The sequence below is a fragment of the Jaculus jaculus genome, chromosome 4 (genome assembly GCF_020740685.1).
Source record: "Jaculus jaculus isolate mJacJac1 chromosome 4, mJacJac1.mat.Y.cur, whole genome shotgun sequence".
NCBI lineage: Eukaryota > Metazoa > Chordata > Mammalia > Rodentia > Dipodidae > Jaculus > Jaculus jaculus.
This window is the reverse complement of record NC_059105.1, coordinates 16,473,558-16,616,364: the sequence shown is the minus strand read 5'-3', so window position 1 is coordinate 16,616,364 and position 142,807 is coordinate 16,473,558. Positions and strand designations below refer to the sequence as shown.

The window sequence follows — 142,807 nt, the reverse complement described above, 5'->3', positions numbered from 1 at the left end:
GACCCAAGCCTCCTAACCTCTAGGGCAGTGCTCTTTGCCTGCGCGGCTCTGCCCCAGTCCTGTTGTGGCCACTCTTTGTTTGTTGAGTCGGAAACAACCTGCAAGCCCAAATATGAGCTCTGCCCTGTGAGTGGAAACAGCAGCCCACATACAAATCATTGTCACTACCTGGGCAGTAGCACCCACCCCCTAGTGCCAGTGAGATGTTTATGGTTCTAGCAGGTTATTGGTGTTTGCAACCACAGATAGATGCCTGAGGTTCCCAGGACCCCTGATAAGGTTCTATCTGGGGTCGGTGGTGAACTACTGGCTTACAGTCTGTGGCAACTTCAGCCATTGTCCTCTGGGCCAGCATCATGCTTAGTAATGCCCTGTCTTGGGTTCTTGTAGTCAAATCCTTTTGTGGATATTGGTCTTATCACTCCAGCTAGAAGCTCTACTCCATAGGAAACAGGCCCCTTGGGCCTAGTTAGGGGCTCTGTACATCATTAGACCTTAGCAACTGGTGCTTAATTAATCATTTGACTTATTTCTGCTCATGAAAGGGGAGGGTAACAGTGTCAGAGGAGAGGTCCAAAGGTGGGCAAGCTTTTGAACCTATCAGAAAGGGCATAGCACCACACTTTGCCCAGCTTGCTAACCCTGAGAAGGAATTAGGCTCATGGCCAATGATAGCATGCTGCAAATAACACTACCCACTTGGAACAGTCACTGAGCCGAACCCTGTGGATGCACGCACAATCTCTTGGGATACGAAAAACAACCTCAGGTGGATTTATTCCTATCTGTACAGATGAGGGAGCTGAGGCTCAGAGAAGGGAGGTAACTTGGCATGACACTAGAAGCATGGTTAGGATCCAAGTTTAGCTGACTTCAAAGACCATATCAGCATAACCAATGGGGTTTTGAAAGGAGCATACATAGTGTATGTGTGTGTAGTAGACAGCTACACACCACTGGGATAAACTTCCAAACCAGACAGAGTTATGGGAGGAAGGGATTTACTGAAGCAAGGGAAGTTCCATATTGGCAGAAGTTGGCCTGCTTCCACAGGTCCAAGTGGAAAGAAAAGTCAACTCTGTCACCAGCACAAGCAAGCACACTGCAGAAACTCCAGGCTGAAATCTAGCACTTTGTAGATCTTTAGGCTGGAATTTCAAATCCACCTTATACCTTAGGGCTGGACCCTAGGATCCACCCACAGTGATACCTCCTCTAGCCAGGTGGCTATAGATATAAATTACAAACTTTAATAAAATCCTGAACATATAGGGGACCATCCATTCAAATGACCACATTCTTTATCCTTGGCCCCAAGTAGATTCATTACCATCTACATTGTAACTTGTATTCAGTCTAACTTTAAAGGTCTCTGTGTTTTTACCAACTTAGGATAGTTTTAAAGTCCTAAGTCTCATCTGAGACTTAGGATTGTCTCTTAGCTGTGAGTCCTGTCAAATCAAACAACTTAAACACCTTTTTCATATAAGGGTGCAGAGTAAATGTCTTCAACTGTTATAAGGCATAGCAAGGAGAGATTGGAACAATGTAATCTCCATAACCATTAAGCACACATCAAACATCTGTAGGTTCAAGTCTGGTATCACCAGTGACTGACAGTCTTTGGAGTTTTAAATTTAGCCCCATCCAGCTGGCCTGAGTAGCCAGGGTAAACTTCCATCCTTAGCCAACAGCCTCCATTGTAGCCCTTGCATAGTCCTGGTATATCCCAAACATTTTTGGTCTCCATGCAAACTACAGCCCATCTTCTATAATGACTTTGCTAGCCTATTCCTCAAGGTCCTCATGTTCTGTCTCTATGCTGTGTCTCAGCAGCGGGTCATAGAGCTGTGTGCACTTCATGATCATTCTATGCATTTTTTATGTTTCTGAAATTGATACTAGGTGTGCAGGATTTCAGCATATTCTTAATTCAGTGACAAAATAAATCATCACTTTGAAAAGCAGTTTCCTTTTCCAGTCAACTCTTTCTAAAAGAATTTGTATTTTTATCATAATGTTTCCTCAGGCATCTTTTCCATCATTTTAATGTAAAGCAATTGGGTCATCTTTCTTAAGAGTGCCCATGGGCTTGATTATAGCAGCTTCAGTAACCTAAAAGCAGTCTCTGCCAGTAAATTTTAAACTTGTTTGAATTTTTCCAACTTAAAATTTTAAATCTCTCAGTTACATATCTTTAGTTAAGCACATTTAATTTTGATCAAACTCTCCGGGCATGGGTCATAGAACACAGCCAGCCTTTATGCAAGCAGCCCATTAGTAATGGTTTCCTGCAGATTTTCCTTCCTTTTAGAAAGTTCATAAGCTAAGCCTCCAAATATAATTTTCTCTGCACTTAGTATTCTCAAACTTTTATCAGAATGGTCCATAATACTTGGCTTACCACTCCAGAGGTCATCTTCGGATGAAAGTACCAAGTTCATGTCTGTTCCTCCAAAACAAAAGTTCTAGAAGACCAAATTCCACATGGTCAGATTCACCTCAGCTACATCCCACTCCTGGTACCAATTCTGTAGTAGACCAGCTACACATCCCTGGGATGAACTTCCAGACCAGGCACAGCTGTGGGAGGAAGGGATTTACTGAAGCAGGGGAGGTTCCCTAATGGAAAAAGAAGTTGGCCTGCTTTCACAGGTCCAAGCAGGGAGAAAAGCCAATACTATCACCAGCACAAACAAGCACACACTTTAGGAACTCCAGGCTGAAATCTAGCACTTTGTAGATCTTTAGACAAGAATTTCAAATCCACCCCTACACATAAGAGCTGGACCCTAGGATCTACCCACAGAGATACCTCCTCCATCCAGGTGGCTGAAGATCTAAATTACAAATTTTAATGAAATCCTGAATATATTGAGACCATCCATTCAAACTTCCACAATGTGAAATCACATTTTCTTGATAGCCCTCTGCAGGTCTTTAACCTTTAATCCACTGTGCTCTTTCCTTATCCTGTAGGCTCCAAAAGAATTTGGGATGCCCAATGAAATGATTAGAGAATGCAAATCCTATGAATTTATTAAACAGACATAAATAAACTCAGAGATCTCCAGGGATGGATGGAAAGACATGCTCATCTGACATGTCTCTCACAGGTTATGTCTTAAATGCTTGTTCCTCAGTGGTGGAAACTTTAGGAAGCATGGTCTAGTTGGTAGAAGTAGGGGTGGACCTCTAAAGGTTTTAGCCAGGCCTCTGGTTCCAATGTGCCCTCTGCTTCCAGGTCTGAAGCCATGTGAGTATTGCTACTTTCATGGAGCGAACCATTCCACCACACCTTCCCTGCTTTGCTGGACTGAAACCCCTCAGAAACCATGAACCAAAATAAACCTTTTCTCCTTTAAGTTGCTTGTGTCAGATATTTTGATGCCAAAGTTACTAATATTTTAGCTGACACACTAGCACAGCAGGAGGGGTAATGGATATAGAACATCTACAGAGCTTATCCCAAAGGCCATTAAATGAGGAACAGTGTGCTCTCACTAAGCTGTCCCACGCATGCATTGGTGATGAGCACAAGCTTTTCTCAAAGCCCAGCAGGGATTCTAAGAATGTACCAGAGTGGTTACTCAGAGATCTCAGAGTCTGATATTCCTGGGTCACATTCCCAGACCCAGATCCATCACTTACAAGCTGAGGAATTTGGGACAAATTACTTAGGTTAAAAGGTTCTTGTTGAGTGCTCAGCATAGTATGTAGCATACCGCAGGCACTCAGTAAACAGTTGCTATGATGGGACTGCTATTAAGATTTGCCAATTTTGGCTTCTCAGCAAGTTAGATATAATTTGTTTGACAGCCAAAGTAACTAATCTTCCAGTTCAGTCATGCCTTTTAGGGACCCGATTCAGTCCTTGGGCTTAGACTCAAATGCGCCGGTTAGCTTTTGCTCTGACTCACACTCACCTCTCGGTGTTAGCATGTTGGAGGATGACTTCAGGCCATCTGGTAGAAAGTCAGTCACGTAGGCTTCTCCCAAGGGCACACTGGTTGGAATTTCTGCAGGGAACTTAGCCAGAGTCCAGAACCTGTAACCCTCTTGAAACCATTAAAGCCATCAGCAGATCCAGAAACATGAAACCTGTGTAGGGCCAGGTGTGGAGGTGCATTCCGCTCATCACAGCCCTGCCCTCAGGAGGACGAGGTAGGAGGATTGCTCTGAGTTCAAGGCCAGCCTGGGTTTACAGAGTAAGTTCCAGGTCAGCTGGGGCTAGAGTGAGGCAATACTCCAAAAATTAATATTAATTAATTAAAAAACATAAAACCAGGCTGGAGAGATGGTTTAGTAGTTAAGATGCTTCCTTGTGAAGTCTAAGGAACCAGGTTCAATTCCCCAGTACCCATGTCAGCCGGATGTCATGGTGGTGCATGCATCTTGAGTTCATTTGCAGTGGCTAAAGGCCCTGCTGTGCCTATTCTCTCTCTTTCTCTCCCTCTCTTTCCCTCCTGTCCCCTCTCAAATAAATAGAAAATTAAAAAAAAACAAAACCCTAAGCAGGTATAGTGGTATGTGCCTCTCAGAACTTAGGAGGCCAAGGCAGGTGGAGCACAATTTCTAGGCCAGCCTGTGCTACATAGCTAGATTCTGTCTCAAAAATAAAGCAAAGTAAACAACAACAACAACAAAACCCAAGAAGGGCTGGAGAGATGGCTTAGCGGTTAAGCGCTTGCCTGTGAAGCCTAAGAACCCCTGTTCGAGGCTCGATTCCCCAGGACCCACGTTAGCCAGATGCACAAGGGGGCACACACATCTGGAGTTCGTTTGCAGTGGCTGGAGGCCGTGGCACGCCCATTCTCTCTCTCTCTCTCTCTCTCTCTCTCTCTGCCTCTTTCTCTCTCTGTCGCACTTAAATAAATTAGTAAGAATAAACAAGAACAATTTTTTTTTATTAAAAGGCGAAAAAAAACCCAACCCAAGAAATGAGGCCTTGCTGGTCTTCAGGTAACTATAAATTTAATACTTAAGTTGGACATCTTATGGGAACCTAGAAATCATGTGGCCCAATCATCATTTTAGAGATTAAAACAATGATTGTTGGACAGAAGGTGAACCTTTGACTGGAACCACATGATTAGAATGTCACGGTAGTACCAGTACCACAAAGGACTCAAAATGAGACCTGAGCAAGAGCTTCTGCTGCACCGGTGGCCTCTAACTCAGTTTCCCATGATTTGTACAGTTTCTGGACTGCTCCCGAGCATACGAGTCATTCCCACTTGCTGGGTGGCTGTGTGGAAGCAGGTCCCTACTCTGTTGTTTCTGGACTGCTAGGCATGTCAACTTGCCCATCCCCACTCAGAATTTTAGAAGTCAGAATCCTAGTTGACAAGCATATTTCAACTGGAAAGAGCCAAGGGGTGACCCCAGCCCACCGCCTCATTCTATAAGTGGAGAGACAGAGGCTGAGGTGGCTCCACCATGGCAGACCCAGGTCCGCAGCCTCGTGCCAGCTACTTCAGTGGACAATTAGTATGTGCTCAACGGGGTGAAGACTCATTCCTTGACAGTGACCCCATATCTGCCATCTCTCATGACTCCTCAGTAACTGCACCACCTAGTCAACACCCCTACTTATTTGCTGTTCATGTATTTGGACATAGGCTCTTGCCGTGTATTCCAAGCTGGTATGGAACTCTCTATGTAGTTCTAGGCTGGCCTCCAACTTGTGACCCTTCTGCCTCAGCCTTCCAAGTCCTGGGATGATAGGCCCGGGCCACCATGCCTGGGTATCTTCTCTGTTTGGATGAGTAGCAGGTTTCTTCACATCTCCAAAACTGAACTTGAAAAAGACTGCATGCATGCATGTGTATGTGTGCGTGCGTGTATGCATACATACATACATACATATATGCATGCATGCATGTGTGAGTGTGTCAGATGATTTGAGGTAAGCACTTATAACTTCTTACCTTTCTCTTTATCTTTTTATTTATTTATTTATTTATTTATTTATTTATTTATTTACTTATTTATTTGAGAGTGACAGACACAGAGAGAAAGATAGAGGGAGAGAGAGAATGGGCGCGCCAGGGCTTCCAGCCTCTGCAAACGAACTCCAGACGCGTGCGCCCCCTTGTGCATCTGGCTAATGTGGGACCTGGGGAACCGAGCCTCAAACCGGGGTCCTTAGGCTTCACAGGCAAGCGCTTAACCGCTAAGCCATCTCTCCAGCCCCACTTCTTACCTTTCTCTTGGGTGCAAACACTGTTCCTAACACTCATGCTGCTGACAGATTATGCTGGGTGGAAGAAGGTTTACGTGCACTTGGTGAGAAACAAATTTGATATCGTGTTGGGGAAATTTCAGAGCCATTCCTTTTTTCTTGCCCATGCACTGGCCCAAGAAAGAACATCAAGGTGTGAACTGGAAAAGACAGGGATAGCAGGAAGAGAGAATTAATTAATTAATTTTATATATTCGAAGTCTTTCAGAACTTGGAATATATCACTCCAAGCCCTTCTGGCTTTAAGTTTGTGTTGACAAGGTTACTTTATCCTGCAAAGTGATCCATTCAAATAGATGGAGAAATAAAGACATTCCATGACAAAAGCAGGTTAAAGGATTATTTGAAGACAAAACCAGCTCTACAGAAAATACTTGATAGAATCCTCCATGCTGAACAAAAGGAAAAGCACACATATAAGGAACCTAGAAAAAACAAGCTATACTCAAATACCAGTTAACAGAAGAGAGCACAGGTAGAACCAGAAACACACACACACACAAAAATGGCAAACATAAATACACACCTTTCAATAATATCTCTTAATATCAACGGTCTCAATGCCCCAATGAAAAGACATAGGTTTGCAGACTGGGTTAAAAAGCAGGATCCTACAATTTGTTGTCTCCAAGAAACTCACCTTTCTACAAAGGATAGACATTATCTTAGGGTGAAAGGTTGGAAGACGGTGTTTCAAGCAAATGGGCCTAGAAAACAAGCAGGGGTTGCTATCCTAATATCAGACAGGGTAGACTTTAGTCCGACGTTAGTCAAGAAAGATAAGGAAGGTCACTTTATATTGATTAAGGGCACACTCCAACAGGAGGACATTACAATCCTAAACATATATGCACCTAACATGGGGGCTCCCAAATTCATCAAACAAACACTATTAGAACTAAGGTCACAGATAACACCAAACACAGTGGTGGTGGGTGACTTTAACACCCCACTCTCATCAATTGACAGGTCATCCAGGGAAAGAATAAACAGAGAGGCATCTGGACTAAATGAGGTCATAGAAGGAATGGACCTAATAGATATATACAGGACATTTCATCCAAAGGCTGCAGAATATACATTCTTTTCAGCAGCACATGGAACATTCTCTAAAATAGACCATATATTAGGACACAAAGCAAATCTTAACAAATTCAGGAAAATTGAAATAATTCCTTGCATTCTATCTGACCACAATGGAATTAAACTACAAATCAGTAGCAAGAAAGGCTATAGAGCATACACAAAATCATGGAAACTAAACAATACACTACTAAATGATGAGTGGGTCAATGAAGAAATCAAAAAGGAAGTCAAAAAATTTATAGAGTCAAATGATAATGAGAACACAACATACCAAAATCTCTGGGACACAATGAAGGCAGTTCTAAGAGGTAAATTTATAGCCTTAAGTGCCTATATTAAGAAATTAGAAAGGTCGCAAGTAAACGACCTAATGCTTCGCCTTAAAGCCTTGGAAAAAGAAGAACAAGGCAAACCAAAAATCAGTAGACGGGAAGAAATAATAAAGATTAGGGCAGAAATTAATGAAATAGAAACAAAAAGAACAATCCAAAGAATTAATGAAACAAAGAGTTGGTTCTTTGAAAGGATAAACAAGATTGATAAACCCTTAGCAAATCTGACCAAAAGAAAGAGAGAAGAGACACAAATTAATAAAATCAGAGATGAACAAGGTAACATCACAACAGATTCCAGAGAAATTCAAAAAATCATAGGGACATACTATAAAAGCATATACTCCACAAAGTATGAAAATCTGAAAGAAATGGATGATTTCCTTGATCTATATGACCTACCTAAATTAAATCAAAATGAGACTAATCACTTAAATAGACCTATAACAAACATGGAGATCCGAACAGTTATCAATAATCTCCCAACTAAAAAAAGCCCAGGCCCGGATGGATTCACTGCTGAATTTTACCAGACTTTTAAGGAAGAGCTAACACCATTGCTTCTTAAGCTTTTCCAGGAAATAGAAAAAGAAGGAATTCTACCAAACTCCTTCTATGAGGCCAGCATCACCCTGATACCAAAACCAGGCAAAGATAGAACAAAAAAAGAAAATTACAGACCAATCTCCCTCATGAACATAGATGCAAAAATTCTCAACAAAATATTGGCAAATAGAATACAAGAGTATATCAAAAAGATCATTCACCCTGACCAAGTAGGCTTTATCCCAGAGATGCAGGGATGGTTCAACATATGCAAATCTATAAATGTAATACATTTCATAAACGGGTTGAAGGACAAAAATCACATGATCATCTCATTAGATGCAGAGAAAGCATTTGACAAAATCCAACATCCCTTCATGATAAAAGTCCTACAGAGACTGGGAATAGAAGGAACATATCTCAATATAATAAAGGCTATTTATGACAAGCCTACAGCCAACATATTACTAAATGGGGAAAAACTGGAAGCTTTTCCACTAAAATCAGGAACAAGACAAGGGTGTCCACTGTCCCCACTTCTATTTAATACAGTTTTGGAAGTCTTAGCCATAGCAATAAGGTAAGAGACACACATAAAAGGGATACAAATTGGAAAGGAAGAAATCAAGTTATCATTATTTGCAGATGACATGATCCTATACATAAAGGACCCTAAAGACTCTACTAGCAAGCTATTAGAGCTGATCAAAACCTACAGCAATGTAGCAGGATACAAAATAAATACACAGAAATCAGTAGCCTTCATATATGCTAACAACAAACACACAGAGGATGAAATCAGAGAATCACTCCCATTCACAATTGCATCAAAAAAAAAATAAAATACCTTGGAATAAACCTAACCAAGGAAGTAAAGAATCTATACAATGAGAACTTTAAAACACTCAAGTGAGAAATTGCAGAAGACACTAGAAAGTGGAGAAACATCCGTTGTTCCTGGATTGGAAGAATCAATATCGTGAAAATGGCAATCTTACCTAAAGCAATCTACACATTTAATGCAATCCCTATCAAAATTCCAAAGGCTTTCTTCATGGAAATAGAAAAAACAATCCAAAAATTCATTTGGAATCACAAAAAACCTCGAATATCTAAAATAATACTGAGCAACAAAAAAGAGGCTGGTGGTATCACCATACCTGATTTTAACCTATACTACAGAGCCATAGTAACAAAAACAGCATGGTACTGGCACAAAAACAGACATGTAGATCAGTGGAACAGAATAGAGGACCCAGATGTAAGCCCAAGTAGCTATAGCCACCTGATATTCGATAAAAATGCCAAAAATACTCATTGGAGAAGAGACAGCCTCTTCAGCAAATGGTGTTTTGAAAACTGGATAAATATCTGCAGAAGGATGAAAATAGATTCTTCTCTCTCGCCATGCACAAGAATTAAGTCCAAATGGATTAAAGACCTTAACATCAGACCGGAAACTTTGAAACTGCTAGAGGAAAAAGTAGGGGAAACCCTTCAACATATTGGTCTTGGCAAAGACTTTCTGAATACAACCCCAATTGCTCAGGCAATAAAACCACAGATTAACCACTGGGACCTAATGAAATTACAAAGATTTTGCACCGCAAAGGACACAGTGAAAAAAGCAAAGAGGCAACCTACAGAATGGGAAAAAATCTTCGCCAGCTATGTATCTGATAGAGGATTAATATCTAGGATATACAAAGAACTCAAAAAGTTAAATAATAAGGAATCAAACAAGCCAATCAAAAAATGGGCTATGGAGCTAAATAGAGAGTTCTCAAAGGAAGAAATACGAATGGCATATAAGCATCTAAAAAAATGTTCTACGTCACTAGTCATCAGGGAAATGCAGATTAAAACTACATTGAGATTCCATCTCACTCCTGTCAGATTGGCCACCATCATGAAAACAAATGATCATAAATGTTGGCGGGGATGCGGAAAAAAAGGAACCCTTCTGCACTGCTGGTGGGAATGTAATCTGGTCCAGCCATTGTGGAAAACAGTGTGGAGGTTCCTAAAACAGCTAGAGATTGATCTACCATATGACCCAGCTATAGCACTCCTAGGCATATATCCAAAGGACTCATCTCATTTCCTTAGAAGTACATGCTCAACCATGTTTATTGCTGCTCAATTTATAATAGCTGGGAAATGGAACCAGCCTAGATGTCCCTCAACAGATGAGTGGATAATGAAGATGTGGTACATTTATACAATGGAGTTCTACTCAGCGGTAAAGAAAAATGAAGTTATGAAATTTGCAGAAAAATGGATGGACCTGGAAAGTATTATACTAAGTCAAGTAACCCAAGCCCAGAAAGCCAAGCGCCACATGTTCTCTCTCATATGTGGATCCTAGCTACAGATGACTGGGCTTCTGTGTGAGAATGAAAATACTTAGTAGCAGAGGCCAGTAAGTTGAAAAGGAGACATAAAGGGTGGAGAAAGGAAGGGAGGAGGATACTTAAAAGGTTGATATTGTATATATGTAATTACAATGATTGTAATGGGGAGGCAATATGATGGAGAATGGAATTTCAAATGGGAAAGTGTGGGGGTGGGGAGGGAGGGAATTACCATGGGATATATTTTATAATCATGGAAAATGTTAATAAAAATTAAAAAAAATTTTTTTTAGTTCATATTTATTTATTTATTTGAGAATGACACAGAGACAGAGGCAGATAGAGAGACAGAGAGAGAATAGGCGAACCAGGGCCTCCAGCCCCTGCAAAAGAACTACAGACGCATGCGCCCCCTTGTGCATCTGGCTAATGTGGGTCCTGGGGAATCGAGCCTCGAACCGGGGTCCTTAGGCTTCACAGGCAAGCGCTTAACCGCTAAGCCATCTCTCCGGCCCCTATTCTAACTCTTGCATCATTGAAAGGTTAGAACTACCATTCAAGTCCACACAACATGAAACAAACTAATGTGAAAAGTCATTAGACCAGAAGTTGTCTGTTGTCAGTTGTACATTCCTGGGAAACAAGTTTATTATGACCTTTGTTCTGTTCTTCTGTAAAAGTGTGATTTTCATTTTAACCACTTTATCCCGTTGAAATTACCTAGTTGAACAAATCTTGAGGGACTAGGGAGATGGCTCAGTGCATATGCTTGCCGTAAAGGATGTGGACCTGAGCTGGGATCCCTAGTAGCCACGTAAATGTTGGGTGTGGCAGCAAATACCCCCAAATCCCAGCACTGGGGAGTGGAGACAGGAGGAACCTTGGGACATGCTGGCTAGCTGGTTTAGCCAACTTAGTAAGCTCCACATCCAGTGAGATACTCTGACTCAGAACATAAGCTGGAGCTAGAGAGATGTCGTGGTGGCACATGCATCATCTAGAGATTGCTTGCTGTGACTAGAGGTGCTGACATGCCCCATTCTCTCACACTCTCTCCAATAAATTAAGCTAAAACACTTAAAGAAAATAAGATGGAGAGTTACTGAGGGTGACACCAGACATTGACCTCTAGCCACCACATGAATTTGTACCCCACAGACACATACGCTACACTCTCACACATTCACACATACACAATCACTATGCACATGTACATGCAGAAAATAGACAACAAACATGTTTAAAGATTGCAAAGCACAGCTCTATGTGAGAGAATAATCCAAGTGTGTGTAAATGATTGCTCAGCACCTACCACAGACCAGTGCCTTCACTGATAGTTCTCCCTTCAGAAAAGATGGCCAACAAACCAACTGCTGTTCAGGTAATGACAAGAAGATCGTGTAAGTACTATGACTCTCTATGGCAGGAAACCACACATCGTGGGCCAATCACACAGGGCACTTGTACCAGGAGAGCCTCATGATGTGTAGGCCTCCAAGCAGCTTTTAAAAATCTTTTTATTCTTATTTATTTGACAGATAAAGAGGGAGAGAGAGGGAAAGAATGGGCATGCCCGGGCTTCTAGCCACTGCAGACGAACTCCAGACGCATGCACCCCCTTGTGCATCTGGCTAATGTGGGTCCTGGGGAATAGAACCTGGGTCCTTTGGCTTTGCAGGCAAATGCCTTAACTGCTAAGCCATCCCTCCAAGCATCTTTGAAATGGGAGGCTGTGGGTTCCTTCTGCAATAACCCCTTCTCCTCTGATTTCTACAGTTGGGTTTTCTTATATGCTATGAGAAAAAAAATATATAGTTGAAAGTACTATCAGGGCTGTCCATGTCAGCCCTCTGACCTTCCAGCAGTTGACTAAAGATGGTCCATTAGTTGATAAACTCTTTTATTTCTTTATTAGTTATGCACATACGTAGTGTGTATGCAGCCATGTTGGTTCCATTGTTAGTCTCCTCCCTGTCCTCCCCCCTCCGTAGGGACCCTCCTCATTGGGGATTGTGGGTCGACCATTGTGGGGGCAGCCATCAGTTATGGGGAAGAGGCAGTGTCTCTGTGCATAATGTCCCAACTTGTGGCTCTAACAATCTTTCCTCACCCTCTTCCGTGAATTTCCCTGAGCCATGTTGGTTTCATTTTAGGTCTACTTCAGTGATGAGGTCTTGGGTGCATCTATGTCTCCAATATCTGGTTTGGTAGAAGTTGAGTGATCTCTGTGTCTATCTCCTTCACCCTTGTGCTGGTACCAGGTTCACCAAGAAAGCAGCACTCTTGCTCATTTCCCTAATTACTCTATGGTTTCAGCTGGGGCACTGATGAGGTACGATGGGCTGAATCTCTCCTCAGGTCCTGCGTCTATCTGAAAAAGAGAAGCAGATTCTTCAATGGACAGTGAAGTCAGCACCAGATAAATGGGATAGCCATTATTACTTTAGAGGGAATTTAATAGGTGTAGGCCCTCTTGTAGCTCAAGATTGGTGGGAGCTTGATATTGGAGAGTGGACTCAATTTTTGGATATGGTTCTGACTTGTTTCCCAGTCCAGCTATGGGTTCTGTTCTACTGAGCAGATCTGTTAGCCAATTCAAGAGCAGTTGGTTACCCACTATGGCTGTGTGCCACTATTGCACTTCGGTGAGCATCCCATAAGGTTGTTTGCAGCTGAGTATCTTAGACCACGAGTTGCTTGGACAGATGTTGGCTATTTTCCCCCAGTTGCTCATGTAGCACCTTCTGGCACTAGACAAGCTATCAGCTGATGAACTCTTAAGAGAATCTTCACAGCCTTTCCTTCTGTTTCCTTCAGTGCTTCCTCAGAAGGTAGGGGCACTCAAACAATTCTATTAGAAATTCTATAGAATAAAATTCAGGATAAAACATGAAAGGAGGGTCAGTGGAAACGATTCAGTGGGTAAAGCCCTTGCCGCACAAGCGTGGGTGCCAGAGTGCACCTCCCCAACCCTCGTGCACAAATGGGGCACAGTAGTATGTGTCCCCATTTCCAGTGTGCCTACAGTGAGATGGCAGGTAGAGATGGGACAATTGGAGGACGGAGACCCGCTAGCCTGGCAAACAAAGCTGAGAACACCAAAGAGACTCTGCCCCAAACAAGGTGGAAGGCCCAAGACCAACACCTAAAATTGTCTTTTGACTTTCCCATGTGTGCTGTAGAGCACGCACGTGTGTGTGTGTGCGTGCGTGTGTGTGTACATGCACACACATAATCTCTCTCTCACAAATATACAAGCACAAATTTTTAAAATACTTTTATTTATTTGCAAGCAAGCAAGAGAGAAAGGAGGAGATATTTATTTGTAAAGAAGAGAGAAAGAAGGGGAGGGGAGAGGAGAGAGAGTGAGAGAGCATGCACCAGGGCTTCCAGCTGCTGTAAGTGAACTCCAGATGAATGTGCCACTTTATGCATCTGGCTTGATGTGGGTAGTGAGGGATCAAACCCAGGTTGATAGGCTTTGCAGACAAGCGTCTTAACCACTGAGCAATCTCTCCAGCCTCTGGATTTTCTTAAAAAGGAAAACAAAAGTGGGGGGGGGGTAGAAAAAGACCAAAGTACAATCAACTTAGTGGCAGGCACACTACACACATCACTGTGCTTCACCTACACAGTTTTCTCCTGTTGGCTGTGCTGTGAGGAAAAGCACACTCCTCCCAAAGGCCATTTTCCGGGGAGAATTGGAGAATTATCCGCGCTTCCATGTCTCGTGTGAGGAAGACTCCATTCTCTCCACTAGGTGTTCCTCTCTCCGGCAGGAAGTCAAGCCCTCTCTCGTTGTCCATTGTCAGCTGCAGAATTCAGCCTCCTTGAGGGAAGAGAGCAAGTGAGCACAGCACAGAGACTTGTCCTTATAGAGGAGAGGAGAGAAAAGAAGAAAGGAGAAGAGACTGGGCGGAGGGCGGCGGGGAGAGTCAGAGGAAAGAGGAGGAGGCGCGTGGTGGGAGGCTGGAGGGGACGCGGGTTCGTATCTGGGCTGTTGGGTGCTCTGCGCCTTGGACCACCTTGCTGCAGCTGTTTCTATACCGTGAGAGGAAGCGATGCAGAGGGCTGGAAAACGACAGAGATGCAGATGTTCCTAGAGGCGGAGATCCCGTCTGCTGGAACCTGACCCCAGGAGTGTGAAAACAACACATACAGCCTATAGACAAGAAAGAAACTTCAAAAGGGACCAGAACATGCACAACCTAGTCTCTAGTGAGCGTTCATTATCAAATAAATATATTGGCTATGTAAAATAAATATATTGGCAGTATATAAATAAATATATGTAGTCCAATTGCTGGAAAACCAAGCCTATTGGCTCTGGAAAATCGTGTCCTTCATCAATCATATCTCATAGACCATGGATATCCATAGAGAGAAAGTGGCTCAAAGACAAGATTGGTAATTCAATGAATAAGAATACATCAAAGGATGGAGAGATGGCTCAGCAGTTAAGGTACTTGCCTGCAAAGCCCAAGGACCCAGGTTCAATTCCCTAGTACTCATGTTAAGCCTGATGTACAAAGTGGCACATGTGTCTAGAGTTTGTTTGCAGTAGTTAGAGGCCCTGGTGTGCCCATATTCTCTTTCTCTTTCTGCCTCTTTTTTTCATCTTAAACAAATAAATGAAGTCTTTTTTTTAAAGAATACATCAAGAACTCACAAAATAATAGCACTTGCAAATATGGAGTGTCCTATAAAGTATATTTGGAAACCTACTGGCTACCATGCTCTGGATGGTGTGGGCCCTGGAATAGCCAGCTTGCAAGAACCAGTATACTATCTAGAACATTCCTCCTACTCAGAAACCAGCAAGTCCTCCCATGTCAGGCCGAGGAACTTTGGGACAGAATACTCCTTATAAAACCCTAGAACCTGTTAACTCCCAGCATTCCCTAGTGACTGTGTGACTAGTCCCACAAGGCTTGGAAGTCAGCAAAGTTCAGGCAGGAAGGCTTCTGTAAATCAGAGACCAACCGAGGGCACACAGTAAAGGGAGTTTAGGAAGGAAGTGGAGGAAATAGTGGAAGCGGTGGTATTGGCATCCCCTTTGCTGGGACGGCACCTTCACCACCCACTACTGGCCCAGCCCCCGGCTCAGCTCCTGGTTGCCAGCATGGCACACGGACCCGCCAGACTTCTCAGCACAATTCTACCACTTCAATATCTTCTGGTGGCTACAGATAAACTTTCTTTGGGACTGTCCAATTTTCCCCGCACCCTCATGTTCATGGAGGTTCACTTTATTCTCAAGCTTCAGCTGCTGGTGGGCCACCACCTCCACCTCCACTAGATGACATTCCCAGGTCTGATGACTCCTCACCTCCACCCTCTCCCCCATGGGCGACGGAGATAAGGAAGTTGCAGGGGTTCAGTATAGAAATCCATAAGCAGATGGGAGCCCTGCACGGGCTCCCAACAATTGTACCGAGAAAGCTGTAACAACATATGATCATGCAGAAGATGGTGAGCGATCACTGATGGAGGGCGTAATCATGGATGCTATCAAGAAAAGGATGGCGGGGCTGGAGAGATGGCTTAGCGGTTAAGCGCTTGCCTGTGAAGCCTAAGGACCCCGGTTCGAGGCTCGGTTCCCCAGGTCCCACGTTAGCCAGATGCACAAGGGGGCGCACGGGTCTGGAGTTCATTTGCAGAGGCTGGAAGCCCTGGCGTGCCCATTCTCTCTCTCTCCTCCTCTGTCTTTCTCTCTGTGTTTGTCGCTCTCAAATAAATAAATAAATAAATGAACAAAAAAAAAATATTTAAAAAAAAAAAAAAAGAAAAGAAAAGGATGGCGGCTGCCGCGAAGGAGCCTGCAACTGAATGACTTTCCTGGGAACCACATTGAATCAATTATGCACTAGATTAATTTGTTTTGTTTCTTTCAAGTAGTTCCTTATTACTCAGTCATTCTGTGGGATTATAATGGTTAACAGGAATGTCTTAATATGTTTTAAAATGTGCCCGTCTTTTCAGGACGTGCTATTTCTTTCTTTTGTTTTCAAAAATTCTTTTATTAACAACTTCTGCGATTATAAAAAATATTCCATGGTAATGCCTTCCCTCTCCCCACTTTCCCCTTTGAAACTTCATACTCTGTCATATCCCCTCCCCCCTCAATCAGTCTCTCTTTTATTTTGATGTGATGATTTTTTCCTCCTATTATGATGGTCTTGTGTAGGTAGTGTCAGGCACTGTGAGGTCATGGATATACAGGCCATTTTGTGTCTGGAGGGAGCATGTTGTAAGGAGTCCTACCCTTCCTTTGGCTCTTACATTCTTTCTGCCACCTCTTCTGCAATAGATCCTGAGCCTTGGAAGGTGTGATAGAGACATTACAGTACTGAGCACTCCTGTCACTTCTTTCCAGCACCATGATACCTTCTGAGTCTTCTCAAGGTCACTGCCATCTGAAAAGAGAAGATTCTCTACTAAAAGTGAGAGTAGCATTAATATAAGGATATGAACATTAAGAGAAGTGCTTACTGGGCAGTTTGATAAGCATAGTATATACATTTAGCCAGACAGCAGCAGAAGTCACACCCCTAGGGCTCATACCTACCCCTGTTTCAAGTTTTCAGTATCAGGGATGTATTCCCTCTCATGGAGCAGGCCTCTAGTCCAATTAGAAGGCAGTTGGTTTCCACCATGACAGACGTGACACTATTGCACCCATTGGCTCATTTGGCCTGGCTGGCCAAATATAAGGCTTGCAGTGTCCACTGTTGAGTATCTTCACTGGTGATTTCTCTTTCTCCCATTGAACTGCATGCAGAATGGCTTCTTCCAGCTTTCTGTCAAGGGCATGCTATTTCTTTTTTTTTTTAATTTTTAAATTTTTATTAACATTTTCCATGATTATAAAAAAAATCCCATGGTAATTCCCTCCCTCCCCACCCCCACACTTTCCCCTTTGAAATTCCATTCTCCTTCATATTACCTCCCCATTACAATCATTGTACTTACATATATACAATATCAACCTATTAAGTATCCTCCTCCCTTCCTTTCTCCACCCTTTATGTCTCCTTTTTAACTTACTGGCCTCTGCTACCAAGTATTCTCCTTCTCATGCAGAAGCCCAGTCATCTGCAGCTAGGATCCACATATGAGAGAGAACATGTGGCGCTTGGCTTTCTGGGCCTGGGTTACCTCACTTAGTATAATCCTTTCCAGGTCCATCCATTTTTCTGCAAATTTCATAACTTCATTTTTCTTTACCACTGAGTAGAACTCCATTGTATAAATGTGCCACATCTTCATTATCCACTCATCAGTTGAGGGACATCTAGGCTGGTTCCATTTCCCAGCTATTATAAATTGGCATGCTATTTCTTTAATCTTTTAAAATATTTTGTCTATTTGTTCATTAGAAGGAGAGAGAGAGAGAGAGAGAGAGAGAGAGAGAGGGAAGCAGATAGAGAGAGAATGGGTGCTCCAGGGCCCCTAGCCACTGCAAATGAATCCAGACACATGTGCCACTTTGTGCATCTGGCTTTATGTGGGTACTGGGGAATTGAACCCGGGTCCTTTGTCTTTGGTGGCAAGCGCCTTAATTACTAAGCCACATTTCAGGCCAGGACATGCTGTTTTCTTGGCAAATTTTAATGTCTGTCTGTAAGCTTAAATCTTGGAGGTAACCTGTATATTGCTGAGGAGTAATTTATATAAGAAGCTGCCCATGGCTGGTTGTGCCCATGTGCTTGCAAGCTTGTAACTTTATGATCAGCCTACATGTTCTGGGGACATGGGCTATGGTACTTCACACATGATGCAGATTCTATCAGGTGTTTCAGCAGCATGGTTACTACCACTTGTCAGACTACTATTCAAATCAGAAATATAACATAAATAAATGGGCATGGTGGCACACGCCTTTAATCCCAGCACTTGGGAGGCAGAGGGAGGTGGATCGCTGCGAGTTTGTAGTTACCCTGAGACTACACAGTGAATTCCAGGTTAGCCTGGGCCACATAGTGAGCCCTGACCTTGAAAAACCAAAATAAGAAAGTCAGAAAACATAAATGCTAGGGCAGGCCATACTTTTTACTTCGATTTTTTTTTTTTTTTTTCGAGGTAGGGTCTCACTCTGGTCCAGGCTGACCTGGAATTAACTATGTAGTCTCAGGGTGGCCTTGAACTCTTAGCGATCCTCCTGCCTCTGCCTCCCGAGTGCTGGGATTAAAGGTGTGTGTCACTACACCCGGCCTTTTATTTAGATTTTTATCTTTAAAAAAATATTGAAGGCTGGAGAAATGGCTCATCAATTAAAAGTGCTTGCTTGCAAAATCTGCTGGCCTAGGTTCAATTCCCCAGCACCCATGTAAAGCCAGATGCACTAAGTGGAACATGCATCTGGAGTTTGTTTGTAGCAGGAAGAGGCCCTGGCTTACCCATTCTCTCTCTCCCTCTATCTTCTCACAAACAAACCAATAACAATTTAAAAATATCGAGTTTAGGGCTGGAAAGATGGCTTAGTGGTTAAGTGCTTGCCTGTGAAGCCTAAGGACCCTGGTTGGAGGCTCGATTCCCCAGGATCCATGTTAGCCAGATGCATGAGGGGCGCATGTGTCTGGAGTTCTTTTGCAGTGGCTGGAGGCCCTGGTGCACCCATTCTCTCTCTTTCTCTGACTCTCTCTCTGTCTATTGCTGTCAAATAAATAAATAAAAATAAACAAAAACAATTTAAAAATATCTAGTTTAAGGCATGCATAACATTTTAATAGTTGAAATATACTTAAAAACTAAGGTACTCCCAATCTGTATAACATTTACCTAAAATACTCATTTTTACTTGGGTCTCTAAGGTCTTCATGTGAAACAAAGGATTAACTTTAATGCTGTAATTTATATCTAAGTATTTTATGAGTGATATTTGCACTGTAATTTTTTTCCATTTGTAAATATATGTCAACACGAAGTATCCCTTCCTTCATTGGTATGCTTTAAACACACACGCACATGCACATACAGGTTTATTACAGAATTATGATTCTTATTTTTCAGTATGTTAACTTGGAAAAAATTAGTATTGTTACAATGTGTCCCAATAGCCACATTATAGTTTTTTGTAAATATTTTATTTATGAGCTAGAGACGGGGGGTGCAGAGAGCAGGAAGGATAGGGAGAGACAGGCAGAGAATGGGGGTGCCAGGGCCTCTAGCCATTACACACTAACTCCAGACATATGCACCACTTTGTGCACCTAGCTTCTGTGGGTACTGGGGAACCAGACCTGGGACCTTAGGCTTCATAGACAAGTGCCTTAATAAGCAAAGTCATCTCTCCAGACCCAGCTAGCTACCTTCTGTAGTTTCTCGTTGAAATAGAATGTTTCCATAATGTAATATAAACTTCTGCTTAAATTTTAACTGTAATCCTTTATAATAAACAATTTTTCTATAACAAAATTTTGGATACTGTTAAGATATAACTAATGTGGCACTCTCTGGATAGGTAGAGTGGGCATACACATTAGGAAATCTCTCAAATCACTATGCATATCTCCCTAAATTAAAGCTGCTCTCACCCTTGGTCAGACAAGGTGGAAGGTGAGGGCTGACACCCAAAGTGGTCTGATCGTCATGTGTGTGGTGGCACATGCACATCCACACTCATACGTGAAACACACATGAATAAAATAAACTAATTTTAGATGAAACAGAGTAAAGGTATTTTCCCCTTATTCTTCCTTCTAGGAGGGTCTCAAATGGGAAGAATTTGTACTAAGGGAACCTTTGCCCGCGTCTGCGGCTCGTTGCATTGTCCTGCTTTGGGAGAGAGGTGTGATTAGCACTTATTGGGCACAAGCCAGGGATGTTGCCAAAAACCCTGCAATGTTCAAGATAGCCCCTCAGACATAACTAATTGGCCTCAAATGGCAGTAGTGCCACGGATGAAAATCCTTGCTCTGCGAATTTGGGATTATGATACAAGGTTGGCTTGCTATACATTCAATGAAAATGCAATTACAAATCCCTATTTTAAAACATTACTTCACTCCATTCAGATGTGTTTTTTTTTTTTTAATATTTAGAAGAAAAGCCACAAGGAAGAACATTTCTAATAGGGGTTAATTATGAAATGCATAGTTTAGAGAAGAGATTATTTTCCATAGTGACGAGGCATCCATCACAAGGGAGGGACAGCAGAGTATGTTAGAGTGTAACTGCCAGGTAAATATTTTTCTGACTCCTAAGAGATGTCATGGGTCTCTCACAGGGGTAAGGCTGTCCAGATTAGCTGCTACTTGGCCTTTCTCTTCTGATCTTAAGGCTGATCTGCCGCCATCCATGATGTACAGTCAATGCTTTTGAGATCCTTCCCCTTGCTAATGGAAAACTCTCCGCTTCCCACAAAGGGCTGGATGGAAGGGTCTGATGAGATAGGGAGAGGTCTGCCTTTGTTGATTTCTGCAGAATGCCATTCTAGACTTAGTCCTTTCTCCCAGGAAGCTCGTGTTTGAGGTCTGTGAGTTCCCTTAGAGCCTGGCCAGAAGCTGGATAGTGTTGTGGTTTGAGTGTGAAATATTCACCATAAACTCACGGGTTTGAACATTTGGTCCACATCTGGAGGTGTTGTTTGGGAAGGCTGTGGAACCTTTGGGAGGTTACTGATCATGGGCCTTTTATAGCTGAGCCCACTTCTGTTCATCCTCTGCTTCCTGACTGTGGACGCGATGTGCCCAGCCAGCCTTCTGCTCCTGCTGCTGTACGTTCCCCACCACGATGGACCTTATCCTCAGAAATTTAAGTTAAAACAAACTCTTTCCTTCCTTATGCTGTTTCTTGTCAGGTACGTGGTCACAGCCATTAGTAGCGTGTCTAGTACAGGTAGACAGTCTTATCTCAGTGTACAGTCCAAGGAAATCCACATAGAAAATTTACATAGCAGGGTTTGAAACCCCAGCCTCTCTTTTTTGGGGGTTAGGTCATTTTCTTACTGATTTGGAATGCTGGAAAAAAATTAACTGAGTGAGAGTCAAAACAACACTCAGTTTTCAGTTTTTTGGCAAGTAAGGTCTAATTTTCTCCTTTTACACTGAAATAGCAATATTGTCTGCTGTGTTCATGGCCCCTTGACTTACCTCATCTTTCTGGATCAGCTCTTTCTCACTAGGCTTCTTAGAATTCCAATCTGTTTCATCCATGTGAGTGAGCGATGGCTCCTGATGGAAGAGACAAGGCAAATGTTGAGTGGACCGTTGAGGGACAATAGAAGTAAGTACTCCAAATCTTGATTTCCCTGCCTGCCCCAGTGACAAAGAGCCAGAGAACAGAGATGCTGTTTTGTGTGGTGGGTAAGTTGGGACTGTGGAGGAGGCAGAGACAGCAACAGAATTAAACTCAAAAGCAGCTTGGCAAAATAGGGCCCTGGGGCTGGAGAGATGGCTTAGCGGTTAAGTGCTTGCCTGTGAAGCCTAAGGACCCCAGTTTGAGGCTCGATTCCCCAGGACCCACGTTAGCCAGATGCATGCATCTGGAGTTGGTTTGCAGTGGCTGGAAGCCCTGGTGCACCCATTCTCTCTCTCTCTCTCTCTCTCTCTCTCTGTATCTGTCTTTCTCTCTGTGTCTGTAGCTCTCAAATAAATAAATAAATAAGTGAACATAAAAAACAGGGCCCTGATGAGCATTGCCTTGACTTGACTTTGCTATGTTCATCCATCTGACCATCCATCCACCCACCCGTCTGTGAATCCGTCTGTCCATTGAGTCCCATTCTGCTCAAGCGCATGGTGGAAAGTGAAAGTGGACCAAGATCAGGTGGATCCACTCTCTCCTGAGGTTGAACAGTGAGTAAGGGCACAGGCCTAGGCATCGACACCCTAGCTTTGTCTTCCTGTTCTGCCACATCTCTGAGCAAGTTCTTTCATCCTTTTCTGTCTCAATTTCCCTGTCTGGAAGGTTGGAATGAAAACAGTACCTATATTAAAGATGTTCTCAAAGGACTAAGTGAAAAGTACCCAACACTGCACAAAGTCTGGCACAGAATGAGTACTCTGTAATATTTGCTATAGAGGTTGGTGTGAAGGATTGGGACAGAGAGATGTATGAACAAGTGATTGTTGGCTCTCCATGGAGTCCTCATAGATGGGGTTCATTAAAAGAATCTAGGAGGGCTGGAGAGATGGCTTAATGGTTACGGTGCTTGCCTGTGAAGCGTATGGAACCCAGGTTCAATTCCCCAGTACCTACATAGGCCAGATGCACAAGGTGGCGCATGTGTCTGGAGTTCATTTGCAGTGGCTAGAGGCCCTGGTACACCCATTCTCCCTCTCTTGTTCTCTAATAAATAAATAAATAAATAAATAATTTTTTAAAAGAATATAGGAATTTTTTCTTTCTTTTTTGGTTTTTCGAGGTAGGGTCTTCTTGCTCTCTAGTCTGGGCTGACCTGTAATTCACTCTGTAGTCTCAGGATGGCCTCAAACTCACAGTGATCCACTTACCTCCCGAGTGCTGGGATTAAAGGCATATGCTGCCACCCCTGGCTGAATATAGGAATATTAAGGCAGGAAACAAGTAGCAAAGAATAAACAAGATCATCCTAAAAGACCATTCTGGACACTATATTTTTTCTTTTCATTTTGATAGAATAATGAAATATTGAAAGATAAGAAGTGAATTCAGATACCAAAAAATTGTGCATAGTACTCACCCCCAACCAAGCAGGGCCACCTTGTGTCCCCCTTGATCATGGGGACAGCCTGCCAGCTAGGTACAGTCTCTTGTGTTGGGCTCCTGGGACCACCCTAACGAAATACCTCAACCTAGGTGTCATGAACCAATAGAAATTTATTTTGTCACACTCCAGAGGTCAGATGCTGGAAATCAGCATCACGGGGTTCAAATCATGGTATTGGCAGGTGAATCTGTTTGCTAAGGATGCCATAACCAAGACCCACAGGCTGAGAAACTTAATCAACGGAAATTCCTGAGACCGGAAGTCTAGGGTCAAGATGATGGCTGGTTAGCTTCTCCCAAGGCCTCTCTCTGGCTTGCGGACAGCTGCCTTTCACTGCCTTGACCTCACATAGCCTTCCTCTGAGAACTTGCAGCCCAGGTATTGCTTCCTTCCTGTATAAGGATGCCTGTCTCTTTGGATTAGAGCCCCTTCCTCATTTTTGACTTGAGTACCTTTTAAAGGTCTTTTCTCTAGGCGTGGTAATATTCTGAGGGACCTCTTGTGTATATAACTCCCTCCGCTTCCTTTAGAAGGACAGCTGTGACTACATTTACGACTTACCAGGATAATCTCTTCATCACAAGGTTCTTTTTTAAATCTTTATTTATTTATTTGAGAGAAAGAGGCAGAGAGAGGGAGAAAGAGAGAGAATGGACACACCTGGGCCTCTAGCCACTGCAAATGAACTCCAGACACACGTGCCACCTTGTACATCTGGCTTCCATGAGTACTGGGGAATCGAACCTTGGTCCTTATGCTTTGCAGGTGAATGCTTTAACTGCTAAGCCATCTTCCTAACCCAAGATTCTTAACACATCTGTGAAGACCCCCTTTCCTCAATAAGATAACATTTGCAGTTCCTGGAGGTTAGGATATGGATATCGTGAAGGTAGGAACATTCTTCAACCTGTCATAAAACCTGCCATTGCACAAATGGAAAACGTTAGGCCCTGTAAAGTGTTGCAACCTGCCAGATATGAGAGTGAAAAGTGGCAGATGCGGTTTTCCAGACACCAGGGTCTGAACTCAACCCATGGCTCCTTCCAGGCCACATAGCCGCATCCCATATAAAAGCAGGCTGAGAAATGAGCTGTATTAAGGAGACCCTTATTGGGCCTCCAGTGGAAATCCAACAGCAGCTTGGCAAGGCCTGGGGCAGAGGATCCCCAATTCTCAGTTTACTTAAGGTGAGCCCAGAGACTTCTACTGTGGTCAAGCACATTGCTCAAAGCAAGGGATGCAGCCTGAGCCTCAGATGCACAAAGACTGAGTTTACTCTGCAAAGTGTCTCAGGCACAAAGTGCCAGAGCTGCCCAGCCACTGTGGGAATCCCAGTGGGCAGGCTGAGGCAGGAGCTGGTGTGTATTCGCTTCGGGAATGAGCCAGCGGCCTCGGAAGAACTTGCCAGGTCTTGTTGATAGATGTAACCAGCTAGGGTGAGGATGGTAACCTGCTGGCAAAAAGGGGCAGCCCTTGGCCTGGGTCGTGGCTGTGAGAACCAGCCCCTGAGTGGAGGATCCCAGGGTCAGGCAAGGCTTAGCTGAGCTGGGGTACAGAGTACAGACAGGACTCAGGAAAAAGGGGCAGGCAGTGGAGCTGTCGTCAGAAACCCCTCTTCATTGCTGGAAAGAGGAGACAGGAGCCTAGTCCCTAAAGAGGGGATAAAAAACTTCTAGTGGCGGTGTCTCACATTTTAAGGCTCATGTTATTAGTTGAATTGTGCACTGCCCTCCCCCCATTGGTCTGTTGAGGTTTTAATCTCTAGAACTTCTGAATGTGACTGTACCCAATTATAGTACTTGATGAGATTGTTGAGGTAAGTCGTAATCCAATATGACGGCATCCTAATAAGAAAAGGAAGTCAGATATGGCCATGTTCAAAGGAAATATAAACACAGGAAGAAGACAGCTGTCTATGTGCTGAGGAGAGATGATGCTTCAGAATGCACCAACCCTGCTGGTATCTTGATCTTGGGCTTCCAGCCTCTGGAAGTATAAGAAAATTTATGTCCATTATTTAAGCCTTCCCCCAGCCCAGTCAGAACCAGTTGTTATAGCAGGCCAAGAAGGCTAACACAGCCTCTTGCTAATCAACACGTCAAGTCTTTCCCAGAAACCTTCTTGGAGGTCATTTTGCTTGGTCAAAATTTCTTTATTTCCCCCTTTTCAACCTTAAGATAAAGTTAAAGTGCATAAAGTTATGAAGAATGTTAAATGCTCATGTCCTTGTTATTCAGTATTATGAACCATAAAAATATTTCCTTCTTGATTCCAGCCCTTTTAATAAAAATAAGGAAAGCATTATGAACATGGTACAATGTGGTATGACTACAAGCCCCAGTCTTTCCCTTTTCTTTCCCTCCTCAGAGATAATCACTCAAGCAGCTGATGCAGTTTTTAAATCCATGTGTCTATGAAGAGCATTTGATGGCATGTGTGGGTTTTAATTTTTTGCAATCTTGCTACATGAATTGTAGACCTTGGCTCTACCCTTTCTTAACCTCATGTTTGGTATTTCTCAAAGTATGATGAGCAAACCACTGTACAAGAGATGCCATTAACTGATACAGGGACTAGCAGTGTATGAAATAACAACACTGGGTGGAATATGGCAAAATTAGGCCTTGAAGATGAAATAAAAAAGAAATCGGGGGTGCTAATTATTAGAAAAAGTACAGGCTCTATGCTTTTAGCAAATGATATACCTGGTTAGATTTTCATGTCATTGTCATTTTTCTAGGTATTTATTTTTATAATTACTTTCTGTAAAGTAGTAATATTGGCTTCCCATTTATAAAGTTTTATTAAATGATAAGGCTAGTCGCTAAATAAATTTACTTAAGAGGAAATAAACTAGGATGATGTAAGTTAAAATATTAAGCTAATAACAATACAGATGATATGAGAACATAGATTGGTGAAAAGTGAGATATGTGCATGGGCATATATTATTTGCTGAGCACTCTGCCTCTGGACCAGAATGTGTTCTCTATGTTATTTGCTGTAATCCCAAAGAAGAGACAATTAGCTTCTGAGAAGGAGTCAAGTAGCTTTGTTAGGTAGTTTAGGGTAACTGGGCCCCCAAACTAAAAACCAGAAATGCCCTTAAGTCTGCCCTTGCAATCTCCACTAAAGATCAGAGAAGGACCTCACCTCGCCTTATCTCTTGGTGAAAGGCGTTACCTAGATCTATTTTTCCATAAACAATCTGAGCCCCTCCGTAGGAGAGAGATTGCCTCTCCTAGAATTTAAATCTGATCTTGGCATTGTGGTTGGTTAAGCTCAGCCCCCAAATTTGTCTTCATGGCTGGCCTCTTCCTGAACAAGCATGTAGTCCAGACCAACCAGCCCTCACTCTGGCTCACCTGAGCCTGAAGGCGAAGGAACCATTGTGAGTTATAGACAGATGCTTACCAGGTGGGCCAGCCCCTCTCTATGCGGGCTGTTCTTCTCTTCTGAATTTCCAAGTCCTGGTAAGCTTCCCTTCATCTCAGCCCAGATGGAGATGGGATGGGACAAGAGGAGACCCAACCTTACTCCTGCATGGGCTCTCTACCCCTCCTGCCCTCCGTGTGGCAGGAGCTCTGCACGTTCGCCCCTTTCCTACCCTAATTACATCTCTCCAAACCTTACACTCTGGTCTATGGATTTCAATTCCTTAAATTCATAAGACAAGAGTCTGGGGTGCCTTAACTTTATTGGTGCATTGGTATATTGGTGCATTGATAAGGAACCCCAAAATTCCTTCCCCCCCTCAGCAAATTAGGAAACTGAAGCACAGGGTGGAACAGTGGCCAAGCCTGTACTGAACGGCTTCAGAAGGCTGTGCCACATGCCTCACCCTCCTGTCTACACATTAGGCTTAAAAGCAGCTAATTGGATGAACTCAAAAGGCTGTTGGAAGTCGGGATAGGGCAGGTTGTGAACTGGCTTTGTCACCTGCGTCAGCACGTGCTTGGTGTTGAAGGCCCTGAACTTAGGTTTGAAGCTCTGCTGCCACCATCTTGAGATTCTTTATTTTTTTACTAAAGAAATTTAAAAACATTAAAAAAATTATTTATATATTTGAGAGGGAGAGAAAAAGGTAGCGAGAAAGAGAGGGAGAGAAAATGGGCTTCCAGCCACTGCAAACAAACTCCAGAAGTATGTGCTGCCTTGTGCATCTGCCTTTATGTGGGTACTGGGGAATCAAACTTGGGTCCTCAGGCTTCGCAGGCAAGTGTTTTAAACCATCGAGCCATCTCTGCAGACCCCCATTTTTTAAAATTTATTTATTTATTTGAGAGTGACAGAGAGAGAGAAAGAGGCAGATAGAGACGCAGAGAGAGAATGGGCACGCCAGGGCCTCTAGCCACTGCAAAGGAACTCCAGACGCGTGTGCCCCTTGTGCATCTGGCTAACGTGGGTCTTGGGGAATCGAGCCTCGAACTGGGGTCTTTAGGCTTCACAGGCTAGTGCTTAACCACTAAGCCATCTCTCCAGCCCTGCAGCCCCTTTTAAAAGCTCTGATGCAGCATCTCTTGTTGGTCTCATTACTGTTTTCCAGCTTTCTGGAACCTCTGCTATATCTGCCTTCTTTCTTGTTGTAAGCACACTGGGATTATAGAAGCCCCACACAGAGACTTTTTCATGGAGTCTAGGCATCCAAACCCAGGTACTCAGAGCTACAAGGCAAACACTTTATCCTCTGGACGATCTCCCAGCCTCTTAGATTCTCTTTTTTTAAACTTTATTTTTATTTAGTTATTTGAAGAGAAAGAGGCAGGTAGAGGGAGAGAGAGAATGGGCATGTCAGGGCCTCCAGCCACTGTAAACTAATTCCAGACGCATGCACCCTCTTGTGCATCTGGCTAACAGGGTTCCTGGGGAATTGAACCGTGGTCCTTTGCCTTTGCAGGCAAGTGCCTCACGCTAAGCTATCTCTCCAGTCCCCTCTTAGATTCTTAATGCTTTGATTATATTTGTAAGCCAAGTCAGATGGGACAATAGAGCATTCAAAAGAGGTTAAGGCGCTTGCCTGCAAAGCCAAAGAACCCAGGTTCAATTCCCCAGGACCCATGTTAGCCAGATGCACAAGGGGGCATACACGTCTGAAGTTCATCTGTAGTGGTGGGAGGTCCTGGTGTGCCCATTCTCTCTTTCTCTGTCAAATAAATTTAAAAATACATATTTTTTAAAACGAGGTTTGCAGCCTAGGCCCACCTGTGGCTTACCTCCACATCTCCTTGAGATGGGTTACCTATCTATTTACGATCCTGGCCCCTGGGCTCTGATCTCCTTTTCCATCCCCACCCCGCAGTGATAACTGCCCTCTACCCAATATAGTGGCCCACACTCCACTACTAATTCTCCCTGGCATGGCTGCAGGTACAGACAGGGCCGGAGCTGGGCGTGTTCCTCAGGATGTCTCACGTGGGGCCAGGTGTGGCTGTCTCTCCCTAGACTTGCAATGCCACGGCTTGTTCCGTGGTCAGCTGAGCATGAGCCTGTACCCACACTCCACCCACAGACTCAGGGCTCCAGGACCAAGGCTTCAACCCCCAGGGAAATCGCCTTTGATCACGGGTCTAGGCAGCTGTATATTCATGAGAATGCACCCCACTTTTCATTTCCCTCTGGACCCTATGAATCCCAGAGCTTGGCTGGAGAGTTTCATAAGCCGAAGAGGTACTCAGTGTGCCTCTGTGTATTCAGGGTGCATCCACACAGAAAAGCAGGAGTATGATGGGAAAAGCCCAAGAGACAGGGTAAGTGCTTGGGGAAGCACCTAGAGGCAGAAGAATCTACACAGATATAGCTGAACACAAATGAAGAAAGCCCCCAAACTTCAGCTCGCCCCTCAACCCATCAACTTGCTATATGGGCTTTTGTTTACTTCTCTTTTAAAATATGTTTATTTATTTATTTACAAGCAGAGAGACACACAGAAAGAATGGGCTCACCAGGGCCTCCAGCCACTGCAAATGAACTCCAGATTCATGCGCCATGTTGTGCATCTGGCTTATGTGGGTCGTGGGGAATTGAACCTGGGTCCTTTGGCTTTGCTGGCAAGCACCTTAACCACTAAGCCATCTCTCCAGCCCTGTTTGACCATCTTTGAGATGAGGTGAGTGGACCAGAGGGCATAATCTTAGTATAGGATGAAAATCTATGGACATATGCCCAAATGCTTGACCTTTTACACGACTTCTGATCATCATAGTTTTCCCAAAAACTGAGTGCTGGATCACAGAGCTTTGGGCTGAGGAATCCTTGAATGTGAAGTGCCCTGAAACTCCTTTCTGTGCCCAACCTGCACTAAGACCATGCAACAGCAGAAGCTAAGTGGGTGGGAGACTGGCTGAAATAAAGTAGCAAAATGAGTCTGCAGCGGAAAGAGATCTGGGGCAAATGTAAAGTGAAGAAGCTGGGGTAATGTGTGAGGCTATAAAGCCAGACAGCAAAAAGAAAGGACACAAGGAAAGAAGAAAGAGAGGAATGAAAAACAAAGAAAGTTACCAAAATGCCGAAAGCAGAAAGGCAGAGCGAGTCTTCCGTTAGGCAGAGGCGATTCGTGAAATGTTTGTGCTGTGGCCTTCGGTGGCACTTATGTAAATCTCACAGTGAAGTGGCAGCTGCCAGCCTGCTCTCTAATGGGACACAGAGTCCGGGCCCAGCTGGCCCAAGCCCTGGGCAGACAAAGTGGGTAGACAGTGGCTCCAAAGCAAGAAACTCTGGGCCTTGGGGGAAAAAAGAGGGAGATGATCAGAGACGCAAAGTTAGGAGAGCAACATTGCAGGCAAAAAAAAAAAAAAAAAAAGCCCAAGTTCAAGAAAGGAAGACCCAGTGCCAGGGGAAAGGAACAGAGAGGTGACTCACAATGCTGAAGAGATAACATAGATGGGAATTTCTGATGTCCATGAGAAATGTTCTTGTTTATGGAGGAGACACGCAAATACTTGTGTCGCACGTTTTATTATGTAATTGCACAATTTGTACAAAATGAAAGACACACGACAAGAATAAATGGTAGTCGTGGGCACCTGGATTGGAAAAGAAGACTCCCCAAGGAGTGGGCCAGGCTGACCGCATGGGGGAGGCACAGCCACCCCCACCCAGCGCAGGCCAGGAAGAGCCCCGGGAATCAGAGCCGGCTTAAGGCTGCACTCCCGACACGCGGAACAATGTGACTGCAGTTATTTCAGCTATTTAAACTGTGGTTTCGTTACTCATCAAAAGGAGAAAGTCAGATTTGTCAGGACTCTGTAGCCAGAGGGTTTACAGGCTCCCGTGGAAAGAATGTGTGGGTGAAATATTGTTAGCTGTAAATTACTTCACATGCAAGAACTTATTTTCTTTGCTCATTTATTTGTTTATTATCGGCCCAAACATTCCCTTCTTCTCCCAGCTAAACACCATGTCTTCACAACGTTGAGCAAAGTCAGGGTACTATAAACCCAGCACCCCCTGCCCCCCGCCGCCCCCGCAGTCCTTTATTGCTGTTATTGGTAAACATGCTTTACCTGTCATTCTTTCATCTGTTTCTTCTTAACTCATGATGACCCAGACCCTGCTGAGGGTCAGAATCCCACCGATGACCGGTGGGAGGGAAAATGATATTTTTTGTCTTGTGTTGGGGTGGTATATTGGCGAGATGGGTTTAAGTACCAGCAACAGGAGAGAAAGAGTTCTGCCCACCTCCCTTCCCACTGGAACTCTTCAAGGCTCTATTTTGATGTTTGTCAGCCAAAGTGGTTGTCTCCCTACTTCTCTGGGCACCTATCTGGAACAGGGACAGCCTTCCTCATTTTAATTCCCTTGTTTTTATGATGGAAATTACCCCAATTAAATTAAGCCCATCCTAGAAAACCCTACTTAAACCAATTGCCATAGTTATGGAATTTGACTCCTTTTCTTTGAATTACGAACTCTTGAAGGACGATAGTTTTGTTTCTCCAAACTTATCCTAGACTCTAAGTCCCACAGTTCATATATGTAGAAGTGAGACCAAAAATAAATAAATAGATAACATCTGTCACGGTTCTGAGGGAACTGATACTTCGGAAGGAGGCCTTCGCACCTCTCTTTAACCTTGCTTCTTTTTGGGTTGACTTCTAAGCCTGGCCTAGGAAAAGCTCAGTCCTAATCACAGAGGCACCCTTTGGGGGTTAAGCACAGCCAGCTGGAGAGCTGGGGCAACAGGAAGTGCTGTACTGAGATAGCGGTGACGCTTTGTGTGGGTCAATGTCCCACACTGTCCCAGGGAAGGGTGCCACGGCGATATACTGTGTGTTTTAGCTACTTCCCTCATTGCTTGTAACCGCTCCTGAGAAGAGGCTGCCAAAGAGACAAAGGATTTATTTTTATTTTTTAGCTTTTAGTTTTTCAAGGTAGGGTCTCACTTTAGCCCAGGCTGATCTGGAATTCACTCTGTAGTCCCAGGGTGGCTTTGAACTCATGACGATATTTTGGCTCATGGTTTGAGGATAGAGGCCATCACGGTGGGGACATCTTGTCACATGGCATGGACCATTAAACAGAGAGAGAGAATGGGGCCAGGAGTGGGACTTGGCTACAATACCTCAAGGTTAGTCCTCAGCAACCCATTTCCTCCAGCTAGGTCATATCTCCTCCTAAGGATTTCACAACCTTTCAAAACACCACAAAGGGTTCAAACACATTAGCCTGAGGGGGCATTCCACGGTGAACACCATATCACTGTGGAGCTCATAGCCACGGGTTAAGTCTTGACTCCTACTCCAAACAATTTGCATAAAACCCCGTAATAAAAGACTCAAGTAATAGCCTTCATGCAAGCCCCTTCCCAGTCCTACCCTGACTGCTCCCTAATGTGGTCCCACTCTCCTCTTGTCCCTTTCAGTGGACAGCATAAAGTGGCATGCATGTTGTGATAGTAACATCAAAGCTGCCATTTGTGGGCTTCTGGGCCAGAGTTTGATGCCCTAGCACCCATATAAAGCCATGTACACAAATGTGGTGCATACATCTGGAGTTCATTTGCAGGGGCAAAAAGCCCTGGCACACCCACTCTCTCTCTCTCCAATAAATACATAAAATATTTCTTAAAAAGTTACAGTTTGTCCATTTTTAAACACTTTATTTTATCTATTTTATTTATTTATTTGAGGGGGGGGATAGAGAGAGTGAGAATGGGCACGCCAGGGCCTCCAGCCAATGCACTATCTTGTGCATCTGGCTTACATGGGACCTGGAGAATCGAACCTGGGTCCTTGGGCTTCACAGGCATACACCTTAACCACTAAGCCTTTGGGGTGTTTGTTGTTGAGTTGTAGGAGTTCTTTATCACTGTAGATATTAATCCATTGTCAGATACATAAATGCATTGCAAATACTTTCTCCCATTTTGTGTCAGCTCATTTTCTGTTGCTAGAACAGAGTACCTGAAATTTGGTAATTTGTAAGGAAAGGTGTTGATTTTGGATCATGACTCTGGAAGTCCATGACTGGGTGGTAGCATCTGGCCAGAACCTTGTGCAGTTCCATAACCTGGGAGAAGAGCGGAGGGGGGGGGTGGGCTTGCGTGGAGGAAGCAAAGAAACAGCTCTTCCTGGCCTTAGAATGGGCTGCTCTTCAGCAGCCAGTCCAGTCCTTTGAGAAGGATATTAATTGGTCTTAAAGATCCAGTGACCTTTAAAAGTCCCACAACCTCTCAATGCATCCGAAGACAAATTTAAACATGAGTTTCAGAGAGGACAAACCACATTCAGACCATGTTCTTTCACTCTTTAATTTTGATAAAACCCACTTGATCTATTTGAATTTTGAATTTTTGAAAATATTTTATTTATTTACTTATGAGAGAGAGAGAGAGAGAGAGAGAGAGAGAGGGAGAGAGAGAGAGAATGGGCAAGTCAGGGCCTCCAGCCACTGTCAATGAACTCTGGATGCATGTTCCACTTTGTGCATCTGGCTTACGTAGATACCGGGGAGTCAAATCTGGGTCCTTAGGTTTCTCAGGCAAGCACCTTAACCTCCAAGCCATCTCTTCAGCTCAAATACATACTGCTTTTCTTTTCTTTTTGAGGAAGGGGTTGCTGTAGTTCAGGCTGGCCTGGAATTCACTATGTGGTCTCAAGCTGGCCTCAAACTCACAGCAATTCTCCTACCGAGGCCTTTTGAGTGCTGGGATTTTATAGGTATGTGCCACTATGTTCAGTTTATCTGAAATTTTTTCCCCTTGCTTATGCTTTTGTGTTATACCTAAGAGATCATTATTGAGCATAACATTATGATGATTTTCTTTATATTTTCTTCTAAGAGTTTTCTTAAAAAATTTATTTATTTATTTTCAAGCCTAGAAAGAGAGATAGAAGAGAGGCAGACAGAGAGAGAATGGGCGTGCCAGGGCCCCTAGCCACTGCAAACAAACTCCAGATGCATGTGCCCTTTGTGCATCTGGCTTGCCTGGGTCCTGGAAAATAGAACCTAGATCCTTTGGCTTCACAGGCAAGCGCCTTAACCACTAAGCCATTTCTCTAGCCCTTCTTCTAAGAGTTTTATAGGTTTAACTTTGTAAAAAAAATTATTTATTTATTTGAGAGAGGGAAAGAGGCAGGCAGAGAGAGAGAGAGAGAGAGAATGGGTGTGCCAGGGCCAGCCACTGCAAATGAACTCCAGACGCATGTGTTACCTTGTGCATATGGTTTACGTGGGCCCTGGGGAATCGAACTGAGGTCCTCTGGCTTTGCAGGCAAGTGCCTTAACGGCCAAGCCATCTCTCCAGCCCCAGGTTTAACTTTTATGATTAAATCTTTGATGTATTTTGAGTTAATTTTTGCACAAAATATCAGATAATGGTCCCACTTCATTCTTTTGCCTGTGGCTATCCGGTGCCATTCATTGAAAAGACTGTCCCATTAACCAGCCTTGGAACCTTTACTGAAGCCAGTTGTCCATATTAAATAGCTCCTTTCCTGCCCCGTCTCTACACTCTACATCGCTGACGTCAGTCTGGCACTTCAACTCGTGCTGTTGTTAGGAGGCTTCCGCAGTGGCAGGACACCATTTTGCTGCTCTCCACCTCAGATGTCACTTCTCCTAATGTGACTCAAAAGTGAACTCGAAGATCCCACAAAGATAAGTTGCAATTGCTTTTAACTTGGGTGAATATCTTACTCACTTCTCCAGTGTCACAGAGGTCCCAGCGTGGAGCCAGACCGAGGCCCTCTACCCTCACTGTAGAGACCGACGGATTCAGCCTGCACTGACGAGTCGTCTGGGTTGTAACCACTGTCTTGCCCGACATGTGACCCTGGCACACATTGTAAAGCCTATAGGATAAGCAAAGCCATAAAGACAGCTCAATGTTTAGTGCCACAACTGGACTCTTTCTTAACTGACATTTGACATGTTAATGGTTTTTGGAGAAAGTGCAGGTACGTTTTGATTGACCTTTGCATAGCTTAGCATATAAACCCTAACCCCTGCTCTGTGACGTGAGTTCCTAGGTTGCCCTCCGACCAGAGATGCACTTCTGTCTATAAATCCCACCAGCCCGCTCCATTCTGACCAATCCTGGATGCATCTGCCTCTTTCTTCAGACTCTTGGCACCCTCCACTTTTGGGGGCTTTTGGAGCATCCCACATGGACAACTCCTCACTCTGCCCATCCCTGAGTTCTGTCCCAGCCCCAAGCAAGAGGTATGAGAAGGTGAGGCCCTATTGGTTGTGAGGTCCTAACTGTATAGCCAGTCGTTGAAAAAGGGCACACAGGCTTAGTTTTCAAGACTTTGGGCTTTAGATTTATTCTCAAAAGTCTGACCATCCATAATCTTCAGCACGTTTAACCAAATTCCTCATTCCTTAGGGAAAAATTATTGAAACCAAAGATTATTGAAAGTCCACAGTGGGCTCTTGTTTACTCTCTGGAATCTCCACAAAAGCTTCCCACAAATCAATTCCTCTAATTGAAGAAAAACATACTGTCTACTTGGCAAGAGCAACATTAAGATACAGCCGCAGATGCCCCTCCCAGCAGACACCCGGGCCCTCAAATAAGTGTGCTGGAACCCCTGCTGCCCAGATAGCCCAACCCTACACACAGATGACCACCTTCTACATAATGCTAGAATTTTGCCTTGGTCACTGTATTATTTCTTGTCACTCTAACAAAATACCTGAGGCTTAAGATTGAAGGTACAGTCCATCATGAGGGAGAAGTCCTGGGAGCCGGAGTCACGGTGCACGCGTAGAACCTGACGTTCATGATGCATCCTCTCTCCTCCGTTAAACCTTTCTGGTGACACAATCGTGGGTATGCCCAGAGCTGTGTTTCCGTTCTAGTTCCAAATCCAGCGAAGTTGACAAGGAAGATTAACCTTGACCGTCACTTGCCTACCAGCTGTAAACGCTGTTCGCACACATCCTTTACCTTCCTGTTGCCCTCCATTTGGTGAGCCAACCTTTCCTGATCACTGAGATCTGTCCCAAAAAAGGAGCCCAAGGCAATGACGGAAATTCACCAGCCAGGCCATGTTGTCCAAGTCGCCTTTCCTCTCGGTCTCTCAGCTCCTTCGTAGTTGAGCAAGGACCATAGACCCAGTTGACCTCCACTTGCGCTGTGGTAATATGTACTTTGACTAAATCCCCCTTCTTGTCCAGATGCCTCAGCATGCGCAGCTCTCAGGCTTTCATCTTCTGACTTCCTGCTGGGCTCTTTGTGGCCTATGCACGGCTATAGTTCAAGCTGACCATTTACACTCCTCAGCCTGAGTGTCTGGTATCTGAGAAGGCCTCGAATTTTTCTTCATTTGATCGGTGTGACTAAAGATTCCTTTTATCTTCTTTTAAGGAACTGTTGTTATATACTTATCTATTGCCTTTTTTTTTTTTTTTTTTTTTTTTGCATAGGGTCTTGCTATGTATCCAAGCTGCCCTGAATCTTATTGTTTAGTCCATGTTGGTCTTGAACTCACGAGTTTCTTATCTCAACTTCCTGAGAACTGGGATTATAATATGTCGCCACCATGTCTGGCAGAAGTATTTTGGGTTTTTTGGCCTTAGTTTTCCTTGAATTCTTTTGTATTAAACTAAATTTCATTTTATATCCCCTCTTCCCTGCCCCCATTCCACTGAGGGCCCTCCTCAGTGGGGTTATTGGTATTCACACTGGGGTCCTGAAGGTCTCAGTCAGTCTTAGTGTGTGTCAAGGGGGTGGGAAGGGAGACGGTGCCTGTGACTAATCCTATCCACTCTGTGACTCTTTCAATGTTTTCACACCTTCTTCCACAATGTTCTCTGAGCCTTGGCAGGTATGTTATGAGTCTGACTTAGTGCTGAGTGTTTTGTAGTCTCTGGTTTTCTGCTTTGATGAGTTTTAAGTGACTACAACATCTGTAGCCTTCTCCCTGGAGTTGGTTGTCAGGCCAACAGTGAGAGCAGCTTTCATGTCACTGCTTCCTGTGCAGTGTCCCCTGGGCCCCGGGAAGATGTGGTAGAGATGACCCTGAGAGGGAGTCAGGTAGCTTTGTCAGGCAGTGCTGGTGCCTGGGCTCCTGAAGGTCAAGGCAGGAATGTCCGCCCTTGCAATGTGCACTTGCCAGACATCAAACGATCTGACTTCTTGACTAGAGGAATTCCCTAGATCGCTTTTTCCACAAACCACCTGAACCCTTCCTGGGAGGGAGGCCCCCTTTCCTAGAATTTAAATCTAATCCTGACATTGGGGCTGGTGAAGGTCAGTCCCCAGAACGTAATATCATGGCTTGCCTCTTCCATAATCAGCCTCTAGCCCAGACTAATCAGCTCTCGCTCTGGCTCACCTGAGCCGGAAGGTGGACCCCCATCGCAACAAGGTTATAAATAGATGTGTTGCAGGGGACAAGCCTCTCTCAGGGCTGCCTGACCAGCTAGCTGTGGCCACACATGTCTGTCACTCCAGTGCTTTGGAGAGTAGAGACCATAGAATTGCTGTGGCTCACTGGTCAGCAATTTGGACCAAAACAACAACAATAAAACCTAGCAACTTCTGGCCCAGTGAGAGGCCCTTCTCAAGGGTGCACACAGGATGCTGGATGGTCTCTGGCATTTACATTTATGCCCACAGGGCACACCACATCTGCACACACATGTGGATATACCACATGCACATATACCACACATACTACTGTCACTACACACACACACACACACACACACACACACATATGCAAATAAATAAACAAATATTTTTTTTTAAAAAACCTCCTTGAAGATAAAATTTGTGCAGTGATATGCTCCCCCGCCCCCAGAAAGTAAACAATTTAGTGACCTGGGAAATGTATGCATTTGGGCAACTGTCACCATACCCCAATTTTCAAATATTTCCGTGTCCTCAAAAATGGGAAATGGGCAGCATTTGAGGTGGCATAATAGAGAGGACTTGGTTGCAACTATCTTGATGCAGATCCACACCTCACGTGGCAGGCTGGCCAGAGTGTACTGGCACTGGCAACCAGGACCGCTGGGTAACTGCCTGGTTTTAGAACGTGGGCTTCTCTTCCGACATTTTCTTGGATCCCATCAGGGATGTGGAACTTTTCATGTCCTGATTTATCAGATAATTTGTGTGTGTGTGTAGATAGGCTAGTAACACCAGGGGTTTTCCTCAATTGCTCTCTATTTTATCTTTGAGATGGTTTCTCAGTGAGCCTGGAACTCATCCATTCAGCTAGCCAAGCTGATCAGCAAGTCCCAGATGCCCTACTGTCTCTGCCTCCCCAGGGCTGGGATTACAGCTGCATGCCGTGGTGCCTGGCTTCGTATGTGGGTACTAGAGGTCCAAACTCAACTCCTCATGCTTACATGGCAAGCACATTACACTGAGCCATCTTCCCAGTTCCTTATCAGTTAACTTTAACTTACGAATCTCATCTCTCTTTTTGTCTTTTAACCATCACGAAATGGTTTCGAAATCTCCAACCTTCCAAGGCACAGACAGGTGATGGCTCATGCAGATGGCCTTTCTGTCATCTTGCCATTTGAAGACCAGGCCCAGCTCATTCGCTTTGGTCTCCCTGAAGGCTGTTCTTCACTCTGCAACCAGTGGGGAGCTGACCCTGCTTGGAGCCTCCTATGGCTTCCCAATATATCTGCCATGGGTTTAAAAGATTCCTGCCCAATTCTCTCACCTTGTTTCTGTTCTCTGCTCGATCAAGCTCGTCTCCCAAGTGGTCCTAGTGCCTACCACGCTTGTTTTGCTCCAGGTCCTTCACTCTTGCCTGCTCTCATCCCTACTTTCTCATTTCATTTGGTTTTGGGGAAATGTCATCTTCTCAAAGAGGCAATCCTGCTTCATACTACCCATGGCTGTTTCCATAGCACAATATGCCATGCCTAAATGGGGCGTCTTGGACCTTCTTCCACCTTCTGTGTGAGATCTAGCCATGAAAGGATGATCTGAGCTACTTTCTCCTATAGTGGTTCATAGAAACTTACGTGACAAATGTCTTGCCTTGTATTGGAGGGAAGGCATGAAGACCCAAGAGCTCCAAGAGAACCTGATCAAATGGGCTCTTTAGTCTAGTTCATCTCCATCCTGTCCAGATCATTGCTTTCTGTTTGTTTTCTCATGTCATCCAAGCTAGCCTCAAACTTTTTTTGTTTGTTAGTTTCATTTCATTTCATTTTTTTTTTTTTTTTTGAGGTAGGGTCTTGCTCTAGCTCAGGCTGACCTGGAATTCACTATGTAGTCTCAGTGTGACCTCTCAAGTGCTGGGATCATATGCATGTATTCCCCAATTAAAAAGTGGCCCAATGCCAACAGGTGCAATAGAGGCATGTCTGTTATGGGGGAAACCAAATGCTATGTAAATGGACATGCCTGGTACTGAAAAATGAGCCCTAGGAGTATAACACCTGCTGGTGGTCTGGATAAATGCATATATTATGCTTACCAAACTGCCCTGTTAGTGCTTCTGTTAATGTTTATATCCACATATTAATGCTACTCTCACTTTTGGTTAGAGAAGCCACTGGGATGACCCAAAAGGAACTATAGCGCTGAGGAGAAGTGGAAGGGGAGTGTTCAGCACTGAGACACCTCTCATAGCTTCCAAGGCTCAGGATCCATTGCAGAAGAGGCAGCAGAAGGAATATAAGAGCCAAAGGAAGGGTAGGACTGCTTACAATGCAATCATTCAGACAGAATTGTCCTTGATATCCATGACCTCACAGCATCTAGCAATACCTTCACAAGACCCTCATAATAGGAGGAAAAAAGATGATGATGACAAAATTAAAAAATTGAGAGAGGGAGGGGATATGTGGAGAGTGTATTTGTGAAGGGGAAAGTGGGGGTGGAGAGGGAATTATCATGGCTTATTATCTATAATTATGGAAGTTGTCAATAAAAAAGTTTAAAAAAACACAAAACATTGAAAGCAGATGGTAATACACACCTATAATTGCAGCACTCAGGAAGCTGAGGCAGGAGGATTGCCACAAGTTTGGGGCTAGCCTAGGAACTTCTATGCCAGCCTGAGCTACATAGTAAGCTCCTTTGTCTAAAACGGGGGAGGAAGAAAAAGAGGAAGAGGAGGGAGAGAAAGAGATAGGGCTCTTAGGCAGTAACTAGAAGATTTAGTATCAGCCATTAGCCTTGAGAGGTGAATTCTCTTGGTGGTCCTCTGGCACCAGGGGAGAACACACGGGTTTCCCTTTCTGGTGGATGGAGCAACACAGAGCCATCTTGCAAAATGACAAAGTCCTCGCTAGACACTGGTTGATCTTGGACTTCTCAGCCTGCAGGAATATGAGAGAGAAATACCTGCATTTCTGCTTTTCTACCATGTCCATGGTTGCATTCTAGGATCAGAAATGGGCTAAGGCAGGTGGTGGAGGGGTTAGAAGACAGCTGTGAATCATGGTGAGAGGGGGTCATCTCTGGTGGTGTCTGTCTGGCTTTGGATCCATCACCTAATAGCTATTTTCATCTGAAAGCTCTGGCTATTAATAGTTCCTGGCTTTGTGAAAGCGAAAGGTCCCAACCTTCATTACCATCATCTCTCTAGTTGTCAAATTAGGGGCCTGGAATCTGGATAATGCCTCATGAGGAGCTGCTGTGGCATCATACAGAGTTCATGAGGGTTGGGGTGTCCCCTGAGTGCACAACAGTGCTTCTCAAACCAAGATCCCTGTCCCAGTTGAATAGGTATTACCTGGGATTTGAGAGATACCACATTCCAGGCTCTGCTCAAGAACTATAGTGTCAGAAACAGATGGGCCTAGATATCTGTGCCTTTTGATTTTGGGGGTTTTGATTATCTTGGGTTTTTTGGTATGCATGCATGTGTGTCTGAATGTTCACGCGCTTGGGTACGTGTGTGCTTGTGTGTAGAGGACAGAGGTCAACATTGGGTGTCCCCTTATGTTGCTCTCCACCATAATTTTTGCTTTTTAAAGTAAAGTTAATTTAATTTAATTTATTTGAGAGAGAGAGAAGCAGATAGAGAGAAAGAGAGTAAATTGGCACACCAGGGTCTCTAACCACTGCAAATGAACTCCAGACACATGTGCCACTTTGTGCGCCTGGCTTAGGTAGGCACTGTGGCAATCCAACCTGGGTTCTTAGGCTGCGCAGGCAAGCCCCTTAACTGCTAAGCCATCTCTTCAGCTCCCATTATTATTCTTTTTTTTACTTTTATTGTTTTGAGACAGGGTCTCTCACTAAACCTGGAGGGTAGTGACTAGGCTAGCCAGTGAGCACCAGGGCTCATCAGTCTCTGCCTTCCCACGCTGAGATCACAGGGACACACCACCACACTCATCATTTTCATGCGGGTGCGGGTATATGAACTCAGGTCCTCATTCTTGCATGGTAACCACCTTATCCACTGAGCTAGCTCCCCAGCTCATGTTTTGATTTCTTTCTTTCTTTTTTTTTTTCTCAAGGCAGTATCTCCACTGTAGCCCAGGCTGACCTGGTATTAACTATGTAGTCTCAGGGTGGCCTTGAACTCATGGTGATCTTCCTACCTCTGTCTCCCCAAGTGCTGGGATTAAAGGCATGTGCCACCATGCTAGGCTATGTTTTTGATTTCCTGAAACAGGATCTCCAGGCTTGCCTTGAATTTAAGACTATCCTTTCACCTCAGCCACTCAAGTACTGGAATTATAGGCATGTAATTCCACCACAGCCAGTTCTTATGTTTTGCTTTTATTTTTGTTTTCTGTGCTGGGGATTTTGAACTCAGCATCTCATCCTTGGATGCCAGGCAAGTGCTGTTCCTCTGAGCTATATTCCAGCCTTGCTATTTTAGTTAACCATTTGGGGTGACTTTGATGGACAGTCCAGTCTGAGAATAACTTGAATGAGGCAAAAGACTGGAACTTCCAGGCTGAGTTAGGTTCACAGATGTTTTTGCTTGGCCTACACTGAGAAATGATACAAGTATCAGTACTTATACTTTTGGAGATTTCACATCAAGTCTCAGTTTTCCAGGGGCTTTTTTGGCTGGACTGGGGCAGGAGCTGCCATTTGAGACAAAGCAAGGATGGCAGTTACCTTCCCAACCACCTTATGGAAGCAGTTTGTGGAAGGAAAGGGTCTATTTATGACCCATAGCTTCAAGGGGGAAGTTTCACAGTGGGCAGGAAGTCATGGCAGGAGCGGACAGCTGGGTATCACATCTCTGCATCAGCAGGAAGAAATAGAGACAATGAGCTCTCTAGCACTGACAAGCAGTCAGCTGGGTGTGATGGCTCACACCTTTAATCCCAGCAATGGGGAGGTAAAGGTAGGAGGATTGTCATGAGTTTGAGGCCAGCCTGAGATTACATAGTGGATTTCAGGTTAGCCTGGGCTAGAGTGAGACCTTGAAAAATAAACAGTCCCAAGGCCTGTACCTAGTGACATATGTCTTCTAGCAAAGTTCCACCAGCTAGAAATTCAGTTTGAGTCTTAATTACAAACACATGAAGCTATGGGGGACATTTTCTATTCAAACTGCTACAGCAAGCGTTCTCTACATGCCATGCATAGATGCTTTCTGCTTTTCTGTGTTTTGTTTATTCCCTTTACCTGTGTGGACCTTGTGACACCTGTTACAGAATTGTTTGTCAATAAAGGCTGCTAGCTGTCATCTAGTAGAAGACCTTTCTGGCCCAGATGAGGGTCAGAATGCCCAGAGGGGAGGTGTTTGGGTTGTTCAACATGTCCAAGGCCTCAGAACTCAAGGTGATATGACCCCTAGATCTGCTCTCTCAGGAGAACCGAGGTGGTGAGATGGGCACATGGACCTCAAGCCAGCCATTCAGTGTCCTTCACGCTGCCAGTCGAGCCCAGGCCTCCAGTGCAAAACCACTGTGATCCTGCCCAGGATGGCGCTGGATGACAGACCACTTGCCTGTGGCCTCAGTGCACGAAGAGGAGGCTGGAGAGCTGGTGGAGGAGCAGTTGATTTTCTTTGCTGAGCCGGACAAGGGACAGAGGGAGGGGACCTGTGGTAAGAGGGCACCATGAACTCGGGCTTTATCTTGCCAAGTGGTCATCTTCAGACATCAGGGAAAGGTGGAAGACACAAAACCAGGTGACACTGCTAGGGAGACTTAACCTTGAGACGTCCCAGCTGTCCCCAGGGCTCCAGGACGCAGGAAGGAGGAGAAAGAGATCCTCTAAGGCAAGAGGTGCCTCCTCCAATGGGCTCCCAAGAAAGCCTCCCCTGCCGACTGTGTTTGCAGGCCCTGTCATCTGCGTCATCACTTCTGGCCCATTCAGCCATTTCTCTTCTGCGCCTCACTCTTTGACGACTGACTGCCCTCCAAGAACCCCTTCCGCTCTCTTCTTTCCCCTTCATCGCCCTGACAGCTGCATCCCTCGCCCCCATCAGGAATGTCTTTCCCTCAGAACTGATTCCAGGCCCCTACCTTTATTCCACCTCCATTCCTTTAGGTTCCTCTCCACGCTCTGATTCCCAAATACCAAGCGTCCTCTCACTGTTCCTCCTTCCCATAGCCCCAGTAAACACCAGTACCTGGAGCCCAATCCTCTGTCTTCCTTTTATGGGACACCCAAAGCACTTCTGTGGTATCTCACAGCCAGGGGAGGGCGAAGTAGAGAGTAAACTGGGATCAGAGAGTGACAAGAAAACATCAAACTCTTCTAATGCAGAGGGGGGAGGGGAGGAGGAAGCAGGGGGGGGTGGAAGACAGAAGGGGGAAGAGTTCAGGAACTTGCATGAAGTTCAGAGGGAGCCAGAATGCTGACAAGTATAAAGGGGAGAGTGATGGATATTAAGGGAAAAAAAAAGTTAATCTGTGATATTTATTCAAAGTCAGACTTTTCATCGTTGTGATGAATGCTCTAGAGAACCCCCCCCTTTTTTTTTCTTGGTTTTTCGAGGTAGGGTTTCACTCTAGCCCAGGCTGACCTTGAATTCACTATGGAGTCTCAGGATGGCCTCGAACTCACGGCCATCCTCCTACCTCTGCCTCCCGAGTGCTGGGATTAAAGGAGTGCACCACCATGCCTGGCTGGAGGAACCATTTTAAGAAGGAAAGGTTGAGGGCTCATAGTTTCAGAGGTTTTGGTCGGCGCTCATCCCGCCTCATTGCTTTGGTCGGGAGGAGTCAGAATATAATGGAAGTGGCATAAAAGGAAGTGTGGCAGAGGCTGCTTGCCTCATGGCAGCCAGGAAGCGGACAAAAGCCACGGGAAGGGGCCGGCGCCAAGACTGACCCTTGAAGGCAGTCTCCCAAGAAACTACTTCCTCAGACTCAGGCTGATCCTCCACAATTCCACGGTGACAGCCTCGCAGATTCTGAATTCATCCATGGGTGAAACCATTGCTTAGATCAGAGCCCTTATAATCTCATTGTCTCTGGGCATGCCCGCACAGACATACTCAGCCAAGTTGGCCATCAAGATTACCCATCACACTCACTGCCAGGAAAACTTTATTCAGGATCCTTGCGATAGATACAGGACCCTTCACTGCAGAGGGAATGGTAACGGGAAGAGAGGCTGGGGTCAGTGCTGTGGACTGTCAGAGTGGACAAATAGAGACACAGCAAGTGTGGACGGAGGAGGGTGTCGGTGGGTAGGTGTGGTGGTTTGATTCAGGTGTTTCCCATAAACTTAGGTGTTTCGAATGCTAGGTTCCCAGCTGATGGAGATTTGGGAATTAACACTTCCTGGAGGTGGTGTATTGTTGGAGGCGGGCTTATGGCTGTTACAGCTAGTTTTCTCTTGCCAGTATTTGCCACACTCTCCTATTGCTGTTGTCCACCTGATGTTGGCGAGGGGGTGATGTCCACCCTCTGCTCATGTTGTCATTTTCCCTGCCATCGTAGAGCTTCCCTTTGAGTCTGTAAGCCAAAATAAACATCTTTTCCCACAAGCTGCTCTTGGTCGGGTGATTTCTGCCAGCAATGCAAACCTGACTGCAACAGTAAAGCTGTATTGAGAGTGGGGTTACTGCTGGACACCTGACTGTGTGACTTTGGCCTTTTGGAGTTGATTTTCAAGAGGAATGTGGAAGGATTTGAAACCTCAGCCTGAGAAACGCCTTGCAGTACTGTAAGTACAGTTTGATGGACTATTGTGGTCAGAATTGGAAAACCTGCATGCAGTAAGAACTATGGACTATGAGGTTTGACTTGTAAGGGTTAGAAAGAGCTTTTTCTGGACTGGGTACAAACAGTTTGTGTGAGAGGCTTGCTATTATGCCTGTGTCCTGAGAAGTTGTGCAGAGTTGCATTGCATAGAAATGGACTGGTGTGAGCAGAGGGGTATGGCACAGAAAAAAATGATATCACTGGGCCTAAATTGCTGCCTGTTCACTTGCAATTACATGAGAGATTACAATCCTTGAGATTGGGCCAGCTGACCTGCATTGGGACAACAGAAATAATGCAGTCTTTTGAAGGGGACTGAATGCTGAAGGCATGTCCTGTTCTTCAAAGCCAGCTTTATTCCTGCCTCCCCCCCTTGGGATTAACAAATTGGCACCCTATCTGGTATTATGGAGTATAAGAAATGCAGAAAAGAGAGGGTCATTGAATTTGCAATGTGGTCTTGTGTTTGGGAAGTAGTCATAGATAGTGTGTAGCAGGTTTGCTGGATGCCTGCATAGAGACCCAATGGAGCCATGAGGATGAACCGTGGGTTGCAGTGGAGACCCAGTGGAGATGCCAGGACCATGAGATGACTGCTAAGAAAAGCTATCAGCCCTGGATGAAGTTTTCCAGGACTGTGAGTAGCCTAGCTGGAGGGGCAGAATTGGAACTCCCGAGAATTGTTGGTTAGAATTATCGGACTTGGAGACTTTCTACTGACTAGAGTTGTTGGACTTGGAACTACAGAGTTTGATGTTTGCCCTGTTTTAAATCTTGTATTGGTTGAATATTCCTTTGTTATGCTCAGTGCCATCTTTTGCAATGTGAGTGTTTATTCTGTGCCATTATGGTTTTTGGGAGTATTTTTTTTTTTTTTTTTTGGTATTATGGCTCAGTTAAAAGACCTTGGATTATGGGGATGTTTGAACATCATTAGGATTGATAAAAACTATGGGGACTTTGAAAGTTGGACTGAGTGCATTGCATTTTACATTATGTGTGGTTACCAGTTTATGGGGGCCAGGGAAGAATGTGGTGGTTTGAGTCAGGAGTCCCTCATAAACTTAGGTGTGCTGAATGCTAGGTTTCCAGCTGATGGAGATTTGGGAATTAATGCCTCCTAGAGGGAGTGTATTGTTGGGGGCGGGCTTATGAGTGTTATAGCCAATTTGCTCTTGCCAGTGCTTGGCACACTGTCCTGTTGCTGTTGTCCACCTGATGTTGGCCAGGGGGTGATGTCCACCCTCTGCTCATGTCGTTGTTTTCCCTGCCATCATGGAGCGTCCCCTTGAGCCTGCAAGTCAAAATAAACTTATTTTCCCACAAGCTTCTCTAGGCTGGGTGATTTCTACCAGCAACGTGAACCTGACGACAACGGCAGGAAATTACTAAGCTGAAAGAGTAGGGGTAAGGAAGATTCTGGGCAAAGGCAAGTGAGGATGATTTGAAATCACTTAGGGAAGGTGGACAATATGAAAATACAGTGTTGCTAATCTGACTTAACCAAACTCTTTGTTAAAATTGGACCTGGCAAGGAATCTCTGTCATGGAGAATAGTGGTTTAGCCTAAGCAAGGGTTTTCAAGGTTTGGACTCCAATAAGAACACATCATAGGCCAGGGGACCACACTGCATGGACACATACACACACACACACACACACACACACACACACACACACACACACACACACACAATATAATACAGGATGTTAGGGAACTTCCAACTTTGGTCTTTATGATGATAGAAATAAAAATTGCCTTGTAGGGAGCCTTCAGCTTTAATGGAAGTATTTTCTTAAGAAGAGAAGAGAGTGTGGGGGGTGAAGAGCTGTCGGGACGACACTGGCGGTCAGAGAAAACAGTCCACTCCAAAGCAGAGAAAGGAATAGGCCCTTTGACTGGGTTGCTGGAGTGGTCCAGGGTCTGAAAAACAAAATCCCACTAGTCCCAAGTATGGCATGGTTTAAAGAAATCCCATGGCTGAAGGAGATTTCCTCACATAAGATACAGATCAGGGGCTGGAAAGATGGTTTAGTGGTTAAGCGCTTTCCTGTGAAGCCTGAGGACCCCGGTTCAAGGCTCGATTCCCCAGGACCCACGTTAGCCAGATGCACAAGGGGACGCACGTGTCTGGAGTTCGTTTGCAGAGGCTGGAGGCCCTGGTGTGTCCATTCTCTCTCTTTCTTTCTCTGCCTCTTTCTCTCTCTGTCTGTCGCTCTCAAATAAATAAAAACGAACAAAAAAAAGTTAAAAAAAAAAAGAGATACAGATCAGTGGCTAGTTCATCTTTGGGGTGCTCTCGTCACCCTACAGGAGGTGGGGTTTTGTTTCTGGAATAAAAGTAGAAGGATAGCAAGGTCGCGTTTCACACATTATTGACAATGGATGATAAAGAGACAGTTTTATTTTTATAGGGTATGAACTAAGGGTGTGAGGAGCTGGGTCTTGTGCCCACGAGGGTCCTGGCTTCACACGCCCACCGGAAGCTCACATTTCTCATACCCTCACTGCTTGTGCTACATTAATACTTTCTCCTATCGCTTTCCTCTTTTCTTTTGTTCTATGTTTTGCTTTTGTTAGATGCTTATAATAAGTAGCTACAAAACATGGGCAATATTACACCTGCCAAAGTGATCTCACAGCCCCTAATGCTTTATAATTTACAGATTGAAAAGCAACAACCTGAATATAGACAGTTGGGAGTGAACTTATGTTAACTACTAAATCTATGGAAAGTGATTACTAAAGAACGACTGGGAGTGACAGTTGTAAATACTTTGCTTCACACTGTTTTATTCAGACTCACCTATCTATGAGGTACTGTTAATATATTTCCATTTTATAAATGAAAAGGGAAACACCCAGAGCTGATATAATTTTGCAGGGGCTGGTATCTGGCAGAGCAGAGACAATTGACACCATATTCTAGAATTTATCCACCAAGTGTTCAGAGCTCTGAGCGGGTGCTGTTGGCTACAGTGAGTAGATGAGGCTCCTACTGTTCCTGTCCAGCTGTGTCAGAGGTGACAAAGGAGACGGCGTGGGCCAGAGAAGTGCTGACGTACTGGAGGACAGACCTGCCAGAGGCCACCAAGGCTGTCCGGCATCTCACGTGGGGCTATGAGGCCCCACACCCCTAGAAAGGCTGATTCTGGAACCCATGAGCTCTGGGCAACTATGTCTGTCTTCTCCTTCAAGGGCCTGCCTATAGGCTTATGAGAAGCTAAGACGGCTGGACGAATAGTTGCCATTGTTTTCTGGGGATTCTTGTGAGCAACATCCTGAGTTCCTGGTAAGAGAATGAAGCACGGGCCCAGCTCCGTCCTGCTGTCCCCTGGCACCTGGCACTGGCTGTTCACGCTCGGTACCCACCGTATGTACACATCACTTGGACATTCTTTCTCTTCCTCATTCTCAGCTGCCTTGCTGTTTCTCTGCTCAACTTTTTTTTTTTTTTTTTTTTTTTTTGCATTTGTCATTTACTTCTTTGATTTTAGACAGTGGTCCTGGCATCTGCTATCTTTGCCAACAACTAGCTACAGAGTCCTCCACTGAGAACGCCGTGTATCTAGTGACTGCTTTATGCTCCACCGCTGTGGACAGTGTCCTTGTAATGGGGACATGTACCCCGGTGTGTGTGTGTGGGGGGGTGAACAGAACTGGAGATCGCGTCCTCAATTCCCAGCAGACACGCTCTGTCCGTGGTATCTGCCCACACATGTGATGCCGACCCCTCCCTTGGCTGCAGGCACAAACTCCTTGCCGTGGGACAGGCGAGCAAGGACTTCAGAAGGCTTTCTGGATGAGATGTGACTGCAAGTGTACTCGTGACCCTTTCCCTGCCCCTTGCGTTTCTGGGGGTCCTTGATTCTCTGGTTTCTAAGTCACACTGGCTGATGGAAGGAACTGGTACGTTACCGAAGGAAAAAGGGAAAGGCCAGGTTACTCCTCCCCCATTCCTTCTGCCTTCCGGAAGAGCGGGTGTGCGTCCTCTGGAGCCCCAGTCCCCTCCTGCAGCCGCTGGATGGAGGACAGCCCGAGGTAATAACTCAAATGCAGGTCAGAGTTGAATCTGAACTGAACATAAACTAAATGCCTTAGTCACGTTAGCTTTTGATTATGGCGAGATAACATACACTTAACATAAATTTTTACCATCTTAACTATTTTAAGGCATAAAATTCTGTGGCATGTAATACATTCCATGCTCTTCAAGGAAATTTTCTTTTCATGGCTGGGGCTCGTATATGCTAAGTAAGCATTTTGCCACTGAGCCATACTGCCAGCCCACACACTAATTCTTTAATACTTGAAACTATTTGTGATTAATCTGAGATTCCTATTTAGTCAGCGCCCTGGACTTCAGGCACTGGATAACCCTCGTTCCTTAGGGCTGGTTAGGAAGACCTCTACAGCCAAGGAAGCTTTTCTAGTACCTCTGAGTCCAAGATCCAGGGCTGGGGATGTAGCTCTCTGGTTGAGGCCCTGGGACGGATTCCTAGCATCCCCTTCTCCCCACGAAGCAGACCCTTAGAAGACAGCCACTGAGTTCTCTGACCGACCCAGGCAATGAGAAATATCTGCTCAGCAATCACGACCCTGATCTGTCATGGTCCTTAATCCTCCCCGCTCCAGAAAGCAGGGAGAAATCAGGTACAGCCCCCCCGGCCTTGCCCCATAATTGGCTCCACGTGTCCCTCCCTCTGCCTGGATCATATGCCCCCTCTTTTCTCCTCTCTCTCTCCTCCTCTCAGCCCACCTGCCTTCTCTCCTCACAGCTCCTCCTCTTGCACAGCTCTTCCTGTGGCACGTCTGACACGTCCCCTACGTCTGCCCGGCCGCTCTCCTGCCCTCTCCCTGCCCCCTTTCAGACAAGACAAAGGGTAGCTCTAGCTGCATTCGCCACTTTTATTAATGAATGCATGAACCAAAACAGCTGGCCCTATAAACATTCCTGCTGAGCCGGGCTGTGGTATGAGGAGGCAGAATCTTAACATTGTGCGTGTGAATGGGGCATTGCTTTAGCAGCACAGGAACCTGTTTGGTCTGGTACAACACCAGGGCATCGCTCCCTAAACCACCCGATCCAGAAACAGCACAAGAGCCTCTCTTGAATCTTTCAGGCTGGATGAGAGGTCAGGTTAACAGTTCAGCTGCTGGATTCCAGACCAGAGAGCCCTTGGCTACACTCGGGAGTCCCTCCTCACAGTCGGAGCTGTGGGGTCAACACAGTGCTACCCAAACCGTGTGACCCACACAGCCAGGATTTTGTGTATCAGGGCCCCATGAGGTAAGTGTAGACGTAAGCACTCCGAAACTTCTAGGCCAATTTGACATCACTGCGCCTTCCAATCACTGCCTGGTGTTCTACTTGTTCATTTGATGACTGTATTTTACACTAGTCCTGGCCCGTGATGAGTTAGGGGCAAGCTGGCCCTCCACTGGAGGTCATTTGAAAAGCAGTGTCTTAAAATACAGAACCGACCCATCAAAGTTTGAACAGGGAAATGCCCTGAGTCAATAGCCTCTCCGTAGCTCAGCTTCTCCTCATTAAAATCGGTATGGTCATGGCTCATGGGGACATAAATAAGGCCAGTATGCATAGGGGCCCAGGCCACCTCTCTCTGGATGCCCCTTTCCGGGTAGAGCAACACTCAGCGCCTTCCCTCCTGTGAATAATTTGTGTTTAGACACATCCTGGAAGAAGAAGGGAGAGGAAAGAACAGGGTAGCCTGGTGTTGCGTACAAGCAGTGAAGGCTCTTGAAGGGACAAGACAGGAAAATCCTTATTTGCCATCTTGTACTTATGTATGATGGGCAGGAATATGCTTAAAATTAGGAAATGTGGGCTGGAGAGATGGCTTAGCGGTTAAGCGCTTGCCTGTGAAGCCTAAGGACCCCGGTTTGAGGCTCAATTCCCCAGGACCCACGTTAGCCAGATGCACAAGGGGACGCACGCATCTGGAGTTTGTTTGCAGTGGCTGGTGGCCCTGGATTGCCTATTCCCTCTCTCTCTGACTCTTTCTCTCTGTCTGTCATTCTCAAGTAAATAAGTAAAAATAAACAATTTTTAAAAAAAATTTAGGAAATGTGCAGCCCGCACATGCACAAATTGTTCAAAGTTACATAACAGCTCCTGTGTCAACAAGTGCAAGGATTCACCCCAGTTCTGCCCTCTGGATTGGTCCCTCCCTCTGCCAAAGCTCATGAAAGGGACCTCAAGGAAGTTCCTCGTAGGCCACGTGTTTGCCCGAGCCCACTTGTACCCTGTCAAATGTATTTTGATGCCTTTACTCTCACTTTCAATAAATCTGTACTTTCCCTGCTACTGCTCTGTGTCCTGTCCAATTCAGTGTTTGAGACACAAAGGACCCCTGCCTCATGTCACAGGACATGTTGCAACTGATGGGGGAGAAAGGACTTATTTTGGCTTATAGTCTTGAAGGGAAGCTTAGTGATGGCAGCGGAAAACATGGCATGAGCAGAGGCTGGACATCACTTTTGCCACAGCAGGTGGAAAACATTAGCAGGAGAGTGAGCCAGGGTACACTGGCAAGCTAGGACCTTAAGGTCCACCCTCAGTGACGCATCAGCCTCTACCTCCATCAGCCGGGGACCAAGCATTCAAAACATATGAGTTTATGGGGGAAATCTGATTCAAACCACTATGCCCCAGAACCCCTCCCGTAACAAAAGCACCGGTGATTGGCATGTGCCTGGTGCATTGTGGGGGTCATGGAAAAAGTCACTATTAATCCTGGATGCTTCTTGATTTAAGTCAACTGCACCTCAGAAGTCAACGTTCACTGTCCTCTTGACTGGTCCTTTTCTCATCTGAGGCATGTTTTATTGTTGATGGTGGTTTTTCGAGGTAGGGTTTTACTCTAGTCCAGGCTGACCTGGAATTCACTATGTAGTCTCAGGGTGGCCTTAAACTCACAGCGATCCTCCTATCTCTGCCTCCTGAGTTCTGGGATTAATCTGAGGGATTTTTGAGGACATTGCTTCTATTCATACATCTTGTTTCCTGGTGTAGTGATGGCTGACCTCAAAGATCTCTCTGTTGGGCTCCGTGTGGTGTACTGTGGAACAAAGGTGATGGAAACCATTATTTTGGACTGAGCTCCTATATGAGGCTCCAACAGGCCACACCCAACCAGAGTGGAGTCAGTTGTGCTAGATGCCAAGGAATCAAACTGAGCCTTCAAATGAGTTAGTTCCTCCCCCCCAAAGAAAAACAGATTGGCAGCAACCAATCAAAACAGCACAGTGTAGCTGAGCCAGCATCCGGGAGTCCTGGCTGTGGGTTTGACTGGGGTTTCAGTCCGTAGTGTTGAAAAGAAGGGCAAGAGGAAAAATTAAAGGAGGCTGGATAGGTCTAGACAGAGGCAAATGGCATCATGGCTGGAGGCTGATGCTACCATGGCTAAGAACCATGGTAGTTCACTTCTGCTTCATTATAATGGGCATCTCTGTGTCAGTTATCCCCGAAATACTGGTTGCATCTAATGCCATGACACATGTGAAAAGGTAAGGACTAAAAAGGGATAAACTCTATCCAGGAAGATCCCTACCCATTCCTGCAGGTTCTGGTTTCCTCTGCCCCTTCACTCAAGAATACTTCTCCCCTCCATTAAAGTTTGCCCATTCCAGACTACCCAGAATAATGGACAGTGCCTTTGTCCTGAGAACCCCACACTCTCTCTTTGAGCATCGACTTTTGCTCTGAAATAAACATCCTCTCAATTCCTTACTTTGTCTCACCTCTGAATTCTTTCTTTGATGGTGTCAAGGACCTGGAGACACTGTAGAGGGCTCCATCCGCTCTCTTCCAGCTCTGAAACCGCCTCTGCGTTTACCCATCAGCAACACACACAGCATGCCACTCATACCCCACACCTGCTTTTGTTTGGAAGATCTCGCTCTGCTATCTAACAGGAACCTGGGAGACATGGGGTTTGTGTTACTAGAAAGGCCAGGGGGTGGGGTTGAATGGCAACAATAGTCCAGGCTGCAATTTGACTTTTGATCCTTGTTGCTGCTTTCTTTAGCATCTTTCTGCTTATAAGTCAATCTCTGCTGCTCAGTTTATTTGAGGCTATTCCTTCTTCCTTCCTCCCTCCCTCCTTCCCTCCCTCCTTCCCTTCCTTAAGGGTGCTGCAGACACACTTTGCTGCATGTACCTCCAAATGTTGAGGATCTTCTCTGAGGTCTGATTACCCTTCTCCAGTCTTTCTTTCCTTCTTTTTTTTTCTTTCTTTCTTTCTTTTTTTGTTTTCTGAAGTAGGTTCTCACTCTAGCCCAGGTGGACCTGGAATTTACTATATAGTCTCAGGGTGGCCTTGAACTCACGATGATCCTTCTACCCCTGCCTCCTGAGTGCTAGGTTTAAAGGCATGTACCACCATGCCCGGCTCCTTCTCCACACTTTCATTCCAGAAAGGGATGCCCTTGCAGGTCCACTTACACGGTAGAATGAAGACATTACCTCACCTCATTTTTCACATTTGGCAGCCAGCAGGCACATCTCCTGGTCTCTGAATAGCTCCTTGTGTCGTGGACCCTCTGGCTCTCCCACTTTGTATAGCTCTGCTGCTGGAGGAAACCATCTGTACCCAAAGCCTCATGTTCCCAATCCTAAATTCACATCCGGTTTATAGGTGTGTGGTATGTGCTGGGTGCCATGCTTTTAAACCTTAAATTGCTTACCTCCATTTTCATATTGGGAGAATTCATGTGAGTGTGTGAAGAACTGAATTTTATAACTTTAAAATATATTTTATTTATTTATTTGAGATAGAGGCAGGAAAAGAGAGAGGGAGAGAGAGAGTGGGCATGCTAGGGCCTCCAGCCACTGTAAATGAATTGCAGACTCATACTCCACCTTAGGCATTTGACTATGTGGGTATTGGGGACTTGAACCTAGGTCCTTTGGCTTTGCTGGAAAGCACTTTAACCACTAAGCCATCTTTGCAGCCCAAGAACTAGAGTTTGGTGCTGAAAATCAGCTACTTGGGCTGCACTGGATCTTAATCTTGACATGGAGCTGAGCAGCAGCTGGCCCCATCTGGGGGCACATGATATCTTATTTTGGCACAGTCTTTACCTCTCTTCATTTTCTGCTTCTCTACTTACCTAATTTATGTTACCTTTCTGTTGCGTTAGCATTTACGTACTCTGGTATCCTTTATGATTCTCCTCTTGAGTAAATGTTTTGGCATGCTCTCTTACATGTCCACCCTGCATGCTTTCCCATGCTCTCCTCCTCAGCCCCAGTCCCAGCTCAGCAGACATTAATATTCATGCAGCATGTCTAAGGTACTTAGACCCTACGTAGAAGGTCCCAGGTCCTTCTTGTCTTTCCTCAAGCTGGGCCCTCTACCTACTGAGATTAAACATTTACAAAATGGGTAATAAGCTCTCTGTAGTGTCTAACATGTGGTACAGGCATAGGAAGCTTCTCAAGGGTTTGGAGCAGAGAGGTAAGTTGACCAGATTTGTGTTTGGGAAAGAGTCTTCCTGCCCTGGATATGACGTAGAGAGCAGCGTGGGCCGGGTCTTGCCTTCTGAATAAGCAGGCAGTGAGAAGAATGCCCGCAAGGCGCGTGCCCGTCGCCCTGATGCTCCCTCTCCTTCTCAGCGCTGCATGGTCAGAGAGCATTGTTTGAATCTCCAGTCTCGTCTAGACTGTCCACATTCAGCTTGGCACATGCCTCAAAGATTCCCCAACTCCTTCAGGGCAGGCCTATATACATCTCAGGTCCTTATTTGGCCAAGGAAAGGGTGATGGCTTGAATGTGAAGTGTCCCCCACTGGCTGGTCAGTGGGGTCAGCCAATATGGCTAAAAAAAAAAGTCAGTTCCAGGTTTAGTGAGAAACTCCATCTCAAGGGAACAATATAAAAGAGCCAATGTCTTTTCCTAGTTTCCACATGCGTATCTATCTGCTCACACAGTGCATATATAAATACACATGTGGGCTCCACACACACACAGCATGCCACTCATACCCCACACCTGCTTTTGTTTGGAAGATCTCGCTCTGCTATCTAACAGGAACCTGGGAGACATGGGGTTTGTGTTACTAGAAAGGCCAGGGGGTGGGGTCGAATGGCGGCGATAGTCCAGGCTGCCAGCTTCCTGGGAAGGCCAAGTTAGCTTCCTACCTAGACTCTGGAGTGGCTCTGAGAGACAGAAGTGAGCTGACTTCAGCCCCTTTGCCCTCCCACGTGGACTGGGTGAGCACTGGGGCCCCTATGGAAGTGCGCCCACTCACCTTGCACTGTGGCCCAGAGGGACAAGACCCCAGTGGCTGGGGCAGAGTCATAAACAACTCCCAGGGAGTGACTACATCACACTGCGCTTATCTCTGCAAATATTGACACCAGAGGATCAAACAAATGGCAGGAAAAACAATATTTTCCCCCCAGAAAGAAAGCTCCAGGCAGCTGGGACCAAGCAGAGTGGGCAGAGAGTGAGAGACTGCATACCTGTAAGGTGAAGGTCTCAACCCAAGGGTGCTAAATGGGTCCCCTCACACTTGTTAGTGAGGAGGGGTTTAGGGTGCTGTTAAGTGGTTCCAAAGAATCCTATACACCCCATGTTTTGGACCACAGTTTTCAAAGTCACAGGATTGCTGCAAGAGGCCAGTTCCCCATAGTAAAGGCATGTTCGGTTTGACATGCACTGAGGTGACCTGCTTTTGGGACCAGAACCCTTCACAAGTGAGTCCATTCATCCATTGAAAAGCCCTGTGAGACAGGTCTTCTTTCATTTCAAAAAATGTCACACTGCGGGTTACCTGGGAGACCAGGGATGGAAACCTCACACAACGGCCTCTGAAAGGTGTTGTGCCCGGTCTAGGCTATGACTTCCTGTACGTTACAACTCAAACACCCCATGGCATGCTGGAAGTCCAGAGAACAGGCTTCTGGACAAAGAGCAGGGACTGAGGTCATTGACTTGGATGAGTCTCCGAGTTATTGTTTTGTAAAGTATGGATGGAAATAATTATTGATTCTCCATTCTGGCTCCTGGACAAGAGACAATTTGAAAGTATTGACAAGATGCCCAGTACTGCACCACCTGCCACGTGGTAGTGGTGATGGTGGCGGCGGTGGTGGGGTGTGTGTGTGTGTGCACACCTAAGTCAACAGTGGTAGGTTTGTTATGCCGCTCTTAAACGTCCCTTCGGCCCAACCCCCAGATAATTATCCCTATAATATGGCAGAGTTAAGCCTGCCTCGCCTTTAATGAGGCAAAGGCTGAATCATAGAATGCCTTCCATTAGGGATTAGGGGTGAAGGGTGGGGAGGAGAGCTGGGAGGTGTAAAGGTTTTAAAAAAAAATCACATTTTTAAAGAAGATAGCCATGATGGTACAAAAGAGGCAGAAAATGGAGAGAGAGAGAGCGAGCGCGCGCAATAGAGTGAGATAACCCCTAGATAAGAAGCACCCTGAGCATCATCAAAACGGGCTGGGTGTGGTGGCAGAGGGAGGAGGATTGCTGTGAGTTCAAAGCCAACTTGGGTAAGACAGAAAGACACTGCCTCCAAATAAAAACTCAAAGCAAGCAGGCACTGTGCGCAGGTGCAGAGAGAAGATCATCTTACGAAGTGAGGAAAGGAAGTTTCTGTGGAGGTGGCATCAGAGGGGACGCCAAGGGGAAGATGGTGTGCGCCCCAACACTGAGGGTGAGAGGCTTGGGGAGAGCGGCAGCAGGAGATGGTGCAGGGTGATCCCCAAGACGCGCAGTTCACCTGCCGCTCACGACCTGGGTGCCTTGCCAGCTACCACCAGTACTCTTCTGGAAGCATTCTCCAATGACCCTTGCTGTCCATGGCTGAAAACCAAGGACAGGGTGGAACTGAGGTGTGCAAGAGGCAGAAAGGACACCAGAACCACCTTCCCAACCAAGGAGACAGTTAGTTTCTAACACCACCTCCAAGAAGCCCCTCACCCACCACCACCACTGTTTAGGTTGAAAAGGTCTCCACAATTCTTCTAGAAGCTCCTTGGCCCTTGCTTTGATAGAATTGGACGCAGGGTTCTAATTCTCCATAGGCGCTTTTGTGTTTTTCATGAGGGCGTGCATTGTTTCTTTTAATAGTGTGTACATCTCTCTATTTCTGTTCTATCTCCTTTCTTTTTTTACTTTATTATTATTTTTATTTATTTGAGAGAGAGAAAGAGGCAGAGAGCAGGGAGAATGGGCATGCCAGGGCCTCCAGCCACCTCAAATGAACTCCAGAGACATGTGCCCCCTTGTGCATCTGGCTTACAAGGGCCCTGGGGAATCAAACTGAGGTCCTTTGGCTTTGCAGTCAAATGCCTTAACCATTAACCCATCTCTCCAGCCCTGTTCTCTCTCCTTGCAAAGCTCCTGTTCTTTTGGGAGACACAGCACTTTTTCTCTTTTAATAATGGATATGTTAAGGAAAAAAAATCCATGCTTATTAAATTTTATACTATTCTCTTGGCCATGTCTTTAACTACAAAATTTCCTTGGCATCTGATAGTTCTTTATACTGTTGGTTGCCCCTCCTTTGTGAGTTTTTTTTTTTTTTGCATATGTGTAGTGTGATATGTTATGTGTGGTGTATGTATGCATGTGTGTGTGAAGATGCCCACGTGCCAGGCATGTGCTTGGGGAGGCCCAGAGGAGGGCTTTGGGTGGCCCTTCTCTACTGCTTATCCTTGAGATGGGGGCTCGGAAGGCTCCCTTAACCTGGAGCTGCTGTTTAGGGTCAGGGAACCTCAGTCATTCTCTGATCTTTACTCTGTACTCAGTGTTCTCCTAGGTGGTGGCATGGGTGGGGGCAGTTAAAAATCTGTTTTTCCTTTTTCCTTTCTTCTCTTTTTATAATTTATTTATTTGAGAGAGAGAAAGAGGGGGTGGAGAGGGGGGGGAGAGAGAGAGAGAGAGAGAGAGGGAGAGAGAGAGAGAGAGAGAGAGAGAGAGAGAGAGAGAGAGAGACTGGGCATGTCAGGGCCTCCAGCCACTGCAAACGAACCCCAGATGCTTGCACCCCCTTGTGCATCTGGCTTACTTGGGTCCTGGAGAGTTGAACCGGGATCCGTTGGGTTTGCAGGCAAATGCCTTAACCACTAAGCCATCTCTCCAGCCTTTTATTTATTTATTTATTTATTTACTTATTTTTACCACCATCTTGCAGAAATTTTGTCAGAGACCCAACGTGCCTGCGGCAGCGCCTTACTTCCTATGGCTCTCTGCTGAGGAAAGAGATCTGCTGGACAGGAGGGTGAGGGCAGAGTATCTGTATCTGCCATGCTGAGAGAAGGGGTAGAGATTTGGGGAAGAGAAGTCTGGGTGACCAGCAGGGCACAGATGCTGTGCTTACATTGCAGAATGCATCTATAGTGGATTTGGTTTTCAGCTGCAGGAGGGGATCGGCTGTGTGTGTGTGTGTGTGTGTGTGTGTGTGTTTGTGTGTGTGTACACATGTACGTGTGTGCATGCTCACAGATGAGCCACTGCCTTTGGGGAGGACTGAGCAGCGATCTCCTACCGCCAGGGCCTTGGAAACGCCTGCTGGGTTGTTTCCCATCCTTCATTTGTTTAGATTTGCCTCCTTCCAGTGGCCTCACGAGGGTGGGAGTGGGGGTAACAGGGAGATGAGATAATTGTTGGGGGGTGGTGGTGAACAAGTTTGCTCAGACAGTATTGTATCGCTGAGGCTTATTGAGCAAGCAGTAAGGAGGGAGACAGAGAGACAACCCCCTCTCCCCGGGAAGACTGGTCCAGAGAAAGAATCCAAGCACAATGCTGAAAGTAACTAAGTCTGAAAACCAGGGTCTGCTGAAGTGCAGAAGAGCCCCCCGAGGTCACACATGGGGCCATTTACTCTGGCTGGAGGGCCAGGGAGTGGGGGAGCAGGGAATGGCCCTAGGGGAGGTGGACACAGCAGACAGAATTCTGATGAAGAAATCCCCCGTTCCAGGAGGTCCTCCATTGGAAAAAGATGGGCTTTTGTTTGTAGGGCCTGAAAAGTTTATTTAGTGATTCCAGATAGTGTATCCCCAAACAGATGTGGTCTTGTTCCTCAGAAGAAAGGCTTGCAGGCTGGAAGGAGGCAGCAGGCCTCCCTCAAGCTCAGATGCTGGGCCCTGCTGGGAACGTGTCCGGGAAGCTGGTTCTCAGGCTCGGGACATCCGCTCTGCCTCTCTCTGCTGCTTGTCTCACCTTCCTTCTCCCAGAAGTCTTAGAGAGTCTCCATCCTGTCCCAGCTGAACCGACAGGGTCTGCCAGGGCCTGGCCAGTTGCCAGGTTGGGTTAAGAGTCTCCTTTTGTGATGCTGGGCCACACCTCGCTGTGGGATTCTGGAGGGGGCTGGGATCTAGAGAGTTGGGGCCCTCCTGAAGAATCGGGCGGCGATGGAGTTGGCCTTTCCCACAGGCATCCCATTGCTCCCTTGGGCTTAATGTGAGATGCTGTCATGCTGGGTTGGATGCAAGTTGGGAAACGATACTTCAGACTCTACATTGTCTCCTAGATGTGGGAGCCTTTGAGAGTCCACATTCTAAAAGCCGAGGAGACCCTCGGCCCAGTATAGTCCAGGCCAATTCTGGTCTCTGTCTGTTCTTGTAAATAAAGTTGTACTGGATCACAGCCATGCTCATTTGTTTGAATATTGTCTTTGGCTGCAATTGCAGTATGACGGCAGAGCTGAGGAGCTGCAACAGAAACCCCATGAAGTCTGCAAAACTTCAAATATTTACCACATGGCTTTTTACGGAAAGTTTGCCAGCTCTTCTTCATCTGGAGAATTCCAGCTGAGAGGTGCTTTGCTCAACACCTTTCTCCTTTAATGCAGTGGGCTCTATGGTCACAAACCCACTGAAAGTTTCCACAAGCCTGTGACTCTTACAATCTTCTGAAGGGGGAGAGGGACACTTATCTGCTTCATAAGCAGCACTCTACCCGAGGCGTGGAGCTCGGCAGTGCTTTTTGTCACACGGCGAGTCCTGGAGCTGGGAGGGAGTGGTGGCCCAGCAGAGAGCTGAGTCACAAGTCACATCTGAGAGAGCAGCACCGGCTCCTTGTTCCCCAGGGTATGGCCATAGCAGTTTGAGTGACTCCTTGATTCCTCTGGACAAGATCTGGCGTGTATACAGATGCTCTCAACGGCAAAGAGGGCGCGGAAGGTGCACCATTGATGGTTTTCAAAGATGGCCTCCGCATTATCTTCGGCACCACGTGCCACCTTTTCCCCTTCTTCAACACGGGCTGCTCTTGTGACTGCTTGACCAGTACAATGAGGAGGAAGTGATGGCATGGGCCTTCTGGATGCCAAGATGCCTTGCAACTCCCATCTGGTCTCTTGGAGCACTCAGCGCCGGCACACTTCATTGCAAAATCAGCCACCATGCTTTCAGCAGCCCAAGCACATGGAGAAGCCCTATGTGGGGACTGCTATTGACCACCCAGCTCTGCCTCCGGCCAGAAAGCTAGCATGGATGGCCAGCCCGGACAGTGAGCAGTCTTCTGAATTGATGATGCTGTGGTCTTGACAGGACTCTAGTACTAGGCGTCACCTGCTGTTATAGCCGTGTGAGAGCCACGCAGCTGGGTCCAGCCAAGTTTCACGAGATGGAGTGTACGTGGTTGTTTTGAATACTTAAACTTTGAGGCTAGAGAGATGGCTTAGTGGATAAGGCGCTTGCCTGCGAAGCGTAAGGCCTCTGGTTTGATTCCCCAATGCCCACGTAAGCCAGGTGCATATGGTGGCGCATGTGCCTGGAGTTTGTTTGCAGTGGCTGGAGGCCTTGGTGTGCCCATTCTCTCAGTCTGTCTCTCTTAAATAAATTAAAATGTTCAAAAAAAAACTTCAAATTTGAGAAAGTCCATAGACAGCAAAAAGTTAATGTAGACCCATTTGGTATTTGACAAATTGGCAGGTGGGTGGGTGGTGGTGAATAATGTATTTGAGTTGCACCCGTCCATCTACCCGCCTGGCTTGTTACTGGTGAGGGACTGTCACGCAAAGGTAGTGTGGCTGGGCGGGGTGCGGGGAGTGACTGAAACCTTTGGTTACTTTCCAGTGGGCACCACTGCTTTGCTCTGAAACCCCCTAGTTGTAGGAGTTTGGACTGTCTGTGCCTTGGTTACTACTTTTTTTTTTTTAATTATTTTTGTGTGGGTATGTGGTGTGCATACATGTGTGCTCATGTGTGTATGTGCACATATATGTGCAGGTCCAAATGTGCATGTGTGTGGAGGCCAGAGGTCACTGTCAATGTCTTTCTTGATCACTCTCTACTTCATGTTTTTTTTTTTTTGGTGTGCCTGTGTACGGGCACACATTTGCCAAGGCATGCATGCCAAGGTCAGAGGACAACCTCAAGTGTCCTTCCTGGCCTTTCACCTTGTTTGCGACATTGTTCTCTGCTGTGTGCGCCGAGCTAGTTGGCCTGCAAGCTTCCAGATCCTTCTGGTTCTGACTCCCATCTTGCTGGAGGCATGGTGTGACTAGACACCTGTGCTACTATATTGACTTTTACATAACTCCAAGGATCTGAACTGTCATCATCAAGCATGTGCGGCCAGCGCTTCTAACCACTGAGCCATCTCCCCAAGCCCATCTCCTCTGTATTTTTTTTTAAATTATTTATTTTATTTTACTTGAGAAAGAGAGAGAGACACAGAGAGAGAGAAAGGGCACACCAGGGCCTCTAACCACTGCAAACCAACTCCAGTCGCATGCACCACCATGTGTATATGGCTTAGGTGGTTACTGGGTAATTGAACCTGGGTCCTTAGGCTTCACAGGCAAGTGCCTTAATCACTAAGCCCTCTCTCGAGCCCCTCCAACTTACTTTTTAAGACAGGATCGCTCACTGATTTGGCTAGACAAGCTAGCCAGCAAGCCCCAGGGGTCTTTCTGTCTCCACCTCCCCGGTGCTTGGATCACAGGCGCTCACCACCATACTCAGGGATCCTAGGGATCTGCTCTCAGGTCCCAACGCTTGCCCTGCAAAACCTCCTCCGCTGAGCCAGCTCTCAAATCGAGTATTTCCTTTTCAGTGGCGAATCACCACCCAATCCCTAACTACATAATGTAACTCAAGAAAGTATGGCTTTTGAGCCCATAACATATCAGTACTGAGTTCAAAGAATCCTTACAGCTCTCTAGTTAGATAGAGATCATCTGCATTAAAGATAAGGAAACAGAGTCCCAAGAGAGTTGGATGGTAAGTACCAACAAGGAAGTGGCAAGCTCAGGACAGACCTCAAGTGTTTGTGACTTTAATGGAAACAGATGGTCCCTAGTGCTGCTGGGAAGACAATATTGCAGAGTGTGAGTGTTAAATAGTACACAGGAGGGCTGGAGAGATGGCTCAGTTGGTCAAATACTTGTCTTATAAGCATGAAAACCCGAATTCAAGCCCCCCCAAAATAAACAGTACACAGGGCTGATTAGACATTATTTTTAACTTTGAAATGCCTAAAACATTAAGATGTTTACATGTGTGCAACATATGAGATTGTGTATCTACATTCTATAGATAAAGAAAACTGAATTACATCAAAGATAAGCAACTTGACCAAGATTCACACAGCTAGTGCCTGGTTGCGTCGGTCAGGATGGGCAGGCTGAAAATGCCTTGTAAATCTCAGTAACTTAGTACCAGAAAGCTTTATTTCATACTCATTATTTGTATCAAGCAACTGGCAAGAGGTCCCATTCTTTCTTTTTTAATTTAAAAATATTTATTTATGAAAGAGAGGGAGAGAACGAAAGATTGGGGGGGGGCAAAGAATGGCACCCCAGGACCTCTGGCCACTGCAAATGAACTCCAGATGCATGTACCACATTGTGTTTCTAGCTTTATGTGGGTACCGGGGAATCAAACCTGGTTTAGGTTTAGCAGGCAAGCGCCTTAACCACTGAGCCATCTCTCCAGCCTGTGGCTCCATTCTTTATTCCATACAGTCAGAATACAGGGTGATGGAGACTCTGCCATGTTGCAGCTTCATTACTGAGAGCATGAGGAAGGCAGAATCTGGGGTTCTGTAGGGTTTATTGCCTTGCCTCGGGCTGGTAGTAATGCACACCACACTGGCTCCGTTCCTGGAACTAGTTACTACCGTCTGCGTTAGCGTTCTGGGTACCCAAGAGGGGAAATGGATGAGACACAGGTGAGCATTAGCAATCTCCACTACTTGAGCCTGTGTAGTGTGGCTTTTAAGATCTGTATTTTTTACCTCACTAGGCTACACCTGTGTCCTTTCCTATATTCATTGTCTGAAAACATATGGTTGACCTTCCTCTTCTTTCAGAAGGATTTGAGTGAACTCAGAGACCTGAGGTTAGTGCCCTTGTGTGCCCATAGCCACACATCTTGAATGTGAGTTGCTTGGATTCTCTGGCGTAGTAGAAATATAATGTTTCAGGCTGGAGAGATGGCTTAGTGGTTAAGGCATTTGCGTGCTAGGCCTAAGGACCCAGATTCAACTCTCCAGGTCCCACATAAGCCACACGCACAAGGCGATGCGCGCATGTGAGGTCACACATGTACACAAGGTGGAACACGTGTCTGGAGTTCGATTGTGGTGGCTGGAGGTCCTGGGGCGCCAATTCTCTCTCTTGCTCTCTGCCTCATAAAAATTACAATAAAATAATAAAATAAAATAATGTCATATTTCAACGTGTAGTTGAGTGACTACGGATATGTCCTTTAACCCCTCTGAGCCTCCTTTAACGCTTATGAGAAAAGGACCCATGCAAATGTTTGCACGTGCACAGGCTTAACTGCTGTCAGTTTGATTCTCCTCTTCCTCTTGTCACTGGCCTCTGCTGCCGGCTACGATGGCGTGCAGGCCAGCCCTGCCTCTAACTTCCGGATGGGGGCAGATTCTGCACGGCCTGGTCCCACGCACAGAGTCACTAGGCTCGGCCTGTTTCTTCTGGTTTTTCATACACTCGCTGTAAATTCTGTGTGTCTAGTTGATCCTCGTCTGCCTCACTGCGCACTGGGAGATGACTCCCACCCTTTCCAATGTGTGGTCTCCTTAATTGCTCCCTCCCCTGCAACAACCTCCCCAGGTAGATTTTCTTTCTGACCTCCTCTTGGGGGACTGTCAATCTCACTCCTGCTCCACTGTCGCACAGTGCAAAGGACCTGGGTCTTTCCTCACACCATAAGGTTGTGAGAGCTGCCTAATTATGTTGGCTTGGAGGCTGCACGCCCAGCAAGGCCTTTAATCCCAGCACTCGGGAGGCAGAGGTAGGAGGATTGCAGTGAGTTTGAGGCCACCCTGAGATTACATAGTGAAATCCAGGTCAGCCTGGGCTAGGGTGAGACCCTACCTTGAAAAACCAAAATAATAATCATAATAATTCACATAAATCTCCCTCTAATGATTGTCAGTCCTAATTTGGATATCACAGAAGGTATCTACCCTCTTGTGGTCACTGCTCTTTCTGTCTCCAGTAGGTCACAGATTTTGGATTTCCTCGTAAAGTTGATCTTTTCATGATTATCTTTTACCAGTCCTTTCCATTAGCAGCCTAGTCAAAAAATAATGTTTTTATACTGATTTCAAAAGATTTCTCTGAAAGCCGGGTGTGGCGATGCAGGCCTTTTAATCCCAGCACTCAGGAGGCACAGGTAGAAGGATTGTCATGAGTTCAAGGCCACCTTGAGACTACATAGTGAATTCCAGGTCAGCCTGGGTTAGAGCAAGACCTTGCCTAAAAAAAAAAAAAAAAAAAAAAAATCAAACCACACTAGTATGTGATATGATGAAGTCCTTCCTAAACTGTATCTCCAATGTTTTGTTCCCTTAAGGAAAAATGTGAATCAAACATGGCAAAATGTTAAAATCTCGCAAAGTAGGGCTGGAGAAATGGCCTCCTTTGAGACAGAGGGTCTGTTGCTGTGTATGAACTGCCAGACTGCGAAGGAACTTCAGACAAGCTGACCTGTGAGCTTTGGATTCTCTGGCTCTGTGTAGGCCACCAGGACCATGCGTCACGCGTCACTTTGCATCTGGCTTTACGTGGATGCCGGGCAATGGAACCCAGGCTGGAAAGCTTAACAAGTAAACTCCTTTAACCCTCACCTCAATCCCAGGTTGAGATTTTCTGACACAGATGAGGATGGCCATCAGATCAAGTGGTTTAGAAAACCACCACAGAGCAGCAGCTCTGGGCTTGGCTGTCTTCCTTCTTAAGCTTCTCCATGGTGATGTTTCTCAGATATCCATTATGGAATTTACTGTTTTTAATTTATTATTTATTTGTAAGGAGAGGAGAGGAGAAGAAAGAGTGTGTGTGAGTGGGTATGCCAAGGCCCCTTGGCACTGCAAATGAACTCCGGACACATGGACTACTTTGTGCATCTGGCTTTATGTGGATGTTAGGGAATTAACCCAGGCTGTCAGGGTTTGCAAACAAGTGCCTTTAACTGCTGAGCCATCTCCCCAGCCCATTATGGAATTTACAACCAAGTGTCTGCATTAGCAACGCCAGAGGAACTTACCCCTCCTTGTTCGTTTTGTTTTAGGGATCACTGGAGGAGGTGGTGCTGGTCTGTGGTCAATTCCAGAAGGCATTATACACACTAGAAGACACTTCTGCTCGAGGCACACTCTTACCCTTTTGATTAAGCCTTGTTTATGTTCCTTCTGGGTGTGTGTCTGTGTATATGTGCCTGTGGTATATGCACACGTGTACACATGTGTATGCCCTGTGCACAGGTGTAAAGACTGGAGGAAGACGTCAGATGTCCTCATACATTGCTCTTCCATGTCATTTCCTTGAGATAGGATCTCTCAGCGAACCTTGAGCACAATGTTTTATTTATTCATTAGTTTATTTGCAAGGACAGAGAGAGAGAAAGGAACACCACTTTGTGCATCTGGCTTTTCGTGGGTACTGGGGAATCGAACCCAGGGTGTTAGGCTTTGCAGGCAAATTAATCTGTACCTTAATCACTGGGCCATCTCTCCAACCCAATATAGTGAATTTTTTTTTTTTTTTGCAAGAATGGCTGAACAGGGAGCCCCAGTGATATCCTCATCTCTGTCTTCTTGCACTGGGAGGTACAGGCATGTACGGCCAGTCCTTGGTTTTTACATGGGTGCTAGAGCTCAAATGCAGGTTCTCGTGCTGTGCTCATACTCCCTGAGCCATCTCCCCTGCCCCTCTTATCCTTTTGAGTTGCCTTCCTTACTCCTCAAACAGTAACCACTCCAATGGAAACTCCCCTTCATACACATGTGGGCAATCTGTGCATGACAGATAATTCCACTGGCTAGCAGGGATTTGCCGGTGATTCGTGGCATGGCATGGCATGGCTATTGCTCTATGACGTGGTTCCCTTTTCCAGTTCTAATCCTACCATAAAAAGATGCTCAATGTCATTAGTCATTAGAGTAACGCCAATGTGATATGACCACCTAGTCACCAAAATAGGTAGGTAAAGATTGAAGATGCTCATCGGTGGCAAAGATAGGAACCTTCATGTGCTGATGACAAGAGTACAAATTCATGCATTTACTTGGCAAAAGTTTTTGGCTATACTGACTAAACTTGAAAACATGTATCCATTATAACCCAGAAATTGCCCATCCAGGTGGGCATAAACCTGAGTTAGTTGCTTTTCTTATTGGCTGCCACCAAATACCTGTCAAGAAGCAACTTAAGGGAGAAAGGGTTTACTTTGGCCCAGAGTTTGAGAAGATCCAGTCTATCACCATTGGAAGGCTGGTGGACAGGAAGATGAAACTTCTGGTCATGGTGCCCTGGTAGTCAGGAAGCAGAGAGTTGACAGGAAGTGGGGCTCAGCTGTAAGTCCTTAAGGCCTGCCCCCAGGGACCCACTTCCTCCAGCTAGGCTCCACCTCTTAAAGGTTCCACAACCTTCCAAAACAGCATTGCCCCCCTTGGGGACCAAGCTGGGGACAAGTGTTCAAATTCATGAGTCTATGGAGGCATTCAAACCACAGTCACATTCAAACCACAAGACCAACAGAAATATGCACACATGCTTAACAAATGACATGTTCTCAAAAGTTCCTGTAGCTGGTTCACAAGAATAAAATAAATGAATGAATAAATAAAAAGCTGGAAACTACCCATGTGCCCATCAACAGTAGAATGAATAAGCCAACTGTGGTGCATTCACACAATGAAACACTTCCCAGTAGTAGGAAGGAATGATCTCCAACTACATCACAAGAAAAGGGGTCTGTGGCACATTCATAATGTTGAGAAAATGAAGACAAAAAAGCTAGAGACCAGGGGCTGGAGAAATGACTTAGTTAAGGTGCTTGCTGGCAAAACCAAAAGTCCCACGTTTGATTCCCCAGTACCCACATAAAGCCAGAAGCACAAGGTGGTACATGTGTCTGGAGTTTGCCTGCAGTAGCTATAGGCCCTGGTGTGCCCATTCTCTCTCTCTTTCTCTCTCTCTATTTGCGTCTTTTTGTCACCCTCTTCCCCCATCTCAAGTAAATAAATAAAATCAAATAAAAAAAAAAAAAGCTAGAGACCAAAAAGCTGCACGCTGTATGTTTTCACTTATGTAAAATACGAAGCAGGCAAAATTCCTGCAGGTTTGCCCCAGGACAGATCATGTTCACTCCCATGGTTGAGGGGGGGACCTAATACCTGGAAGGTGCCTGGAGGGGACTTCTGCTGGCTGTCTACGCACTCCTCTTTCTAGATCTGGGTGTTTGTTAAATGTTAGGATCAGTTTGTGAAGATCTATCAACTTTATCTTTTGTATACTTTTTTGCATGCACATTATATTCCAATAAAATGTTTTTAAAAATCCTGTTCTTCTGATGACTTAGTGAAGAAACATCTCAGCGTGGGTCTGGCTGGCCTTTAGCACTTCTCTCCCACTGGCTCATCCCGAGGAGAGTGTTCCAGGATCAGAGGCTTCGGCAAGCAACACTATCCAGCTCGAATCGAATAACATCACTTTGTTTTTATTGTGTTTATTTTTATGGTTACCATCTGTATATGGCCATCTTTACTGGGTTTCCATTTATGGCAATGATATAGAGTTTCCTTTTAAAATAGCCTCAAGTTAAAAAAAAAGAGTGAATTAACTTACAATAAAAAATTATGTAAGTAATAGTGCAGGTGGTACTTAGTCATGGTAAGCCATGAAAGGGTGGAGTGTGTACAATATTGTTCAAATGGAAAAAGCAGGGATTAGGAAGAAGGGAGAAAGCCAGTCTCAGCTTGTCTCCATCTCTTAATCAGTCCACACTGCCCAGCACAGACAGGTTCTCAAGCCTAAGAACATTTTCTAGAGGCCTATTGTGAAATTTAAAGTAAGGGATATTCCAGAAACCGTGGAACAGCAGGAGGCTTAGGAGCAGAGAGCTTGGGTTCACTCAATCACTGTGATGACTGACTATCTGCCGGGTGCCATTCTGGGCCCTGGACCTTGAGTATGTGTGTCAAGTCCCGGGCCAGCCAGGAGCTAGGCCTGAGGCCACGGACAAGTCTCTCCACTTCTCTAAGCCTCAGCGGATTCAAGTGCAGCTCAATTCAAATGTAGGACCTGGAGTTGCAGTTCCATTTCAGAGTCTCAGTGGAGGGTGAGGGGAAGTGTGTGCTGACCCAGGTTACTGAGTAATGAGGAAGAACCCTGACTGACCAGCCCATGACCATGACCGTGTCTGTGACCACACAGGAGAAAGCAAAGAATGTAACAATACCCACAACACATGAATCCTCTTGAAACACATCTTGCGCCTCAGCACAGGGCATAATTGTTCTCTTTCCATATGTCAGCAAAGGGTGGAGACAAAGCTCACATCCCCAAACTCCAGCTCGAGATGTGCGCCGCTCCCCCCACCCACTCGATCTTGAGCTCTGGATGCTCCTGCCTCAGACTCCCAAGCGCTGGGATTGCAGACATGACCGCTGCACCCCGTGTCCTACTTCCAACAATGGCCACTGACTCCACTTAAAAAAAGCTGTTACTGTTGCTTTCATCATCATTTGCCTTTTATTTCAGAGATGTGTTGTAACTCAAGCTTCCATAGCAGCAGTCCTGGCAGGCACTGAGAGGCTCATGGGGATAGGAAAGGACTTAACAAGAGGTGAGGTTGCTGTGGAGGTGTGTGTGTGTGTGTGTGTGTGTGTGCGCGCAAGGGTTTGCGATCCTAGAGTGCGAGACTGGTTATTAACAGAACTGGGAGAAAAAAAGGAGTGTGAAGTCTTCAGATGGAGGGGTTCTTTCCGTCTGGGCATGGTGGCTTATGCCTTGTGATCCCAGCACTGTGGAGTTTGATGTTTGTGAGTTTAAGGCCAGCCTGAGCTATTTAGCAAGAATGTGTGTGTGGGGGGGGAGGGGCACAGATTATATTGTCAGATATCTCCTTAATAATTTTTAATATTGACTGCTGATTAGAAGATAATATTTGGAATGTACTGAATTCAAGTATATTATTCAGTGGGTGTTACCTATTCTTTTCAATGTGGCTACTAGGGCATTGAAGTATTAAATATTTTATTTTATTTGTTTATTTATTTGACAAAGAAAGAAGAAGAGAGAGACAGAGAGAGAGAGAGAGAGAGAGAGAGAGAGAGAGAGAGAGAGAGAGAATGAGAATGGGCGTGCCGGGGCTTCCAACCACTGCAAATGAACTCCAGACGCTTGCACCCCCTTTTGCATCTGGCTAATGTGGGCCCTGGGGAATCGAACCTGGGTCCTTTGGCTATGCAGGCAAACACCTTAGCCGCTAAGCCATCCCTCCAGCCTGGCACTAAAATATTAATGTGGCTCACACTTGCAGTTCGCATTAGATTTCTACTATGTAGCATGGCGCCAGGCCCTTTCTTTACTGTGAAGAACTCAGTGGATGAAACCAGCAGTAACGTTCCAAGGCAGGCAGAAGGCTCCAAGGATAGGAGGCTGGGATGCCCACGCCTCTCCTGTGAGGCCCATATTCTGTGTAGCTCTCCTACTTGCCAGTCCTGCAGATTTCATTCCCCTGTTCAGTGTTGGATGCAGTGTCCTTGCTGCCCCCCAAGTTAAACCAAATGCCCACACAATCAATGAGCTTTCTCATCAGATCTCCATTTCCCCAGAGGTACTTTTGCCCTGCCAGCCATTTCTGTGTCCTCCCTTCCGCTGCTGCGTAACGGCTTGGGGTGCCCTTGCTAAGCCTCCATTCCCTCCCGCCCCACCCCCACCCCACCGCCGCAGATGTCCAAGTTTCATTTCCAACTCTCAATGCCACTCCATCCAAATAGTTCTCTTCTTCAAAGCCACTGACAGCCGGTTACTTATCTTAACCAAACTCTTCCCTTCCTAGTTAACTTCCTTCTTAGAAGGCATGGAATCCAGGCCGGGTGAGAATACCATGAAATAGCTACTGAACGGAATCAGATGGATGGAGCTGAGGCGCCTGATTGGGGGTGGGGGTGGGAGGGAAGCACCTCACTGAGTTAATCTCTCAGACCTGGATCTTTGTTAAATTCACAACGCAGGGAGCTGGGTGAATGATTAAGGCAGTCCAGGCTGGAATGATAGGGGTCAGCTTAGCTAGACGGCTCAGTAAATCAAACAGAACAAGGTCACCTGTATTATTGGAGAGTTCTCGGATCAGCCTCGCTTTCTAGTGCGCCCGGGGCTTTCCCTCACACGTGGCGGGGGGGCTGGGGGGATGGTCTGGTCCGCACTTTGCCAGACCCCTGCCGCCGAGTGTCTGGGACTCTCCTCCGAGGCAGGATCTGCGGGAGGTGGTCCAGGGCTCTAACGGATGACTTGGGAGACAACGTTTGGGAAAGAGGAAGGGGGCAGGGAGAAGGAGCAGGTTTCTCAGCGCTCAGAAAAAAAAAAAAAAAAAAAAAAACAACAAAAAACACCAAAAACCAAAAAACGAGCACTTCGGGGTTTTCATCCGTTGAAGCCACGAGTTTCCGCCTGGGAAAGTGCAGTGGTCACAAGCACGAGCGGGCTGGACTGAAGTTACAACTCACTCAGGGTCACCGTTCCAAGCCACGTGTCCGCAGCGGGGACAATCAGAGAGGGCCGAGGGAAGTTGGTAACGAGCACTGAAAAACCGACTTGCGGGAGACCCCGGTCTCTTATGCCTCGCAGCAGCTTAGCTCACCGCGATGGCCACACGCGGAAGCGCGCGCAAAAGTCTCTTTCCAAAGGGACCCGGCAGACAAAAGCACGGGATCGTCCCCACTCCCACGCCCCATCTACCCACGCCGGGCAGTTCGTCCTCCTCTGCAGGAGTCGGCGAGCCCGGGCGGGAAGAGTGGAAGAGAGGGAGCGAGCGAGCGAGCGAGGAGAGCCGCCGTGGCCAGGGCGGAGCGGGGCAGCGGCCGGACCCGCGGGGTGGGCGTGTGCGCAAGCACGTGCCCGCGCGCAGGCAGGCAGGCAGGCAGGCAGGAGTGCGGCCCGAGGGGGAAGGGGGTGGTCTCCCCGAGGGGGAGGGGAGAAGGCAGGGGGCGGGGAGAGCCAGGCTTTTTTTAGGACGGGGCCGGCGGGCAGCTAAGGGGAAGAGAAAAGGAGGCGAGGAGGCGGTCCCCGTGCTCGCACCTGCCCGCGCCTCTCCGCTCCGTTCCGCCCGCCGTCCGCTCGCTGCCCGCCGCCCGCCGCCGTCATGCTGCCGAGACCCGGCGGCTTCGCGCTGCCGCTGCTCCCGCCGTCGCTGCTGCTGCTCCTGCTGCTGCTGGGCGCGGGCGGCTGCGGCCCCGGGGTGCGCGCCGAGGTGCTGTTCCGCTGCCCGCCCTGCACGCCCGAGCGCCTGGCCGCCTGCGGGCCGCCTCCGGGGGCGCCGTGCGCAGAGCTGGTCCGCGAGCCGGGCTGCGGCTGCTGCTCCGTGTGCGCCCGGCTGGAGGGCGAGGCGTGCGGCGTCTACACCCCGCGCTGCGCGCAGATGCTGCGCTGCTACCCGAACCCGGGTTCCGAGCTGCCCCTCAAGGCGCTGGTCACCGGCGCGGGGACCTGCGAGAAGCGCCGCGACGCCGGCACCACCCCACAGCAGGTCGCAGGTAACAGCGAGTTAGGGAGAAAATTAAAACAAAACAACAACAGCTAAAACAAAAACCAGAAACAAACTTGGGACGGCTGCGGGGCAGCCTGATGGGAAGGCCCCATTCGGTAGGGAAGGTAGCTGGCATGCGATTGGGACCTCGGGCTGCTTTGGAGGAAAACGGAGCCGGGTCCTTGACCAGATCCAAGGGGATTATTGAGAACGGAAGCCCAAAATTCAGATCTGGGAAGGGTGACTCGAGTTGGCGCCAACGAAAGCCTTGGCCATGGATTCGGTGGGATGAATGGAAAGGGGAAAGACCCACTTTGTCACCATAGGCTCCCCCAGGTGGAGCGCACCCTAATTTCTAGCTACTGTTCTGGGGGCTAGGGAGGACAGCGTCGGTCAGATGGCTCCGAGGCAGTAGGAGTTTCAGGTTTACTGGGGCGGGGGGTGAGGGGGGCGGGGAGGGCACAACTGGAATCGGTGACCGAAGGGTCCCGGTGGGATCGCTGCTGCTGGGGAGGCCTAGGCCACTGGATGCTGGTAACATCGTGGATCGCTGGTGAGAAGGGAGCGCGCGTGGAGGGACTCTTCCTTCTCCTAGGGTTGGGAGGTGAGAAGAAAAGACTTGGTTTGAGGGTGAGTTGCAAATGGAGATCGCAGGGGTCTCGCAACCATGTTGAACGGATAAAAACGGTGGTGGTGGTGGTTGCGGGGGGGACGTGCTTGAGAGTCGAGGAGGGGGGGATCCCAGCAGTAGCGTCTGTGAGACTTGAGCAGGATCCCAAGCTGTGCCGCGAAGCATCTGGGTCCCAGGTCTGAAAGCAGGAGGAGCCTGGGCCCGGGAAGAAACCTCTTGAGGTCGGCATGTGGTACACTCCTCCCCTTCCCAAATCCAGGGAACGCGTCCTACTCCGTAGAATGGGGAAACTGGGGTTCTTTGTGAAGTTAGCTTGAGAGGCACAACGGGGCTGTAAGGAGTTGGTGAGCTTTTTCTTGCAAAAGTCTCCTGCCTCGTGGTCTAGAGGAAGCCGCATTTGTTTTCTTTCCTCCTGGAGAGAGTGCTGAAATGCGTCTGCTGCTTGCTGATGTATCAAAGGAAAAGTCTGACCAAGTTTCTCAGACTGGGGTTGGGGGGGGGAGAGCGTGTGAAAGAAAAGTGCAAACATTCTTACTGCTTCTTTGTAAGCCCTTTTCTCTTCCTCTGGCCTGCTATTGTTTTTTGTTCCCCTGTTCTCCTAGAGAATGGAGTTAGGGATCAGAGTTGAAATCTGCTAGGTTTTGACCTTGAGTGCCGAGCAAGGTGGGGCTGACTGTGAGGCGAGCCCTGGGTTCCTTTCTTCTCGCTCAGCCAGGGTTGGAATTAATCCTTGCCTCCTGCTTCTCTTAGTAATAAGAAGAAGAAAAAGACCCAGGGAAGTTCTCTGCCATCACCTCTGACACAGCCTGCGGTCCGCAGTTTCTGAGCTTAACTCTGACAAACATCTCCCTCCGCAGCGTGAATCTGTCTAAAGGTCTCCAATCATTTGGATATTGGCCGTTTTAATAAAGTGTGGTGTGCATTCCTCTCACGGTTTGAGTGTCCCCCTCCCCCCCCCACTCTTCATTGATTTCATTGTAAACCTGAAATCCAGCTCTCCTGCTTCTTGGATCCCTGAAGTAGGTTAGGGTCTTTTCAACAGTCAGACAGATGTGGGAGGCTCCTTGGACCACTTCCTTGAAGCCCTGGTGTGTGTGTGTGGGGGGGGGGGGAGGGGGGTTCAGGGGAGCCTGGGGACAATAGGGTGAGTTCATGAGAAGAATGACCCTCTGGATTTTCTGCCTGATTATGGGACTCCCTTCTTAACAGCTTGTCCCAGCTGCTGCCTCAGCCTGCTCCCAAGGCCCGGATGCCTTCCACGTTTTTCTCTCCTGCTCCAATCTGGAAGAGGGATCATTAACTTGAGGGGGGGGGGGAGTGTGGAAGGCTGACCAGACTGCAGATTGGTGAGCAGCCTGGTTTTCACAGGGGTTGGGGGGGGGGGCAGCGGGGGATGAAGGATGGAAGCTTGTGAGTCCTTGGGAGAGGCTTTTGGGGATGAGATGGGGGCTAGGGTCTCTGTATGGAAAGTGTTGAGGTCCAAGTTGGGGGTGAGTGGAGCACATTGAACATGGCCCAGGCAGGCCTTAGCAGTGAGGGCTGCGTTTCTTTTCTTTCTCCATCGCCCATCTCCCTCTCCTTGCTCTGAAGAAGGCCCCCCCCCCACTTCCCCGTCTGCATTCCTCTTTGAGCAGGTTGCTTTAGAGAATTTTAAACATAGCCTCTTATTTCCACGCAGCACACCCCAGCAGTTCCGGCTTTGCTGTTAGCTCTTTTGTCTTTGTTCCCAGGACTCAGGGGCTGTGTTGCTGGCTTCCTGGGGATGTCGGGGAGGCAGGGGGTGGGGGTGGGCCCATCAGCCGGTAGAAATGGCTGGTAGTAAGCTTGCATCCCAGGGGGGTGATGGGCTGGGCCTTGTTGGTTCATACAAACCGGAGTCAGACTGGGGGGTGGGGTGGGCAGGCCTGGAGTTAAAAAAAAATAAAGTGTGAGTGCCTGAAGTTTATGCTTGAAAGTGTGTGGGTGTATGAGGTGGTAGGATCAGCAGAAGGACCTAGAAAACTCAGGGGTGAGGTGAGGGAGTTGGGGGGGGTGCGGGGGCAGAAGGAGTCCTTTCAAAATTCAGACCAGGCTGGCTCCTCAGCATCTTCCCTAGCCTCCTTCCCTCTTTTCCTCCCTCCCTGTCTCATACAATGCCTGGGATTATGCTGTGGGGCGGGGCTGTCCAAGTGGCCTTCTGGCCCTCTGCACATATAAAGGTGCTATAGAAATGTGCAGTCATTCAAAGTCCAGGAGCTGACGGACAGGCTGGCCTCTGGTGGGTGATGAGTGGGGGGGGCCCTCAGTCTGCGCTTGGTGGGGGCGGAGAAGGGGAAGGAGGCGGGGCGTGGCCTGGTTTACAGTGGCTCACTCCTGCTTCAAGATTAAGGGGGAGAAAGCAATGGTACTTCTGGCTCGGAGCACTGCTTTGCATCTCATCTTGCATAAATTTGCATACCGCGTTCAAAGTTGTAAAACAGACTGCAGTGAGTGGGACCCACTGTCGCTGATTGTTAACGGTCTCTACGTGCTTCCTGCTGTCCGGCTTCTGGACAGAACTTCATGAACCAGCTTTGGCTAAACTGACCCCCTTCATAAGAGTGGGCCAGAGTAGGAGGAGATGGGGGGGGCTTGAGGGCTGCCCCTCTGGGACATTTGTAGGGACACCTGCAGTTCTTTGGTTAGGAAACTATGCAGGGTATGACCCTGGACTCCCAGGCATTTGGAGACAGGTCAGCAGAGGGGTCCAGTGAGGCATGCACACACAGTGGCCTTGGGCTGCATTGCCCAGGGGAGGCTGGAGATACATCTAGTATCTTTGCTAGGAGTTTCCTGTGAAACATCCCCTCTGTTGCTTCCTTTGTGTGGTCATAATGATCTATTCCTTAGAGATTTAAGGACACCTCGGGGAGAAAGATCCTATCTATCTAGCAACACTGAGGTCCTCAGAAAAGGCAGGCTAAGGATGCTCTGAGTTAGAACAAGTGGGAGGATTAAAGAAAAAGAGCCCGTCAGCTGTGGTCATGACGGTCTATGTATGAAATGGTTCTTGGCCACCTTGAACTACTGGGTTTCCTGGCAGGCGAAGAGAAGAGGGAGGCTGACTGGCTCTCACTATTAACCTACCTTATGTGCCCTAGGTTTTAAAACGTTCAGGCAGGGCTGGAGAGATGGCTTAGCGGTTAAGCGCTTGCCTGTGAAACCTAAGGACCCCGGTTCGAGGCTCGGTTCCCCAGGTCCCACGTTAGCCAGATGCACAAGGGGGCGCACATGTCTGGAGTTCGTTTGCAGAGGCTGGAAGCCCTGGCGCGCCCATTCTCTCTCTCTCCCTCTATCTGTCTTTCTCTCTGTGTCTGTTGCTCTCAAATAAATAAATAAATTAAAAAAAAAAACGTTCAGGCAAATGATTTCTCTGGGTTAGGCGACTCAGTGAAATTAGTCCTATAGATATGTCATGGATTGGAGTTGGGGAGATGGTTCAACACTTGCTTGCAAAGCCTTGTCAGCTGGCTTGGATTACCCAGTACCCGTATGAAGCCGGATGCACAAAGTAGAATATGCATCTGGAGTTCATTTGCGAAGGCCAAGAGCCTGGCACACACATACTCCCCCTCCCTTCCTCTCTCCCTCTCTCCTCACAAATAAAAATAAATAAGTAAATGAATAAAATCTCTTAACAAGGAATGCTGTGGCTTGCCAGAAGCCGGAGGAGTGTGTCCACCCGCCTCAGGAGGCTTCTCTGTTCTCCTGGGCCCTGGGATCAGGTGAGCTTCCAGTTGGTTCTCAGCGTGGGTCTTCTCTGCTATAGAAAGTTGCTATCACAATTGACAAAAGGTTCTGAAAGCCCCTGGTGCTAAGAGAATGAAGAAGGCTGAGTCTACCACCTGGAAGGCCAGCTGCTACAGGGAACAACGGCAGGGCACAGTCAGCAGGCTATATCCTCCTTCCCTTTGTTTCCCAGCCCCCTCGTGGGCTGCTAAACTTATGCCCCCCTTCCAGGGCCTGGACTGCCTTACTTACCCATGATCTCAGCTCTTCCCTCCCCTTGCATTGCCCTCTCCATTCGTAGACCATCCTATTTTTTATTTTTTTTTGCCCCAAACCTCTTCCTGTTCCTGTACCTCTCCCCTACATGCTAAGTAAGTGGACAGGGCTCAAAAGAAGATTCCATGAGCCGGAATACCTAGTGAATTCCAGGTCAGCCTGGGCTAGAGGGGGGATCCTACCTCAAACAAACAAAACAGATGACACAAGGTTTGAGGGGAGGACCTGAGGAGATAGCTGAAGTGCTTGCCTGAATTCAGATGCACATGCAATGCTGAGCATGGGGGCTGGAGGGATGGCTCAGTGGTTAGGGTGTTTGCCTGAAAAGGCTAAGGACCCTGATTTCCCCAGATGCACAAAGGGGGGCATGCATATGGAGTTCATTTGCAGTGGCTAGAGGCCCTGGAACACTTTTTTTTTTTCTCCTGTCTCATAGAGAAATATATATATTTTTTTCCCGAGGTAGTGTTTCACTCTAGCTCAGGCTGACCTGGAATTCACTATGTAGCCTCAGGTTGGCCTCGAACTCACGCTGATACTACCTTGCCTTCCAAGCGCTGGGACTAAAGGCGTGTGTTACCATATCTGGCTCATTCTTTTAAAAAATATCTTAGCCAGACATGGTGACACACGCCTTTAATCCCAGCCCTTGGGAGGCAGAAGTAGGAGGACCGCCGTGAGTTAAAAAAAAAGGCTGAACATGTGTTTACGTATAATACCAGCGCCTGGAAAGCAGAGACAAGAAATCCCTGGGGGGCAGATGCCCAGCTGGTCTAGGCAAATTGGTGAGCTTCAGGTTTAATGAGAGACCCTCTGTCATGGAATAAGGTGGAGAGAGATTGAGGAAGATCTGCCATGTTGACCTCCACGTGCACTTCACACATGCTCACGCACACACGTGCCCAGACTCCAGACGCATGCCCCGCTTTCTGCATCTGGGGAAGCCAGAGTCCTTAGCTTTTTCAGGGGCTTTCAGAACCTTTTTCAAATGCCCTGACCACTGGGCACACTCCAGGCCCCAGGCTCACACATGCATGCCTACACATATATACATGCCAAAATACATGACATGGACAGTACATCAGCCCCGTCCTCAACTCCAGTTGGAGGGAGGCCCTGCAGGTGACTGGAGAAAGGAGTGGCGTACAGCTCAAGCCCTGATTAGTTGGCAGGACAGGGACTGGGCTTTGGAGAGGGTTCTTCTGGGGGCCAGGGCTGTGCCATGTCCCCCCTAAGGAGCTTAGCGTTGCTTTGGCAGAAATGAGGACCCAGAAGAAGGGGTGACAGAGACTTCTCTAGGGGGGCCAGAGATCTGGCTGACAGATGTTCCAGCCCCTCTACTTCTTGTTATCCCTGGCCAGCAGTTTCCTGAGGTGGCAGGCAGCCATCAGAAGATGGGTCATCTCCTCTTCTGTCCTCTTCCTAGTCTGAAATGACTTCCTTGCTTGTTTTGTGTCCAATTATCCACTATACCCCAAAGGAAGGAAACTCTTGCCTGAATCTGAAATGCAGACATGGCTCCGAGCAGGGATTGAGGACAAGAACTGAGGGACCTGCCTCTGAACCCACTCAGCCTCCACTGCCAAGCCAGGGCTTGTTAGCAAAATGCTTTTGAGACTTCTTGCCCAGAGGTTTTGTGTCTGGACACCTGCCATGTGTGGGTGACAGGTGGGCCGTGGTGTATCATCGCTGGCTTTTGGTTAGTTGAATTCTCTAAAACAGGGGTTATACCAAAACGTTGGGGCCCAGCATGCAGGGGTAGGAAAAGATGACCCAAGCGGGACTGGGGAAGATGGCTCAGTCAAGTGCTTGCTGTGAGTTCGCGTCCCCAGAACTCACGGAAAGCCTGAGATGGTAGTGTGCACCTGTGATCCCAAGTGCACCTACGTTCAGCGTGATGAGGAGGAGATGGGCACACTGCAAGCTCATGTGTCAGCAAGCTAAGGAAGATGAAAGGGTCACAGTGTCTTTGGGGAGAAAGAGGAGCTGGCAAGCAGCAGGTGATGGGGAAAGCCACTTGGTCTCCTTGGAAGCTGGATACGGTTGTGCACGCCTGGATCATCAGCATCCAGCAGGCAGAGGGGGTGGTGTCAAGAGTTTGAGGCCAGCCTGGGCTACAGACCGAGTTCCAGGTAGCAAGAGCCTGTCTCAGAACCTCAGGAAACAACTAACCAAACCCCGTGTGGCGAGCAGGGGCCTTCCTCGGACACTAGGTTTGGTGAAATGGGGATTTTACCTTTTCTATGGGCCGTGTTCAGGCCTGTCGTGACCATGCAGGTGCCTGGCACATAGTAGGTTTACATGTTAGCTACCTTAATCTTTTTTTTTTTTAAATATTTTATTTTTATTTATGTGTGAAAGGGAAAGAGAGAGAGAATGGACGTGCCAGGGCCTTTGGCCACTGCAAACTCCAGACACACGCACCCCCTTGTGCATCTGGCTTACATGGGTCCTGGGGAACCGAACCTGGGTCCTTTGGCTTTGCAGGCAAATGCCTTAACCGCTAAGCCATCCCTCCAGCCCAGCTGCCTTAATCTTAGCAAGTGACATGTCTGATACTTCGTTAGCTGGTCTTTAAAACAAAGGCTAGCCTGGAAAGGTCAGGTAGGCTGCTTATGTCTAGAGGGCTTGGCCCCACGTGTTCAGCATGACCTAGTCTCCAGGGGCACAAGGTATACTCTGTCTGAGTGTCAGTTTCCTCATCTGTCTATCAATCAGAAATTCATGGTACCAGTGATGCTACTGTGTCACACCTGTGGGCGTGTGTCAAAGTAGCCAGTGTGGTGGCTCATGCTTGTAATTCTAGCACTTGGGAGGCTGAGGCAAGAAGATGGCAATGAGTTTGAGTCTAGCCTGGACTATACAGCTTGGGCTGCAGTATAAGATAACAGTCTGAAAATACAAACAAAACTTGACAGCGCATTTCAAGCTAAATCTTGCCTTTCCCTTTCCTTTCCCTTTCCTTTCGACAGAAAGAGGGAGAGAGAATGGGTATGCCAGGGCCTTTCAGCCCCGGTGAACAAGCTCCAGATACATGTGCCCCCTTGTGTGCATGTGCGGCATTGCACGCTTGTGTCACTTTTTGCATCTGGCTACTACGTGGGACCTGGAGATTCGAACAAGCCTTCTTAGGCTTGGCAAGTTCCTTAACCGCTAAGCCATCTCTCCAGCCCGCATCACTTGAAACCTTTTCACCTCTCTAACTGGACTGTCCTGAGGCCCTTTTGTGGAAAGGGTCATGGAACTGTAGTTTAAATACAATAGGAAGCCACCTGAAAATAAATGCTTTGCTCTTTTTTTAAACTATTTTATGGATGAGTTAGGTAATGAGTGGTCTTTAGAGCCCATGTCCATATGTCAAGAGACTAACTCGAATTCTAGGGGTGGAATTCACACGTGACTTCGTAGGGCCTAGAATAGGCACTAGAGGGACAGAGATGATCCCAGAGTTTGGGTCTTTGGGCTTTTCTGCTAGCTTTGTTGCTACCTAGCAAGAGACAAAGGGTAGAGTCCTACCTTCACCCGGCCAGCCGCCCTGAAGCTCACTTGTCAGCAGAATACCTGGGGCATATCGGGTGGTGACCGTGGCAGTGGGGGAAGGCCCCTGCTCTAGACGTGGTCCTCAGAGGAAGCTGGCTAGGACCCAGGCTTTAGAGCCAAGAGTCAGGTTCGAACCCAAGTGTTCCTGGCACACTTCTTACACATTGTGTGTTCAAGGGTGTGCAGTTCTGAAAACCAGTGCAAACCCCTGGTATCCTGTTTCTTGCTCCAGGAAAATGAGACTTTGAGATCTGGCCTCTCCGAGCCCAGGGTGCCAGAAATTTCAACGTGATCCTGGCAAAGACTCTGGATGGATGTTCTTTCCAGAATGATGTTTTCTTATTCCATCATCTCCAGAGCTGATCTCACTGCCGAGGCCGGGGGGGGGGGGGGGGGGGGGGGAGGGGTATAACCTCATTTTGCAGAGAGGAAAGGACCTCCTGGGGCATGCTGTGTTGGGGTGATTTTTCGAGCACTGGGTTGCCTCCCTAGTGTTAGATTTCACTCAGGGCCACCAGGAAGCACCCCCCCCCCCAGTGGCAGCCTGTGTGTGCACAATGACCACAGTGACTATTGTCAGGTATAACAATAGAGCAGGATGGTAGAGGCAGATCTCTGCAGTGAGCTGATACTTAGGGCGGCACCCAAGACAGTGGAGACAGTGCGTCGCAAATGCCAAGGGGAACCTGTGGTGAAAGCCCCATTAGACTGGGGCCCTTTGTGCTTGGTGCCCGTGATGGTGTGGGGAGAAAATAGTCTCTTTACAGGTAAGTTATGGGTTTAGGGAATGTGTGGGTTTTTCAGTTCCAGAGTTAACACTCGCCCCCCTCCCCACCCCCCAAGGAGCAGAATATGGGAGATTTTTTTTTTTCTCTGGTGTAGAATGGACCATCCCCCCATGCCCCTCCTCCTCCTTGGCTCCTAGCCGCCCCTCCCCTTCTGTTCCTTAAACAAAGCCAGGGGAAGATGTGGGCTGGCTCAGCCTGGGCGTCAGTCAGTGCTCTCTGAGGGAGACTTTGCTCAGAAGACTGGCTCTCCCTGAAAGAAATAACAGTCCACTGCCGTCAGGAATTTTCCCCCTTCCCTAATTTTTTGGAGGTGGGGGTAGGCACTTGGAAACCTTGGAGCCCTCCTGGCTGCCAGCCCCACATCCCTTTCTGGCTGCTGGGAAGCAGGGCAGGAGTGAAGATTGGGGAGAAGGGGACAGGGGCTGGCATACTTCCAGGTGCCAGGCAGAGAAATTGGCCCACGGGCCCTGGTGAGGTTGGCTGGGAGTGAGGCCTGGGGAGGTTTCTCATTAGTAGACAAGTGTAGGTATGTCAGCCTGGGTTCATTCAAGGAACGGGACCGAGCCAGGATGTCAAGGAGGAACGGGAACCACAGCCGCTGGAAGGCCCTGGCAGGTTGTTAGGATAGATCGGGCCGTGGGGCAGGGGGCAGAAGCAGCCCATTCAGTGTGCCCATCGCAATGAGGAGTTGAGACAATGGGTGACGGTGGTAGGGGTCCGGCTGGAGGACCCAAGTTAGGCTGTGAATTGGAGAGTGCTGTTGGCAGTAAGCAAACAGGGCTCCCTCAGAGGGCAAATGATAAAGCAATGACGATTGCTTCATCCCATGCCTCTTCCAGTCCTGCCTAAAGGCCCGTAGTTTGATTCTCCCCACTTGTCCAGGGAAGAAAGCAAGGCTGCATTCAAGGTCAAGTGCCGAGGCCAGCCTGCATCTGGATTCTCTTCAATCAGACTTAACGCACACACAAAGCCGAAGGATTATGTATTCCTTCTCGGAAAAGCTGCTCTTCCAAGGGAGGGAGAAAGTAATTAAGGCATAACTTCTCAAAAATGTGCCTTTATGCAACTCTCCGGGAAGTTTCTTTTGAGTCTACTGTCTTACTTTTGAATTGGAGGTGCCAAGTTGCCTCTGGATAGTGAACTTAATTTCCAAAGTGCCAAAGACCTAGGGGAAAAAAAAGAGAGACTGGCAGTTCCCTTGAATCCCTCTCCCAGCCTCTGTAACTGATAATACTGGCTGGCTTCTATAGAAACTGTGGTAAGAGGTGTGGCAGGTAGGGTAAAGGAGTTCAAGTGGGTTTGGCTTACTGGGTTGTAAAGGCTTTTGTGGTTGGATGGGACCAGCTGCCCTATAATAACTGGTGACCTCCTTTCCTAGATGGGGTTCCTGTCGCTAGGGAGCAGCAGGAGCAGAGTGCCCGGGTTCAAGTGTCTTGCTTTAATTTTTCCCTGTCGTGGCTTGGTGACCAGAAGCCGTTCTGAGGGGTCAAGAGTTGTGTAGCCAAATGACCTGGGTCTGGTTTCGGCTCTGCCTCTGTGTGCAGTTGGCCTCCAAACTTGCGGCTTTTTATCAAGTGTGAGAGAGGATAAGACATTATCAACCCCATGTGATTGCTCGATGAGGAAACAAAGGTGTGTGTACAAAGCGCTTAGCAGAGAAACTCAGGTAGTCAGCTGATGTTCTACACACGTTCTAATCCCTTCCTTCCTTCTCTCCTCGATCTCAACACAGAGGTGAGGAGGAAGGCAGATGCCCGCTTAGTTTTCTGCTTGGTCACGATGGGGATGTGCCCGCCTGGGTAGCTTTTGCTTTGCAAAGCCTTCCATGAATCCAGAGCATGGGGTCAAGAGTGGAGGGTTTCCAGTGCACAGTTATGGCCGTCAAAATTTCTCTTTACTATGAGTTTGCGGATTGCTTGATGACTGACCGTGGCCCAGTTACACCCCAGAAATGATTCTTGCTGGAGGCTCTCAGTTGTCTCTAGCTTGGTTTTCTGCTCCTTAAACCAGGCAGCATAGCCAAGAAAGGTGACGGATGGGTGTGATGTAGTATTAGGTCATTCACAATCAGTGAACTTGTACTTGAAGCAAGAGAGAAAGCATGGTGACCTATTTAAAGACACTTATTTATATTCAGGACACTTCTTGTGCTGGTTTGAGAGTGGAGCGGGCAACCTTGGACATCTCTGCAAGTTTTACATTTCTTTTTGCGTGCTCTGGGTTGAGTGTGCCCGTGTGGAGTATCTGGCGAGCAGTGTTATGGGGGCTGCAAAGAAGCCAGCAGAATGGGCAGGGGTGGGTTTTTGTCCGTCTTTTGACGTGACCTAGGGGCTAGACCCCGGGATCCCGTCATCAGAACCACGATCAGGGACAGTGGTTCAAACATGTGCCCTAGGAGAGACAAATGTCCTTCCCTCCTTCCACACGCTGCCATTTGCTTGACTCCTACCCATTCTTGCTGCTTTGAGGCCTCAAGGGTGATCATGATGATGAGAGAGAGAGAGAGAGAGAGAGAGAGAGAGAGAGAGAGAGAGAGAGAGAGAGAGAGAGGGATAATGTAAGAAGATGCGCTTAGCATGGCCAGCTTTTCTAATATATATTTCCTTCTTTTTAAAAAATAACTTTTATTATTTTATTTGAGAAAGATAGGGAGAATGGGCATACCAGGGCCTTCAGCTGCTGCAAATGAACCAATCCCAAATGTATGTGCCACCTTGTGCATTTGGCTTATGTGGGTCCAGAGGAATCGAACCTGGGTCCTTTGGCTTTGCGCGCCAATGCCATAACCACTAAGACTTTCCTCCGGCCTCAGCTTCTAATATTTAAATATGGATTGAGTACTTACTGTAGGCAAGCCAGTAGCCCTGCTGTAAAAAGCCACGCCGCGTGGTTTATGGTGAACAGCGTCACAGAAGTTTGACAAGAATCTGTTTCCTCAGTCTTGGAAGAAGAAGGTACATTATCTTCCAGAAATGCAACAAGCACATGGGATGTCTGCTTTTTCTGTCCCGCTTTGGTGAAGTGGAAATTTTAAGCCCTATAGAAGGTAAGATCGAGCTGTGTCTTCAAGAAGCTTCCATCCTCCAAGGAAGAGTCAAAGTCACAGAACCACTTATGTTAGCCAGTGGGCCTTGCCTAAGATGCTGAGAAGGAAATTGATTCACATACATATGGTGACCAAGATATATATATTTGCACATGCATGCATATATTTATATGTATATATATGCATATGCATATGATGCATATGTATATGATAGAAGACCAGTAGTGTTTAAGTCTGAAAGTCAATTACAGAAAACATATAGTTTGACTTCTCATGTCAGTACTAGGCTTTTACCATCTGTGGGGACTGAGATGGCTGGTAGGCAAGAGTCCTTGCTGCACTAACATGAGGACCTGAGTTTTCTATTGCCAGCACCCACATAAAAAGCTGCTGGCTTAGCAGCTTAGGTGCTTGCCTGCGAAGCTTATGGACCCATGTTTGACTCTCCAGATCCCACCTAAGCCAGATGCACAGAGGTGAGGCAAGCACAAGGTTGCACAGGCCCACTAGGTGGTGCAAGCTTCTGGAGTTCAGTTTTAGTAGCTGAGGCCCTGGTGTGCCATCTCGGCTGGAAAGATGGCTCAAGGTTAAGGTGCTTGTCTGCAAAGCCTAATGGTCCAGTTTCAATTCCCCAGTACCCATGTACAGCCAGATGCACAAAGTGGCATATGCATCTGGAGTTCATTTGCAGTGGCTAGAGGCCCTGAAGTACCCATTTATTTCCTTCCTTCCTTCCTTCCTTCCTTCCTTCCTTCCTTCCTTCCTTCCCTCCCTCCCTCCCTCCCTCCCTCCCTCCCTTCCTTCCTTCCTTTCTTCCTCCCTCCCTTCCTTCCTTCTTTCCTTTCTCTCTCTCTCTCCTTGCAAATAAGTAAATAAAATACAAAAGAAAAAAAAAAGTGGAGAGTGGTCAGGATGCTTGTAAACCTGGTCCTAAGGAGACAAAAGAATCACTGAGACTTGCTGGTCAGCAAGACTGGAAAAGACTGTGCCTCAAACAAACAACATAGAAGAGTGATTCCTCTATCACCTTGGGTACTATTCTGGGTGTGTGCATGGGGTGGGCGCACAAGTGTACATAAGAACATTCGCTATCTGTGCACCCCCACATACACCTAACACACAAGGTGTGTTTGTGCTGGCACACCCAGTTGAGAGTTAGTCTTTCTACCTGCTTTGTGTTACATTACAGTATTGCCCTGTTGGTTTTATATCTGTTCACCTCTTGGAGGACCTTTAGGTCAGGTTGCTAATAACTACAGATAGTGCTGTAACAAACATTTTCATGCACACACTCTGCACAAGTCGTGTTTGGGGGTTAGGTACTTAATTTCTTTTTTTTTTTTTCCTCCATTGCCTCCGGTCCAAGTTTGCTCCAATGAGCACACTACTTACTTGGGCCTTCAGCCACTGCGTCACCTTGCCAGGTTCCTGGACGGCCCGAGTTGAGCCAGAGGAGAAATGTTCAGGCCTCACGGGAAGGAGGGAAAGTTGATGGTGCTGTTTGCCAGTCATGATATCAGGTTCTCTGGCTCGTCGAGGACAACTTGGCTTGCGGAGCCCTAGAGGACCTGGGCTGAATTTGAGTGTGTTTTTGTTTACTCAAACTGTCTGCCTCGGCCCTGACCCTCCCCAGGTCTCTGCGGTTCCAGGACTGACCCTAATGTTTATACAGCAGCCCTTCGGGGTGTGCTGTTTCTGCTCGCTCAGGGGAGCCTGAGATGAGACAGCAGTGTGAGGGCATTCTCTAGAAATCTCCATGGTGCCTGGCCAAGGAGGGCCCCTCTGCGTGCGTCCAAGCACGCATGTGCGTCTCTCCACAGATCCAAGAGCCAGTGGGGAGGAAGCTTGGGAGGCCAAGGTTTTGCCAAATGTCATGTGAGGCCATTTTGCTGGGACAGAAGAGGCGTCTTTGTCTCTCCTCCACCAAGTTCTGCAGGAGAGCCGGGCAGAAGGGAGAGGATCACAAAGGGACAGGGTGGCCTTGGAAGTACCAGACTTGGAGGGATCTTGTTCAAATGCAGGTTCCTTGGCCCTGGTCCATGCTGTCTCTGAATCTCCAGGGCTGAGTCCATCCAGGACTGTCTTTTCAGCAAGCTCTTCAGGTTGCTGGGGTCTCATTCTCTAAACTTACCAATGAACACATTGAAGTCAAACTCAGTCCAACCCCTGCCTGGCACCACGCCACAGTCCCAGGGGTAGTAAAGTCAGGGTTGGAACCTTGGTTTTCAAGTCAGCATTGCTCATCGAAAGCACGAGAGAACTGCTTGGGCCTGGAGCTGAGCCCCAGCTCAGTGTTGTGAGCATCCAGGTATGGAGTGAATTCTTGGGCCACACGGTCACTGTTCTGCGTTTGTTTTGTGCTCCTGGGAGCCTTACTGTTCAAGGGCGGTGGCCTGTGCCTTCTCCGCTTCCCACCTGACAGTGCTTTCCACATTCTCTAGCACTCGGCCTGTGGGAGCTATGGGATGGCGCCTGACGGGTGAGTGAGTGAAGGGCCTGGCGGGACGAAGCTTTCCAACAGCAAGGGCTGATGCTTGTGGACCGCTGATTTTCAGGCAAAAGGGGAGCTCGTCCTGAACATGGCGGAGGCGGTGGCATCTGAGAGATGTCGGGCTTTGCTTGGCTAGCTGGCTCCCTTGCAGATAGCAGGGCTTCCAGGGGTGGCAACGAATGGGTGGGGAGATAGGAAGGAAGCTGGGTGGCAGCAGGGAATGGATGGATCAACCAACCAAGAGGAGCTCATTACCTAAGCTGGAATGTGTCCTGGTGCCAGCCTATTCCAAAACAGGCGCCCACAGACACTGTTCAGAATCCTGCCCGCTGCATCTGACCTTTGGAGCAACCGATGGGGAAGACACACAGTGTCACCTATATATACCAGCATCCTCAGGTGAAAGTTTAGGACAAATGGGACTCCCTGAGTTTGATCCCCGGCACCCACTTAGAAAATCAGACATTGCTACACATTCCTGTAACTCGGAGGCTGGATTTCATGACCACCATGAGATAGGAGAAGGATGAGGCATTATTAGGTATTCTTCAACATAAAAAAAGGGAGGTCATGCTAAGAGCTGTTTTTGTGTGGTGGTACATGCTTTTAATCCCAGCACTTGGCAGGCAGAGGTAGGAGGAGCGCTGTGAGTTCAAGGCCACCCTGAGACTACATAGTGAATTCCAGATCAGCCTGGGCTAAAGCAAGACTCTTACCATGGGGAAAAAAGAAAAAAAATAGTAAGAACTTAAAAAAAAAGATTTCATTTTTATTTATTTATTAGAGGGAGAGGATGAGAATGGGTGCACCAGGGCCTCTAGCCACTCCAGATGCATGCGCTACCATGTGCATCTGGCTTACGTGGGTCCTGGAGAGTCAATCTGGGGTCCTTGGGCTTCGCAGGCCATCTTTCCAGCGTCCCCTTTTTGTAGTGAGCTCTGCTGCTTCGCTGCATGTATAACTGGTTGCTTAGTAAATATTATTCTGGATGTGACTCTCAGGCAGAAGAGAATGCAACTTGGTATTTTTGTTCTGAGGGAAAATTCCACCTCTAGCAGGAATGCCGTATCTGGAATGTTTTTCTGCGGGGAATTTCTATAAGAGAATGCACGGGAGGAGAAGCTTGTCCGAATGAGTGGGGGTGGGAGCACCAGGGGAAGAAGGAAGCAGGTAAGAGTTCCGTGGAGGCTCATGTTTCATTGCATACACACGCCACATCTCATGGGATCTTCTCAGCAGACCACTGAAGTTGGTCCACATCTGTGACCTTCTTATAGATCAGTCATGGGGCACAGAGTTTAAGTCATTTGTCCAGGGGTGCAGAGGTAAGTGGGCAGATCTGTGATTCAGACTTAGGCACTCAGACTTCGGTCATGAATTCTCAAGACAATTCTCTTTTGAGGGGCAGGGGAGAAGGTTTGGGCTTTTGAGGTAGTGTCTCACGCTAGCTCAGGCTGACCTGGAATTCATTATGTAGTCTCAGGGTGGCTCTGAACTCACAGCGATCATCCTACCTTTGCCTCCCAAGTGCTGGGATTAAAGACGTGCGCCACCACACATAGCTTTTTTTTTTTTTTTTTTTTTCTGACATAGGGTTTCACTCTAGCTCAGGCTGACTTGGAATTCACTATATAGTCTCAGGGTGGCCTCGAACCATGGTGATCCTCCCACCCCAGCCTCCCGAGTGCTGGGATTAAAGGCGTGCGCCACCACTCCTGGCTTTCTCAAGATATTTTTGGCTAGGAATAGTAACATAGTAACGGGACACCAGTGTTTTCTCAGCCTACCTTCCTTGCTGATCGCTACTTGGCCAACATTTCACTCCCCGTCAACTTCATGTTGTATTTGAGATTGGCCTGAAGACTTGTCCTGAAGCCTATTCCAGAGAAAGAAATGAATGCTGTGTCACTTTTACAAAGAGCTCCTGTCACCAAGCCAGGCCCATGGATTTCTCCATCTATGTGCATGTTTGTTGTTGGTGGTGAGATCAATAAGGAATAGAACAAAACCTACCCTGGAATCCAGGTGGCCTCTGTGAAGGTGGACAAACTGACCTTTACCTTGGGGAGGTCAGGGACATCTCAGAACAGGAAGCCAACCATTCTCCCAGGAGAAAACTGCCCAGGTAACCCGTCTCCTGGGACTTGGACTCAGGGAAAATTACATCAGGACATTCAGGGACCACAGGTGCTTTTGTCTTTGTGAGCCCTCTTTTTCCTCCACAAAACATGTAACAATCACAATATCTTGTTTTCTAAATGTAAGTACATCAAAATTACATATTAAGACTTAAAAATTTTATTGAAGAGAGAAAGAGAGAGAAAATTGGTGTGCCAGGACCTCAGCCACTGAAATCAAATTCCAGGTGCTCGCGCCACCTAGTGGGCATGTGCGACCCTGCGCTTGCCTCACCTTTGTATGTCTGGTTTATGTGGGATCTGGAGAGTCGAACAGGGGTCCTTAGGCTGCGCGGGCAAGTGCCTTCACTACTAAGCCGTCTCTCTAGCCCACATATTAGACTTTTTAAAAAAATTTTTATTTATTTATTTATTTGAGAGCGACAGACATAGAGAGAAAGACAGATAGAGGTAGAGAGAGAGAATGGGCGTGCCAGGGCTTCCAGCCTCTGCAAACGAACTCCAGACGCGTGCGCCCCCTTGTGCATCTGGCTAACGTGGGACCTGGGGAACCAAGCCTCGAACCGGGGTCCTTAGGCTTCACAGGCAAGCGCTTAACCGCAAAGCCATCTCTCCAGCCCAAGACTTTTTGACTTAAAGGTTTATTTTTCTCTTCTGGTCTTAATATAAATAAAAGCATTTTCTTAGCATACTGTGTTTCCTGTGCCTAGTGAACAAGTTATTCCTAGTGGCTGCCTCCAGACCTGAGGTGCACATTATTAGTGGGCAGAGGGTCCTTTGAGCAGTAAATTTTGGGTTGACTTTGAAGACTCAGCCAAGGGTTGCAGTTTTGACTACTGTCAGTGGTACAAGTGCCCAGGAGGGTTTGGGGAGGAGGGACCTGCAGACTGAAGACCCGTGTGTCACCCTAAGAGGTCATGGACTGGGCTTGAGAGCTGATTCAGTGGTTAAAGGTGCATGTCAATTCCCCAGTACCCATTTAAAGCCACAGCACAAAGTGGTACATACATACGGAGTTTGTTTGCAGTGCCAGCCCTGATGCACCTATTTCCTCTCTCTCGCCCCCCTCCCTTATTCTCTTTCCTTGCAAACAAATGAATAAATACTTTATTTATTTATTTACTAGAGAGAGTGAGAGAATGGGCATGTCAGGGCCTGTAGCCACCACAAATGAACTCCAGACACATGGTGCCTCCATGTGCACCTGGCTTACGTGGGTTCTGGGGAATTGAACTTGGTTCCTTAGACTTCACAGATAAGCACCTTAACCACTAAGCCATCTCTCCAGCCCATAATATTTTTCTTTTTAAAAGAAGGCATGGGCTAGTGTCTCTGGGGTTGAAAGAATGGTGGAGGACTTCACCATTGAGGGAATGAATAGGAAAGCTAGAACCCTGAGTAACCTATATTAGTTATTTTTTTTCTCATTGTTGTGACAAAAACCTTAACAAAAACATGACTTAAGGAGGAAAGGTTTTTCTTTGGTTTACAGTTCAGAGTGAGAGAACCCATCATGGCAAGAAAGCATAGGAGAAGCTGTCCATGTTGCATCCACAGTTAGGAGGCAGAGAGTGAATGAAAAGTGGGGCCCAGCTATAAAGCCTCAATGTGCAGAATCCTCCTTAAGTGACCCACTTCCTTTAGAGAGGTTCCACCTCCTCAAAAATGCACAAACTTCCCCCAAACAGTAGAATCAAACGTTTGGACGCATGACTTAAACACACCAGGGGCATCTCACTTCATATCACAACAAGCTCCTAGAGTTATTTCAGCAATTTGCTGAGAAGTTCCAGGCCTTTGAGACTCTCAGTCTCCACCCCTTCTCCAAGGTTAGGGCCTTCAGCATGCTAGGCAGGTACTGTGTCGCTGAACCATATCATCAGCCCCCACAATGGTGATTTTTTTGTTTAAACCTAGGCTTAATTTTGCCTCCCAAGTGCCACTTAGCAATGCATGAAGTTTTCTTTCTTTTTTTTTACTGCCCCTACTTGGGATGACACTATTTGCATCTTTATATATGTACATATATATTTTAAATATTTTTTGTCCATTATTTATTTATTTATTTGAGAGTGACAGACACAGAGAGAAAGACAGATAGAGGTAGAGAGAGAGAATGGGCGTGCCAGGGCTTCCAGCCACTGCAAACAAACTCCAGATGCGTGCACCCCCTTGTGCATCTGGCTAACGTGGGACCTGGGGAACCGAGCCTCGAACCGGGGTCCTTAGGCTTCACAGGCAAGTGCTTAACCGCTAAGCCATCTCTCCAGCCCACTATTTGCATCTTGATGTTAGAGTCAGGACAGTCCCCCATGACAAAGACTTATCTGGAGCTGGGTGAAAGAGCACAAACCAGAGGATGTCACAAGCCCCAGGGTGAGTAGAACCTTCCAGAAGCTCTGCCATGGGACTACATGTGAGCCACCTTTTCCTTCTTCAGCCAGGGAGCATGCAGTTACAGCCATGGAGGAGCCTGGCCAACTTTCCCCAAGCCTCAGGGTAGGCAGGCTCCTCTTCCCACCAGAACAGAACCAAGTGAGCTTCTTGAAGTCATGGGCTTCATGCTCACAGAGTGGAAGGTTCTAGAAATGGTGGCAGTGTACTGTACCAGAAGATTCCCGGAGCCCTTTGTCCCCACCTCCCTAACACCTTACAGGGTCTGTGATGGTTTGATTTAGGTGTCCCCCATAAACTTAAGTGTTCTGAATGCTAGGTTCCCAGTTGATGGGGATTTGGGAATTAACACTTCCTGGAGGGAGTGTATTGTTGGGGGCGGGCTTGTGGGTGTTATAGCCAGTTTCCCCTTGCCAGTGCTTGGCACACCCTCCAGTTCCTGTTGTCCACTTTATGTGGGTCAGAAGGTGATGTCAGTCTTCAGCTCATGCTATCGTTTTCCCTGCTGTCGTGGAGCTTCCCCTTGAGCCTGTAAGCTAAAATAAACCTCTTTTTCCCCACAAGCTGCTCTTGGTTGGGTGATTTCTACCAGCAGTGCAAACCTGACTGCAACAGGGTCTCACTGTGTAGGCCAAGCTAGCCTTGACCTAGCTTCCTTAGTGCTGGGATGACAGGTGTGTGCATGGCCTGGTCTTCTCTAGTTAGGCATGTGAACAGAGCAGTTTCTAGATTGGAAGTGGTATGGAAGTTTCCAGAAATCCCTCCTGCCTCTATTGGCAGGAGGTGATAAGGAGCCCACAAGGCTCAGGTGAAGGAACCCGGGTGCTCCAATTTTGCCTTCTTCACTTTGATCCTGGAAGACGGGGAAGTCACAGTGCGGCCGGGGCTTCTGGCCATTGTCTTCTGTTCTGCCTGGGCCACCCGTATCTGCCGTAGAAGAGAGGCTGAGAACTTTCCACAGAAGCCCAGGGGTCTGGAGATGGTAGCAGAGCCAGTGTGGGGATGGGGATGAACGTGCTATGTGATGCTTCAAAGGGACGGTGACGCATTCTGTGGTCAGTGCACTTCTGTTTTTCTCCCAGGTTTGGCTCAACTCAGACTTTCCTGAGCCTTTCCCCATAGAGAGCTTTCTGCTTTCTACTTCTGTTCATCTAAGGCAGGGACACTCTTACGGTCGGTCCCACTACAGCTGCATGGCTCTGTCCCCGTAAGACGGCTCTGTCCCCGTAAGACGGCTCTGTGGGGACCTCACGGCACAGAGGAAATCAGTGTAGCAGGGCAGGGAGACTCAGCCTACTTCGGGGGCCCTTGGAGTTCTGCTCCTCCGTATCTCATGGGGCGGCGGAGCTGGGTGGGGGGTCAAGATGAGCGGGTTTGAACCCTGGCAGACTAAAACTCCTTCCCAGCCAAGGCACAAAGGTAACGTCCTTGGCGTCTCCCTGCATGTGGTGCCGGAGCTGCGGGAACAGGATCTAATCTTGCTTGGTTTACGGTGAAACCTAAACTACTCAGTATCCCTGGGGAGTTAGCATTCTATTAGAAAGAATTTTTTAGGTTTCAGAAGATTTATATATTTAAATAGCTCAAGTTTTACTTTCCCAGAGTTGAACAGTTCTGGACAGAAATGCTGTACATTTTGCCCGCTCCACTTTGGGACACCAAGGTCATCAAAGCATGGAACTCCTCAGAGGTTGCTGCTGGGTGTGGGATTGTGTGTCGTGTGTGTGCACTGTTCCCAGAATCCTTTTGTTGACATTGCTTTGTCTTTGGAGACTTGTGTTGTATAGTCCAGGCTGGTCTCAAAGTCACACGGTAGCCAGAGATGACCTTGAACTTCTATTTATTCTCCTTCCTCCACCCAGCACCACTGCTAGGACTGTGGGCATGTCCATCACACCCAGTCTGTCCCCAGAATTCTTTTTTTTTTGTTTATTTTTTATTTTTTTATTTTTTTTGAGGTAGGGTCTCACTCCAGCTCAGGCTGACTTGGAATTCACTATGTAGTCTCAGGATGGCCTCAAACTCATGGCGATCATCCTGCCTCTGCTTCCCGAGTTCTAGGATTAACAGTGTGTGCCACCACGCCCGGCACCTCTGAGTTCTAAATGTCTGGATTCTTAGTGTCCTCTTCCCTCCCTGTCTTGTGGTACTGCTTTTTTTTTTTTTCCTTTTGGTTTTTCGAGGTAGGGTCTCACTCTAGCCCAGACTGACCTGGAATTCACTATGTAGTCTCAGGGTGGCCTCGAACTCACAGCAATCCTCCTACCTCTGCCTCCCGAGTGCTGGGATTAAAGGCGTGCGCCACCACGCCCGACTCTTGTGGTACGTACTTCTTGCCACCGTCTGTGTGCATCTTTTCTATATCCATGTAATTGTTCAGGTTTAATTCTGCATTGCCCTTGGGCGCCATGTATCCAGAAACAAGGCTCCCTGAAGCACTGGTACAGTGTGGGTCTTAGTTGGACAATGTCAGGACGTTTTAGCGCATGGATCTCTACAGCCACAGCTCCTACGATGCTTGCACGAGCGTTTTCTTTGCTTCCTGGTTCTTGATCGGGCTCCACACCGTAGAGGTGGCAGAGAACTGGGACTGTTTTCACCCTTGTCCTCATCGTCATGGCAATAGCTGACAGTAGAATGGATGGCTTCTGTCCCAAGTTGTTTCAACCACTTTACCTCTCGCCGGTTGTAGGAAGGAAGAACTGCTATTACCCAGCCACTTACATTTGGGAAAGCTTTGACATCAAGAGGTTGCAAGCATGGGCTGAAGAGATGGCTTAGCAGTTAAGCGCTTGCTTGTGAAGCCTAAGGACCCTGGTTCGAGGCTCGGTCCCCAGGACCCACATTAGCCAGATGCACAAGGGGGCGCACGCGTCTGGAGTTCGTTTGCAGAGGCTGGAGGCCCTGGCGCACCCATTCTCTCTCTCTTTCTCTCTGCCTCCTCCTCTCTGTCTGTCACTCTCAAAATAAATAAAAATAAACAACAACAAAAAAGAGGTTGTGAACGGGGAAACATGGGTAGAAAAAGTGGCAGAACTGGGTTTTACCTGAGTCCACACCTTCAACTGACACAGCCGCGCTGAATCCCACGAGGGTCCTGTGGGAAGGGGAAGGCACGAGGCAAACCTCTACTGAATGCCGTGGGTACTGGGGATTGAGTAGGGCACCCCTCAACACGCAACAGCAGGCACTATTATATTCAGTGCTATACTGGACAGAGTACCACAACTCAGTGTCGCTTCCCCCACCCCCCCTTTTTTGTAGGTAGGGTTTTGCTCTTGCCCAAGATGACCTGGAATTAGTCTCAGGGTAGTCTCTAACTCATGACAATCCTCCTACCTCTGCCTGTCAAGTGCTGGGATTAAAGGCGTGCGCCACCACGCCCGGCTTAGCTTTCCTTTTGCACCAGGCTTTGGCTCTTTCCAGCACACAGTACTTCCGGGAGGGGTCCCATGAGGATAGCTTCTGGTGTTGGTCCTTGCCTTCCACTTCGTTTGAGGAAAGGCCTCTCGTTCTCATGTTGCTAACCGTGCATTCGCCAGAATTGTTGGCCCACAGGCTTCCAGGAAATACTCTCTTCTCCATCTTCCTTCTTGCCACAGGCGCCCTGGGATTACAGCTACTCACTGCAGCATCCAGCTTTTAAGAGGGTTTGGATCCGAGGATCCAGGCTCAGGTACTCTTGTGGCAAGTGCTTCCTCTGCTGAACCATCTCCCTAGGCAGGCCTCTTAAGTTCTTGAATACATATTGAAAAGGAAGAAACATGGGGAGATTTGTTGAAAAACACCCTCTCTGTATCTACTTAGATTTTGTTAGGACTTGTAGGTGCTTGGCTCTGGGTGGCATGGTCCGGGGTTTGGTTTGCTCTCCATGTCTCCCAGAGGCTGGTCTAGGTGATGATTCCCTTCCTTCTAGAGCGTGCTTGTACTTGTTATCCGGTCACAGCCTGACCACTCAATTCCAGTCCTCACTCTCCCCTGGCCGGACAACTCAGCCAGGATGAGATTGTGGGAGCTGGGCATCGCCCCCAAGGTCCCATCCAGCTTGGGCTGTGCACCCAGTAGGTTCTGAGAAAGTGAAGAAACGGAATGGATGCTCTTGAAGAGAGACCTCCACGAAGTGTTTATACCTTGTGAGAATCTGAAACTACTGGTGAAGAAGTCATACGTAGTTCCCATTTTTTTGGTGGGGGTCTTAGTGTGATGATATCTGGATGTGCCACACAGATGACTTTAGGACAACTCAAACAGTCAACAAGACTCTACTCTAGCACTTAGGAGGAGGGGGTTGTGGGAACTTATTAGTGGAGACAGACTGGCAAATGAACAGTGACAGGGGGGTGTTGGAGACTGGCTTTTTTCATTGATAGTTGGCTGTCCTCCTGCTGTGCCGTGGCCCAGTAATCTATGTGGTATGAGATTTTAAAACCTTACATGGTCTGCCCAGTCAGGTCATAGAGGAAGAACTTAAACCTGGGGTTAGTTGTGGGTGAATCTGGGTGATTCTGACGGGCTCCAAGAATGGCCTCCTTCCATTCTAAGTCGAGACTCTTGTGGACGCCATCACCCTTCTGTGTCCCTTTGTCCCAGCCCCGTAGGAAGGAACTAGAACCGAGTAGACAACTCCCATTTCTGTGGAGTCACAAACCCTCAGTTTCCCTCCTGGATCCATCACTTCGCAGGTTATGTAAGCGTCTTCTGTGGGCCTCAACTTCCCCATCTGTAAAAACCAGGGGCGATACCAGTAGTGTTCAGTGTATTACTTTTCTTGTTGCTGTGACCCCATACCTCACAGGAGCAACTTACAGGAGGAAAGGGGTATGTTGGTTCATGGGGAAGGCATGGTGGAGGAGCTCTGTGGCAGCGGCAGTGGGTGGTGAAGTCTCGTTCGCATTGTAGCTCTGGGACTGGGGACAGACATTGAGACTAGCAGCCGGGCTGGTGGTGACTCACCTGTCTCCAGGCTCCACAACTTCCTCAAACAGCCCCAGCAGCTGGGGACCGAGTGTTCAAGCACATGAGCCTGTAGGGGACCTTTCACATCCCTCCCCTCCTCTCTCTGCAGACCACGGTGATGACCACTCTGAGGGAGGCCTGGTGGAGAACCACGTGGACAGCACCATGAATGTGTTGGGAGGTGGAGGTGGCGTTGGCCGGAAGCCCCTCAAGTCGGGCATGAAGGAGCTCGCCGTGTTCCGGGAAAAGGTCACCGAGCAGCACCGGCAGATGGGCAAAGGTGGCAAACACCACCTGGGCCTGGAGGAACCCAAGAAGCTGCGGCCGCCCCCAGCCAGGGTCAGTATGGGCTGGGCTCAGAAGGACAGTGTGGAAAGGGAGAGAGAGTCTCCCACTGGAGAGGACGTCACACTGTGCCCCACAAGCTCTGTATGCCAAGTGTGTTTTTTCTTGGGGTGCCTGACCTTTGGACCACGTGGCACTTGTGGCTGTGAAATGGACTGAACGCATTGTTTCTTGAGCTCTCTTCTAGAACTTCCGTGCTTCTAACTGGCATTGGGATAGTGGTGGTTCCCTCTTGCCGAGATGGGCTCCTGCAGCGAGCTGCCTCTCATTTCTCTTTCCAGCCCAGCTTTCCTCTCGGGGCGTATTGGCCCTGGTTGGGTTATGCCAAAACCTGGAGTTTAGGCCCTGGGTTGGGGTATATATATATATTTTTATTTTTTTACTTTTATGAAACAGGATTTCATGTAGCCCAGGCTGGCCTTGATGTTGCTGAGGGTGACTTTGAACTTCTGATCCTCTTGTCTCTACATCTCAAGTGCTAGGATTACAGGCATGCCCCACCATGTCTGGTTTATGCACGGTTGAGCATCAGATCCAGGGATCTGTGCACGCTAGGCAAGCACTCTGCCAACTGACCCACGCTTGGCCAGCTTTTGAATTGGGTTGGGGTGGAAATGTCAACTCTAAGGACAACTTCAAGCTAATCATTTCAGATTAATTCATTTAATTCATTCATTCATTCATTCATTTAAGGCCATTTTCATAGTCAGAGGAAAGGAATGAAAAATGCATTCCCGTATGACTTTCTGGAGGGGTGGGCTGGGCACAGTGAGGTCACTGGTTGTACCTACTAGCTATGTGGTATTGGGAGAGTCCCTTCTCCTTGGAGGGCCTCTTTGGGTGGCCTTGCCCAGCAGCAGTGTTTTGTAGTCTCATTCTCACTCCAAGCATCTAATGTGCCCATCTAACCACAGACCCCCTGCCAGCAAGAACTGGACCAGGTTCTGGAGAGGATCTCTACCATGCGCCTCCCCGACGATCGGGGTCCTCTGGAGCACCTCTACTCCTTGCACATTCCCAACTGTGACAAGCAGGGCCTCTACAACCTCAAGCAGGTGAGTGTGAGGGCAGCTGGGGCACAGGAAGCCGTCCGCCGCGGGCCCAGGAGTGTCTGGCTCCTGCCCCACCGACCTGTAATCCCCGCAGGCTTGAGTGTTGACCTGAGATGCAGGGTTTTAGAACCACAGGGATGGTGGTGCCAGCCCCAGGGTCTTCCTTCCCTGGCCTGATTCCACTTTCCCAGCCGCCTGCCGGTTGTGCTTGGTGTCCAGGTCCGGAGGTGGCCACCTAGAGAGGTCGATGTCGTTCAGTTTCCCTCAGCTTTTCCTGAGAGCCGACTCCCCGCTCCACCCGCCTTCAGAAGTCGTCATGAAATAGATTGGATAAGGATGGAGAGTTTGCATTTCTCATGAGCTCTCATGGTCCAAGGATAGCATTCCAGAAACATCAACTGAAGCACTGGCCATGTAGCCTTTCTGCCGGTATAGAGTATAGAAAACTGGGGTCAAGAGACATTGAGAACCTTTCCAAACATGATACCAAAGCCTCACTGTAAGTGCAGTGGAGAGTTAAGGAAGTTTATGAAGCCCTCAAGGAGCCCTTCCCCTCCCACTTCCCCTTTTGTTCATATATGCTCTTCTTCTTTTTTTTTTTTTTGTTAGTGTTTTGTTTTTTCGAGGCAAGGTCTCACTCTGGCTCAGGCTGACCTGGAATTTATTGTGTAGTCTCAGGGTGGCCTCGAACCATGGCAATCCTCCTACCTCTGCCTCCCGAGCGCTGGGATTAAAGGCGTGCGCCACCACGCCTGGCTTTGTTATGTATTCTAATGGCCAGTGTGATAGGAAGTACTCCCCCTTGAGCTGGCCAGTAGTGATTAAGCGTCCATCAGTCCTCCCTTGGGGTATCCTACCCCTCACTTCCTACACCTCCCCATTCCTTGTACAGAAAAAGGAGGATGCATTCATTCCCTGGAAGCAGTTGTGGTTGTTTGCAAGCAGAGGATCTCAACTCTGGTTGCACTCGGGATTGCCCAAGGTTTTTATTTTTTATTTATTTTTTAACATATGGAGGCTGGAGAGATGGCTTAGCAGTTAAGACAGTTGCCTGTAAAACTGAAGGATCCAGGTTCGATTCTCCAGGACCCACATAAGCCAGACAGATACGCAAGGCATGTGGCTGGAGTTTGTAAGAAAAAAAAAAAAAAAAGGATGCTAGGGCTCACCCTCGACATTGGGATCTTTTGGGTTTGTAGTGTTTTGTGGGCATCAGTGTCTCACAAAACTTTCCTGGTGGGTGTGCTGGGCAATCAGGGTAGACTTAAAGAGTGGGTGCATGGCTCTGCTTTTGCTTCTCCATGTGTGACCTCTCCAGATCATCCAGTTACTTTGTAACTCAGAAGAATGATGAGTGATTGCTTCTAATGAAAAGCAGGATGTGGGCTGGAGAGATGGCTTAGTGGTTACGGCACTTGCCTACAAAGCTAAAGGACATAAGCCAGATATAAAAGGTGGTGCATGTGTCTGGAGTACATTTGCAGAGTCTGAAGGCGCTGATGTGCCCATTCTCTTTCTTTCTCTCTCTTAAATAAAAATAATAAAAATAAAAAGGTAGGAGGGTTGCCATGAGCTCGAGGCCACCCTGAGACTACATAGTTAGTTAATTCCAGGTCAGCCTGGGCCAGAGTGAGACTGTACCTCAAAAACAAAAACAAAACCAAAAATAAAGAAATAAACAATAATATTTTTAGAAAAGCAGGGTGTGTGATAAGATCCAGGACCCTGGATGGGAATGCCTCGGTTCAAATCTCAGCTCTGCTTATTATAATGCTCAGTGTTTGCTTTGGTCTCGGCATCTATAGAGCGGGGACAAAATGGCACCTGATGCTCAAGATGGTGGTGAGGATTATGTGGATCTCTATTTTAGAGATCCTTGAGTGGTTGAAATATATTGTTTACCCGGTGCTTGATACATGCTTACTTTTCCCTGACTTGACATTGTCATCTCACGGTAAGCTGCAATATACCGGCTGTGTGCTGGACAGGGCCTCTCAGGATAGGAACCGAGTCTTCTTGGTCTGGTCTTTGAGTGTTTCCTCATCCAGCCTTGCTGAGGCTCCCCCGGGGTCTCCAGTGTTAGCATGCTTTTGTAGCTTTAGCCATGCAGAGCTTCAGGGCCACAATCACCTACTGGACGCGAGTCTGCCTTTTAGCAGGAGTCCTGGTGCCCGTTCCAGGCTGGGAAGGGCCACCATGCAGTAAGCTCACCCCCTGGGAGCCGCTCCTTCAACCCTGGCTGAGTGAAGGGGTGGTATGGGGGAGGTGTCTGTCTGCAAGGGGGTGCTCTTTAACCATCTCCATTTCTCTTTTCTCAGTGCAAGATGTCTCTGAATGGACAACGTGGGGAGTGCTGGTGTGTGAACCCTAATACCGGGAAGGTGATTCAGGGAGCCCCCACCATCCGAGGGGACCCCGAGTGCCATCTCTTCTACAATGAGCAGCAGGAGGCTGGTGGGGTGCTCACCCAGAGGGTGCAGTAAACCCTAGTCAGCCAGTGCCTGGCTCCCCCCACCCCATACACCTGCAAAAAAAATGCAAGGTGCTTAGGCGTTGGTGGTGAGGGTCTCCCAGTTTTGACACATGTATTTATATTTGGAAAGAGACCAGCACCGAGCTCGGCAGTCCTCTGCCCTCCCCCTCCCCAGCTACAGATGCCCGGATCTCCTTCTTGCTTCCGCTGGGGAGAAAGAGCGGTGGCAGCGGGGAGCTGCATATAGGTTTGGGAGTGGGGAAAGAAATTTTTATTTTTGAACCCCTGTGTCTCTTTTGCTTAAGATTAAAGGAAAGAAAAATAAAGTGTGCACGTGTGTGTCTTACTGGAGTCTCCGGGCCCTCTCTGGGAAGGAGCCCCGGGGGTCTGCCCAGCCTTCAGTGCAGCATTCCATGGATTCTGGGGAACATGAGGGAAGGTCCTGTTTCCCGTCATACGTGTAAACAAGAAAGACGAGGCAGGAGGACAGGCAGTCTCCTGCATCCACATCCAACCCCGAGGGGCAGCTCGGGGATCCTGTAGCTCTCACCTTCTCTCCAAGGGGAGGCTTTCAGCCCCCTTGGCCCCCAGCTGGCCCTTTACAGGCCAAGATGGGTGGTGAGGGAGAAGAGGGAGAACATAGGTCTGTCTTCTCTGTGCCACATCTAGATGACACTGTCAGCAAGTACTGTGGTGCGCACCTGCAATCCCAGTGCTAAGGAGGCTGAGGCAGGAGGATTGACAGTTAAAAGTGACCCTGGATTAAATATACAAAGTGCCCCCGGCAGGCCATCCTTAGATGCAGCGGGAGTTAGGGAGAGGGAACAGGGGAATGGGTTCTCTGGCCTCCTGAGAAAAGGAGATCCTGCCAGGACAGGTGTTGCAGTTGGGCCCTAAGGGAGAAGGAGTGGAGCTGCTGTCACCTCTGAGGGTCCAGGAGCTGCCCAGATCAGCAGATATCAGCTGGATGCAAAGAGCTGTATATGAATGCATGAACTCAGGATCAGGGTCTGTGGAAATGGAATCAAGGGATACAGGGGCGGAGGAACTGTTTCTTGAGTTCCATATCAAAGTTCTGCCAATTGGTTTTAGAAACTGTGTTTCTAAAGGTCTCCTTTTACCCATTGCCATGGACCATGGGAGAAGGCAACCCTGACCACCAGTCTGCATCTCTGGCCGCAGATAAGGACCTTTTATGTATGTGTGTGTGAGCGTGCGCATGCGCCCGTGCGTGTTTGAGGTAGGGTCTAGCTCTATCTAGCAGAGTCTGACCTGGAATTCACTATGTAGTCTCAGATTGGCCTTCTACCTCGGCCTCCCGAGTGCTGGGATTAAAGGAGTGCACCAACCACCACACCTGGGCAAAGAGACTTTAAAAAATGTTTTAATTTTCATTTATTTATTTGAGAGAGAGAGAGAGAGAGATTGGCCGAGAGAGACAGAATGGGTGTGCCAGGGCCTCCAGCTGCTACAAATGAATTCCAGATGCTTGTGCCACCTGCATCTGGCTTAATGTGGGTTTGGGGGAACTGAACCTTAGTCCTTTGGCTTTGCAGGCAAGCACAAGCCTTTAAAAAAAAAAAAACTGAAAGTTTTCATTCGTGGACATGATGTATATTTTTGTCATATTCCCCTTCCACTGGACCTCTTTTTTTTTCCAACTAGTTTTTCTGCTCTTCTACATTGATGTATTGTTTTTGCACCCCACCATCCATGACAGATGTTGATGGAACCTGTAGTTTGCAGATCATGTGCAGGTAACAACAGCTGTGGCGAAGTCTTAAGTGTAACGGCCACTCAGTGTTCAGAAGACGGTGTTCCAAAGCCCTCCTCCCCAGGCGCTCTGGCTCTCACATTCTTGTTCCTTCTTCCACACTACTTCAGCCGTGGAAGGGGCTATGATAGAGACGTCTCAGCACTAAGAACTCAACAGTCACTTCTTCTCAGTACTTGGATGAGCAGTCAAATGTAAGATTTTCTAACTAAAGGCAAGAACAGCACTCATCTATGGGCATAAACAAAGGAGTAACTTCCATCCTAGGGTCTGTGACCTTCCCCGCCAAATTTTTAAAATTTTATTTTAATTTTTGATATTTTTGATACCTGTATAAAATGTACTTTGATCATATTCACTCCAATTACCTCCTGTTATTTCCTTCTCCCCACAAACACCTTTCTTTTCCAATAATCTTGACCTTCCGAGAGCCTTTTAAATATTTAGTTATTTATTTGACAGTGAGAAAGGTCGGAGTGGGGAGAGAAATAATGAATGGGCGCGCCAGGGCCTCCAGCCACCACCACAAATGAACTCCAGACACGTGCGCCACCTTGTGCATCTGGCTTATGTGGGACCTGGGGAATGTAGCCTCGAACTGGGGTCCTTAGGCTTCACAGGCAAGCGCTTAACCACTAAGCCATCTCCCCAGCCCTCCTGCCTTTACAACAAACCCACTGAAGTAAATGAGGGCTGCTGGCATGGTTGTGAGTAGAAGGCATTTACTGTGGAATGGGTAACTTACCAGTGCTGTGATTGAATATGACTCCTCCTTTTCCAGACACCATTCGCTGCCATTAGCAGTTTTTGGAGGTGTGGGCTCTAGTGAACCCTTCCCACATTGGTGGTGAAATCTCTATAGGCTCGGTCTCATGCAGGAAACGACAGTGCTGTGAAGTCCTTGAGGGCAACGGCCATGTCACACACGGAAGGCAGTGTTTTCACAGTCCCCATCATCCCCTGTTCTTGGTCCCCTCTTGCCTGTCCAGGCAGTTGTAGAGCTTGCAGGGTCCACTGCTGAGTAAGAATATCGTTGACTCCCCCTTCCCTCCCCAGCAGCCTGCAGAGCACTTCCCGGTACTTTGACAGCTAAGCCAGCATGGGAGAATCGTCCAGCTCGCTTGCAGCTTGAGTTCTCAGTGCCACAGTGGCCTCCGGAGTGGCTTTGCTCTGTCCACCTTCCTTCTGAACTTCCATCGGGCTATTCTGTAGACTCGTGGACACTGGAGGCCTCTGTCAGGAGATGAGTTTCCGTGGGAGAGTAAGAACACTAGATCTCCAGAGCAGAGACATCTGCTCGGAAGGTGTCTTAGAGGCTGCGTTCTGTCAGGTCCGAGCAGGTCCTCATGGAGTCACAACAGAGGCCCTGTTACTGATTTTACTTTATAGATGAGGGCAAGGTCCCCAAAGCCTTCCAGTCCCAGCTCAAACCTGGGTTCAGCTTGCCCCTTATGGGTGGAAGTAGCAAGAAGTATTTGGAAAGATTCCTTAAGAGCTTAGCTCACAAGTCAATGTGGGCCCTGAAGGTCATCAGTCACTACGTGAGGCTTGATTTCCTTGGGAGGTAATCCTGTAATCCCCTGAAACCCCAGCACCTGGGAAGTAGAGGCAGGAGGAGCTTGAAGAAAGCATGAGCGACATCGAGAATTCCTTGAGGGCTGGAAAGGTGGCTGAGTGGTTAAAGCGCTTGTCAGCAAAGCCAAAGGGCCCAGACCCAGATTCTCCAGCACCCACATAAAGCTGCATGCACAAGGTGGTGCGAGCATCTGGAGTTTGTTTGTAGTGGCCCGTTCTCTCTATTTGCCTCTCTCACTTTCAAATAAATAAATAAAATATAAAAAGAGAGATAGAGAGGTGTCTTGGCTACCTAGTGAGATCCTGTCACAGAAATAACCAAACAACTAAAAAGGTAACTCCAAAGGGCTGGGGGGTGTGGCTCCGTTTGCAGAGTACTTTCCTAGCATGCGTAAAGTTTTCCAGGACCACAGACATAGTGTGGCACACGCCTGCTCGTTCTAGCTCTCAGAAGATGGACGCAGAAGGATCAGAAGTTCAAGGTCATCATCAGCTACATATTGAGTGAAGGTCAGCTTGGGTTACATCAGACCCTGTTTTAAAAAAGCAAATCAAAGTAAAACAAAACAAAATAAAACAAAAAAAAACACCCAAAAAATCCAAAACCAGAACATCTCCCTTTACAAAAACAACTGAGGAATGCTCCGAGCATTGCACCCCCATCTCAGCTGTTGCAAAGCATCCCACATCTGTTGGGGTGCTCTACAACTGGGGGAGTACAGTGTCTCAGTTTTGTTTAACACTTGGATCAACAGGGATGATCCCAGGGGGTCAGCCTCGAAGGTTCTGGTCTAACTGATGTGGGTATAATCCAGATGGGGTGCTTTTTATGTTAAGGCCCCTGGGAGTTAGAGATGAGGACGGATGAATGCTGGAGTCAGACAGCTTAGGTTCCTTCCAGAACATTCTGTGGAGGGTTCTTGAGGATGCCACCTCTTTTCTGCCCATCACCTGTTGTTTACCGGCAAAGGACCTTGAAACACCAGTGTTGTGGCTCTAGCTGCAATAATGACAATAACTGACTCCCAGCCAGACGTAGTAGAATTGTCACCACGTAGGAAGGTGGCAGGCTGGCATTGAGAATGATCTCTCACCTGGGAACTGCCTGCCTTTGAAGTTTAAACCCGGCCTTTAGCAAACGTTGGAGCTACACTGCCTCTGTGTGGTAGCATGCGAAACTGCAGCTGACCACAACCCGGACTTGGGGCTTTTCTGAAACGGGCCAGGAAAGCAGAACCCAGTCAAATAAAGGCTCTCATAGCACAGGCTCTGGAGTCTTCTCTCAGACTTTCTGAGTTAGGAGCGCTGGAAAGGGTATTTGAATCTTCATTGAAGTATACCTCCTGTGTGATTGTTGTGTTAGACTGGTGACTTCATTCGAAGGGCCCAGGACACAATGAAAAGTATGGCTCTCAGAGAGAACAAGATGGTGGTGCAGTGGGCAGAACTCAGCATGATCTATATATTTTTTTAGTTATTTATTTGAGAGAGAGTGAGAGAGAGAGAGAAGAGGAAGAGAAGAGGAGAGAGAATGGGTATGCTGGGACTTCCAGCTACTGCAAACGAGCTCCAGCTGCATGTACCATGGGTCCTGGGGAATTGAGTCGAGGTCATTTGGCTTCGTAGGCAAGTGCCTTAACCGCTAGGCTATCTCTCCAGCCCCAAGCATGCTCTAAACTGGAGCTGGGGAGATGGTGGGAGGGGTTAGTTGGAGAACTGTCAATGTGGTGACTGATTCTCCGGATCTCTGGATGTGTTAGGAGCTCATTGGATGTGGAGCTGAGAAGTGGGTGGGTGAGGTCCCATTCTGTGTGACTGGACAAGGAATCGAGGCAGGAAGACAAGGGAATTGGAGGCAGGAAGAGGAGAAACATAAAGGGAGGCTTTGAGGATGGTGGTGAATTCGAATTTTGTTGCCAGTATTGAGTTAAACTTTGGAACACGTAAGATCTAACAGGAGGCACAAGAGGCTTGCAGGATGCCTTCATCCGGGGACAGGGTGAGTTTCTTGGAGGATCCCCACTGGAGAACACGTCATTCATTTCCTTTCTCTCTGATGCTCATACTGACATCTCACTTATAATTTAGTGCCATCAACTCTCCTTTTTTAAGAATACAGGGTCATGGTACGGAGCCCTAGCTGTTTTCAAAGTTGTGATCCTCCTGCCTCAGTCTACTGTGTACTGGTATTCTAGGCATGCGCCCTCATACTCCTGAAAATGTCTGGAAGCTATGTTCACATCCACTACCTTGTCTCCCTCTCTACCCAACTTAGCACAGAGAAAGAAGGGAGGGGGATGGAGGGGCAGAGTGACTGGTACCGAGAACGAAGAACGGGGGTCGCCCCTTGAGAAGCAGAGGACTCGTGTGGAGCAGAGGAGCGTGGCATGAGGTTTTGTGAGGGTTGGAATGGGGAGATGAGGGGAGTCTTGCCTACTAGTTGTGGAGTTTTTGTCTGACAGGAGGAAGGCAGACTGAGGCAATGTGTCTGGGACACGAGGGGAAGGCGGGAGGGAGATGAGCCAGCAGGGGCTTCTGGTAGCTTTCCCAGGCATGACTGAGCCCGCAGAGCCTGGGGACTCTGGAGCAACATTGGCCTAGAGGACCATGGAGCTCTCCTTGTGGGGATCAGCAGTGCTGACCAGGAGTGATATCTTGGAAGGCGAGGCTTCTCCAACGAGGGGGTGCTACTGCAGGTCAGGTGAGACCCTGACCAGCGAGGACAGAGGTGAGCTGGGGTTCTGGTCTCTTCTGAGAAAGAGGTAGAGCAGAAAAGATGATGGGGCTGGTGTGTTGGTTTGGATTAGCTGTCCCCCATAAATCCACACATTCTGAATGCTTGAACCCCAACTGGTGGCAATTTGGGAGGTGGAGCCTTGCTGGAGGAGGTGTGGCACTGGGGACTGACTCTGGGGGTTATTAGCCCCTAGCTCGCCAGTGTTAGATGGTTCACTTTCTTGCCGCTGTTTTCCACCTGCTGTGGCAGAAGTGCCATCCGGCCTCTGCTCATGCCATGTTTTCCCTTGCCATCATGGAGTTTGCCCTCAAGACTGTTAGCTGAAATAAACCCTTTTCTCCCAGCAGCTGCCTTTGATTGGGTGCTTTATTCCAGCAATGAGAAGATAACTGCAGTAGATGGATTAAAAAAAAAAGAGCTGGAGAGATGGCTTAGTGGTTAAGGTGCTTGCCTGCCAAGCTAAAGGACCCAGGCTCTTTTCCCCAGGATCTACATAAAGCCAGATGCACGGGGTGATGTACGCATCTGGAGTTCATTTGCAGTGGTTAGAGGCCCTGACACACCCATTCTGTCTCTATGTGCCTCCCTCCCCCCTCAAATAAATATTTTAAAAATTCATAAAACAATGTGAGAGACCAAAGACTGTCACTGTCCATCCAGTGAAGGAATATGGTGCTGAGAAGCCTCAGGAAGGCTTTCAGCAAGCCCCGAAAGACGAACACACAGTACAGGAGGAGGTGGCACATGCTGCGTGATTTAAAAGACAGGACAAGACCCCCAAGAGGGTCAGCACTGAGCTGGGAGGAGCAGAAACCCTACCACCTCCATCTCCCCCGTTATACTGACCGCGTGAGGCCTGGACTCTGAGACTGAACAGGGATGGTGGAAAACTGGATAAAGCACTAAAGGGCAAAAATGGTCTAGGGAGTCCAGGCATGGTGGCTCATGCCTTTAATCCCAGCACTCGGGAGGCAGAGGTAGGAGGATTGCAGAGTTCGAGACCACCCTGATATTACATAGTGAATTCCAGGTCAGCCTGGGCTAGAGTGAGACCCTACCTCGGAAAACCACACACACACACACACACACACACAAAAGGTCTGGGAAGGAAAGCCACAGGGAAACTGAGGCAGAAGGCAGTGGGTGTGGCTGAACGGCTGGGGGCCATTTCAAAGATTTACTCTTCCCTGGGCAGAAACAGCAGTGGGAGTGGGGGATTAGAAGTCACTTGGGCTAAGAGGTTCCATGAGTCAATAGTTTATGAGGAACTGGAAAAAGTAACTGAGGAGCATTCTAGAAATGCATTCCTTAAAGTCTTGTTCAGGGAGAAGAGACTCTTCATCATTTGTTTAAGGGAGGATGAAGAGCACTTCATTTAATAACAGGGGGCCGAGAGCCAATCTCAGTAATGACAGTAACGGGCGCTGAGCGGAGCGACGCTTCTCGTGCCTGGATCCTCTCGATCCAGCTCGGCTAGGCCAAGGGAGTGGCAGCTTTTGAGGGAAGAGGTCGCTCAAGGGCAGGGGCTGGGGGCTTGCCTGTGACCTTTCTTTACTCAGGGCTCCTCTGGGGACACGCCTAGACCTTTCTCTGTCCCCTGTCTTTGGTGGCTTGGGTACTTGCAGAGCCTTCTGCCTGCTTCCCGGGGCCCCCCGGAGGAAGCCGATGCAAGCTAACTGAATGCATAACTTTATTAAATAAATGCTTTGTCATGACAAAAGACAAAGATCAAGGAGTAACATAAATTATAAGTTGAATAAATAGTATACAGCAATCTTCATTTTTCAATAAATGCAAGATCCAGGTTTCTTTGTTTTTATTTCCTTAAGTACAAAATGCTAAACAGGAGCAGAGCTCTTCCACATTTGGGTGATGTTTTTTTTTCCATTTCATTTTCTTTTGCTTGTTTTTCACAAACTAGTTTTTTGTTTGTTGGTTTAATTTTTTCCATCCTTTTCACCAGTAGAGAATATGAACATTTATTTTTTTTTAAGTTGAAAACAAAGAGGAGAGAACAGAGCTATGATGTCTGTATGTATAAAGAGCTATAGTAATATGTGCTGTGGTTATTGCTGTCTAAAAAAAAACCAAAAACAAGAACAAAACCAACCGGTAGGCAACTCGGAATCTGAAGGAATCTTGTCTGAAAACTGTGCTAACCATGTGATGGGCTACGGTGTGACGGTGGTGGTGATGGTGGTGGTGACGGTGGTGACGGTGGTGGTGGTGGAGATGGGGCTGAAACTGGTGACCAAAACCCAGAGAAGTGGGGTGAATAGACACAGGTGGCTGGGAACCCCTCCCCCTTGACCCTCCACCTTCCCTCACCCCATCCAGAAAGAGTTAAAGAGGAAGCCAGAGTCTGTGGGATAGCTAAACTACATATCCATTAGAAAACCAAGATAGTATACTTAAAAAAAAAAAGAAAAAAATACCTAAAAGGGGGGGAAGGTGAAGAAACAGTGCAAAATAATCCTTGCACTTTAGTGGTTTTAAAAATAAAGACAGTACAACACCCAGACTACTGGTTGGTGAAACCTTGTTCCCTGCCCCGCCATCTTTCAAAACTTAGCCTCCTTTCTCTCGGAAGCCCGAAAGTTCTGTTTTGGCCCCACTCCTCTCTCAGGTTTTGGTTCTCCACAGGTAGCCCTCTGGGGGTCTAAGTGGATAACTAGAGGGGCTGTTGCCTCACCTTAAGGGCACTTGGCAGTTGCCATGGTAGCCAAGTCTTCTAAGGAGCTGGGTAAGGCTTACCTTCCTCAGAGGTGGTTACCATGGAGACGGGTGATGGTGGGAAGAGGGCAAGGAAGGAGAAGAGGGGTAACCAGGGAGAGCCCCCTGGGCCTCCTTTCTCCCCCTGGGTGGCATTGATGTCCCCAGGCCTGGCTGTCAGAAAAACTTTCGAGTCTTTTCCCCAGATGCCCTGCCTTTCCTGGGTGTGTCAGGGCTGGCTAGGCCTCCCTCAGCTACCTGACAGTAGTGGAGGCAGAGAGGTATCTTCTCCACTGCTGGAGTTACAAAGGGATAGAGAAGAGTCCTTCTGTGGGAAGGTAGGAGACAGGTGTCACTTAGATTTGCAGCCATAGAGAACCTTCAAGCCAGGGGAGCAGAGAGTTGGCCAAAGGCCAGCCAGGAGCCAAGGAGCCCCCCCCCCCCACTCAGGCCATGCTTGGACCACTGCAAGCCAGCCTTACCTCCCCTTGCCCAAAGGAGGTCTGTGTCCCTTCGCTCAGTGACTCCCTTTTGGTGGTCTTGCCCCCTTGGGAAGTTAATTTCATCTGTCTATGCAGGTCCTGCTTCCTCTAGAGAGAAGCCAGCTGCCTGGATACTCTCCTGCAGGCAGCAGAGAGACTCACAGGTTGGGTCAGGAGGCTGGACTTGGGAAGCCCAAAGTATCACTGATCATTCCCCCACGTGTGGCCCACAGCAAAGAGCCTGTGACGGGGGGGGGGGGGGGGGGGCGTGAAGGTTCATTCAAGGTCCAGCAAATCACTGTGTAAAGAGAGCACCCCTGTCGGGAATTGGGTCTAGTCGTGGCAGGGGTAGGGAGTAGGCAGTTCCTGGCTCAGTCTTTTCTTAGGGGGAATGGCACCCCAGTATCCACTTGGCAGATCCCAGTCAAGATCCGAAGAAAGAGTAATGGGAGGAAGAGGGTCATGGAGAAGGTTGAAGATCCTTGCCTAAGACATAGAGATGTGAGAGTCGGGGGCTGGGGACAGTTGTGCAGGGAGATGGGGTGCGCTGACCCGGCAGGTCCAGGAAATCCACATATAGCCATCCCCATCAGGCCCTTTGTCTTGTGAAGATCGACCACCTCTCTCCTCCCCAGCCAACTGTCCCATCCAGGACTAGGAGACGGGCCTCATGCTTGCTCCGCTGCAATCAGTTTCCCATGAGTGGAAACGTATTTGCTTCTTTGCTGACCTTTTTCATGGCCCCATGTTTGGTATTGGAGGGGTCTCCGCCATGTCAGGCTATCAGGAAAGAGCAGAGAGCCAGGTCCACAGCAAGAAAGGGCCTCCTTTCCCAGAGTCCAGGCCCTTTCCCCTGGCGGGCTGTCTTCAGTCTTCAAGGACAGTCTCGAGGCCACACTTGGTGGAAAAAAGCCAATGGGCAACGGTATCTTTCTTGGCTCAGAATCTGGCTGTCAAATGACAGCACCCTTGAAGATCCACGCGGGGGTTATCCTGCATCTTCCTCCCCGCTTCCCCCAGGGAGGAAGTGCGGACTAACCAGAATGGATGAAAAGCTTTGCAAGGCACCTCCGCTCCAGGCTCTTACAGGGGCCGCAGACGCTGCAGCCGAGCACATCTCTCGTCTTTTAAAACACATGGCCAGCCTATTGATCCACCTTGCTTTTGAGTCTAGAACCTCAATTTTTTTCCCCTCTCACCATCCAGGCTCTCTGACCTGGACTAGGCTCATTTCTCTCCCAGAGTCCATTTCCTCATTTTCCTCTCTCCTTCTTGAACCCTGTTGGGCTTATCAGTAGGGAAGCCAAGGAAAGTTCTATGGGCATTCTCCCTTAACAGCTACTTTTCTGTTCCTTCAGCCCCCTGTCCCTCCATTCCACCCACAGTTCTCCTCTATTGAAACCTTTCTTCCACCACTTCTTCTTTAGTCATCTCTCATTAACAGTCTCTCTCCTGTTCTGCCAGCCTGGAGACTGAGAGAGGTTTGCAAAATGCAGATTTTTTTCTTTTCTTTTCAGGTAGAATGAAAGGCTAGGGACAGGACCATTGGTCAAAGTTGGACCTGCGGGGCTCATGTGGTGTGGGGCCGGAGGGGTGGGAGGTTGAAATGGGATGGCCTGGGCTGAGCAGGTCCTGTACCACTCACTGCCCACAGCTGCCTGGCTTGGTGGGCACATTTGAGTCCCCGTGGGAGATTGTGACACGATCTAACACTGTGCCCCCACCACGAGCGACTTCGTGGCTCATGTTGCCTAGAGGCAGGCAAAGCTGCTGTCATTTGTTGGATTAGTTGAAGAAGGATTTTTCTGGGTGTCCCAGAATGAGGAACTCCTCAGTGCTCCAGAGGAACTACTTTGAGGAGGTCATACAAACCTTTGAAAGAAAAGAGGAAAAAAAAAAAAAAGAAAAAAAAAGATTTATATGTCTCTATATGTCTACACAGAGCCTTGTCGATAAATACAAGGCCCCTCTAGGTGGCCAGCCCGGCCCCCGCCACAAGAGGTGCCTCGGCTGCTGTACTGGCTGGAAATGAAAGCGGAGCCAGGGCTAAAACCACGGGTTTTAGCACATGTTCAGTCCCCGGAAGATCAGGTCTTTCCACTGTGGGGTGTCTGCTGATTTCTAAAAATCTCTATCAGGAGTCAAATTTGTGCACAGTTAGCAGTTGCTCATCTGTTTGGGATAGCTTATCTACAATGATTCAATCATGAATGTCTTCCGATTCAGAGGGATGGAGTGCATCTTAGTCCTTAGAAATTTGGGGGTGAGACTACCTTCCACTTGTGGAAGGAGAGGAGGGACAGGACTTGAGCTGTCCACACTGCTGGCCGCAGGAAGGGACAGACCCAAGAGAGACACATTTTTGTTGTTGCTTTTTGTGCCCCTTGACCAGTCCAAACTGGGAAAACTCCAAGGGGATCAGTGAATGCCATAACTTGGGCCACATCTTTGAGTGTCTCAACATCTCTCTGACCCCAGGCCAAGGCTGGAGGCAGAGGACCAAGCCAGTCCTGTTTGCTGTGCCCTTTCCTTCCTATCAACTTTTCTCTCTTCTTTTTTTTTTTTTGTCACCTTATCTGTCATTCCTTCTTTTCTATACTAACACTTTCTTCCCATCTCTTCCTTCACTCTTGCTTTCTCCCTTTCCTTCCTGGTTCATTCCACTTGCCTCAAACAGAAAATCATTTTCAGGGGATAAGGTATCTACTTATCTTTGTGCATCTCTATCGCTGCCATTTTCAAAATCGAGCCCTTGCTAGAGATTCCGAGGTCCTCAGTTTCCTCAAAAAAAAAAAAATATATATATATTTTTTCCCTTAAATGAGATGAGAGGAGTGGCATCCTGGGGTGGAGGGAGGCACTGGCTGGAGTCGGGGCTGGGAATGGGGAGGGGGCGGGCGGAAGGGGACGCATCACTCAGTGTTGCTGCTGTCGAAGGTGTGGCACTGAAAGTCCCCGTCGACGTACTCCATGCCTGGCAGCTTCATGCCATACTTGTCCACACACCAGCAGATGCCACGTTTGCGGCCGCGGGAAGGCTTGCACTGGGGAGGAGGGGCAACAGACAGTAAGACAGCTGTACCTCGAGGCTCTGCTCCTATATGTCTGATCTCTTTCCCATCCCAAGATGAACTCTCATGCCCAGAACTTTGAGGGATGCACACCCAAGCGAGTGCCCCCATCTCATAGGAGAATCTCTATAAAAGTGGTAGTTCTCTCTCTCCCCCCCCTTTTTTTTTGCTACCCATTTTGAGCCTTCCAATCTCATATTCTCAAGGAGGATCTTTAAGAGAGGGATGTGATCTGATAAGTGTGGTCACAGCCACCATTATCCCAGGAGTCACACTGTGTGGTCTGGTCATGTTCCAGCCACATGGGCGATGTGGCTAGAGCTGTTGGGTTCTAAGTGATTTGCAAAGATGAATCATTTTTCCCCATCTGGGGCAGCGGGGAATGCTCTAGGCAGTGTCGGCTCACCGTCAGACTCATTAGATATGGAAAGCCCTTGGTGTCCACTCTAGACATGCCACTCAGAAATTCTGCCATCAGCAACTTCTACAGGCGGTTCCTAAGCCTTTGGGAATTTGGGGGTCACTGCCACAAGGCTGAGTTATGGTTTCCCTGAAATCAGAACTTCCCAAAGCTACGCCTGGTTATGAAGTTCGTGAAATTGATTTCAGGTGGTACATGAGAAAATATGTCTTAGGTGTGTGTGTGTGTGTGTGTGTGTGTGTGTGTGTGTGTAAAGAATTTGTTTTTATTTTGAGACGGGGTCTTGCTATGTAGCCTTGGTTTGGACCTCATTAGGTAGATCAACCTCATGTTAAACTGTGGCAATCTGCCTGTCTCTGCCTCTGCCCAGTTTTGGGATGATAGGCATGTGCTACCATATCCATCTCAGAGCTGAATTTAAGGGACACAGGCAGCATGTGACATGACGCACTGTTACAGTTTCCTTCTCCTGGGAACTCACATAAGTAAGGGAGACCCATGAAAAGTCAAGGAGAAGCTAAGGGCTTCCTCCCAGGGGAGACGAGCAAAACCAGCGCTGTGCTGGGTGAACGGGTACCACAGGTTCAGGAAGCGCAAAGCCGTCCGCGGAGGAATGCTCAGGCCCTAGCTGAAGGGGGGTTTCTTGGCACGTGCCTGCTTTCTCTTGTAGAAGCCCTTGCGGTCACAGTTGGGCAGGTACACAGCGCGGGGCACCATGCGCGGGCTGGCTTTCAGCTCCTGCAGGGAGGCCTCCATGTGTCTGCGGCAGGGGCCCTGCATGGACAGGAAGGGTGAGAAGCAGGACCCAAGAGGAAACCACCCAGATGTGCAGGCATGGTGGACCAGCGTAGGGTCCCGGGGGTCTCTGGGACCAAGCCGGCGTGTAAGTCTAATCAGCTCTCCCAAAGATCTTTGTTCCCTCTCACCTGTCGCATGCCTGCATGGTCCAGCCAGCCTGCACACAGCCCAACACAGAACCTTGCTTTCTCCTTGGCCATCCAGATGACCCCACCTCAGTTTTCCTTCTCTTTTTAAAATATTTTATTTATTTGTTTATTTAAGACAGAGAGAGAAAGGGGAAGATAGAGAGATAGAGAGAGAGAGAAAGGGAGAGAAAATGGGCATGGTGGGGCCTCTAGCCACATGCATACCCTTTTTTTTTTTTTTTTCGAGGTAGGGTCTCACTCTAGCCCAGGCTGACCTGGAATTCACTATGTCATCTCAGGGTGGCCTCGAACTCACAGTGATCCTCCTACCTCTGCTTCCTGAGTGCTGGGATTAAAGGCGTGTGCCACCATGCCCGGCTAAACATGCACCACCATCTGCATCTGGCTTATGTGGTTACTGCAGAATCAAACTTGGGTCCTTAGGCTTCACAAACAAGTGCCTTAACCACTAAGCCATCTCTCCAGTCGTTTTTAATTTTTAAAAAAATTTTATTTATTTGCAAGCAGGGAAGGGACAGAGAGAGAGAGAGAGAGAGAGAGAGAGGAAGAGAGAGGACATGAGTGGGTGCACAAAGGTCTCTAGCCACTGTAAAAAACAAACTCCAGACCCATGCACCACTTTGTGCATCTGGCTTTACATGGGTACTGCGGAATTGAACTCAGGGCATTAGGCTTTGCAGGCAAGCACCTTAACTGCTGAGCCATCTCTCCAGCCTCAGCCCTCAGCTTTTCTATCCTGCCCAGTAATAAAGGCCAGAGACTATGGTCTTTAGAAGTACTACAAGAATGTTCAGCCTCTTTCTGGGACTAAATAGAGATCTAATGGTTGCCCAACTGGTATGTGGTCAGTGTCATGGCAGACACTCCCTTTGAGGGGCCACAACCTTTGTTTCTGCTTACCTCAGTTTACCTCAGCCCTCAGTCTGGATAGAGGCAAACTAAAAAGGATTACCCTCCCAGATCTTAAGCTGAGCTCTCCTGTAGGCAGGTCTGAGCCTATGCATCTCCACAGATTCCCAAGTGGACTCAGGGGAAGGTTACTTGCTGTGGGCTGAAGAGAGGAGGACTCACCTGTTCAGATTCCTGTCTCATCTCAGGTGCGGGGATGACTCGGGGGTGGGCAGTATTCTCCGCGCCCCCCACGAACTTGGACTGGGCCAGCTTCTTCCTGCGGTCCTTGTTCACCGCCTCGGCCTTCAGCTCGGAGATGCGCGTGTGCTTGGGCCGGAAGATCTTGGGGGAGTAGGTCTCCTCGGCCATCTCGGAGGTGGTGGGCTCCTCCTGCTCGCGAGAGTCTCTTTCTGCAGGGAGAACAGACTGGAGGGTGAGCTTCTAGGAGCCTCGGAGTAGGGTCCAGAGTCCAGATTGGGCGGTGTGGGGCCTAGAGGGTGATGGAAGCTTCCCACCTGAGGGATGCAGGGAAAGCAAGCCACAGGGAGATGTCAGTGGTATCTGAAGTTGTGGGGAGTTTCTATGTGATGGAGAGGGGGGGGGAGGGATTTTATGGAGGCGACTCTTCACAGTCTCATGGTGCACAGGGAAGGTAGCTGGACAGGAAATATATCCCAGGGTCAGGAAGGAGGGAAGGTGATGGATTGGCCCAGGGAGAGTGAAGGGTGTGGAGAGTGGGTTTCTCCAGTGGGGACGGCTCAGGCGATGAGGCAGTGGTGGCAGCTAGAGGACTGATATGTCACGATCTGCAGATCTGGATCAAGGAGGAGGGTGGAGGACAGCCCAGGCATGGACAAGAGTGGCCGTCTGTCCTTTCGCTGAGGTCTCTGTGCTTTCAGAAGTGTTGGACTGGGTGGCGTGTGACGTTTGGATCTGGAGCTCCAGGGGCAGCAGCGTCGGTGGGTAGGGACGATTGTGAGGAGCAGGGGAGGCAGCGCAGGCAGACTATGGGGCTGGGAAGGGATGGCACTGGGGCAGATGGAGCCCAGCGGCCTTGAGCTCTGTGCTGGCTCCCAACTGGATATGGGCCACGCTTTGGGCCCTTGGAGGCCGAGACATTACTCAGCTCAGTCAGAGGCCAACAGCTGGCTGGGGCCAGAGCAGTTATATATAGGAAGGACTTGCTGACAGTCTATACTTAGCTGACTTATGACCTTTACAGAAAAGAAGTAGGACTTTGTTCACGTGTTTGTCGGTCTGTTAATTCCACCTGCCCAGCCTTTCTCAGCCCACAGACTTCCAGTAAGTTCTCTGCTCACAAGCATTCAGCTTTCTTTTCTCTGCTCACTGACTTTGTGGACTCCAGGGTGAGGAGTCTTGAGGCTGCTGTCCCTAAGTAGACAAGGTGTGGCCAGGATGCCCCAAAATGAGACCCCATGTGAAGGAGAAAGGATGGCTACCCAGACTTCATAGCACTTTGTCCCCACAAATACTTAGTAAAGGGAAACAGGGCTTCGGGTGGCCCTCAAATACTAAAATGGTGATGAAGAACAACTGTATTTTGCTATCCCAGGAATGGTGACAGCCAGGCATTTGGGATGGAGAGTCGAAGAAGGGAGAAGTTGTGGAGTTTACAGTGAGGAGAGGTTGGGGAGGAAGAGGAGTTTGGGGAGAAGGCACTGTTGGAAGTCCTCAGGGCGGGAGAGAGGGAGATCACCAAGCTGTCATCTCAGGCCAGGTGAAGGTCAGGTGTGGGTCAGGGGAGACATCCGGGGACAAGGCCTAACCTGGCCAGGAGAGCAGATGGTAGGGGGCATTTAAATACCTCTTGCTCTCAGACTCATTAAGTTTAATGAACCGTGCATTGGATTCTGACTAGAGGATCCCTCCAGGAGTGCACTGATCCTGGATAATCAGGTTGGGTGTTTGTGCATAGGAGTGGAAGGGAAGTATTCCCCGGAGAGGAAGATGACGGTGAGAAGTACACCAGAGCCGGGTGGCAGACTCTCCCTGAACCAAGTTCAGCATTAGCACCCCAGTCCTGCCCTCTGTCCCAGGCCCTCTGTCAAAACCTGCTGCCCCCTAGTGGAAGGCACGTCTCCAGGGTTGAAGGAGGATGTCTTGGGATGGACTCATCTGTTCTTGGTTGGGGGACCCATGAGAATGTGGGTCAGGATGCAAGAGGAGTGTGTCTAGTTTAGGGGTTCTTTGCAAATGGAAAGGCAGAATAGGTACAACCCCAGCTTGGTCCTGGGAGAGGGAAGGAGGGTGGACAGTGGAGTTTTCCCCCTGAGTGACCACCATGGGCACTTCACTCAGCCTCTCTGGGTGTCCTCATCTTCAACACGCAGTGAGGGGCTACTTCTGGGGGAGCGAGGAAGATGGGTGGTGGGCAGAAAGCCCGCAGGCATTCTGGAGGTGTACGGCCAAATCCAGACCACAACCAGATGTTGAGGACAGCTCATACAGCCGCTGGCCAGTGCACGGCACCCCTTGAATTCTTCTCTGGCCAGGCCTGGAGTTGGCACACTGACCTCAAGGAAAAGTCTCTCTCTACTTTTTATTTTGAATCAAGGTCTCACCAAGTTGCCCAAGCTGGCCTTGAACTTGTGATCCTCCTGCCTCAGCCTCTTGTGTGGCTGGCCCAACAGGCCTGTTCCAGGATACTTGCAAAAGGCATTTAGTGCACTCCTCTGTGTGCAAGCAAGTACACACACCTATCTCCATGGTGTGCTTCTGTGTCTTAAGATGCCCAGAATAAGGGTGCCTTCACCTCCTCCCCCAGCCAAGTCTTATTCTTGGCATGAATTCTCCAGGCCAAAAGTGGAGATTTTGATATCTTTCTTTAAGGAACTTAAAGGTCTTTTGCAAACCCTAGGTCTCACCAAGTCGGGGGTCTGTAGGGCATGCCTCTCTGCCAGCTTGCAAAGTCTCTGCTTCTGAAGGGTAGGCTTTGGGGGCTAGAGAGATGGCTCAGTGGTTAAGGAGCTGGTCTGAAGGGCAGGCTTAAAATTTGGATGTGCCTTCTGCATTTTGGTGCCACTTAACCCCGTGAATCCTATTACCTAGGCAGCAGGAGAGTCGAGTATCAGAGTCCTGTGGTCACGTGTAGGCTTCAGAGACTGTGGAAACTTGGAGGCGAGCCAGTTCAGAGCCAGGAAGATTTGAGGGTTAGAAAGCAGACCCAGAAGTGGGTTGCCATCTAACCCCACTCACTGCCGTGTGTGGACGAATCGTAAATAAGCTTTGGAATGGTTTGAGTGTTTGATAAAAATAAGAGGCCACAAGTACTCTGGTTACTCCTGAGCCATTTCAACAGAGGGAAATGAACTGAGGTTGCTGAAAGGCTTTGGGTGGAATAGAAGTGAAGATTTCTCTGGGAGATCAAATTTCTGCAAACAGGACCATGCCTCCACGTGGCCAGTAGGTGGCGTGAGAGACTGAGGACCACATAGCCCGTGCTCATTTTTAGAGACTTAAGCAATTTTAAAACTGGGCACTTCAGTGTTTCCCTCTCCTACTTTTTTTTTCTTTTTTCTCGTTAGAGAACCATGCCAACCTTTCCCTTCCTTTGTGCCCCTCCAGCATGCATGGAGAGCAGGAGATGGACGAGAGAGGGCCACATGGGAGCTGGAGGAGAGGGTTGCATGGCTTATTTTTGTATCACATCTGCTATTTCTTTAAAAAAAAAAAGTTGAGAGAGAGAGTCAGAGACAGAGACAGAGATAGAGACAGACAGGATGGGCATGCCAGGGCCTTCAGATTCTGCAAATGAACTCCAGACCCGTGCGCCCCCTTGTGTGCACGTGTGACATTTTGTGCTTTGCTTCACTGTGCACCCGGCTCATGTGGGACCTGGAGATGCAAACATGAGTTCTTGGGCTTCTCAGGCAAGCGCCTTAACCGCTAAGCCATCTCGCAAGCCCACATCTGCTATTTTTTTTTTTAGCCTGCAGCTGGAAGGTGATCCAGGATGGAAGAGAAACCCCATCTCTGCTTCTTTCTCTGGATGCCATTCTGAGAGGATTCCAGAGGATATAAAGGATCTTTCTGGAAGCTATGGCCAGCAGCAGCTTTAGTCCTATGATCGGATCCGGCAATTGAGGCAGGGGACGGGGCTATCATTTTATCTTGGTATTTGCCTTGGGGTGTTCTGAGTCTACGATGGCTCTAGTCCTAGTCTTTCCAGCCAGCTTTTTAATGCCCTATCCTGCCACGTCGAGGTGGCAGTTTCTGATTCCGACTGCTGTTCCTGCAGAAGGCACATTGGGCTATATCAACCTTTCCCCCGTGGTAACATGGGCACAGGACTGAGCTGTGCTCTGTGTACCAGCAAACACAGGAAGGTTCTGGGTCACAGCTGCTATGTCTCACAGACATCACAGGCGAGGCTGTGCGATATTGCACACACCACCTTTGTACCACACACACACACCCGACCCAAGCTCAGCCTTCCCTTCAAGCCAGTCCCTTGTGGCCATGGCGTTGTTGCCGGGATCAGTGGCTTTACTTGGAGCTGCAGGCGCATGTTCTTAGGAAGCCTCTCATCCAGGGTGCTTATGGCAATGGACACATCTAAGTGGGCCCTGCCGCTCACTGAAATCTCACCGCCCCGAGGCTCTTAGTCACTCTCTGACATCATAAGCAACCTGGTTACTTGGCAGGTGTTATTTAAGTTCTGCACTGGGCTTGACCTTATGATTAAACATAAGAGAAACATGGGTGAGGTTGCTGGTGGTGGTGGTGGGGTGTGTGTGTGTGTGTGGGGGGGTGGTCAGCTATTGTAATTTGACTTACAATAAAGTTGAAAATGGAGCTGTACTTGGCCTTCATAGCCCCAGAGGAGTTGAGGAATTTTCCAGGCCACTTATACCTGGGGAGATTGTCCGATCTCTTTTTCTTTTCTTTTCTGTTAAAAGTTATTTATTTATTTATTTATTTATTTATTTATTTATTTATTTATGTGTGCGTGCGTGTGCACACACGTGTATGCGTGTGTGTGTGCAGGCGCCAGGGTCTCTTGCTGCTGCAAATGAATGCCAGATACGTATGCCACGTTTGCGTCTAGCTTTACTTGGTGCCTGGGAATTGAACGCAGGCTAGCAGGCTTTGCAAGCAGGTGCCTTTAACCACTGAACCATCTCCCCAGCCCCTCCAGTCTCTTCCTCTGGCAAGCAGACAGGGTGGAATAATAAGGATTTACCCAAGAGCAGTGAAGAGGACTGGGGCTTTCTGCGGACTCTCACTCTAGCTTCCTCCATGGAATTTAAACAGTGAGCTTCTTAAGGGCACAGCGTTGGCATTTATCTTGTCTCTCTTTGGATGCTATTCAATGTATCTTTAAATGCAGGAACGAATGGGCCCCAAAGGCATTTCTATCATCTACGCAGGGGCAGGTTAGAGTTCAATGGTGCACAAGGGGTCATCTCCTGCATGCCTCTGCTTCACAGCATGACCACTGCACTACAGAAAGGCACAGGGACACGGGGAGATGATGGAGGGTGGGGAGGAGGCAAGTGCTCCTGGTACGTGGGGTCTCTGTTTGGCTTAGGTTATGCTGGGCAACACAGCAGCCAGAAACCAGTGTGGCTTTTTAAAAATTTTAAAAAAAAAATTTTCTTTGAGGTAGGGTCTTTCTCTAGCCCAAGCTGACCTGGAATTCACTGCGTAGTCTCAGAGTGGTCTCCCGCTCAGCGGAGATCCTCCTACCTCTGCCCCCAATTGCTGGGATTAAAGGTGTCTGCCACCATGCCTGGCCAGTGTGGCTATTTAAATGAATAAATCGTAAAAATAAAACTGGGTCCTCAGTTGCCCTGGTCACATTTCAGGCGCTCCATTGCCACATGTGGCTTGTGGCTACTGTGCTGGACAGTGCAAATATAGAACACTTTCATCATCATAGTTCTACAGGACAGCTCTGGCCCGGGCACTGATCTGGGTACAGACAAAAATAAGTGAGGCCAGGCTTGATGCTCCAACACCTGCCTCCCTGCTCTGCCCTGTTTCCCAGCCAACATGCAGCCTCCTGCTCTTCCCTGCAACATAAGGCTTGTGGGAGAAACGGGGACTGGCTGCTCACCGTCTAAAACAATGTAAGACATGTCCTCAGTCTCTCAAAGTCTGTTTCCCAGCTGTGGATGCTAATTAACTCAATTGAACTGTGTGTGTGTGTGTGTGTGTGTGTGTGTGCGCGCGCGCGCGCCCGGGCGCGTGAGGGGGGGAGGGACAGATTGCTAAAAAGAAAGGGCAGAGGTGTGATGGGGAGAGCTTGTGGAGTTTCCCAGGGAACTGAGACCACCTCTCATCCCACCCTCAGCAGCCCTGACTAGCATATGCCTGCCTGCAGGCTCTCATGGAAGATACCCAAAGACACACCACTTTTGGGGTCAGTAACAGAGGTAGTAGTCCCGGTGCTTCAAAATGATGAGCTGAGGAGGAATCAAATGCACATGGCTGTCATCCTCAGGCAGAAGGAAGGCCAAAAGGACCACATGTGGGGACCCCCAAACCACCCAGCACAGATCCCCTAGAGCCCAGGGTTCCCTAGCTCCATGGCTGACTAGCTCTTATCAGGCTCTCTGCTCTTGCCATTTGGCCACCAGTCCCAAGAGGAAGATGGGATTGTTACAAATGACTCCATAAACCTTGGTGCTGATACACTTTAAGCTGAGTTTCTTCTTCCTCTCCCATCGGCGGTATGTGGAGGATGGTAATAGCCCCTTTGGGTTCTTAAGAGGACTAAATGAGTTCATATGTGTTAATTAAGTCACAGCACAGGTCTCTCCATTGTCCCCATCTCTCTGATGCTAGTTAGTTAAAAGTCGGGTTGCTGTGGCACCTAGTGGACAAATGTCTACTTGTAGACTGCAAAGTCTAAGGCTTGTTGGCCTGCAAAAAGGGTTGCCAGAAGGCGATGGTGCTCCCTGGATCTCCAAGGAGTCTGTTTGCAGTCCCATGGGAGACAGACTTTGCACAGTAGGCTGGTAATCAGTTGTCACTTAAAGAACTCACCCTTGAAGTTTTTCCTTCTGTCTATCCCAACTCCTTTAGGCTGCAATGATGTCTCCTTCCCTAAATATGGAGAGAGGAAGCGGCACCCAAGATCCCTCAGTGGGCAGGTGGCAGATGCCAAGCTGGTGAACCCCCCCCCCCACGGAGTAGAAAGCTGAGTTTCCACTTACACATATCTTACTGTTCAAAGACCAAACATAAAAATCTCTCTCTCTCTTTTTCCAGATGCCTAATTAGGATTCGGGGCCATGATTTTGTTCACTGGGAATAATTGTACACAGGAAAGACACACTTAAGCATAACTTCTTCCACCAGGAGAATCCACAGCCAGCTTTCGACAGCAGTTGTGGAAGGAGGCGCTAGAACAGTAGAAATGTTCCTATCTGTTTCCACATCAAACTACCATTTCTGGTTTGGGCACGTTGCCATTTGCGACCCAGAGTCTAACCGAAGTCCTGAATGACCAGAAGAGGGCAGCAGGGAGCAGGCAAAGCTTACTCCACGACTTGGGAAGCCCAGATTCCGTTAGGAGTCCAACAAGGAAGCAAGTCCCCTTTGCCAGAGAAGACCCACTTCTTTATCCGCAGTTCCAACTAGAGGAAGGAGGGGTCACCAGCACCTCCTTCCCAGGTGAGGATGGGGGAGGTGGCCTCTTTGCTATCCAATGAGGTGGCAGCTGCCAACACAGGATTACTGAACACATTTCTCTACCAGAGAAATTGAACTTTAAGGTTCATTTAAATTTTAATTAGTTTAGACTTCAAAATTTCAAACATTCATTTTGCTTACTACAAAAGTTTTAATTTATGTTTAGAACAACTACGCTACGTGAATCTACTTTACCGACCCTAAATCTTATGAAACCGGAGTACAGATTAAATATTTCCAGTGAAACTTCAGTGGCTTGGTGGAGATCTACTGTGAGTATAAAACATACTGTCGATTTTAAAAGCTTCATGTGAAAATGTAACACATCTCCTAATTATTTGAGTACACACATGGGAATGATAATATTTTGGATATACTGGGTTAAAATGTATTACTCAAATTATCTTCACCTGTTTCTTTTTAACCTTTTAACAGATTTGGTCACTAGAAAACAATAATGAAACCATGGCCACTAGAAAATTAAATATTGGCCTGGGGAGATTGTTCAGTGGTTAAAGGTGTTTGCTTTGCAAAGCCCGCAGATCCAGGTTCGATTCCCTAGTACCCTCGTAAAGCTAGATGCACAAAGTGGCACATTCTCTGCAGCAAGAGGCGTTGGCATGCTCAAACCACCCCCCCCCCATGCTTGCAAGTAAATTAAAAGAAGAAAGAAAGAAAGAAAACTAAGGCTGGTTTAGCAACTAAAGTGCTTACTTGCAAAGCCTGATGGCCTGGGTTCAATTCCCCACTACCCACATAAGCCAGATGTACAAAGTGCTGCATGTATCTGGAGTCTGTATGCAATGGCAGGAGGCCCTGGTGGGCCCTTACACTCACACACAGTCTCTCTCCTTGCAAGTAAATAAATATTAAGCAAAAAATTTACAAAGCATGCACATGGCTTGTATTATCTCTCAGTCAAATGCGCTGTTCTAAAGACTCTGGAAGGAGACACACATTTGTTGGGTGAACAAGGGATGCCCCAGGCCAGGAGGCACAATCTCCAGGGGTTCCGAGAACTGGAGCCCACAGGAAGTGATTTCAGAACTGGCCAGAGCTCTCTGCTGAGGCCTTGCTCTGAGGGCAATTCAGTGAGGCCTTTAGGATTTAGCAGAGGAAAGAATTTTACTTGGTGGTTTATGTTAAGGGATCAAAAAAAAAAGATAACCTGGGGCTGGAAAGATGGCTCAGTAGTTAAGGTGCTTGCCTGCAATGCCTAATGTCTGGGGTTCGATTCCCCAGTATCGACATAAAGCCAGATGAACATAAAGCCTCATAAAGCCACATGCATCTGGAGTTCATTTGCAGTGCCTAGAGGCCCTGATGCACCCTTTCTTATTCTCTCTCTCTCTCTCTCTCTCATTGGAAATAAATGAAAAAAAAAAAAAGATAACTTATTTAGTTGAACTGGTGGATTCCACCTATTGGGAAGAGAGGCTCATGCTATCAGCCTCCTTCCCCAGCATTCCCTTAGGGAGGAACTGCTTCTGCCTCTGGGACAAGTTAGGATGGTTTTTGGCTTAGCTTCAGATCAACCTCTGGCCTCAGCTGCAACCTCCTAGCAAGGAGACAGGGCTGCTGAAAGGCCTGGGCATATCTGCATGTGTTCACAAACCACAGGGTCTTTAGCACTCTTTTCTTCTGATGCAGAGACCTCTCCCCAGTCACTTCTGTCACCCTAGCCTCCCTGGGATCTCGTCATCTTGCCATCTTGCTTGCCAGCCCCAGGGGAGGCCTGTGCTGTGGAGGCAGGTTGCCATGGGCAGCAGACCACTGTGGCACTGTGTTCTCTGTAGAGAGGAGGAACCACTACCCGGCCAAGGGGCAGCAAGGGCCTGCCTGCCACATCAGGAGAGCTCCTTGTGTTCAGGAAATGAGGCCTGGCACATGGACCTGGAGGCCAGGCTGAATACCATTCCTTCACGCCCGCCTTCCTAGCTCCCTGGCCCTGACCAAACCACTGGCTTGAGCCCGCTCTGGCTGCAGGACTCTACAGAAGGGGAAAGGAGAAAGCAGGCAACTACAAGAGTCTACTTTTGGGCCCCATTTGCTACTTCTTCACTCGCAAAACAGAGCACCCCCCAAGTGGGGGAACTCTTTTTTTCTTCAGGATTCCCACTATGGGAGGGTAGCATTTGGCAGTGTTGGCCAAGAGCTTTAGAGGGCCTTGGTAAGAGCCCTAGTGACCAGACAAGGAGCCAAATAGAACACTCAGAACCCCTAGGGAGGAGCTGAGTTCGAGTCCTGACTGCCACGAGCTCCTGTCTTGGGTAAGTGTCTTCCCATCGAGGGCCTCGGTACCCTCATAAGTGAAGTGAGGGCATTGACCTGGATGACCGCCACTGTCATTTCTTGCCAGCTTTGATAGTCTCCAGTCAACGTCCAGACAATTCCTGGAGAGATGCTAAGTCAAAATTAAATTGAGTTAAATTAGAACGGGCCATTTCTCTCATTGAAATTTCTAGGTACTCCTGTGGACTTATGTTTACTAAAACAAAAACAAAGAGAGAGAGAGAAATGCCATCATCATGAAAAAAATAGAACTGGAAACCAAATGAGGGGGACCCTCTGGATATTGGGGAGGAGCAAGTATGAACTGGCTTCCTTGTTGATTCACTTCTGCAGATATACAACCCATCTTCTTGTTTTATTCAGAATTTCAGGATGGGCTCTGCAAATCCCATCTTTCCAACCAACTGGTAAAACTGGAAAATGACAATGAAACAATATTCCTCTCACTTGTCTCCTGGCCCCTTTTGGAAACCATTTTCTCTTCCCTTCTGATGAGATCCTTGTTGGTAACTGGTTATGTAGGTGGTGGATGGAATTCAGCACTGGAGGATGGAACTCCCGTCTCTAAAGTTGTATTTTCTCAAAATTAAATGCCTCCAACAGCTTCATAGCCATTGCTCAGATACAAAGTAAAAACCTTTGGCAAATCTTTCCCCTCCGCCCAGCACTAAGGGACCTGAGTGTCCCCTGAGATTCCTGCTCTCATGCCCTCCATGTGACCTCTGGCTGGAGGGTCAGCTTGGCCCTCCCTCTGCAGCTGCAGGCCCACCTGCCTGCTCAAAGCCAGCTCAAGCTTACCCCCTTCCTACTAACTCACAGCTGTTCAGATTTAAAACTCATGCCTTCAGGGGATGCCTGCGTTGGGGGGTGGAGGTGGGTGAGGCAGAGAGGGAGCGAAGAGAACTGAAGGGGAAAAAGAGACTCTGCAAGAAGAGAGGCCCTCGCTGGGCCAGCTGTGCTCGCTCTTCCCAGATGTGCTGACGGGGCAGAAAGATGGGAGATGGGGAGATGGGGGGTGGGGCAGACATGAAAAGTCAAGTGAAAGCGCCCATGTCTTCCTAAGTCCGGTTTTGGTTGGCCCAGGCACAGCCAGCTCTCAAAGACTTGTTTGAAAGGGAGGAGGGAGTGCGGGTGGGAAAGGAATCTGGCTCCTTCAGTTTTCCATGATCTTGTTCAACCCAGACATAAATTTGGCCAAGAAACCCCACTCTGGGACTTGACTTCTGCGTGGCATTTGGACCAGTCTTGGAGTTGAAGCCAGGGTGATGGAGGCCAAAAGACCTCAAAGCAGCAAAGGCTAAATTCATTTTCATTTAGGTAATGTGTTCTCTCCCTCCCTCCCTCTCTCTCTCTCTCTCTCTCTCTCTCTCTCTCTCTCCCAGAAGCACATTTTCTGTCTCTCTTGGCCTCTATTTCTCAATGACAGGACTGAATCCCTGAACCCTTTGCTCCCTACACCTCAGACTTACATCTCTGCCAGTCCAGGAGATACTTCCCAGATGCCCCTAAGCATGCAGGGTGGAGGTAGGGGGCTCCTGCCCCTAAAGCCACACGGTTCTTCCCCAAACAATACCCACCGCAAAGCCTGGACCTTCCCTGGCCAGCTCCAGCTCACCGGTATTTATTGCGCAGGACCCAACACAGAACTCTGGTCTCCCTCCTCTCTCTTTAGCCTCACACACACCGCCCTCTGTTTCTACATCTGTCTCAGCCCCTGAACTGGCCAAAAGAAAATGCGCGGCCAAGCGCGCTCCCGGCACCAGGCTCTCCCTCCGCGACTCCCTCTCCAGTTGCCCAGCAACGCGCCCTGCAAAACACCAGTCTCTGCCTGCCCGCCCGCTCTTCTCCCCACCTCCCAGAGGCTTTGGCAGCCTGCCACCTCGCTCTCCTCCTCTCCCCACTTCTCCTTCCAGAAATGCACTGTTTTAGGGAGTGTTTTATAACATCAATAATATATGGGTATATAAGAAATACTTTTGGTTGTACACTACGTATGGCATATTCGAGTATATTCTACATTCCTTATGTATATACATCCTGCAATCGCGGGAGAAAGGGGGAAACCCAAGTTCCCAAATGCTCTGATTTCGGTGGTGGTGGCGGGGTGGGGGGGGGGGGCGCGTCTAGGGAGCAGGCATTTTGGCTACAAGACAAAAAGGTTATCCTATTGTCTTTCACTGGCCATTTCCCTCTCCTTAAGAATTGCATCTGAGCCATCTATCTTTGAAAGGGCCTAGCCTGACGGCTCCCCAGATGAAAAGCCTTCTTTGGGAGCGCCCACTCCCATAGGGTCAGACGCGGAGGGAAGCATCGTCCTCGGCCGCGGGGGGAGCCCCGCGCAACCGCAGCGGGCCAGGCACCTGCCCGAGGAGGCGGGGTGGGCGGGTAAGGGGGTGGGCGAGAGAGACTGCGTCTGCGGCGGGAGGGGGGCGAGGAGGCAGCTAGGGCTTGGCTCCTGGACGCGGACGTTGAAGGAGCTGCGCAGAATTCTAAAGGCGATCTTGCGCGGGACAGAACCCGGGCGTGCGTGCCTGTGCGCGGGCGCGAGCGCGGCGGGGGCCCGAGCGGGAAGTGGACGCGCCCGGCTCCGCTGGCCCGGGACTTGCGCGCGCGCCCGCGCACCGCGCGCACACCCGCCAAGCCGGTCACGTGGCTGAGCAAATAAAAAGTGCGGCCGAGTCATAACGCGCGCTTTTAATGTGTCCAGATCGGTGAGGCAGAGCGCTTGTTTCGACCCCTACCTTTTCAGTCGGTAGGAACTTGGTAAAAATCACCCGGAGATTCCGGATTCTGAAGCTTCCTCCGGGCCCTGGGGGTCGCCCACCCCCTCTGCTTCTCATGCAGCAACTGCCTGCGACAGCCCAGCCGCGGCGCCCGGGGACCCGGGGGAGCTCACGCCAGCTCGGCCGCCCACGGCAAGCGTGCACGCCCTCCTTCCCTACGTGGAAGAGCCCGGAGCTTGCTTTTGAAAACCCCGATGCTGAGGTGCTCAGGGAGTCAAGGTGGTGAGAAGGGTTTGGTCCCCGTAAGGAATTACACTCAATAAACATTCAGCTAATTGTTAACACCCCTAGGAGAGAATCAGTCGCCAGTTCAATGTCTCAAAGCCCAGATTGGTGTTTGCTTAACTTAAATAAATAGATAACATACATAATACACACGCACGCACATATGTGTATATATGTATGAATATATATGCATATATGTATGTGTGTATATATATGTATATGTGTATGTATGTATGTATATATGTATGTATGTATGTATGTGTATATATATATATATATATATATATATATATATATATATATATATATATATATATATAAATAAATGAAATCAGGTAACTCGAATTAGAAACCCAGTTTCAGGAGGCAGAATTGCTTTGATTGAACAAGAAGCTCTGTCAATCTTTTAAACCCCAGACTACTGGCGCCGAGAACTTGGGGGCGGGGCCAGAGGGGGCGGGGCCACCGGTGGTGGCGGTGGAGGTGGTAGGAGTGCGTGGTCTTTCTGTCTCCGCCCCCTTCAATTCTGCATTCGTGGTTTCCAGGGCTCCTCCTGCATATAGCCACACTCAACCATAGACTGGTTTGAATGATTGGTGGGGGGCGGGGACCCGGAGGTGGAGCGGCGGGAGGGGAGGGAAGAGGGAGACCGGGAGGGTTAGCATCCGCCAAGAAGTTGCGAATGTCTTTTTCCCTCTTTACTTCTCAACCCAAGGTCCACCTTTCATTTTAGATAAAAATCTGAATCCAGGAAGAGGTATACAGGATTAGATTCAAGGACGATCACTTAGCATAGAACATTAAACCCTTCCTTTCTACACAACCCCACGTCCTGCTTAAATATATTTTTGGGGGGTGGGGAAGACATCTTGCAGTCTAATATGTTTTACCTTCGATCACAATATTCAGTCAAAAGCATTAAATGTGCATGTGGGAGGGGCTTCACCCATCAAAAAGGCAGTAGTTACCAAAGATGGGGGGGGTCCGCGCGCATGCGCGCGCGCTACACACTAGGGGTAGAAACATAATTTGGAGGCACCAAGATGGGCGGGGGAGGTGTTGGAGGGACAAAGGTAGAATTAGCTAAGAAGACGGATAACGCCTTTCTAGGCACCCATTAAAATAACATTGTAACAGATTTTTCTTTCGAGTTTAGCAAAAAAATAAAGTACGGTGAGAGTGGAGAGGAGGGGATTGATAATGTACCATGTTGCAGAGTGGCCACTGAGTGCTAAGGATTTGGACTTTGAGACGCAATTGGAGCTCAGAGTCTGTTGGGATGAATTTGGGGTGGGGTACGGTGGAGGCTAGGGGAAGAAGATGCAGCTCGGTTAAAGCCCAGTGTATCAGGATGCGGGATCCGCCACGGTTCCAAGTCCCAGGTGCAGAGGATCCACCCAACTCCTCCCGGGACCCACCCGCTCTAAGCCACTTGCTGCGCCGCGCGCGCGGGCCCGTCCCGTCCCGTCCTGTCCCGTGCCCACCCCCGCCGCCCCCGCCCGGGCCGGTGCGCTGGGCATCGGCACCCCGAACGCGCTCACCGATCTTGGCTTGCTCGCGGTAGCTCTTTTCGTTGAGGCAAACCCCGCGGCCGTGCAGGAGGGCGTGCAGCGGCTTCTCCTCGTCCTGCCGGGGGAGGCAGCGCAGACCCTGGGCGCAGCGCTCGGTGTAGACACCGCACGACTGTCCCTCGGCCAGGGCGCAGGTCATGCAGCAGCCGCAGCCGGGCTCCTTGACCAGCTCGCAGCCCAGGGGGCTGGGGGGACACATGGAGAGAGCTTTCTCGTCGCAGGGCTCGCAGTGCACGAAGGAGCCCAAGCCTTGAGCCGGCCCCGCATAGGCGGCCAGCAGCAGGAGGACCGTGGTGAGCACCATGTTCTCAGTGTCTGCCTTTAGCTCGGGGCGGGGCAGGAGAGCCAGGGTGCGTGAAGAAAGGGATCAAGAGGGCGTCTGGAGAATGGTTTCTTTTGAAAAAAAAAAGATCTCTGGCAGGTAGAGCAGGTGTCCTCCCCCAGAAAGCTGCAAAATGCGGGGAGAGGAGGATTCAGGTGTCTGAAGTCCCAGTTGCAAGGATTAAGGACTTGCAACAGGTTGGGGGGGGGGGCGTTAAAAAACGAGGCGCGCCAGGTGCACACAGAGTGAGTCGAGACCTAGGAACCCCCCAAGCGGAATCTGGTCAGAATTGCAGGGGGTAAAATACCCACAAAATCGATCACCTCAAAGCAACAGAAATAATGAGCTCAGAGGCGGTGGAGAAAGGGGGTGTGTGAGGGGGAAGAAAATGAATTTATCTTCAATAATTTTTGCTTAAAATCTAAAAGGCACCTCGCTCTTCTCTAGCCCCTAGCCGCCAGCCACGCGCGGCCGCGGCGGAACAGGTAAGAGGCGTTGGTGGCAGCCGAGAAGGTGCTGAAAAAAGGTTGAAATCAAGGGGGGAAAAAAAAAAAGCCAAACCACACCAAACCCAGACTCTAACACCTCTTTTCTGCCACTCTGCTACCACCTCTTCGGAATTCTCAGGTTCTGCGTGAAGTCCGGAGAAGGGCGCAGGCGGAGGAGGGGGATAATGAAAAGGAGCAGAAAAGGGGGGAAAAAAAAAGCCCACACAGCTTTGTAGCTCTTTCCTAGCTCTTTCCCCCAGGCAGAAGTTTCCAAAGAGACTGCGGGCTCTGGCCGAGCAGGCGCTTTTAAATAGACGGCCCCTGGCTGCCAGCCAGTTGTAGCTGCAATTTGAGCTCCCCAACACCCAACCCATGCAAGGGTGCCAAGGAGCTTTGCAGCGCAAACTCACACGGGGTGGGGGTGGGGAAAGGCCTTCTAGACACCCGGGGCTCCCCTTTGCTCCCTGAACAGCGGCCCTCCTCCCTCCCTCCCTCCCCCTCCAATGTAAGACAGGGGCGTGGGGCGGGGGGCAGACTGAGCTTAGAGTAAAGAGGAGGGGGAGGAACAAATGGAAGAGAGACGTTTTCTGAAACAGGTGAACATAATGAGAGGGTTGGGGGTCCTCGCCCCCCCTTCCAGCTAGCCAGGGGTTTTCTTATTAGCCAACTGCCCAAGAACTTCTTCCCAAGCCTTGGGAAACGAGTGTCAGTTAGTGTTACCAGAGGGATGTGTGTGTGTGTGTGTGTGTGTGTGTGTGTATGTGGTTGGGGGGGGCAAATAGTATACAATAGTTAGTGAGGTGGTAAAACTGAATTAAAAAGAAATAAAAGAGAGACAGAGAAATTGGACCTCCTCCCCCACCAAAAGTCTACGGGAAAAGATTAAATCAAGGGCATTTTCGTTCTGGCGGGGTAACTTACTTCCTTTGGTCCTGCAGTCAATTGCTGGCCACTTTCCTTCCCCCTACACTGTTGACAAGGAATCCTACACCACCCCCCAACACACTCCAGTGGGAACTCAAAGGAAGGAACATCTATTCCAGCATTGCCTGACAACGTTGGAGGAAATTCTATGGAAGCTGTAAATTTTGTCCCAAGGTGTTCTTCTTACTAGTTCTAGATGGAAGGTAGTTAGACCGAGCAGATGCTCACCATCCTGTTTCCAGGTGGGTATTTCTGTTGGGTAGGCTGTTCCTGGAGAGGGTGGGTGCCAAACCACAAGGAGACGTGGTACTGAGGTTAATGGGCACAAACAGACGCATCTCAGGGACGTGAGATGACGGGACCATAGGACCTGCTCTGGAGTGTCCCTGACCTGGAGTCTCATCAGCCACTTGAAACCTCACCCAAGCCGATCAGACACTTGGACCTCTCTTTCCTCAGGAAAACGAAGGAAACCTGAATCCTTGAAGAAAGGCAGCTGTTTTGGTCTCATTTTTACTTTCTGAAACTGACGTGAGTGGACTGTGGGAAGCGGGGCTAGATTAGAAAGAAATGAGCAAGTTACCGTTTCTCTGCTGGGGCGTCCTTGAGGTAGGGCTCTTACCCGGATTTACAGTTCCCTTCCTTTCCCGCAAAGCACTGGAACCTTCTTTTAGCAAAGGGGCTGCATTTCATGGATTTTGCCACTAGACTGCACCCTCATCTCTGATAAGAAGGCTTTCCGAAGCACTGCTTCTGAGAAAACACTTCCCTTGCTTGTCGGGTGGGTTTGGGAGCTTCTCAGCTGGACCTGTTACTTAGACCCAGATCCTGAGCTCATTCCTTAGCTATCTATTTGCCGAAAGGCACATGTTAAAAGAAGCCCAAAGTTTAAAGTTGTGCTTTTGTTCTTATTGCCAAAGGGGTTTTAGGTGCTGGCTAGGAAAGACAGAGGAGGAGCTGTGAACAGAGACTATAGAGCGGTTCACAGCGAGGCTGGTTCTAACAGTGCCTCCCTTCTGCTGACCAAGCAGGGAGAAAATGAATATCAGGAATTGTGTTGAGGTGGAAGAATATAACCTGCTATATGAGATATACAATTTTTTAAAAAAACGGGTTGAAATACTTCAGAAGTAAGGGAGTCAAGTTCAGAGTAGAAGAGTTTGAAGATGAGCGCCGAGCATGGGGTCATTTCTGCCTTGTCTCAGCAGCTCAGCTCTGCAGGCACCCTTGCAGCATTGGGGAGACTGAGGTGTTCCTCTCAGAGGAACATGAGTTGCCTAGTTTGGGCCACTGTGACCTTTCGGAAGATGACCTCCCATGACAACTCTTTCTTCTAGTTCCCCTCCCTCCCCCAATAGCTGGAAAGTACACCGTGAAGACAGGTAAAAGGAGGAGGGGATTGTTCACGGAGAAGATAGATGGGCAGAGAGGAGAGGAGAATGTGCTGGGAGCTGGCCTTTGGGGGAGGGCCACTGCGGAGAGGTCACTCTGCAAGACTGGCCAAGTTGGGCTGGAGAGATGGCTTAGTGGTTAAGCGCTTGCCTGTGAAGCCTAAGGACCCCGGTTCGAGGCTCGGTTCCCCAGGTCCCACGTTAGCCAGATGCACAAGGGGGCGCACGCGTCTGGAGTTCGTTTGCAGAGGCTGGAAGCCCTGGTGCGCCCATTCTCTCTCTCTCCCTCTATCTGTCTTTCTCTCTGTGTCTGTCGCTCTCAAATAAAAAAAAAAAAAAAAGGACTGGCCAAGTTAAGCAACTATTCTTTATCTCCTCTTCCAAATGGGTTTAGGTCAGGAGGAATTCAGGGATGGGTGCAGCTCTCCAAGGACATTGGGTTAAGCTTTCTGAGAAGGCATAAGAGAAAAAAGAATTCATCGTATCCTAGATTGTCTGCAGTGATTTTGTCCCCAAGATAGGGGACTGACAGAGTCAGTTTTGTACGGAAGAGTATATAATCATCATGTGACAGTTAGGGACCAGGGCTGTGGGTGAGTCCCTTCCCTTTCCCCTTCATTCGGAAAGCCCAGCCTTTTCATAATCAACTGTAGAAGGAGTTTCGCAGAGACAGGCTGGTTTATGTCTACCTGATACCCATCTCAGAGGCGAAGTTTCATGCCCAGAGACCTCTTTTGTGGCTGACTTATTTTTGCTGGCATGCTCTTTCTTACTGGCCTGCGTCTGAACTTTGATGCCTTTAAGTCACATCCTTCTTGGAGCCATAAGAAGTTAAACATCATCCACTTGTGCCCCGTGTCCTTAGAGGTCACCCCCGCTCCTTTTACAAGACTCACTGCCTGTCAGAACCAAGTTTGGAGATGTGAGGCCAAGTGCTAGACCAGATGCTTATCTGGCCAACTTTCCAAAGGGCAGATAACACTTTTACTTCATAAAGCTTGCCCATCGAGCCCCTTCCAGTGGTCAGTTTTTGAGGTTTCTAAGACAAAAATGATGCCTGATAAAGGGTTTTGGAGAAACTGAACTTTTTGCTAGGATACAACATATCTGAATTCTGCATTTGGAAGGAAAGACACCAGCTGGGAGGGGGACTTCATTCTCTTCTGTGCCTTGTGCTTGCCTCTGTCTCACTCAGGCTTGTTGATACCATTGGTTCAATTTTCACAACTCATGCCATTGACTTTGGTCCTTTTCCGAGACACCAGTACATGTCAGGCACACTAATGCTACTGCTTCGACTGGGCTTCCAACTGAGATACAGTGACCTACAAAACAGGGCGCCCAGTCCTCAGGTCCCTCCCCACTAAGGGACTTCTGAGCAGAACTGATATCCTTGCAAGGCTGCTTTTCTGCAATGACATCGCTGAAGGCTAGGTGGCAGACTAGATACACCATTCAACACACCTCCTTCCTTGTCAGGAAGAAGCCCATTAACAATGGGAAAAGGGGCGTGGGGGAGGCAAAGACTCAGAGAGAGCGGCAGATTGTGTATTAACACCTTGTGGGTCCACTTATATGCCATCCTGGCCTGGGCACTGCTACTTATGTTGGCACAACACCAGCCTGAGCTGCAGAAGGGGCAGCAGTAGCATTCCCGATTGCTTTCCCTTGGAGACAAGGTCGGCCAGCTCAGAATGAGGCAACTGGGTGGTGTGTGGACAGATGCAGATGCCCTGGAACTTCTCTAATGAATAATTAGAATGTGATTCTCAGTCAAAGTGCTTCACGTTTCCCCCTTCTTAAGTTGTAAAATATTAATTAGTCTATTTCACACGTCCAAAGAACAGAAGATGGCAGTTATGCCCTCTCCACCCTCATTTAACATGCGAACGTTTTGCCATCGTGGTTGGGGGTGTTGTCAAGAAGTAAGGCCACTGTTGTCGCAGGAACCACTCACCTGCTTGCGCCCTCCCGTCGTCACCTCTTGGCAGAGGCAGAAACACTCATAAAGTAGTTCTGTATCCTTTCTGTGCACTAGCAATCCGGGTTTGATGTGAAGTTTCTTATGGAAAAGGGGGTGCTTTTGAGGGTCAGGCCATGTGCCGCTTTCACATTTTGTCTTGGGGCTCGGTGCCGTGGCAACTTAACTGAAATTGACCCTGAGGCTGACAGTTACATAGCAGCGGGAGCCAGCTGTGACTCAGAGTGGTCTGTATCCCTATGTGAGCAGTTTACACTTTAATAGTTTTACGAATTAATGTTTAGGAGGCTCTGGAGCCCATCCAAGCAGATAGGGCAGAACAGAGAGAGCTCTATAAATACAGTTTCGGCTTGGAGCCCTCTCGTCTTCTCGGATCACGAGATCTGGCATGTTCCTACAATGGGCAGCTCAGAAGCTGTGTTAATTTTGGAAAATGAGATTAACCAGGAAAAGTGATCTATTGTGACTTAGGAGACTATGTGGGTAGGTCCATATCTAAGGGGGTAGGAAGAGGGTAGGGACATGGAATGAGAGGAGAGAATAGTGTTAACTGCTCGAAGCAGGTTTAATATGATGCACTTGAGCTGTGAAAAAGCCGGATGAAATCACAGTGCCTGGCCAAATCTTGGTTTCATCGCAGTTCAGTGGGGAGAGGAGATAGAAGCTAGTTCACCACCATAAACTCACAAGGTGAATTTGTGCAAATTAGGGAAAGATGCTCTTCCTCCGGCTACTTTCAGTGATAAGGAAAGTGGTTAAAAGATGCAGATTTTACATTCTTAAACATAAATCCCAACAGGCTCTTATCATTAAGCTTAAAATATGTTCATTATAATGCAACTTACATATGGGCAAATACACTGTGGACTAAATTTCACATGCGCATATCACTGTAAAATCCAACAAAAATGTAGATAAAGCCGGGCGTGGTGGCGTGCGCCTTTAATCCCAGCACTTGGGAGGTAGAGGTAGAAGGATTGCTGTGAGTTTGAGGCCACCCTGAGGTTCCATAGTGAATTCAGGTAAGCCTTGGCTAGAGTGAGACCCTACCTCAAAAAACCAACAACCAAAAAAAAAAAGTAGATAAAATCAACCAAAGCTAGTGACCCAACAAAATGCACAATGACAATATTGGTGTTTTGTATGTTGGCTGGTGCTAGGCTGATGTTTTGTTGAACATAAATCAATACTTGTGAATATGGTTTCACTGTTACAGTGCAAAGTTTTTCAGCTTGTCACAGCGTTTGATGCCCTCTTTGGTGACTTAATCCTTCTACTACTCTTTAGACTGCTGTGGAGTTATGTTACATAGTGGTAAAAGTCAGTTTTCAAGACAAAAATTGGGCATAATCAAAATTCTACATGAAAATTCTTTAAATCATTTACAAAACAACTATACCACAAAACCTTTACTTTTATAACGTCGTGATGTGGTGCATAACCTTCACTGAGCAATTCCACATCATATCAGGATCAAGGCCAAGGCTGTGCTTGAGCCCAGCAGCAAATGATAATGCTAGTTGGCACGACTTGGCTTTGATGCCTCTGAACACGGAAAATGTCTTCTATGGCTATACTAGAAGGCGGTTGTCCAGATGAGTGAAAGCACATTCAAGTTTCAAGGTTACTGGCAAAGTGAACCGTTAGCGCAAATGCATACTTTAATGCACCTTTCAGAGAACATTTATCTATAGACCTCAGCTTTTTTTAAAAAATTTTTTATTTATTTATTTGAGAGCGACAGATACAGAGAGAAAGACAGATAGAGGGAGAGAGAGAGAATGGGTGCGCCAGGGCTTCCAGCCTCTGCAAACGAACTCCAGATGCGTGCACCCCCTTGTGCTTCTGGCTAACGTGGGTCCTGGGGAACCGAGCCTCGAACTGGGGTCCTTAGGCTTCACAGGCAAGCGCTTAAACGCCAAGCCATCTCTCCAGCCCTAGACCTCAGCTTTTAAAACTGTGGATCATAACTCCATCTGGGCTGATGTAACTGAATGTGAGATCATGAGAAATTTGCCAATAAGAAAAGGTTTCTGGGCGTGAGATGGCGAGACAAGATCAGGTGTCTAGTGAACGTAAGGTATTTCTGGTGGCACTTGCCTGTCCTGTGTCACACAACTGCATAGTAGCCTTGGGTCTCATCATACAGTGTGCCCACTTTGTACTGCGTGTACCATCCTGCCGCACAGTGCCAGAGAACGCTGCCTGAAACACCTTGGCTCAGATTTGCCGCTACTGTATGTTATCAAGCACAGTGTGAGTGCCCAAGTTTTTGTTCTTATAAAAACATAACGGCTTACCTATGGAAAACAAAGGAATTTCTGCCTCAAAAAATTGTTTCATTATTTAAAAAATATTTTGTTTTTATTTATTAGACAGAGAGAAAGAGAGAGAGAATGGACATGCCAGGCCTCTAGCTGCTGCAAATGAACTCCAGATGTATGTGCCACTATGTGCATCTGGCTTATATGTGGGTTCTGGGGAATCAAATTTGGCTCCTTAGGCTTCACAGGCAAGCTCCTTAACTGCTGAGCCATCTCTCCTGCCCTGTTTTATTCTTTCTGATATGAAAATGCTCACCACACAATTTCATACAGCTCAGACAAGACTCTGTCCTCCATTCTTAGAAATACAATTTTACTTCTTGAGTTTTATTTATATTTATGAGGTCAGAATCCAGTAACAATGAATAAGGTCAGCACATTAGGTCAAGGATAGAAAATACAACTCCACAATAAAGGGAAGCACATCCTCAAATGTCTTCATTTTGTGTTACTGGAGAATTCTCTTATTGTTTTACTTGTTTGTTGGCACTTCATACCGACACGTACATGCATATGAATTGTGATTTCACCATATAGACTCCTATTGCCTTTCCTTGTCCCCCTTCCTAGAAACTCCTTATTCCTGCATACCAGGGGAAATATTGAAGAGAAGGACTCTCCCTGCCCCAGGAACTATTGAGCATACCAGTAGCTCTTCAGAGAAAGCTGGAGACTCGAAAGTCCCTCCCCATCCATGACTGGCCCTATCTTATGCAGATCTTGTACAGGTAGCCACCTGCTATGAGTTCATGGTAAAATGATCATGTTGTGTTCAGGTGAGAGAGTCTCACAGCCTCCCTCCCCACCCGCAGCACTTACATTCTTTCCACTTTCTACTGTCACATCGTTCCGGGTCTTGAGTGAGGATGGTATGGATGTCTCATATAGCGCTGAGCACACAGTAGTCACTTGTTCTCAGCACTTTGACCAGTTACGAGATTGTATTAACCACAACTGACTGCAAATAATGAACTTTTTCCTGCCTAAACCTGAGAACAGCACTAATGTGTATGTATAAACATCAATATTTAGGAAGCAGTTTAGCATGACATGTGTTTAGCAAAACTAGAATGCTACTCACTAGGCCCTATGATCTCTTCAGCCTTGGGCTTCTGCCATGGCTTCCAGTATCAGCCATGAAGTCTATCTTGTAGAGCAGACCTCAAATCCAATCAGAAAACAGTTGGTTACTCCAGTAACGGCCATGTCACTGTTGCAACCATGGGGTATCTCTTCCCTGGTGAGTCCACATCTGGGAAAACAAAGAGTTTTAATGTTTTCCTACCATCAGTCCTCATCTTTGTGTGTGTGTGTGTGTGTCTGTGTGTTATTTTCAAGGTAGAGTCTCCCTCTAGCTCATGCTAACCTGGAATTCACTATGTAGTCTCAGGCTGCCTTGAATTCATAGTGATCCTCCTACATCTGCCTCCTGAGTGCTGGGATTAAAGGCACGTGTCACCAAATCCAGCCACTCTAAATTAGTATATCTTTTGATTGTATTGCTCAATTGAGTTCATAACATATTGTAAAATAAATTTTCATTTGGGACTTACAATAATTTTTGAAATGGCACTGGACATATTTCTGCCATTTTGTACTATGTATTTATGTGAATTATTCTCAGTATTGATGGTAATAAAATAAAAATACTCAGGGTGGTGGGAAGGGATTATGTTAATTTTGAAAATTTTTATTTTATAAAAAAGCTTAAAAAAGATTCATTGACTCTGAAAAATATTGAAGATATCCTATGTCTTATGTTTCAGATATTCAGCCAAGATTTAGTTCTTTATGCAAAAGTGAGTAAGTTCATCTGTCACATTAGTATGTAAATTTGCTTTTGCTTTTGTTTTTTCTTTTGGTTTTTTGAGGTAGTGTCTCACTCTAGCCCAGGCTGACCTGGAACTCATTATATAGTCTCAGGGTAGCCTCAAGCTCTTGGTGATCCTCCTACTTCTGCCTCCCAAGAACTGGGATTAAAGGTGTGTGCCACCACACCTGGCTTACATGGGTATTTTTATATTTAATTAATTACTTAATTTTTGTGCATGTATGAGAGAGAGAGAGAGAGAGAGAGAGAGAGAGAGAGAGAGAGAGAGAGAGAGGCAGAGAGAGAGAGAGAGAATGGGCATGACAGGATCTCTAGTCATTGCAAACAAACTCCAGATGTATGCACCACCATGTGCATTTGGCTTACATAGGTTTCACAAGTAAGTACCTTAACTGCTAAGCCATCTCTCCAACCCTTACATGGGTATTTTTATTGCCAGAATTTTCAGATTTGCATCTTGATTTTCATGTTCTTTCTAGGCTACACACACACACGCACAGAGTATTGGGAACAAAACCTAGGCTTGTGTTCTTCATTTCTTACTTATATATACGTGTGTGTGTGTGTGTGTGTGTGTGTGTGTGTGTATGGAGTGTTGTGTTCACGTATGGGAACATGGGTGCTCACGTGCCATGGTGATCACGTGGAGGTCAGAGGATAACTTCAGGTGCCAGTCCTTGCCTTCCACCTTGTTTGAGGCAGGGGCTCCCAATGACATCATTGTTCACTATAGTGCTTACTGGGTTAGCCTGCGCAATGGCTTCTGTAAATTTTCCTGTTTCTACTTCCTTCCTCTGTAGGCATACTGGGAATACTGATGACTGCCACACTGTCCTGCTTTTCATGAGGGGTCTGTAGATCTAAACTCAGGTCTCACACCTGCACAGCAAGCTCTTTATCCACTGAGCCATCACCCTAACCCTCCTCTTTTTACATTTCATGTTGAGACAAGGTCTTGCTAAGTTGAGCAGACAGACCTTTCAACTTGCTTGGTAGCCTAGACAGGCCCTGCCTTCAGATCCCTCTGCCTCAGCTTCCCAGGTTGCTGGTAGTACAGACTCGTACCACTAAACTCAGCTCCTCCCCCCCTACTGTTGTGACTACTTAATAGTCAGCCTTTCTCCTTTGTTACTTTTTAAATGTGCATTTATTTATTTTATTGAGAAAGAAAGAGGGGAAGGGGGGCAAGAATGGCAATCCAGGGTATCTAGCTACTGCAAACAAACTCCAGATGCATGCTCTCTACCTGTGCATCTGGCATATGTGAGTCCTGGGGCATCAAACATGGATCTTTAAGCTTCTCAGGCAAGCACCTTAATCGCTAAGCCATCTCTCCAGTCCCTCCGTTGTTATTTTTGTTTTTCAAGATGGACAAATGGTTACAGGGAGAAGAAAATAAAACATTAATTTTACTTGTTGATAACTTCAAAATTTCCACGAGTATGTATGTGTTGGTATGATGTGTGTGTATGGGTACGTGTGTGCCATGGCAGATGTGTGGATGCCAGTGAACAAGCTTGGGTGTGGGTCTTCTCCTTGCTTTGGACAGGGTCTGTCTTGTTCTTTGTCTTTGGGGAGGCCAGACTATCTGGCCTGTGAACCTTGGTATTTTCCTGGCTCTTCCTCCCATTGCCAGCCGTGTGTGCGACTTTCTCACCTGGCTTCATGCGGATGCTGCGGAGCTCCACTACAGTCAGCAGGCTTGTGTCACAAGCCCCCGTGACCACTGATCCATCTCCCTCACCCTTTTGTTGGTGCTTATGAAATTCTCCTCATCTCTTGTTCTCTGAGACCACACAGAGACCCAACACAATGGAAAATGGCAAGGGGAGAGGGTGGGAGGTTGCCTGTGTTGGAGACAGTGGGAATTTCTTAGGGCTGCATTGTGGCCAAGGGATGGGACTTCGGAATGACTGGGGAACAGTGAGGTTAATAGTGACCGGAAAGGCTGAAATGAAATTCTGAATGAGGAATGAAGTCTGAATGAGGACCCATGGGTTCAGACAGCTCAGAGACTTCATGTGGTCCTCAGAGAGGGCCGATGCACACTTTCTTCACATGATGCAATGATTCCCTGGTTCACAAATAACTGTGTAGGTATGAAAGGTGTGACTACTTGGGGCTGAACATGAAGTGCATAAATCTTGGACTCTGGCAGGGAAGGGAATGTGAAGCCAGGGAGCCAACCATCCACATGCTAGAAGCCCAGTGCTGAACTCTTGTATTGAAGTACCTGTCACCGTCTTTGGATGTGACTCTCCACCCCATTACAGAAGAAGTGACCCCAAATCCAATGCCCACTGATAATTAGTTGGCTGAGACCATCCATGTATGCATGCACGTGTTATTCCAGTTGTCTTTTCCACAACTGTGAGAGAGAGAGGGTACAATACAGACAGCCCTGGCAAGAAGCAGGAAGGATGTAGTTTGGGGAGGGACAAGGACACAGGGTTCAAGAATAGAGGTTATGCCGGGCATGGTGGCTCACGCTTTAATCCCAGAACTTGGGAGGCAGAGGTAGGAGGATTGCCATGGGCTTGAGGCCACCCTGAGACTACATAGTGAATTCCAGGTCAGCCTGTGCTAGAGTGAGACCCTACCTCAAAAAACAAACAAAACAAAACAAAAACAAACAAACAAACAAGAATAGAGGTTACAATTCACTCTCATGTGTTTACCATTGGAATGACAAAGGCTGCACCGGTTACTCTCCCCCATCTCTTATTTCCTTCATCCTTACTGGTTATGTAATTTTATTTGAAATTCAATGTTGGGAACTTCAAACAGATACTAACATAATAGAATTATAGAATAATACAATGAACTGCCCTGAGCCCTCCTTTCATTTTGAATAACCATCCCGCTGCCAACCCGCCCTATCTTCACAGCTCTTTTCTTGCTGCCTGCATTCTACAATACAGCCATGCAATGTACAATGCAGTTTTGACCAGGAAAGAAGTGCATGTATGAGCTTCCCCACTAGGGTCTCTGACCTTCCCAGTAATAGGCTTTTGATTAGGTTTTCAGTACCAGGCACGAATTCTCTCCCGTGGAGCAGGCCTCAAATTCAGTCAGAGAGCCGTTGGTTACTCCCGTATCAGTCATGTCCCTATTGCGCCAGCGGGCACATCTTGCTTGGCTGGGAAGCAGTGGTCGCTGCATGGCACATCTGCTACTCGGTAAGACAACTGTGGCTTTTCTCCCCCAGAAGCCTGTGCCGTGCTTTCCAGCACTAGGACAGCTAGCTAGCTGGCTATGGTGACTCCTTCTGTAGTTTTCTTTCTTTTTTAAAAAAATATTTTTATTTGTTTATTTGACAGAGAAAGAGGGAGAGAGAGAGAGAGAGAGAGAGAGGAAGAGAGAATGGGCATGTCAGGGCCTCTAGCCACTGCAAATGAACTCTGGGCATGTGTGCCTCCTTGTGCATCTGGCTAACATGGGTCCTGGGGAACTGAGCCTTGAACTGGGGTCCTTAGGCTTCACAGGCAAGCGCTTAACCATTAAGCCATCTCTCCAGCCCTTGACTTCTTTCTTTCCAACGCGTATCCCTTTTATTTCTTTCCCTTGTCTTACCACTGCACCTAAGACTTTAAGCACTGTATTAAGGAGTATTGGAGAGAATGGACACCCTTGTCTCATTCTAGATATTAGTGGGAATGCTGTGAGTTTTTCTTCATTAGCATAATAATGGCTATAGGTTTGTAATGCATAACCTTTATTATGTTAAAGTATGTTCCTTCCATCCCAGTCTCTTTAGTGTTTTTATCATGAAGAGATGTTGGATTTGTTGAATGCCTTTTTTTGCACCTATTGAGAGGATCATGTGGTTTCTGCCCTTGAGTTTATTTATATGATGTATTATATTGATTGATTTATATCCCTGCATCTGTGGAATACAGCTGATTTAATCAAGGAGAATGATCTTTTTTGATATGTTCTTGCATTTAGTTTGCAAGTATTTTATTGAGAATTTATGTGTCAATGTTCATCCCCTGATCCCATTGGCATAAAGTTCTATTGTGTGTGTGTGTGTGTGTCTCCATAATTTTGATATTAATGAAGTACTGGCTTTCTAGAAGGAGTTAGGGACATTCCTTTCTTTCCTATGTTATGGAATATCTTGAGAGCAGTGGTTTCAGCTCTTTACATGTCTGTTAGAATTCAGCAGGGAACCCGTCTGTATCTGGACAGTTTTGGCTGGAAGTATTTTTTTGTTTATTTTTATTTATTTATTTGAGAGTGAGAGACAGAGAGGGAACGAGGGGGAGAGAGAGAGAGAGAGAGAGAGAGAGAGAGAGAGAGAGAGAGAGAGAGAGAGAATGGGCACACCACGGCTTCCAGCCACTGCAAACGAACTCCAGATGCATGCGCCCCCTTGTGCATCTGGCTAACGTGGGTCATAGGGAATAGAGCCTTGAACCAGGGTCCTTAAGCTTCACAGGCAAGAGCTTAACTGCTAAGCCATCTCTCCAGCCCTGTAAATATTTTGTTTTTTAGTTAACTAGAAACTTTGTGTGGACACATCATATGCTGGTACCATCATTTCCCTCCTCCCTGGCCCCATTCCACTGAGGGCCCTCTTCAGTGGGATTGCTGTTATTCAAAATAGGGTTGTGCATATGAATTGTGAAAGGAGCAGTAAGTCTTTGGGGTAGGCAACATCTCTGGATATTCCCTCCCACCCTGTGGCTCTCACACTCTTTCTGCCTCTTCTGAAAAAGTCCCTGAGTTGT

The 142,807-nt window shown here is 47.8% G+C and overlaps 2 protein-coding genes and 1 pseudogene across 2 annotated transcripts; 2 read left to right on the top strand and 1 right to left on the bottom strand.

The window, feature by feature from the left end:
* Positions 1-15,304: 15,304 nt before the first annotated feature.
* LOC123460109 lies at positions 15,305-60,095 on the top strand (annotated as a pseudogene).
* Positions 60,096-71,397: 11,302 nt separating this feature from the next.
* Positions 71,398-99,999, top strand: Igfbp2 (insulin like growth factor binding protein 2). The gene is made up of 4 exons (XM_004662846.2): positions 71,398-71,803; positions 95,913-96,142; positions 97,063-97,203; positions 99,519-99,999. Exons 1-4 carry the CDS (start codon positions 71,413-71,415, stop codon positions 99,681-99,683), a joined length of 927 nt encoding a protein of 308 aa, XP_004662903.2. The 5' UTR covers positions 71,398-71,412; the 3' UTR covers positions 99,684-99,999.
* Positions 100,000-107,535: 7,536 nt separating this feature from the next.
* On the bottom strand, positions 107,536-129,872 carry Igfbp5 (insulin like growth factor binding protein 5). Its single transcript, XM_004662946.2, has 4 exons — positions 128,784-129,872; positions 114,464-114,693; positions 113,100-113,219; positions 107,536-111,997 (listed from the first exon to the last, which is right to left on the bottom strand). The coding sequence occupies exons 1-4, from the start codon at positions 129,115-129,117 to the stop codon at positions 111,866-111,868; spliced, it is 816 nt and encodes a 271-aa protein (XP_004663003.1). The 5' UTR covers positions 129,118-129,872; the 3' UTR covers positions 107,536-111,865.
* Positions 129,873-142,807: the final 12,935 nt, after the last annotated feature.

What these genes read in the sequence shown, in the direction of transcription:
- Igfbp2 (XM_004662846.2), top strand. Translation starts at nt 71,413, where the DNA reads ATGCTGCCGAGACCCGGCGGCTTCGCGCTGCCGCTGCTCCCGCCGTCG. An exon ending in TGCGGCCGCCCCCAGCCAGG is followed by an intron (nt 96,143 to 97,062) that starts GTCAGTATGGGC and finishes ATCTAACCACAG; the next exon opens with ACCCCCTGCCAGCAAGAACT. An exon ending in GCCTCTACAACCTCAAGCAG is followed by an intron (nt 97,204 to 99,518) that starts GTGAGTGTGAGG and finishes CTCTTTTCTCAG; the next exon opens with TGCAAGATGTCTCTGAATGG.
- Igfbp5 (XM_004662946.2), bottom strand. Translation starts at nt 129,117, where the DNA reads ATGGTGCTCACCACGGTCCTCCTGCTGCTGGCCGCCTATGCGGGGCCG. An exon ending in CCGCGAGCAAGCCAAGATCG is followed by an intron (nt 114,694 to 128,783) that starts GTGAGCGCGTTC and finishes TTCTCCCTGCAG; the next exon opens with AAAGAGACTCTCGCGAGCAG. An exon ending in TGAGACAGGAATCTGAACAG is followed by an intron (nt 113,220 to 114,463) that starts GTGAGTCCTCCT and finishes CTGTCCATGCAG; the next exon opens with GGCCCCTGCCGCAGACACAT.